This window comes from Gopherus flavomarginatus, chromosome 1 (genome assembly GCF_025201925.1).
Source record: "Gopherus flavomarginatus isolate rGopFla2 chromosome 1, rGopFla2.mat.asm, whole genome shotgun sequence".
NCBI lineage: Eukaryota > Metazoa > Chordata > Testudines > Testudinidae > Gopherus > Gopherus flavomarginatus.
The window spans coordinates 289,667,122-289,803,522 of NC_066617.1; the positions used below are offsets into that span (position 1 = coordinate 289,667,122).

The following is a 136,401-nucleotide window of genomic DNA, read 5'->3' on the forward strand; positions in this document are numbered from 1 at the left end:
ATTTTTCCTCGTTTAAACAGGACCAAAAAGTGGAGAGTGCACAGCTTTTTAATACAAAGGATAAACTGGATCAGCAGTGCCAATAGCAGCATCCAGTTCATTATAAAATCAATAGATGGTTCATTAATTACCACGGTTTTGGTCATTGCCCTATGCCGAATAATAGCAACCCAAGAGTGAATTTCTCTCCTTGTAGATACAGTCCTTGCAGAAACATTTTATCAGCCTGGATGATCTTTTCACCCCAGACAGCAATGAGAGGCCTCACACCAGCATGGAGTGGATCATAGGCATGTTCACAAAATGTTTCATGAGTGAGAACAACTGTTACTAACACAACAGTTCAGCCAGAAGTGGATGCTGGCAGTGAAGCACATAATGGGTATGTCTACACTGCATTCTAACCCCGAGTGGACCCAAGCTTGTGGACTCAGTGTTTCCAAGCCCATGCTTGAGTGTCCGCATTGCCTTGTAAACCTGGGCTTACAATTGCTGGATCTGGGTTTCTCAGCCACGTTAAAGCATCCATACTGCACTGCACAGATGTTCTGACTCAGGTTTGCAGCTTGAGCTGCATCTACATTGTAAAGCAACAGGGCTTGGACCCAAGACACATCAGTACTGGAGCACTGACCACTCCCTTAATGGGCTCTTACAATCCAGGTCCTAAGTGCTTGCTGACCCAAGTCAGACTGATGTGTGTGTGGAGAGAAGGGATGCTTGAGCTCAAACCTGAGTCAGAGCGAGGGCTTAGCATGCAGTATATGCATACCCATAGCAGATAGCTCTAGCTGCAACAAGGAATAGAAAATACAAATTGGCAAAGTTCTATTTGTTTATATAGGCAGAATTCCTTGTGGCATGGCTGACACAGGGGATGGAGTGCTGGGAGAGGGCTTGTTTATCAAGCACTCTTCATAAGAAGCATTTCACAGTGCTATGAGAAGACCTCTCCCAGAGAGAGAAGGCAATTAGAAAGATCATCTAGCCATTTTATACAGAAATGGTGTTGCATTCCCATGTACATAGAAGTAACAGAGTACAATAGCAGCACAAAAACTATTGTACAGATCAGAGTTAAAATATTATTTTAATGCACGGACTGTAACCGTAGCAGAACCATGATGTCACAGGTGCAAGTTATGTTTGCCTGCAACTATGCTCTAACTTGACTATACCATGGCTAAAAGCTGCTGTGTAGATGAGGCCTGTGATTCCCTTTCTCACATATGCCCAGTCCAATAACTTTTCCACAGCATAATGCCAGAATCTCAGCAGTACAAGAAGTCTGGAAAACTCACAAATGTGTTTTGTTGAATAGCTGACCAAGGTGCAAGTCTCATAAGAAACAGATTGTTTGTGTTCAGAAAGTTGTTCTGTATTAACAGTACTTTCTATGTTGGAAAGTACACACAGGTCAAATTACATATTTATATTGAATAAAACAAAATGTAATTTTCAATAATCTTGGAAAATGTTGTAGAGTTGTCTAATATCAGCAATACTGTATTGTTGCTAATGGTTACAATTAACACGCAATCAACATTCATGTGGCTCCTAAGGAGGCTTGGGCTAGCTGCCTGTGGTCTGGCACAGAGTGTCAGGTGAACTTGAGAGTCCAAGCTGCTGCCTCAACCGTAATGTCCACACTGTTATTGCTAGTGTGCTAGCTAAAGCCCTGCTAGCATGAGTCTGGCTACCCGGGCTGGGAAACTCACTCTCAGCTGCACTGTAGACATTCTCATTGAACACAGCACTCTCTTACCAACATAGCTACCACCACTCATTTGGGGGTGATTTAATTATGCTGGCAGGAGAGTGGCTACACAGAAGACCTTACAGTGGTACAGGTGCAGCGGTACAGCTTTGCCACTGTGAGGTCCATAGTGTAGACATAGTCTATGTGGCAGGATGTTTCCTGCTGTTTTTTCTCACCTGTTTGTGCTTTCTTTGTTTCCCTTCCTGCTTGAGGACTCTGTTTACTACTTAAATGCAAATTAAGCAGCACACACATTCCTTTGTTTAGGACAGACCTGTCTGCCAGCTTCTGTTTGGAAGGTGTTAATATCACCATACAGTGGAATCTGATTTCACACACAATGTTGCCACACATATTTTATAATGATCAGCAAATCATACCACACAACACATACTTTGTATAAAAGATTATTACAATAGTGTGCAGAGCACGAATATAGAGGTACACTCTGTCACACACAGTAATACCAGGATACAAAAATATATACGAATGACATAGCAGGTCATGCTGGGTGGGTTTTGGGGTGAGGGTGAGGAGTGGCACTATATCTGAAAGAAAACACAGACTCATATATAGTAAAGATCTTAAATGAATCAAACCGTACCATTGAATCTCTATGGATAGAAATTCCATGCTTGAATAATAAGAGTATAGCAATAGGAACAAACTACCAACCACCTGAGCAGGATGGTGACAGTGATTATGAAATGCTCAGTGAGATTAGAGAAGCTGTAAAAACAGATACCCTATAATAATGGGGGATTTCAACTATGCCAATATTGACTAGGTATGTGCCACCTCAGGACAGAATGCAGAGATAACATTTCTAGACACCAGTAATGACTGCTTCTTGGGGTATGTCTACACTACAGGATTATTCCAATTTTACATAAACCGGTTTTGTAAAACAGATTGTATAAAGTCGAGTGCATGTGGCCACACTAAGCACATTAATTTGGTGGTGTATGTCCATGTATCGAGGCTAGCGTTGATTTCTGAGAGTTGCACTGTGGGTAGCTATCCTGTAGCTATCCCATAGTTCCCGCAGTCTCCCCCGGCCATTGGAATTCTGGGTTGAGATCCCAATGCAAAAACAGTGTAGCGGGTGATTCTGGGTAAATGTCGTCACTCAATCCTTCCTCCATGAAAGCAATGGCAGGCGATCATTTCGCACCTTTTTTCCCTGGATTGCCCTGGCAGACGCCATAGCATGGCAACCATGGAGCTCATTTTGCCTTTTGTCACTGTCACCGTATGTGTACTAGATGCTGCTGACAGACGTGGTACTGCAGTGCTACACAGCAGCATTCATTTGCCTTTGCAAGGTAGAAGAGACAGTTACCATCCCTATTGCACTGTCTGCCATGCCATTGTAAATTGGTGATGAGATGATGGTTATCAGTCGTTCTGTACTGTCTGCTGCTGTCATGGGTGCTTCTGGCTGGCCTTGCTGAGGTCGGCCGGGGGTGCATGGACAAAAATGGGAATGAGTCCCCAAGTCATTCCCTTCTTTATGTTTTGTCTCAAAATAGAGTCAGTCCTGCCTAGAATATGGAGCAAGTGTACTAGAGAACCAGAGAGCACAGCCGCTCCATGTCAAAACCCCAGAGATCCTGCAGAAATGATGAGCTGCATGCCATTCTAGCGGGTGCCCCTACAACAACCCCACCCGTTGCTTCCCTCCTCCCCTAACCATCCTGGGCTACCGTGGCAGTGTCCCCTCATTTGTATGATGAAGTACTAAAGAAGGCAGGAATAAGAAACACTGACGTTTTAGTGAGATAAAATGAGGGGGAGGAAGCCTCTAGCTGCTATGATAGTCCAGGTAGGACATTAAAGGGTGGCGAGGGAGAGAAGCCCAGCTTCCCTCTACTATGATAGTCCAGGCAGTACAGAGTTTTTCTTTAGACATGAAAGGGGGGGCTGATAGAGCTCAGCCTCCAGTTGCTATGATGAAGACGGTTACCAGTTGTCCTGTACCATCTGCTGGGGATGACTGGGAGTCATTCCCATTTTTACCCAGGTGCCCCCCCCCATCTAACCTCACCGAGACCAGCCAGACAAGACAAAAATGCCACATTTATTATGATAACAATTTATGACTAATAACTAATATCTTAATTCTTATACACACACATTATACCTATTACCTATACACACACACACACACACACATTCACATTATACCTAGTACCTATACATACACACATTCACACACACACACCCACATTCATCAGGTGTTCTGCAGCTGCTGCATAGTTACCAGTCCTGAAGATAGCTTAAGTTCATGGCTTGATTTTGCAGCTTGGGTTCGTAGCTTGTGGCAGCTAACTGGCCAGGAAAGCCGGGCACAAGGACAAGCTGGATCTCTGTTGGGCAGGCACTGATGTCCTTCCATGTTGGCAGCAGAATGTTACCCAGAGTCTCTCATCTCACCCTTCTTTTTTATAGGCTTTTAGTTTGGATTCAAAGTCTATAGGTCTTGTGTGTCACGCTGCCTCTGGGTTTAGATTGATCACCCATCAATTGCAGGCATGACTTTCAGCCTTGAACCTGGCTTTGATCTTCCTTCTGTTGTTCTGTTGTCCTTTTCTTTTTAGGGTGGATGCTTCTTATTTTGTTTACGTCTGTTGTCTAGGTCTTCAGCCGTTGGTATTTGAACTTTATCTCATCAGGACAGGCTGGGGCTGGAGGTTGATTCCATCATTCATACATACCTCATTCACACATCTAAACTAAACTAATAAGATTACAGCATGGTTTGCAAAAATGAAGGTTGGAGGAAGCTTTTACAAAATGGAGTGAGTGTTTTAAAATGGGGTTTGAATTACAATATGGAACAGAAGTTACAGTATAGGCAAGTGTAGTGAATGGTGAACAGAAGTTACATTAATAAAGTGAACAATTGAAAACAATTTCATTTATCAGTTCTACAGCATCTCGTCTACCAGCAGCATGCAGTAGACATAGGGTGACATTGAAAAAAGGTGAGAAACGTTTTTTTTCCTTTTTCTCTCGGGACGCAGGGGAGGGTGTAAATCGACGACATATACCCTGAAACACCCAGGAAAATGTTTTTGATCCTTCAGGCATTGGGTGCTCAGTCAAGAATGCAAATGCTTTTCGGAGACTGTGGGGACTGTGGGATAGCTGGAGTCCTCAGTACAACCCTCCCTCCCTCCATGAGCGTCCATTTGATTCTTTGGCTTTCCATTACGCTTGTCACACAGCACTGTGCTGCGGACTTTGTATCATAGCCTGGAGATTTTTTTCAAATGCTTTGTCATTTCGTCTTCTGTAATGGAGCTCTGAACAGATTTGTCTCCCCATACAGCGATCAGATCCAGTATCTCCTGTACGGTCCATGCTGGAGCCCTTTTTGGATTTGGAACTGTATCGCCACACATGCTGATCAGAGCTCCACACTGGGCAAACAAGAAATTAAATTCAAAAGTTCGCGGGGCTTTTCCTGTTTACCTGGTCAGTGCATCCGAGTTCAGATTGCTTTCCAGAGTGGTCATAATGGTGCACTGTGGGATACCGCCTGGAGGCCAATACCGTCGATTTGTAGCCACACTAACCCTAATCTGACATGGCAATACCGATTTCAGCGCTATGCCTCTCGTCGGGGAGGAGTACAGAAACCGGTTTAAAGAGCCCTTTATATCGATATAAAGGGCCTCGTTGTGCGGACGAGTGCAGGGTTAAATCGGTTTAACGCTGCTAAATTTGGTTTAAACGCGTAGTGTAAACCAGGCCTTGGAGCAGCTAGTCCTGGAACTCACAGGGGGAGAGGCAATTCTTGATTTAATCCTAAGTGGAGCACAGAATCTAGTCCTAGAAGTGAATATAGCTGAGCCACTTGACAATCGTGACCTTAATGTAATTAAATTTAGCATCTTTCTAGGGGGCAAAATACCAAAGAAATCCACCACAGTAACATTTAAGTTCAAAAATGAGAGTTTTTAAATGGGAGTTAAAAGGAACAACCACATAAGTAAAGTGCCTGAAACTTGCACAGAAAGTTGTTGACGTGTGCCATATCAGAGCTAGCCAAAAAAATGACAACACTCAGGAGTCTGAAATCCCAAAGCAGAATTTTAAGGTTTATTCTTTGATCTTCTAAACCAGATTTAGTGCTTATGACAAGTGCTAAAAAAGGATTGAAAAAATGGAATCTTCTGTCCATAGAAGAGCTACAGCTACAGCAAGCTCAGTGGCAGTGCAATGTCTCCGATGCCACTAATGGGTCCCATTTCTGAGTGGAAGGACCTTTGGGTGCTGGGTTGGTAGTTAGCTCATTCCTGTATCCATTCAATATAGCCAATCTACACATATTCTATTTTAGAAGGCTGCATTTTAATGCCATTTTTCATGAAGCACCAACCACCATCTCATGTCACATAGGTCACTGAAAGTCTACCAGATGTCTACCAAAATACTTTTTGATTTCTTACCAGGTTGGGTCAAGCTTAACCAATGACCTAAGGGGGAAAGCCACCATGTGCCATTACTATTTCCCTAGATCCAATTCCTTCTACAAATAATGGTTTCATTTTATATTATGTATTTACTCAGAAAAACAAAAGATAGTAAATTGTCTGTAGTGTTACATTAGACAAACGTTGGAGTGAGAGAGAGAGTCAGGTCATCCACATGGTGGAATGCAGTACATCACTATGGAAAAATAGGGCCAGATTCTCGGTTAACGTAAATCAACATAGCTTCATTGAAGTTAATAGAGCTATGCCGGTTTACAACAGCTGAGGATCTGGCCCATACTGTTTAAGAGTTAGCACATTTCAAGGATGGTTGTGGTTAAGGCATAGAGCTGGGAAGTGGGAAATGTTCTGTAGGTTCTATTCCTGGCTCTACCACAGACTTCCTGTATAAAAATGGACAAATTGTTTAACTTCTCTATGCCTCAGTTTCTCCATCTTTAAAGTGAGGATAGCAATCTCCTACATGGCAGAGATGTTGTGAGCTCAATTCATTAATATTGTGATGCACTTTGAGATCCCGTGAGGGTAGGTGCTACATACATGCAAAATATTACTATTAATGATAATAGACAACCCTTTGTGGTTTCTTAAAAAGGTGACTCATATATTGTTGAACTGGCTCATGTGTCCAGAAGTTTCCAGATAGACCTATTCTAACTCTCATTATAGTGTTTTATTATTACTCTTTTATGCTTCATCACTGTGTTTCTCAGCATCTACTTCCCAAGTGAGCTTCTTGTATCACAATCCAGTCTTTGATGAATACCACCTCTATGGAGTTTTTTCCCTGAGTTTATCGTTGCTGGTTATTTGGCACATATCAGATTATATATAGAGGGAGATATAATCTTGCTTGAACAAATTTAATGAATGCTCCTTACTTTAAGTTTCCTTTAGACAGGAAACGTGGTGAAATGCTAACAGTTTGTGCTTTTAGAAAACAACATAAAAGAGCAAGGATGGTAGAAAGTAAGTCATATATTGGCAAAGATGTATCTTATCAGAAAAGGATTATATCTAAACCTGGTTGCTAAGAAGATACATAGGTAACGCAGCTGTCCATAATAGGACAGCTCCGTGACAGGTAAACAGATTGACATAAAAGATGTTTACCTTCTCATCGCCATCCAGGAGCAGCCCAAGAGTGCAGTTCACACGCGTCAGCAGGACACGTATCAAATCTCTGCTTTTTTTCTAGATTGCAACAAATGTGTGAAAAGGGAGAATATGAACCATATGATGCTACAAAAACATATGGTTTATTTAGCTAAGTCATTTCAGGAGACTTCCAGATGTCTGTCATTTCTAGTCTCATATTAAAGGCAAGGAAAATTGTGGGATAACTCAGACAGTAGCATTTCAGAAAGAAAGCAAGAACCACACACAAACTCTGCCCCATATTCAGGAAAAAAAAGTCTCTCTCCCTTTCCTCCAATTGTGGTGTTTACTACAAGAGGGGCACATGTAAACACAAGATGCTATTGTTCACAATGTCCCTCACAGCCAGTTCTCTGTATGGAAGAGTTCTTTCACAAGATGCTATTCTATCATACCATGCAGAAAAGATTCAAGGAAAAACTAATCTATATTACTACATGGTAATCCAGATACTACAGCAATGGATACTTTAAAAGCTTAAAGATAGCAGGATTCCATCTTTTCATTGTAGTTTACATTTCTCACATAGGGAAGTGAGCTCATTTTATTTTCATGTCCGTTAATTTGACAAAGTTACTTTGGGGAACAATACAAAAATGACTGTCTTCTTTGCATCATTCCTGCATCCTGAAATGGAATGGCTAATTAAACCTCAAGTTACATGGTTCACAATCTAGGGGGAAAATGGTTGCAATATTTCATTTCTCTCAGCATTTGGATATATTAAACACTGCACATATTAACATAAAAGATGTATTTGTTAACTTTCAACTATTTATTTGCCTGACTACATACAAAGATACAGAGAAATGCAGTTCAAAATCTTGGCAAAATGAATGTGTAATTGGTTTATATGTTTAAATGATGAATGAGCTGAGGGAATGTTGTTAATATTATTGGGAGTAATTCTAAAGACAGCAGTTGAAAGACTTGAATGTAAAATGAAAAATTATTTGATTTAAGTAGATAAATTAACCCGTCATTATTCAGTTAGGCTCTGACAGTAAACTCCCAGCCTCTGTTAGAGCTGATTGATGTAGGAACTCTAGCAACATGGCCCAATGATCATTCAAGGTTGAAATTAATCTCTTGAAATCAGGAATCAATGTTTTTCAGATAAGTAACATGCAGCTACTAAGACTATATTCCTGGCCTGTCACTCTGAGTTTGTCCCAAGCCCCCACTGATTAATCCATTTGGTTCTATTTTTCACAGTATCAAGCACAAGCTTCTCCCTACCTTCAAGGCCTTCCACAACTCTGCCCCATCTATTGCCCTTCTCTTGTCTCTTATCGTTAATGCTATTTATTTATTTATTTATTTATTTAGCTGCTGTCCACACTGGCTTCCCATAGAATTTCAAATCAAGTTCAAGGACTCAGTCTTTATCTTCAAAACACACCATGGCCTGGGCCCAGGATACCTAAAAGACCGTATAAAACTACAGGATGAAGACTGATCCACAACTCCCCTCCTCTGGCACAATGGAACTTCCAACAATAAGAGTTAAACTCTGTGCAGGGGACAGAACTTTCTTTGGGAGAGGCTGTCATTAACTGTAGAATGAACTCCCCTGCAAGAACTAAGGCCCATCACTAATCTCACCACTTTCTACTCCAAGAGCAAAGTGCATTTCTTTGACCTTTCTTCTCTAACAAACACATAGCAACAGATATACTTAAATAAACAAAACCCTAACAAAACAAGACACTCCACTGCACACACTTCTCTCCCCGGGGAGAAGATGAGAGAACAAACAATCCACAAGAGGTATGTAGTCAAGTTGCTTAACGCACTACCAGAAGGCACTCAGATACTCTGATGATGAGCACAGTGTAAGGATCTATATAGAACAGAAAAGTGTTCACTATTTGCTAGGCACATTCCAAACACTTCAGAAGGATGATGTGTGTCCAGAGACACTCACAGCATTATTGTGTTGCCCCCTTTGCCACCAAGGATGTCAGCCTTGAATGCCCACTTGTCTACTCCCACAAATATCTCTGCACTTGCTTCCCTGCTGTCTAAAGGGTCACCAGAGAAGCACTCTCAACAAAAAATCAGAACCCCATGCTCCTTTCCTTTCTCTCTCTTCACTCATGCTTTGTCCAGGCATGGCTACCCAACTGTGCCCAACCACCGTCTCAGGATGACACCTCATGTTGGGCATATTTGGTGCAGTTGTCTTGTCCTTTCATCTCCCAGTAGGGACATCAGCATTTTATTGCACCCAAATTCACAACTTAACTGTAATTTAACCAAAATATCCCAAAATGTCACATAACTGAAATGTGAATGAAGCCTGGCCCATCCAGTCATTTTCCATTGTTCACCAGCCCCTTCCACTATAGAACCCCTGCACAAGTGGAATTCTCAAACAATTCTGAATCACACATCTCCCATTTCACCAACAGGTGTCAGTAGTGAGCAGAAATCACTATTTGCTAGGAGGGCTTCAAGTCACAAGATTTACCAAAATCAATAGAAATTTTTCCGTTGATTTCAGTGAGCTCTAAATCATGCCACAGGCATAGAAAAGATAAAAAGCACTCTTGACTATCACCGCGTTGCTGTCCTGCAAAAGCAGCTGAGATCCAGTAAAACTCTCACACTACAAACCCAAGTAAAACAAAAGGGTATCAAATTTCCAAGGCAAAGGATATAATCTTTAATATCAGAGGGTAGCCGTGTTAGTCTGGATCTGTAAAAGCAGCAAAGAATCCTGTGGCACCTTATAGACTAACAGACGTTTTGGAGCATGAGCTTTCGTGGGTGAATACCCACTTCCTCAGATGCACCTGAGGAAGTGGGTATTCACCCACGAAAGCTCATGCTCCAAAACGTCTGTTAGTCTATAAGGTGCCACAGGATTCTTTGCTGCTTTTACATAATCTTTAATGTTTCATCAGATTGTTTTCCCCAGCCAGCAAGCATAACCTCAGACTTATCTAGGCTGATTTTCAGCCATTTTACCCTAATCCAAGCCCCAAACTCAGAGTATGAAAAGGATTTATCTGAAAAGATATTCCCCTCCATTAAGAAAATGTGATTGATTTCAATAAGTGGATATGAAAACACACAGCTCACATTGGGCCAAATTTAACCCTGCTGCATGCCCATTAAAGACAATAGAATGACACCAGCTTTGAATGTACGTTCTTTGTGTCTAGAAAAGAACTTTTATTTGACATTATGAGTTTCACTAAAACAAAGGGGGGAGGGGATTTATAGTTTAAGAATACAGTTTGAAATATGCTGTTTTTTTGTAACTATAGGTTAAGATCCTAGTAGTGCTAACTTAGCCCGTCATCTTTCTGAGATAGATACATTGAGTTCTATGTAGTTTATAGTATGTTTGAGAGAGTGTGCGAGGTGTCTTGTACACAAGACATTAAAAACAAGGTCCTGCCTATTCCAAGTGGACATTAAAGATCCTGTGACACATTTCAGAAAAGTAAAGTAAAGCTTTGCTCTTTTATCCTTGGATTGGCCAAAACTCTCCGTTACTGCTCTGCGGCACGGTATACATCAGCTTTGGGATCCTTCAGGATGAAAGTCACTATGTACATGGAAAAAGCATAATGAGCATGAAGAGATTTGGAAGTCCTGCATAATGTCTCTGGTGGTACAAAAAATGACAACCATAGCTAAAGTGTAAGCCTGGGAAGCAACTCTGTTTAGAGCAAATCAATTCTAATTAGGAAGCAATACCCAGCTGTTTATATTTTAAGACAACAACAAACCTTGGCAGCAGAAATAGGCCCAACAGTAGAAAATGAAGCACTGCAATATCAATGGGTCATATTTTATTGTGACAACTCCTGTTTATCTTAACTTTCGGCAGCTTTAAAAATGAAATCTAAAAGGGAGGAAGCAGAAAGACAATTTAGTCTTCAAGAGTAACTGGTGTGAAAGGAAGGGAGGTTCCCCTTGCCCTGTGAAAAGATAACTTGCAGTCTTGTTCTCTGTGAAAATGCACTTTAAACCATTGGTGGTAACTTACTAAATACCCTGACTCTGACATTTTTCAAAAATATATTTATACCAATAAAAAAGTTATGTATGATTTTTTAAGTATATAATATTACTCCTGGGGGAAATCTGGGCCACCGTGCAATGCAGAATTTGTGCAGAATTAAATGTTCAGTGCCAAATTTCTTTCCCTTTCCCTTCCCTCCCAAAGTATGGGCTGCAGAGCCCACTGGACCAGGCAGAACCCAGCTCACATATACTGTAGAAGACACTGCTATGGGGAAGGGAGCTGGAGAATTCCTGGCAGCTGCAGTTCTGGTACATCCTGAAGGAAGGAGGTGGCAGGGCATAGGAAACTCTACACAAGCCTGGGACCCCACATCAGGCTCTTTCTCCCTCTAGATCCCTGGGCTCTGTGAGCAAGGGATGTGAGTGTCTTGAATGGGAAGGGACCCTACAGCTAGGCTCTGTGGAGGGGGGTGCAGCTGTCTGGGCTGGGGTGCCCCCAGGACTGCCGAGAGCAGGTTTGGGCCCTGGTGAAGAAAATTTTTTGGGCCTCAGCAAGGGCAGATCGGCTAAACAGGGCCGATGAAGCCAGGGAAGCCAGGTACCAGGCCCTGGGCCCCAGGCCCCCTTCCAGACCACCGGGCACCAGTAATTTGTACTGGCTCTCCCCACGCCTTCTCATCAGCCCTGGGGGCCCTTGCGGCTAGTCTCTGGGGGGAGAGGTGTGGGTGTCTGACTGCCCCCCCAGCTAGGTTCGGGGGGGGGGAAGACAGAGAAACAAGAAGTGGGTTGTTGTTATTAACGCTCTACTCCTGGGGGAATTTGTGTGTGTGTCTGTATTGCAGGGGTCGACAACCTCAGGTATGCGGCTCTCCAGGATAAGCATGCTGGCCGGCAGGGCCAGTTTGTTTATCTGCCGCATTGGCAGGTTCAGCCGATCGCGCCCTCCACTGGCCACGGTTCGCCATCCCAGGCCAATGGGGGTGGTGGGAAGCCATGGCCAGCACCTCCCTCGCCCACGCCGCTTTTGTCAGAGGAGAAGAAACTATTTAGCTACATCAACACCATATTTGTGCCGCAGACACGTTAACATTTCCTGAGAACCTGGCTTTGATTCATGAACAGGATAACAGGTAGATATTGTGATCAAATGCAGGCATAACATATGGTGTGAATACAGCTTTTGCAGGATGCAGAGTGCTCAGCCCAGAGCTGGGAGTCATGAGACAAGCATTCTGTTCCTCCCTGTCACTGATTCACAGAATGATGCTGGACAAACCACCTCTGCACCTCTGTCTCCTATTGTAAAATGGTAATAATACCCATCTCTGACACTCAAATGACTGTTGTACACTTTAATTCATTAATGCTTGTAAAGCATTGTGAGGTCCTCCAATGGCATTGGTAGGTGCGCACTCTTTGTGATAGAAAAACCTCATCAGTCAAGTATCATAGAATCATAGAAATGTAGAACTAGAAGGGACCTTGATAGGTCACCTAGTCCATTCCCCTGTACTGAAGCAGGACTAAGTATTATCTAGGCCAGGGTAGTCAATTATTTTTTGTCAAGGTCCAAATTTCTTGGTCAAGGTAGTATTATGGTCCAGACTCTAGAGAAAATAATTTAAAAAAACAATAAATGATAATAATGGTCTAAAACAATTAGCATCAGCACCATGTTCAACTTTCACCCAACAAAACTAGAGTAATATCATCTGTGCCATAAGTAGGCCTAAAATCAGATTGAAAGGCGTCAAGAAAATTTGAAGACTCCACTTATCGCCAGAGTTGCTTTGCCACAACCGTATCAATAATAATAGCACCAGTTGTGCTGTTATTTTTTGTAATTTGGACAACTGCCCACAGGCAATTAGACTGAGCCCGTTACATCAGTTCACAGTGTCCACAATACAGCCATCAGACTCAGTGGCTCTCAGGATTGTTACCAATGTGGGTAAATGCTTTGTAAATTCTCAGTTGAATTCACCAAAATCAAGAATGAAGAGCCATAAACAATACTGTATTTTAAATCTCAAAAATTCATTCCCATGGAGCAGTAGAAACATATTTTGTTGATGCAGAGATATGTTCTTTAGCACTGTTTCCATTTGGATCATGCCATCTCTAGAGTCATGAGGGTTGTGCAGCAGTGATAATAGTAGCATCCAGAATTGATAGATAACTTTGTGGAGTTCAGTTAAGGTTCAGGAAGTTGAAACATCAAAATCTAGGCAGAGACACAGATGCAACAAAGAAAATGAGAATTTGGGTTATGCTAGGTGAGTTCTGAATGCTCAGAGATGACTCATACCTGCCAATATTGGTAGGACAGAGTCAGGGCAGCCAGTTTCAGCAGTTTTATGGCTTCAGTCCATGTGAGCATGCTCAGTACAAGCCAAGCAGCAAATGGGGGTGGGGGAGACACATGACCCTGCATGCCCTCCCACGTGTTGCCTCTGGCTCAGAGACAGAACAATTACATTAGGATTCATTATATTACAGTAGCCACCATTAATTCTTGCTGTGAGCTGAAAATCAGAATTTAGCATGTAAATGTAAATTGACAGTTGCCTATTTGATTTAGCCAAATATTAACTGACAATTTACTCAACTAAATTGCAGTTCAGTGCCGTAATAGCCACTGTGAGTTTTCAGCTGAGAACATTTGTCCCCACCATAATTGGTGCTGAAGTCAGGCAGTAGTCAGGACTCCTTTGTGCTATTTTTTAAGGCCCATTGAACAGTGGTAATGATATGTAGATGGGGCACGCTGTTGAGAATAGAAGGCATTAGTGTCTTAGAAGGAAGAGAGAAGTAGAAGAAAAAGCCCTAAAAGGAGAAAATAAGAATAGCTGGTGACAGAGACTTCAAAAAAGGGGAGGAGGTAGTAAAATATGACAATGTGACAAGTGAGATTGGATCATGAAAGCTAAAGAGAAACCTAAACAAAAGATGCTGACTATTTAGAATAGACAAAGTTCCATTGAGAGAGAAAAGGTGGGTGAGGTGATATATTTTACTGCCCTATCCCTCCTCCCCTCAATCACATGTTGGAAGAATAATTACCACTCCTGTAAAAGGATAAGCCATGTTCAGGACAAGAGACTGGACGGAAGCCACAAAGTCTGTCTCCTGGTGCTAGTTATTAACATCTCTGTAACCCTTCTGTCAGGTGGGTGGAACTGGTAGCAACAAGGGCTGGGGTCAATATCTAGGGGCTCTTCTTAAGAATATAAAACCAAACCAGCTCAAGCCTCCACCTAGAAATCTAGGAAAAAATTAAACATCTCCCCTGGGATCCTCTAGGAGGCAATACTTCCACTCTTGCAAGCACTGAGTCTGTGTATAACAAAAGGAAAAAACACTTATTAAAAGCATTAAATTGGGAAAACATCACAACCATGATTCAAAAGCATGTAGCCTAAACAAACACCCACCCCACAGTACATTGGGCAGTGTCCTTTGCCTTAGTTTCCCACCTTCCTGCATGATAGTCCACTGAAGGAATATCCCTTTAACATACCACTTTCCTTTCCCTCCGCTGCACCTCATTCACAGTTGGTTGTCCCTAATCAGTAAAGACCCAGGGTTCAGAGTTGCATTTACATGGGTCCACCTCCTCCCCTAGAAAGCTGGAGGGCATTGAGCAATGCCTCTGCTGCTGCCAGCCGCCACCTCTGCAACTGGCTCAGTGCTGCTGCCATTGTTATTTCTGCTGCTGTTCACTTTTTACTGCCACTGTTACATTTGCTGCTCGCTGCCACCATTAGCTCTGCTACTGCTTGTCACTCACTGCCCCTTCTGCAATGCTGCATTCTGAGGTTCCTCCTCTTAGCCCAGCACTTAGCGATTTCAGCTTTTAGTAATTTCGCTGGGTAGAAGGGCACCTCTGGGCTGCTGCCTCTCTGCTGAGATTGGAGATTGGAGGGATGACGCCCCAGCACCCCAGCAGTCAGGAACTGCCTCTTGTTTTGCAACTTTGGCAAGCTGTGTGCAGCAGTGAGGAGGAGCCAGAGCTGCTGCTATCACCATGAGAGGAGCTGGAAGGGAGAGTACGCTCAGCCAGGCAGTAATGGCACTTCCAACCCACTGTGCTGGCTGCCGGCAGCACTGCTACTCTGCCACCAGGAATTGTGGGATTCGCTTGGAGGAGTACCAGAGTCAACCTGGGGCCACGTGTATACAGGAAGCCAACAGTACTTGGACCCTAGGTGTCGACTTAACATGGGTTTGCACCCTCCAGGCCTGAAGGGTCCTGGGACTCTGGGTCCAAGCCCTAGATTAGCACAATTGCAGGGTGGATGAAAGGGGGTGATGCCCTGAGCCCAGGCTCAAACCTAGGCTTAAATTGCTGTGTAGACATACCTGAGGACTCTCAGCACTATTAAACAGATGTAGTGTTTCATTACAAAGCCTGTAGTATGGTGGTTGATGAAATGATGTCTTTTACCTTGATCCCACCCTATTTGAGCACCCAAAACTTCCAGTGAGGCCTGTGTTTTATAAAGTACTGATGGTGATAGTTGCTACATACATTGTTTTTATTGATTATTGTACTTACAAGGTCATGGTGTTTCAGAACAAAATTTACCTCACGGGACTCAGCATGGAGTAGAAGCCCACAACTGAGGATGTGGAGGATCGGGATAGACAAAGTAGGCAGCAAAAAAGAGCAGCCATGCTGTAACTTGTGGTCTCGCTCACAATCTCCGGCAAGAACCACTGCTACACCCGAGTCCACTGCTGGCACTTGCCTCAGGCACAATTTATTCAAACACACAAAAATCACGAAGAGACACAAAACAAAGCAATTCCCTTGATCAAAGCAGGCTGCATTCCCCAGTGACTTTCCACCTTGCCTCTCAGCCCTGGAAAGAGGACAGCCCCCTGTCTTCAATCCCCTGCTGTGTCATGTGGCAGGCAGGCAGCTCCTAATCCTTTCCTGGCTGTTTCACCCTGTCACACATTCCCTAATCTCATTTATGCAGGTGTAAATCTGAAATAAATCAGCTGAAGTCAATGGAATTATGCCAGATTTACACCTGCGTAACTAAAATCAGCATAGGCATCAGTGTATTTTCAAGATCCCCAGAGAGTATTACAATTGCTAGAGTGTAAACAACTGCTAAATAATTACTACACAGTCTCTCTAGATGATCCCCAGTTATGATTTTGGCAGATTATCCTAGAACTGCTTCATATGTGGAGACTACATTGATTTCAATCAGAGTTCTGTGCACAGGCTAGCTCCTATGTGCATAGTTTTAGTGCATTTGCACAATGAAGAGAATCAAATTTAGTGATGGCCCATCATGGGCATTGAGAAGATAAAGGCCCAATTTTCAGAGGTGCTGAGCACTTGGCACTACCATTGCATTCAGCTCAGCACCTCTAAAAATTGAAGCTTAACTACATTTTCTTTCCATGTTACCAGAAGTATATAGTAAAATCTCAACATGTATTTCACAGCATAATGTTCTGTCAGGGCTTTGAGTGAAATCATTAGGAACAGCATTCACCATATGGATAAGGATATTCTTTCCTGAACCAGACTCTCTGGAATTTAAACTATAGTGGAGTAAATGGTCCAGTGCAGCTATTCTTTCACATTTGGTTATATTTTCAGTGACATCTTTTCCATGAATGTAAAGACGAATTCTTGACTCTTTGACAAACCATTTCAAGACAGCTAGTATGACAGGTTCCCCCAACACCCAACTGATCAGAACAGAATTGAGTGCCAGTGCAAATACTCATAAAAGTCCCTGTTAACTATATAAACACCATACAGCTAATATTACACCCTAGAGACACGAACACAGGTGATAAACAAGGACTCAGTCACACCATGTCTAAGCAGTGTTCCTTAGAGTAAGCTTACAGACTCCTTATAGACTAAACCAACATTTTGCACAAGAATTTTGCTCAAGACAGGATTCAAAATCTAAATGATAGTTTGTCAGGTTTATATAAGCACCAGTACAATTCCAAAAAACAGATTAAAATGTGGAAAAGCAGAGTAGTTTCAACAGTGTATAAAAACAAATAAGATGTTATGCTAAAAAAGGTTACATTTCCTTCTGCTTCAGCATATAGCATCAGTTGATATCCTGTCTACTGTATATCCTCACTGCGAGCAATGCATAGCAAGTTAAAAAGCAATTTATGTAAAAACAGACCAATTCCTTCAAGGAGACATGCATAGCACATCTCATCTATATCCCCTTTAATCCTTTCTGAAGCAATAAACAGTGCAAATTTCAGTCTGAATTTTGAAACTTCTCATCATTTCCACAATGAAGAGACAAGGTGGATGAGGTAATAAATTTTATTGGACCAATTTATTTTGGTGAGAGAAACAAGCTTTCGGGCTATACAGAGCTCTTCTCCAGGTCTGGGAAAAGCACTCCCATGTCACAGCAAAATGGAACAGATTAGCGTAAATTTAGCATAAGTAGTTAGTACAGATTGTAAGGGGCCATTCAAGGTGAAGTGTCCCGTTAACTCCTCCGTAGTCATGGGACAAAAAGAGGGGATTAGTGGATTAAAGATTGTTGTAATAAATGATAAATCCAGTAACTCTGTTCAATCCATGGCTTTTCACGTCTAGCAGAGTTGTTCCAATAAAAGATATTACCTCACCCACCTAGGCTCTCTAATATCCTGAGACTAACACGGCTAAAGCTACACTGCATTCCACAAAGAAGGTCTGTTTGCTGTGAAGTAACAATTTTTCATTAACTGTGAGAAAAAGAGGCCCTAGAAACAGCATCATGGTGCGTTCCAGCATCAGACAGAAAGTAATAAAAATGAATGCCTTGTACACAACCCCACTAGCACAGTGAACACCCATCCTATATAGACCCACTTGTACAATATTAGTTAATGCTTATATTACAGCCAAGTCGAATCCTATATTGCTAAATGCTGTACAAACATAACACAACAGTCCCTGTCCCCAAAGAGCTTACAATACAGGAGAGTACATTACCTAAATTAAGTATAACTTTGGCCAAATGAGCGTATCTTGTCATGTCAGTAGCTGTTCTAACTGACAATGAACTCCAAAGAGAGCCTGCCTCTCAGCTGAGTAGAGTCCACTACAATCAGGGCACTACCCTGAGACTCAGAAACCCTGGGTTCTGTCCTTTGCTCAACCACTGACCTGCTCACTTCACTTTTCTTCTTCATCTATTTTGTTCATTTAAATAGTCCTTGCTCTGAAGAGCTTACCATGTGTTTGTACAGCACCTACCAGCATGGGGCTATGATCATCGTACTACTGTCATACAAATACTCTTTTTTTTAATGCTTACAGACATATGTAATCATTGAAGTGTCATTAAGTAATTAAATATAATTCTAAATAACTTTCTTGTATGAAAGGAGAGGAGGGATAGCTCAGTGGTTTGAGCATTAGCCTGCTAAACCCATGGTTGTAAGCTCAATCCCTGAGGGGGCCAGTTGGAGATTAGTCCTGCTTTGAGCAGGGGGTTAGACTAGATGATCTCTTGAGGTCCCTTCCAACCCTAATAATCTATGAGAGGACAGGCTCCTATAATGATTAGTGTCCTCAAAACAAAACCTCTTAGGTCACATGTTCTGTGACTATGCGGGGGGGGAATCTTTTTTGCAAGGTGAGATATCCACAAGGAAATACGTAGAATTTCACAAGTTCTATTCTTTTTCTAGTAGACTAGTACACTGGGTAAACTAATATCTGTGTCATGGAATAAAATAAGCCAAACAGAAGAGGAAGGTGGGAGCAGCAGGAACGGAAGAGTATGAGAAACATTAATGAATGATACTCATTAGAAACTGAACAGAAGTTTGCACAGCAGGTACTGATCTGTCTTTTCTTCCAACAATTTTGGTTCTCGGTTCTGGTTTAAAATCCTCTCACAGGAAACTGTTTGAAGCCACACTTTCCCTAGACCACCACCCAGGCCTTTATCTCTGTGGATTAAGAGCCTAAAAACAATGCCATGCATGTCACTGAGGAGAACTAGGAGAGATGGTTTTCTGAAGTCCACAGTAACTTTGTTCCTAGCTGGTAAGTTTTGAACAGCTCCATATGTGACAAAGAGGAAAAGTCACCATTTTCCCTATCTAGGTCCCCTGAGCAGTGGGAGTCTCTAAGTGGGAGGCTAAACCTGTTAATTACATACCCTAGAAGCAGGGGCTTGGGAAGAGGAAGCAATAATTCGTTTCATTTGACTTGTAATTTCAAAATTTAATAGAACAATAAAATTAAGACAATTAGACAGATCCTCAGCCCTGCTCCCACCCCTTTAGACTGCCAGGAAGCTAGCTTAAACACAGGTAGCCCTGAGTGATTTAAAGACTCTCTGCAACCCACTCCTGCCCCTGTCCTCATCCTTCTGTTTAGTAGATATTCCAGGATGCACCAGGGCAACTAAGAGGAGGGGAGGGAGGGTGGCCACGCATGCTGTGCTCTGGCAATCCTGGACTGGCAGAAAAGCCCCATGGGAACCGCTTCAGATGAAACAAGTTAGAGCTGCTCTAGGATAGATAGATAATTTGATAGATAAGATGGGCGAAACCAAGGACAGATTCCTGACCCAAAGAGTTTTTACTCTAAAAGGCCCGTGATGGTCAGAACAATTAACAGATTAGGTGGATTTCATATCTATACTTGAAGAAAGTAAGTCTCAAGAGGTCATCTAGTCCAGCCCCCTATGCTGAGGCAGGGCCAACTACACCTAAACCATCACTGACGTGTATTTGTCCAGCCTGTTCTTAAAAACCTCTAGTGACAGAGATTCCGTACTCTCCTCTAGAAGTCTATTCTATTAACAACCTTATAGTTAATATCTAAACTAAACCTCCCTTGCTGCAGGTAAAGTTCATTATTTCTTATCCTACCTGAGTGAATATGGAGAATAATTGATCATCAGTCTCCTTATAACAGCTCTTAATATAGTTAAGGACTTATCAGATTCCTCCTCAAACTTCTTTTCTCAAGACTAAACATGCTACTTCTTTAACCTTTCCTCATATGTTTTGTAAACTTTTTATTATTACTGTTGCTCTCCTCTGGACTCTTGCCAGTTTGTCCATATCTTTTTTAAAATGTGGCACCCAAAACTGACACAATACTCCAGCTGAGGCCTCACCATTGCTGAACAGAGCCGGACAATTACCTCCTGTACCCTATATATGGCTAAGGTGACCATATTTCCCAAAAAGGAAACAGACACCAAGTGGGGCTAGCCTCAAACTTCTCCCTTCCCTTCTTCCCCTCTCCCACACACAGGGCTGGCCCGAGCTGCTCTTCCGAGACACCCTCCCCACATGGGGCTGGCATCACCGCAACCTGTCAGCAGCATGGACGCATGTCCTCTGGAATGGTGGCTGAAGCATGAAGGGACATATGAATCTTTAGTGCATCTGGCATGTATATATCTTGCGACAATGGCTACAATAGTGCCATTCAAGTGCCGGGTCTCACTTTCAGGTGATATTGTGAACAAGAAGCGGGCAGCATTATCTCCTGCAAATGTAAATAAACTTGTTTGTCAGCAATTGGCTAAACAAGAAATAGGACTGAGTGGACTTGTAGGCTCTAAAGTTTTACATTGTATTATTTTTGAATGCAGGGGTTTTTTTTGTATATAATTCTACATTTGTAAGTTCAAACTTTCATGAAAAAGAGATTGCACTACAGTACTTGAAAAATACTATTTCTTTTGTTTTTTACAGCACAAATATTTGTGATCAGAAATAAACATAAAGTGACCACTCTACACTTTGTATTCTGTATTGTAATTGAAATCAATATATTTGAAAACGTAGCAAACATCCAAAAATATTTAAATAAATGGTATTCTATTATTAACAGTGCAATTAATCACAATTAATTTTTTTAATCACTTGACAGACACACACACATATATACACATACATATACACACTATATGTATACACACACACATATCCTCCCAAATAATATGAATATATATAATGTATTATTTGTAATATTGATTTATATAATGCAGTATAAATGACTGCAGAGAGTATTATGTATTTATTTAAAATACATACTAACCTTTTTGCTTGGAAAAATGCCTTTCTCCCAAACTAAATTTTCATACTGATATAATACAACTGTCTTACAATTCTAATTATTTTATATTTCAAAGAAACTTGAGTTTCCCCTAACGTAACATTAGCAGCATTATATTAAGGGAAATTCTTTGTTTTAATATGTTTGGGATTGGAGTACCTCAATCTCAAAATCAAAGCCTTACATAAAGATTAGTATTCACAAATGATTTCCTAAAACAGAATTCCAATCATTTTTGTTAGCTCAGAAATATGGACGTTCAAGTAGGAATAAGTACATCTCAGGAATAAATTGCCAAATGTATTTGAAAACAAAGTCATTATAACATCCTCTAAGCGGGGTTAGACAAAACAGCAGTGAAAACACCATTGCACTGTCCATACTACAACCTCAACTATAGCAGAAAAAAACATCTAAACATTCCTATGGTGGAGACACCACAGCACGGATCCAGGTTCAGGTCTGCCTTTGCCACCTGAATCTCTTCTCTACATCACGGGCTGAATAATGCTAATGCTTTGCTATTTTGGGAAGTTCACTGTGTGTCCAGATCTAACAGCCCCAACTTTGGGAATATTTGTGCAGCCTCTGACTGACATTTGGAGGTGGATCCAGAGTTCCACTCTGGGATTTTGATTCAGGTCCATCTCTAAAATAAATCCAACAAGGCAGGTTCTGAGCTGAAACAATATCACTTTATTTACATATGTCAACAAGAAATTCTAATGATGAAGTGGGTGGGGAAAGTAAAAAACAGGAACATTATTAAATTTTTTTAAAAAATCAAGACCACATGAACAGGAGAAAAAAATCTTTTAAATATGTAAACATGGAGAGAGATCTCTATGAAGTGGAAAGAACATGTGATTGACATTGCAGAATGTTATCCTTTGGCTATGACCATAGGAGAAAAACAATATGCTTGAGTTATGTGTATTTAGGAACTTGCTCTCTCTGGCCCAGTAATTAACTGTTTCCTAATTTTCACTTGAGTTTTTACATTATTGGGTCTGCTCCTGCAATTGGATCCACTAGAGCAGGGGTCGGGAACCTCTGGCACGCAGCTTGCCAGGATAAACACCCTGGCGGGCTGGGCCAGTTTCTTTACTTGTCACGTTGGCAAGTTCGGCCGATCGCGGCTCCCACTGACTGCGGTTTGCCGTCCCAGGCCAATGGGGGCAACAGGAAGCGGCGTAGGCGAGGGATGTGCTGACCGAGGCTTCCTGCCTCCCCCATTAGCCTGGGACGGCAACCCGCAGACAGTGGGAGCCGCGATCAGCCGAAGCAGCCAACGCAGCAGATAAACAAAGTGGCCCAGCCCACTAGGGAGCCATGTGCCAGAGGTTGCCGACCCCTGCACTAGAGAGGCACTGCATAAATGTGGAGCTTAACTGACTTCAGTGGAGCTATCCACAGAACAGGGTCTGAGCTAGTGTATCAAAGTAACTGCTGGATCAGGACCATTATCATCACTTAGATGGTGCTAAGACCCAAAACACATCAAGTACTTGCCAAAGGCAGAGGAAGACACAGTATCGACCCTGAAGAACTTACAATTTAAAAAGACAAAAACACATGGAGAGTGTGGGAAAGGAATATAGCACAAAATCAAAGGAAATGTAAGGGTACATCTACACATTAAAATAAACCAACCCTTCAACAGCAAGTCTCAGTGCCTGAGGCTACTTACTGGGGCTTGCACTGTGGGGCTAAAATTAGCAGTGTAGATATTTGGACTCAGGCTGGAGCCCGGAGTACCCAGAGCTGGGTTTCAGAGCCTGGGCTCCAGCCCAAGCCAACATCTACACTGCTAGTTTTTGTCCCACAGCGTGAGCCCTGCAAGCCCAGTGCCATGACCTGGGTCTGATACTCACTGATACAGGGGTCTTTTTTTTCTTTGTAGATGTACCCAGAGTGAAAATATGTACACATATTGTTAGTTCCATTGATTTTTTTTTTTACAATTAAGGTTTTGGGAGTATTTTCTTCAAGTTGGCTTCACACAGACACAAGCTCCTTTCAATCCTTAAAGTGCTGGACGGGTTATCATCATATCCTCCACATCTTAAGGACATATTACATTAAGACACCATTTTCCTCCATTCACTGCCCAATCAGCTTGCAATGGTCTATGCAGCCCAGCCTACTCCTGACAAAAAGTGTCATTTTTACAGATCTGCATCTGCTCCTACTCCCACTTGGGAGTATATTAAAATAGAACTACTTTCTAAGGGTGTGTCTACACTTGGAGCTCAAGGTGTGACTCCAGCTTGAGGAGACATACTCCTGCTAGCTTTCAGTGTAGCCATGGCAGAGTGAGTGGTAGGACAGGCTAGCCACTCTGAGCGCATGCCCAGAGTCTCGGATGGGCATACAGTGGAGGAGGCTCACCTATCTTGCAACTGCAGTATTTTGAGCACTCTAGGTCGATGAGAACTAGTCCGAGTACAGTGACTCGAGCTGGGAATCATACCCTCCCCTCCCCCAGTTTGAAGTGTAGACATAGCCTAAGATGCCAACTCCTTCAAACTGGCCTTAACTCTCCTTTTATACTCTAATCCAGGTAGTGTGTAAACTAAAAAAGTTACTTATACATAAAACCAAATAAACTGAAAACTAGTTGGTACTTTTATTTACCTGTCAAGCTCTAAGTTCACATTTTATGTTACTTGTATTTACAAATCTTAGAAAAATAAACCAATAGCAGATTTTGTTCCTTTCACCTATCTAATCTGACAGGATTCACACTCACTATCCTCCCTAGCCCAGCTCCTTCTTCCAAGCCTGGGAGAACAATGAGGCCTGGCAGCCTGCCACAAAGGCCAGCTGACTCAGGCTTTTTCAGACCAAAGGAAAGTGAACATATCCAGCCATTGGTTCCATTCCTTCTTTGGGCTGCTCTGTCAAAGGCTGCTGTAGCACACAAGGAGAGACCAATCTCTCAGTTAGCCAAGAGCCACATTTAGGGCCTGATAGGTCAAACCCAATACCTTGAATTGCTCCCAGAAGCAATTGCAAATCTGGTTATATCATGGAACACAAGTGTGTTCCAGATAGGATTATCATGAACAGAAAGCTTAGTATGTGTACGCAGAGTCAGGATGAGCTCTACCCTGACATCTGGTGGTGAATTATGGTGAGTGTGGAAAAGATTTTCTGGGGCCAATCTTGTTTACATAGGTACACCCACCCTGCCTAGCATGAGTCCATAGCAGCCCAAAATGGTCACTTTGGCAGCTGTGGGATCCCCAATTTCTCTGTTATTTGGGCAGGAGGAATAACGTGTTGTTATCCTGATTATGTAAATGAAGGACTATGAAACTATTTTATGTCAGAGAGTCTCACCATCAACCAAGTAGCAGTTGCTAGACAAGGGATATGGGTTCCAAAACCCAGTGAATTGAGAGAGGTTGGGGGGTGGGTATGTCTACCTGATAGTATGGGCCCCCTTTGAGGGCATGGAAAACCAATTGCACCTCTGCCTCTCTCTACTGTTGAAGAGCAGAGCTAATTTTGATTCCATTAGGAGTCTATCTAGAGGCTGCTGAGCTGAATTCACTTTGGGCCAATGGTACACCAGCTCCCCTCCTACAAGCTGAACTCACTAAAAGCTGAAATCACTAAGAGCTAAACTTACTGAGCTGACTGCTGTGTTAACTAGTTGGGGAGCCTGAAGATCTATAGCTAAGCAGCTGGCAGAGAGGAACAGTTTGCAGGACGGTTGGAGCGGCCCACAGAACCGTGAGCTGAGCTGAGCAATTTGTGGGATGGTTGGAGTGGCCCACGGAATAGCAAGCGAGCGAGTGGAGCAGAGCAGTTTGCGGGGACGGCTGGAGCGGCTCACAGGTTGGCTGGAGGGGCGGAGCCATTCATGGTGAGCACTGCATCAGAACTCCACGGAGAGGTGGGGCAGTCAGCCTCAGCCCACATAAGGTGCTCCTTAATACCCTGTATGCCCCCCTCACCATTTCCACCCAGGCTGGGGGTGTAAAACGCTGCAGATAAACTTTTGAACTCTGGGGCGGCACTGACCAGGGACAGAGACTTTTGGGTTGCTGGACTTTGGGGTGATTGGACTTAAGACCCTAAGGGGAAAAGGACACTGCCAAACTTACTTGGTGGGTCTTCTGCTCATGGTTTATGTTATAAATCCTGTTTGTGATGTTTCCCCAATATGATGCCACATTATTTCCCTCCTTTATTAAAAAGATTTCGCTACACTCAGACTCTGTGCTTGCGAGAGAGGAAGTATTGCCTCCTAGAGGGGCCCGGGGCAGGTTGGTATGTAATTGTCCCAGATCACTGGGTGGGAGCCCAAGCTGGTTTTGCATTGTGTTATTGAAACAGAACCCCTGGATGCTGAACCCGGGCCCTGTTGCTGCCAACTCAGAGGGGCAGAAGGGTTACCTATGTAACCATATTTTCAAGTTCACTTTTAACTTTAGTGCTGCACTAATTAATTCAGTATAGCTCTAACTGCTTAATATTTGAGGGATCTGCAGTAAGTCCCCTTGGTTGTGGCCGTGAGGGGCTCTCCTTTCTTACCAAGAATTTCCCACTAATACGGATATATTTCCTGCCCTGTGATTAAATATAACAAAGATATTTAGAAGAAAAAAGTGTACACTACCCTAAATTACCTAATTGTACATACAGGCAAGTGGGGGAGGTGAGATCTGTTATTGGACCAATGTCCATCAGTGAGAGAGATAAGCTTTAGAGCTTCACCGAGCTCTTCTTCAGGTCTGGGAAAGGTAATCAGACTGTGACAGCTAAATAGAAGGTGGGACAGATTGTTAAGCAGAAGGGGTTAACACATGTTGCAAGAAACTACTTGAAATGAAATGGGCAATTAACACATATACCATGTAATTGTACATGTACATCTATTCATATTAAAAATGTAACATTCATCAATATTTACCATATAAAGATGCCAAACTATTTTCCCTTACCTGGAATAGGCAATAACTGGTAAATGTTGACTTTAAGATAGCAAGCACTATACAGTCAAGCTGTTAGCATTCAGCATTGCCTGGAGGAGAGTCTGACTTGTGCAAAATTAAGAGTGACAGAGGTGGTTTCCTGCTGTACATCTCATGCATTTAGCTTCCAGAGGATTGCTATAGTGAAGTATGTGTCATGCTTGTGCACTCTTCAATACCTGGTTAGTCATTACTAGTTTCACAGGAGATGCCAGCTACTGGCTTCTGTGGACTGGAACAGGGTGCGATTAGAACAGATCCAACTCTTTGTAACCTGGATTTCTTGGTGAGCATTATTTGGCATGTCAGAAAAGACATTGAAGGACTTACTGTGACTAGGAGGCAATAGTTTTATAAGGTTAGAGAACTCTTACATGAGCAAAGGATGCACTGTTAAACTGCAGGTGTTAAATAAACCTTGAGCAGTTCAAGATAGAATTGAAAAACAGTGCCCTATTCCATTTTCTCTAAGAGTTAATAAGTTTCATAACAGTGGTGATGCTGTTTCTCCAGTTCTCTACACATATGCTAATGTGATTTTTTTTAAATCCAAATAATATTCAGCTGGGTAATTTGATATCATATATGAACAGCACTGGCATAAAGTTTAAACCAAGAGTCTGTGGAACACACAAGGTTTACCTAATAAAAATAAAGTATTTTCAGAGTGCATACTATCCTCTTGTGTACAACAGAAGTATTACCATTTGTAATGCAGTTTCTATTACACATTTAAAAAAAAAAAAACAGATATTTTATTTGTCATCCAATACTTTGAAATAAACTCCCTAATGTCTTACAAAATGATTTGCACATATCCACTTTTCCAAAACATGTATGTTTGGAGCCCAGATTCTCCATTCTCAATCTTATCTTCTGTAGGATGACTTTAAAAAAAACTGAGTAAAAATTCTACGCTCATCCATTTGGGATTTGTAATAGTTAAAATTCATTTTGCACCTCTGAGCTATTGTATTTGGCTGTATGAAGACATGATGCAATCAGTTTTATACATTCACTCACATTTGGTATATTTTACTCATAAGTATAAATTTCTACCTTTTAAAAGCAAATTAAGGAAGCCAGATACTCTAATGCACATTTATGAGACCAATTCCACAGTAGCAGAATCACACTACAAAGGGCTCTGACTCTTATTAGGACAACTAAAATAGTGTACTTGTAGACCTTGCTTTGGGTCAAGAGATTTTATAATTTTCCAAAAGCAACAAGAAATTTGTATGTGTTCTAAGCAACATTTGGCTAAAAGAGATTCAATTTTTATTGTCCTTGGAGATTTGCATATTCTTGCAAAAAATTCAATGAGTTCTAAAGGCTGAATAATAAAATCTTCAGTAGCTAAGTGTTATAATAAAAAGTTATGCCATGGATAGAGGGAAAAACAGATACAAACACAATGTTTGCATTGCACACTAACGCACAGCATGATATTGCTGAAATAGACTATTTATTTCTGAAACATTCCAAAACAGCAGTATACACAGTTGTAATCAAATATTCAATCATATGCCATTATAAGAAAGCATTGATTAGTGCAATTGGATTTTGTAAAAGGTCTATCAAAAAGATTTATTTGCATTAAAACTCATTCATTTCCCATAAGCAATCATTATTAAAACATTACAATTTTATTTTCTATAATGAAGTATTGAAAAATTAACTGTAGTTTAGTGACCATTGCACCCTTTAAGTGAAATGTGATTTATGTTGCTATTATAAATACAAAACACTAGGATAATAAATTAACATGTGAACAAATGGATGAAAGACAAAATTATGTTGACCCAGCTGTATGGAGTTTCCAGTGAATATTACTCTTTTGTGCTTTGGAACATAAAAATTACTGCTTTCATATTGCCCATGGTTTGTTTTGAAGGATATGTTCCTAGTGCTAAAATATAGTACATTACCACAAAATTATTATTTATGGCACACACAAAAATTAAATCCTCTGTCTGTGGTTCAAGCAAATGTGAACAGAATTAAGTCAAAAAATAAAATTATTGGAAACACACATAAAAAATTCTAAGCATATAACATAGGCCCCAAAGTTGCAACAAAATGCATAATATCTTTACAGAGTACACTGAATAAATTATCCTACTATATGGCAAAGCTGTCTGAAATAGTGGCATTTCTTAGCTCTCTCAAAGGAAGTAAGTCCAATATTTTGCACATATAGAAAAATTTCTTAAGTTCTAAATGACAGTACCGCAACTGTTAATTTGATAACACTGCAGTTTTCCAGGCAAATGACTAAGTGCAATATTTAGTCTTTAATAATGTTCATTTTTTAAAAAATGACAGGGTATAACGGATATTCTTACATATTAAAACTCAATGAAAATAGTGTTGTGGGACCTTCCCTTCCTGTAACACAGTTACCCAGCCAGCTGGGTAGGAGAAACCACATTATTTCTTTTCCGTTGTTCAGGGGCATCCGACATCAATAGCAGCCGTCTCTCCAATTTCCATCTCGTAGAGTACTAAGAGAAGAAAGAGGCTTTGGAGGCTGAAGAAAACTGTTTTAAAAAATAAGCCACATTTCAGGTAAGAGAACAGTAAGACATGCATCAGTCACATATGTAATGAAGCTGGTCTTGCAGGTGTTCCCAAATACACATGCATGCACACTCTTTCATGGCATATTTCCAGCTCTACGTTAATATATTATAAATGGCATAACTAAGGACCTGGGGTGAAATCCTGATCATACTGAAGTCAATGGGAGTTTTGCTATTGACTTCAATGGGATCAGGATTTCAATCCTAAACTGTAGGATGTGGTTCTGACCTGATGCAGGAACAATGTGGCCTGGCAGAAAATGTCAAACTGCCAATCCTTCTTTTCCTCCCTACCCCCACCAGCTCTTCTCTTCACTCCAATGTTTTGCCCTGCTCATCCCCTTCTTCCCCACACAAAGAAAAAAAGCTAATTTCCTGCTTTTCCCCTCTCCCCACTGTTCTCCCCCCAGCCCACAAAAACTACTTCCTTCTCACATAACACCAGTAATAAAAGTCCTGTAAAGGAGGCCCTCTGTGATACCCGTGAAATCTCACCTCTTTCAATAGGTTCATACAGGTGGGACAGGCAAGGGATTTAGTAACAATTCTGTTGATGATACAAAAGATGAAAAAGAACCTCCCTCCCTCTCCCTTAACTGTTTTGGCTCAGCAGGATTAATGGGATTAAAAAGCAGTGCAAATACATTTCTGTCACTAAAAACAGTAGCTATGTCCCAATACAAACAGGCTACAGAAAATAATTTCCGTTTGGGGGGGGGGGGGGATTTCCCCACATGAACTGTTGCACCCAACATGTATTTGAAAAAAAACAAATCAGTGTATTCCAAAAATAGCACTTGTCTTCTGCCAATGGCAGCATAAGTATTGTCCAGAGGAGAGAGAGCCTTCCTGAAATTGACCTATTCCAAGTTTTAAAAACATATCATCAGAAAACAAAAGCCGGGAAACATTAGCACCATAATATAACAGCCAACTTAATTTTTATTATAAATTCCTTAGCAATCAACTATCCCCCAAAACTCCAAACACTACTGAGGATAGCTGTTTCAAATGACATTTAAAGAAAACCTGCCTGGGACAATTAGCTTGACACAGTATCCAACTCTGCTCCATCTGCTTCTTTAACAATATGAGGAGGGCTATGTGCATTTTATAGATATCATATTTTGATTACATCACTTTGCTGAAATGTGTGTGTGGATGGGTGGGTGAGTGTGTGGCTCGAAATGCTAGTGGATATGGTGACATGAAATCTGCCAAGAGAGCAACCAGCAGCCATCAACATGCACTGGGGGGACCCATGGCCAGATCCAGTTCCCTGCTACTGCTTCTTGTAAAGCCAGTTTTCATCCTCTCAGGTCCTGGCTCTCCCCCTTTCCTGCTCCCCCTCTAGCCCAGGGGTGCCTCTATGTATTTTGCCGCCCTAAGCACGACAGTCAGGCAGCCTTCGGCGGCGTTTCTGCAGGCGGTCCACTGGTCACGCAGATTTGGCAGCATTTCTGCGGGTGATCTGACGGTCCCGCGCCTTCGTACCCAAAGCTGCGGGAATGGTGGACCTCCCGCAGGCACACCTGACTGCCGCCATAACTGCAACTGGTACGCCGCCCCTCACAGTTTGCCGCCCTAGGCACGCTCTTGCTGTTCTGGTGCCTAGAGCCGCCCCTGCTCTAGCCACAACTACTGTTGATTCTACTGGCTCCTCTCCCGTCAGGAATCCTGGGCTGGAAGAGGTGGGCAGCCTGCTGCAAGGAAGATGAAAGCAGTAAGTAAATGGCAGCCACCAGTGCTGATTCTTGCATTTCTCTGCAGACAGTGGCTTTAGTGGTTAAAAGTAGATTGAAACAGCAGCAGGAGCTCTCCCTATACTGTTACTAGGAGGTGGAACTGGACTTCCATCAGTTTCCTTTTCTTTCATAACCCATTTGGCTCCCCTCACACACTCTTCTCCCTCTCAGTGTCCAACCCCCTAGGATTCCACGCTCCTTTCTCATTCCCATGCTAGAGCCTTAGGGCACGAGGCAGAAGATATATTCCGTACACACAAGCAATGTCACCTGTGACTCTTCCTGGCAGCTTAAGAATTTCCAGCATCATAATTCCCAGTCCATGTTGCAACAAGGCAGCAAAGAGGGGATGGAATTTAGAGTGAATTATGTGAACTATTCTTTTTTAATTAAGCACTGGGGTTAGGGAGAAGAGAGAGAAATGATTTATTTGGTGGGACTTAACCTTTAACTATCGATACATACAGTTTAGCAACACCACATTACTTAACCTATCAGCACTGTTAGAAAGGATGCAGAACTATTAAATGGCACTTTGTGTAATTAAACTAATCACTTAATCAGAATTCTCTCAAAGGAAAAATTACTGCCGTAACTAACAGCCTGCTAGCAGCTCTCAAAGCATTTGCATTTGTTGTAAGCAGAAAAAAGCTGCTTTCAATTTCTCAAAAATGATGATTGTTTACATAAAACATACTTCCTGTGAGGGGGAAAGCAAGCTAGCCAGCATCTTCTCCCGGAGGGACTGAAAGGGAGAGCAGTTCAGCCAATTGCTCACTCCCCCAAAAGAGACGCCAGCAAGAAGGAGATAGAAGACTACCAGGTCAGACCTTTGGGGCCCAATAAAAGGGAAGGTTCAAGGTAGATGGGGTAGGCTATCTGCTTAGCACAGATGGGTAGAGAAGCTTGCTGGGTTTGGCGAGTTTCATCTGGTTCACTTTTATGTTTCAGATGAACCAGGGGAGTGCAGGCAACTGAACCCACCATCCATAAAGATCTGGTGAAATTTGGGCAAACTGAACCCAGTTGGTTTCATACAATTCTACCCCAGTGGAGTATCTCTAACGGTTACTATTAAAATCAATAAAATGTGGTGTGATGCTGACAGACCAGGTATTAGTTCATGCCAAGGCCCCTGGGCCTCACTGACAAATGCATAACTGGAAACCAGTCTGTCTCATCAGTGTCAGCATTGTTAAAATAGATGTTCAGTTTATAAGAATGTGTTTAGACTTGATGAAATGTTTGTAGGATGCTGCATGTATTGATCTCGCTTATAACATCTGTACCCCAGGGCATAAAATTGATATGGAGTGTTTGCACTGTAAATCCCTGTAACTGTGTAATTCACCAAATAGGAAAGAAGCATTAATTAATGTAAAGTGCAGGTCCTGCACACAACAAGGCCCACTGAAACCAAATGAGCCATTGTGAAACATCAAAGGACAAAAACGTTGTTTATTGCCCCGCTCCTCCTGCATCATCCATGAAGACCACAGGGGCACAAACACTTCTCCCATCAGTTTAAATTCAGGGGGGGGAAGGGCATAAAAATTTGTAACTGGAAGGAACTGTATCACTATGCTGTTTGGAATTTGGAGAGGGCAATACTTCTTAGCATAAGCAAAGGATCTCAAAGCTGCTTGGATTGGGTTTGCTCTAGAGGTACATAGAAAGCTTGCATATTGCAGCAGTTTCTATTACTTTTGGAACCTAAGGTTAACTCATTTGTGCGAGTATGTTTACATGCTTTAACCTTGTACATAACTCATTTCTTTTTCCTTAGTTAATAAATCTTTAGTTAGTTTATTATCGGATTGGCTTCAAGCGTTGTCTTTGGTGTGACGTCTAAGATGCAACTGGTCCCTTGGGACGGAGAGTAACCCGAATATTATTGTGATTTTTTGGTGTAAGGGACCATCTATCACAAAGGCAAGTTTGTCTGGGTGGCAAGATAGACCGGAGCACCAAAGGGGACTGTCTGTGACTCCATGGTTAGGCTGCTATAGTGCTTGAAATATTCACACTTGTTACTTGTCTGGTGAAATCTAAAATATAGAACTCACAACTAATTTGGGGTTTATGCCCTCCTTTGGACAGTCTGGCCTGAGACAGGCACTCACACTTGCGAGCTATTCCAGACAGCTTCACATGTGGCTTGTCTTACTTTTCTCTATAATAAGTTGTTTGAATATTTCTCAAAAGACATGGAAGGAAAATTCTAGAAAGGAGACAGAGACCTTATCACAGGTTGTACTTGCTCCACACTGGGGCAAAAAGGGTTAACACAGCACCTCTTGGTGGCAGAAGCCACACCCCCTCATCCCAGATGGGCATGCTCCAACTCCTGCTGCAGTATAAAAGGGAGCAGCCTAGCTCAGTCTGTGCTGACCACTAAGGAGGAAGGATGCACCTCACTGGCTCCAGCCGGGATCCTGGATTGCGAGAGCAGGAGACGCCATGGCCTGGGCAAGCGCTTAGGTATCTACACCACCCCCAGGAGATTGCAGTCACTATCTGATGCGCCCGGAGATTCTGAAGACACCCTGACTTCAACTGTAGAAGTCACGGAAAGAATTAGCCCAGGGAGGGACCAGCCAGTGTCCCTGCATCAGTCGGTGTGTTATGTGCAGATTCCCCTTTGACTTAGTGGCAAACCCATTTGTCATTACCAGGGCCCTGGGCTGGGAACCAGTAGACCTGGGTCCCCCTACCCCAGCTGCCCCCTTTGGGGGGCAGCCCACCAGACCACTTCCTATTGACTCTGGCCATGAGGCTCACTTCCCTGCAGCCAAGGGGACTCCTGTTGACTCTGGCCATTGGACTGCACTGGCCTGCAGCCAAAGGAAATCCTATTGACTCCAGCCATTGGGCCACACAACCCTGAGGCTGAGGACAGCCATACTGATTTAACCGTGGGGCTACCACACCATTGCCCCACCTCCAGGGTGATGGGGTGTAGTTGCCCTGTGACAGACTTTTACAATAAACAGTTCCTATTCCAGAAGAGAGAGAGAGAGTTCGATCAGGGAACAGCAGCAAAAAAAGCTATATTGGAAATGTAAGAGGAAACAGACAGTTGTTTTTCGAAGTCTCTTTTGTACCAACACACTGGGCCAAACTGTTTTAATTTACATAGGTGTAAAACCAGATTAACTCCACTGCAGCAAAAGTGTCTTTCTGGATCTAGCCAATATCTAGTTGAGATTCAGGCCTGGACCAGTTAGGTGGCCAAAGCTCAACCCAGACAAGACCAAGGTAATGTACAGTGGGTTGGAGGAAGCAGCTGGAAGAGATGGCAAAAGTATTTTTGAGGGAATCCATCCCCCATCAGTCATAAGAGTTCATAACTGAAGGTTTATTTTAGACCCCCAGCTGCCGTTATAGATCATCCCATCCCATCACAGACTTTATCACCTCAAGGTTGCTCTACCTAGGCTATACCTTTAAACCATTTGGAAACGAAAGTTGGTGCAGAATGTAGCAGCTCACTTGCTAAACAGAACATTTCTCTGGGAACAGATGACATTAGGGCTCTGGATCTGCACTAGTTGCTTATTGGTCTCCAGATGGAATTTAAAAGCTTTAGGTCGCCACCTACACAATCCAACATGGTGTGGGAGCTGCCTACCTGACACACTGCCTCTTTCATTGGGACATTCTGCCACAGGCCATGTCTACATCTAAAATTTTGCAGCGCTGGTTGTTACAGCTGTATTAGTACAGCTGTATAGGGCCAGCGCTGCAGAGTGGCCACACTTACAGCAACCAGCGCTGCAAGTGGTGTTAGATGTGGCCACACTGCAGCGCTGTTGGGCGGCTTCAAGGGGTTTTGGGGAAGGCGAGAGCAAACCGGGGAAGGAGACCAGCTTCGCCGCGGTTTGCTCTCGCGTTCCGCGAACCACCCTGCAAACCGCAGGGAAGGAGACCTGCTTGCTCGGGGGTTCGGCGAACGCGAGAGCAAACCGGGGAAGGAGACCAGCTTCGCCGCGGTTTGCTCTCGCGTTCCGCGAACCACCCTGCAAACCGCAGGGAAGGAGACCTGCTTGCTCGGGGGTTCGGCGAACGCGAGAGCAAACCAGGGAAGGAGACCAGCTTCGCCGCGGTTTGCTCTCGCGTTCCGCGAACCACCGTGCAAACCGCAGGGAAGGAGACCTGCTTGTTCGGGGAACGCGAGAGCAAACCGCGGCGAAGCTGGTCTCCTTCCCCGGTTTGCTCTCGCGTTCGCCGAACCCCCGAGCAAGCAGGTCTCCTTCCCTGCGGTTTGCAGGGTGGTTCGCGGAACGCGAGAGCAAACCGCGGCGAAGCTGGTCTCCTTCCCCAGTTTGCTCTCGCCTTCCCGGAACCACCCAGCAAACCTCAGGGAAGGAGACCTGCTTGCTCGGGGTTCGGGGAACGCGAGAGCAAACCGGGGAAGGAGACCAGCTTGATTACCAGAGGCTTCCTCAGGTATGCTGGGATACCTGCTTATTCCACGGAGGTCAAGAAAAGCGCTGGTAAGTGACTATACTTGATTACCAGCGCTGGATCACCAGCGCTGGATCCTCTACACCCGAGACAAAACGGGAGTACGGCCAGCGCTGCAAACAGGGAGTTGCAGCGCTGGTGGTGCCCTGCAGATGTGTACACCTCCTAAGTTGCAGCGCTGTAACTCCCTCACCAGCGCTGCAACTTTCTGATGTAGACAAGCCCACAGTTGCAGTCAGAGGTGCAACCCTCTTGTTTTAAAAAGGAGTGGACTCCCAGCAAGCCATTCTCTGTGGGGACTCTGGGACATTTGAATTTGCTCATATCATTTATTCAAAATAACTGGAACTGGATTACCTTTGGGGCACACTGCACAAACTATTATTTGACAGGGTTTGGAGGGAAGGTTGAGATCGTTCTTGGTGAGGGGAGGTAAAATGGGAGTTGTTTAAATTTACTGTTGGCTCACTGAAATACATTGTTACCTGTATGCGATTATTTAACATTGCTGGGTAGTTATCACGAATTGTTAAGGTTCACTGGGGTTTAGGAACGGGCAGTTTTTATTGCTTAGAGAGAAGAGGACAAAATTCAGCCCAGCATCAGTAGCCTGTAAAGGTGTTTCTGTTTAAAAGCCTTAATTCAGACTTTTTTTTTTCTCTCTCTTTCTTTTTTAAAAAAGTTCTCAAAGCCAAGGCTATCTATGTGTAAAGGAGGTGCATTTAATTCTTTTCATTAATAAGAACTTTCTCTTACCTTCGTACTGGCTGTGCAATTTTACTCCTGGGTATACTACTCCCACTTAGGGACAATGACGGTCTTGGAAGAGCACTACGTCCTACAGTCCCAGGATTTGCAGTCTTGTTTGGCATGGGGATTCCACTGTTAGAATATAATTGTAAGGTGCTGGATAGGGGAATACTACTGCTGCCTTGTACAGTTGGGCTTACATACGCTGTAGCTTTGAGAGGCTGTCTGACAGACACAGGAAAATGTCCCACACTATGAACTCTGTGCTGAAGTTGTCCTGGAGATGGAACTGTAAAAGGATAGTAACAAAAGTAGTATACAATGTCAGTACACAACACACAGTACCAGGTATTAGTACTTATTTAGAAATAAGTCTGTACAGTGCTGAATGCACTTGTTGTTAGAGGAGGTGACCTTTTGTTTCAGTCAAACCAGCTTAAAACAGGTTAAATATTTAGATCCAATACAAATACATACTGCATCTGTTAGTTCAATTTAAGTAAAAATTTTAACACAGCACTAACAAACAAAAATAAGATCACCAGACAAAAATCCCAACCCTATTTCTCACTCCTCTTTTGCTCTGCAATGATCCAATACTTATTCTAGGTAACTAGAAGCCAAATCCCTCTAATGTAATTACAGCAGGCGTTGGCAACTTCTGGCATGCGGCTCGCCAGGGTAAGCACCCTGGTGGGCCGGGCCAGTTTGTTTACCTGCCGCGTCGGCAGGTTCAGACGAACGCGGCTCCCTCTGGCCGCAGTTCGCTGTCCCAGGCCAATGTGGGCTGTGGGAAGCAGTGTGGGCCAAGGAATGTGCTGGCCGTGGCTTCCCACCACCCCCATTGGCCTGAGATGGCCAACCGCGGCCAATGAGAGCCATGATCGGCCAAAGCTGCCAACGCAGCAGATAAACAAACTGGCCCGGCCCACCAGGTGCTTATCCTGGCCAGCCGCATGCCAGAGGTTGCCGACCTCTGAATTATAGCTTTAACATGACAGACTTGCTGAAATTATAATTTATCCTTTTTCCAAGATCACTAAAAAGTCAGTAGTTATAAACCACATGCTACTTTTTCCGTAATAAGAGAATTATTTTGGCATTACAAAAAAGGTTGTACAGGTATATGCTTTATGTATAAAAACAGCCAAAAGTTATAAAAAGCCTCCTGAATATAACAGCCCATTCTACATAACATGTTACACAAACTATCATTTCAAATCAGTGCTGGAACATCCAAAAGCTTGAGAGAGAGATTCTCTACACAACTCTGCCCTCTGGTGTGCAACAACAGCATACATTTTGTGATCCACAAGATAGAAACTAAACACCCAAAAGGCCTCATGTATTTAAAACATCTAAGGCAGTGGTTCTCAACTAGGGGTACACATCCCCTTGGGGGTATGCAGAGTTCTTCTAGCGAGTACATCAACTCATCTAAATATTTGCTTAGCTTCACAACAGACTACATTAAAAGCACTAGCAAAGTCAGTACAAACTATAATTACATACAATGACTTATTTATGCTGCTCCATATATTATACACTGAAATGTAGGTACAATATTTATATTCCAGTTGATTTATTTTATAATTATATGATAAAAAAGAATAAGCTATTTGTCAGTAATGGAGTGCTGAGACACTTTTTTTGGTATTTTTATGTCTGATTTTGTAAGCAAGAAATTTTTAAGTGGGGTGAAACATGGGGTATGCAAGACAAATCAGATTCCTGAAAGGAGTACAGTAGTCTGTAAAAGCTGAGCGCCACTGATCTAAGGTATGTATACTTCATGTGGGTACAAGCCTCCCACCCTGGGTCCACAAACACATGCTAACATGCTAGGGCACTAAAAATTATTTTCTAAACGACAACCTACCCTAAATTCTCAGTTACTGAGGGACAATCTTCACTCATTGGTATATCTGCTTTCCACAACCAACTCTCTGCATAACTTTTCATGAGCAATGTACTTAGATGCTTATATCTAAACTGTATTGTTAAATTTATTCACCTAAATTTGAGTTATGGCTGATTATGTGTTTTATTCATCTTATTACCTTTAAAACAAACTTTGTATTTTTGGATAATCTAAGCACTATAGCCAGATGTACATACACTCTCTTCTTAACCTGTGTACTATATAATTTTTTAGCATTAGCTTTAATAAAATTTGTATACCTGCTGCTCATGGTCTGAAGCCTGAGAATGTAACATCAAAGCACCACCTACACAGCTGTGGGTAAAATATTCCACAATTGCATAAAGCAGTGAGTTTCAGCACAACAAGCAGCAGTAAAAGATGTATACTTACTACAAGATTGTATTCTTGAAATCCCATTACCAGCTCCATGTAAACTGGAATCAAAGCTTTGACTGTTCCTCACACAGACTGGCGAGCTAGCATTGTTATTAATGGTAGGAGTACTTGGCATCCGAGCTAGGTTAGGCATACTTCTTCTGAGTTTATCTGAAGTAAAAGCAAACCATTTCCACAGTCATGTCAAGATTTCCATCACAAACATCTGACTGACTTCTGAAGACAGTTAAAATTAGCAAAATTATTTCAACAACAGATGTGGTGTCTCGATGGGAGAAGATAAAATTTAAATATTGTTTGTTTACCGCTTGAACTCTTCTGATTAATATATTAACATAGCAAACCATTTGCATACCATTCCAAATCAGCTTAAAGAGATTCACGGATAAAGAATTTCAGGATTTACAGTCAAGCCCATATCAGTTACAGTGAATTGAGTTAGTTTGTCATAGTTTAGTCTCCACTGATCACTTCATTTAAATACAGATCCAGTTCAGCTCAAGCATGAGCACTACTAATCCTTGAAGCTGCTAACTTGGAGACAAACAGTGACAATGGAGTTCTGTCTAACCACTTTATTAATAGTCACTAACAGTAACTGTAATATTATTGCCTTTATAACTACAGTACACAGAACTATAACAGGTGCTATAGTATCAACTATTAATTTACCAGTTATATCAACTTCAAAAACAGGGCCTGGGTGGAGTCACATCAAACGCTGTGCTTTCAAAGGCCCAATCTGTTTACTGTGTCACTTGGCCCCACTGCTATCTACTGGCCTCTGGCTGTCCTTTCCCACCTTGAAAAGATAAGATGAGGACACCACTGAAAAACATTTCCCCACCAAAATAGGCTACTCAAGTTATCAAAGTTGTTCAGAGATCTCCACACATCTTACTTCACATAGAAAAGCAATGTTTGTCTAGGCAATAGCTTAGCATTAACTATCACTATGAAGTCTGGAAGCCAAATTTAGGCTGCTAGGGAAGAGACTGAAATGCCACCATAGAGGTGCTGGATTCTCAGAAATGCTCCCAGTTCCACATGCAGGGCCAGGTAGGCAGGCAGAGCTTCAGAGTCTCAATGTGTGGATGAGACAATGGTGTAGAGAGGAGGGGTTTACGTTCATTAGGAACTGGGGAAACTTTTGGGATAGGGGGAGCCTATACAGGAGAGATGGGCTCCACCTAAACCAAAGTGGAACCAGACTGCAGGCACTAAACATTAAAAAGGTTGTAGAGCAATTTTTAAACTAGGAGATGGGGGAAAGCCGACTGCTGCAGAGGAGCATGTGGATCGGACACAGACTTCTCTTAGGGGGGGAGTTTGATGATAGAGAATCTCCAGGTTATAGTCAGGAGCAGAGGATGGAAGAGGATAATGTAAGGGCCAGATCAGATGATAAACAAACAGTCACATAAAAAAGAATCTGGCACATCAGAAAAGGGCAGACAAATAAACAGAGACAAGTTTTTAAAGTACTTGTACATAAATGCTAGAAGTCTAAATAATAAGATGGGTGAACTAGAGTGCCTTGTGATAGAGGAGGATATTGATATAATAGGCATCACAGAAACCTGGTGGACTGAGAGCAATCAATGGGACACAATCATTCCGGGGTACAAAATATATCAGAAGGACAGAACAGGTCGTGCAGCGTGGGGGGAGTGGCACTATATGTGAAAGAAAACATAGATTCAAATGAAGTAAAAATCTTAAGCAAATCCACATGTTCCACAGAATCTCTATGGATAGAAATGTCATGCTCTAATAAAAAATATAACATTAGGGATCTATTATCATCCACCTGACCAGGACAGTAATAGTGATGATGAAATGCTAAGGGAAATTAGAGAGGCTATCACAATTAAGAACCCAATAATAGTGGGGGATTTCAATGATCCCCATATTGACTGGGAACATTTCACTTCAGGACGAAATGCAGAGATAAAATTTCTCGATACTTCAAATGACTGCTTCATGGAGCAGCTGGTACTGGAACCCACAAGGGGAGAGGCAACTCTAGATTTAATCCTGAGTGGAGTGCAGGAGCTGGTCCAAGAGCCAACTATTAGCAGGACCACTTGGAAATAGTGACCATAATATAACAACATTTAACATCTCTGTGGTGGGAAGAACATCTCAACAGCCCAACACTGTGGCATTTAATTTCAAAAGGGGGAACTATACAAAAATAAGGGGGTTAGTTAAACAGAAGTTAAAAGGTACAGTGACTAAAGTGAAATCCCTGCAAGCTGCACAGGCGCTTTTTAAAGACACCATAATAGAGGCCCAACTTCAATGTATACCCCAAATTAAGAAACACAGTAAAAGAACTAAAAAAGAGCCACCGTGGCTTGGCTTAACCATGTAAAAGAAGCAGTGAGAGATAAAAAGACTTCCTTTAAAAAGTGGAAGTCAAATCCTAGTGAGGCAGATAGAAAGAAGCATAAACACTGCCAAATTAAGTGCAAGAGTGTAATAAGAAAAGCCAAAGAGGAGTTTGAAGAACGGCAAGCCAAAAACTCCAAAGGTAATAACAAAATGTTTTTTAGGTACATCAGAATCAGGAAGCCTGCTAAACAACCAATGGGACCCTTTGACGATCAAGAGACAAAAGGAGCGCTTAAAGACGATAAGGTCATTGCAGAGAAACTAAATGGATTCTTTGCTTCGATCTTGATGGCTGAGGATGTTAGGGAGATTCTCAAACCTGAGCTGGCTTTTGTAGGTGACAAATCTGAGGAACTGTCACAAATTGAAGTGCCACTAGAGGAGGTTTTGGAATTAATTGATAAACTCAACATTAACAAGTCAGCGGGACCTGATGGCATTCACCCAAGAGTTCTGAAAGAACTCAAATGTGAAGTTGCGGAACTATTAACTAAGGTTTGTAACCTGTCCTTTAAATCGGCTTCGGGACCCAATGACTGGAAGTTTGCTAATGTAACGCCAATATTTAAAAAGGGCTCCAGAGGTGATCCTGGCAACTACAGACCGGTAAGTCTAACGTCGATACCGGGCAAATTAGTCAAAACAATAATTAAGAATAAAATTGTCAGACACATAGAAAAACAAACTGTTGAGCAATAGTCAACATAGTTTCTGTAAAGGGAAAACGTGTCTTACTAATCTATTAGAGTTCTTTGAAGGGGTCAACAAACATGTGGACAAGGGAGATCCAGTGGACATAGTGTACTTAGATTTCCAGAAAGCCTTTGACAAGGTCCCTCACCAAAGGCTCTTATGTAAATTAAGCTGTCATGGGATAAAAGGGAAGGTCCCTTCATGGACTGAGAACTGGTTAACAGACAGGGAACAAAGGGTAGGAATTAATGGTAAATTCCCAGAATGGAGAGGGGTAACTAGTGGTGTTCCCCAAGAGTCAGTCCTAGGACCAATCCTATTCAATTTATTCATAAATGATCTGGAGAAAGGGGTAAACAGGAAGGTGGCAAAGTCTGCAGATGATACTGAACTACTCAAGATAGTTAAGACCAAAGCAGATTGTGAAGAACTTCAAAAAGATCTCACAAAACTAAGTGATTGGGCAACAAAATGGCAAATGAAATTTAATCTGGATAAATGTAAAGTAATGCACACTGGAAAAAATAACCCCAACTATACATACAATATGATGGGGGCTAATTTAGCTACAACGAGTCAGGAAAGAGATCTTGGCGTCATCGTGGATAATTCTCTGAAGATGTCCACACAGTGTGCAGAGGCAGTCAAAAAAGAAAACAGGATGATAGGAATCATTTAAAAGGGGATAGAGAATAAGACTGAGAATATATTATTGCCTTATATAAATCCATGGTACACCCACATCTTGAATACTGTGTACAGATGTGGTCTCCTCACCTCAAAACAGATATTCTAGCACTAGAAAAGGTTCAGAAAAGGGCAACTAAAATGATTAGAGGTTTGGAGAGGGTCCCATATGAGGAAAGATTAAAGAGGCTAGGACTCTTCAGCTTGGAAAAGAGGAGACTAAGGAGGGATATGTTAGAGGTATATAAAATCATGAGTGATGTGGAGAAAGTGGATAAGGAAAAGTTATTTACTTATTCCCATAATACAAGAACTAGGGGTCAACAAATGAAATTAATAGGCAGCAGGTTTAAAACAAATAAAAGGAAGTTCTTCACGCAGCGCACAGTCAACTTGTGGGACTCCTTACCTGCAGAGGTTGTGAAGGCTAGGACTATAACAGCGTTTAAAAGAGAACTGGATAAATTCATGGTGGTTAAGTCCATAAATGGCTATTAGCCAGGATGGGTAAAAAATAGTGTCCCTCGCCTCTGTTCGTCAGAGGATGGAGATGGATGGCAGGAGAGAGATCACTTGATCATTGCCTGTTAGGTTCACTCCCTCTGGGGCACCTGGTATTGGCCACTGTCAGTAGACAGATACTGGGCTAGATGGACCTTTGGTCTGGCCCGGTACGGACGTTCTTATGTAATCTTACTGAAGTATAATGCTATAATTTTTTATCATTTATAAATCAAAACTTAAATAAGAGGCTTGATAGGAAAGAATTTAATGCAATTGAAGGTGCTGTTTGAGAGCCCTGAAAACTGAAGATCACTATTTAGCCATATTAAAGGCACGGTAAAGTTTTTCCACAATCCCTTGCCAGTGGATCTCAATACTGACCTAGGAGAACTACCTCAAAGCGTATGTTTTATTTGCATAGTTAATATAGCTGATCACCTGTCTGGAAGCTGGCTACCCCAGTTTGCTACAGGTCAGTGGCTAACCGGACTGGCATTGGCAAGGTAACTGTCAGTGCTATGGTGATGGATGTTTTCAAGACAATTATTGCTCTGATTCATCCACGGGTGAAGATGGTTAACAGTCCCAAAATAATAGCAGGGCTTGAGCATATGGGCTTCCCAAACCATTTTAGGGCCATCAATGGCACACATGTGCCTATAGTCCATCCCCTACGCCCAAATGGTGCACATGAATATGTAAACCTGAAATGATACTACTTGCTCATTATGCGGGCCTTGGTCAACAACACAGGAAAGTCCATGGACACCAACATGGAATGCATTGGCAGGATGCATGATGCCACAATACGCCTGGCATTTTCAAAGAGGACCTTTATTCCCACTCATTAAAATGGATATCACCATGGATCAATCTGTGCCCAATAATATGGATATCAATATGGATCAGTCTGTGCCCACTGTTATTCTGGGAGACCCAGCCTATCCTATGCTGTACAGGCTTATTAAGCCCTACCCAGATGTGAGAGCACTTGGCAGAGGAAGGTTTAACTTACAGACTGAGAGACTGCAAGATGGTGGTGGAATGTGCATTTAGCTGACTGAAAGCAAGATGGTGCTGCTTACAAAACCATTTGGATACCAGTGGGTATTACGCTATTCATGTTACTGGGGCATGCTATGCACTGCACAATATATGTGAGGATACCGCGAGGCATGATTTGATACCAGACTGGTTCACTGTACAGGCAGCCAGAAAGTGCACCTCTGGTAAGTGGGGCTGGGTCCACAACAATGGAAATAAGATATGCCTTGTGTGCCCAGAGCTTGGGTTTGGAGCGGGAAAATGAGGAAAGGGGAAATGTGAGGACAAAAATCAGTGTGCTCTATCAATTTACTCGTGAGAGCATCAATTTTATGTACCACTGATCTGAGATTACTTTACTGTTTCCCCAAGTACTCACATACTGAGGGACTGAACAGCAAAACAGTTTATTAAAAGTCAACAACACAGGCAGTTCAGCTGCCACAAACCAAAGAAAGTGAAATAAGAAAGTGCAAACGAACCCAAAGTGCAATAAATACAAAACAAATAAAAATAAAGCCAAGAAGTGCAACATTCCATGTAACTGAATTGCATATTGTCAGTGTACTTGTTTTTTGTCCCCTGTGGATACGCAAGGAAGAAGAGCTCTGGGTACATCTGCCCATGTGTACTTCCATTCATGGACTGCATTAACTGGCTCATTCCCCAGAATTGTCCAGTGGCTGTACCATATGATAGTGAGGAGGGAGGCCAGGGCCAGCTCCAGGCCCCAGCGCGCCAAGTGCATGCTTGGGGAGGCATGCCGCAGGGGGCACTCTGCCGGTTGCCGGGAGGGCGGCAGGCAGCTCCGGTGGACCTCCCGCAGGCATCCCTGCGGAGGGTCTGCCGGTCCCGCGGCTCCGGTGGAGCATCCGCAGGCATGCCTGCGGGAGGTCCACCGGAGCCGCGGGACCGGCGGACCCTCCGCAGGGACGCCTGCAGGAGATCCACCAGAGCCACAGGACCGGTGAGTGGCAGAGCGCCCCCCACGGCGTGCCGCCATGCTTGGGGCAGCAAAATGGCTAGAGCTGGCCCAGAGGGAGGCCATTACAGCAGGCTGGACTGGGACCAGGGCAAGGTCTGAGCTGGTATGTTCTGCTGCCTGCAAGCCATCACATCCAGCAGCCAGTCAAACAGACAGTTTCCTCTGCTGCTGGTGGTCCTACTCACTTAACATGCACTCATGTTCATTTAAATCCATTGCCATCTTTTCCTCCATCTCCAACATGGCCTGTGCTGCAGCCTGGTTCTGCTGGCCTCATTCCAGCATTTCCCTTTACAATTGCAAGAGCTGGTCCATCCTGCTGGAAAAATCCTGCTGCATTACCTTCAGCTGGTCATCCCGGGTCCATTTTCTTATCCCCCAGAGGTTTTGACCATCAGTGACCTCCTGGGCACATTCTTGGTGAGTTGCCAGAGACTGTGGGTTCTGACCTCCAGTCTTCCAGTACCCACTCTTGAAGGATTTGCTTTTCTCCCTGCACTGAGGTCCTGTCTGATGAATTCTCTGCTTTTCCAGCTTCCTGGAGATGGCCTCATGGAAGTGTATGTTTCAGGTACAGCTCACCAAATTATGGCTCTTACTGACCTCATAGCACAAGTCCACCACAACCTTGTCGTCAGCCTCTGGCCAGATGGCAGTACAACGAGGGGCTGATCTCCTGAATGTCATCCCTTGTTTGAGTGCTGTGAGTGCAGTAAAAAAATCTGTCAGCATAGACGTAGTATAAAATGAGGGTTTCAATGTCAAATGGGGTATACAAGCTGGTATCTGACTTCCAGTGCAGAAGAAGAGAGTAGATACATTGTACAATACCACTATCCTGGGATAACTGTTAGAAGGCACTGGAGAACTAGCAACACCCAAGTTGATTACCCTGCATCCACACTGCAAAGAAGGCAGTTGACCAGCCTGAGTGTAAGCAGCACTCAGACGATAGCCCCAAACAGGCCAGCTAGCCACTGACAGAGCGCTACCAAACTCAGGTCAGAGGTATTTTGTGTGGATGGGAACCATGTTAGGAACAACACCCAAATATGAGCCTGGGTTAACTCTGCAGGGAAGACACAACTTAAGTTTTTACACTCACTTAATCCATCAGTAATTATTTCAAATAGATTTACTAATATGGTGCAAAGATGAGTTGAAAATTAGTTCCTCTTACACTGCTCTACAGCCAAAATGCTTCTGAAATAAATGTAGTCCAACTTTACTAATTCTGGGTCACTGAGAATGAAAACGATGCTTAAAATTGTTGATTGGCTCTAGTTTTCAAGATATGCTATTGGGTTAGTATATACGACCCTTGACTTGGGAATGGCGGAGGATAAGTGAGTTATAAAGGGAAGGGATCTCAATTTAAACCAGAAATGACTAAAATACATCTTTGACTGGATCTATGAATAAATCTATGATTAGGTTTGGACAGTACTTGCTTTTTAGGCAAAACAATGAATGATGCAATCTGAAGCTGTATTATGTCATACATGATATGAATTGCATCATGTTATTCCTAGAAGTCATAGATGATGCAATCATAACGAAGCATACAAATCACTCTGCTGAACAAATTGCCCTACATCAGCTCTAGAAATCATACAGTGTCGTGCTCTCTTATTTGTCAGTGTTTGATTTTGCAAAGGGACACATTTCTGTTTAGCCAAAGTGAGCAGAGATGCCTCGTACTTGTGTGAACAGTGCAGATAACTTCTGCTATGTTTGTGGTGAAGTGACTTTTGCATCACAAAAGAGCAGTATAACTACTATGGTTAAGAAAGCCTATCACCTTTATTTTGGCTGCAAAATTGGAGATCAGGACAAGAGGTGGGCCCCACACATATGCTGCAACACTTGTGCAACAAATCTTTGCCAATGGTTGAACAGGAAAAAGGAAATCTATGCCTTTTGCAGTGCCAATGATTTGGAGAGAGCCAACAGATCATGCCAGCAATTGTTACTTCTGCATGGTGCCTCCAGTTGGGAAAGGTGTGTCAAAGAAGAAAAAGTGGACTGTGCATTAGCCAAACATTCCATCAGCTATATGCCCAGTACCCCACGGAGAAGGACTGCCGGTTCCTGATGCACCAGAATCATTCTCACTTGAGTCAGACGAGCAAGAGGATGAAACTTCTGGTCCTGAACCATCAGTGTCACAGGATCCACATTTTCTCCCATCCTCCTCCTCTGAACCACACCTCATAACACAAGGTGAACTGAATGACCTTGTCAGGGATTTGGAACTACCCAAGAATAAGGCAGAGCTGTTGGGCTCCAGACTACAGCAGTGGAATCTCCTGGCAGGCTATCAGGGCAAATGGACCCATCAATGCTTGCAGACTATTGCTGGACAGTGACAAGAGATGTTCCATTTAATGAATACAAGAGACAAGCCAAGAAGCACCGAGTAGACACTGAATAGGACTAAACTATGTACATAATAGTTTTTTGCCTTTTGTTTCATAATACATTTTATTTATATAACCCTTTTGCTGATTTTTTAAATGTTACATAAACAGGACAGGAGAAATATTATCATGTAAAGCAACCATAAACACATGAAAAGACCTAGGTTTACAATTTATGATTAAAACTCTACTATCTACACAATATACATAGACATAAAATGTAAAAACTTAAATATCTTAGAAACAGTAGCCAGTTGTTTTAATTGTCATATTTGAATTCAGCACATCAAAATACATAATAAATAGCACATTTTATCTCTGAAGCAGACAACTTCTCAAAAATTGTAGACCAGTGTTATTTATCTGCCAAGACCAGTGTTCAAATTTCCTCACTGCACTAGGTACAGTTATGACATTCTTAATATCTCAGTATATGGTTTATGCGTCTGTGATGTCATCAACCAATACAAGAGAGAGACAAAAAGTACAAGGTTCTCAACTCAGATCCTAGTAGATAGAAAGAATTCTTTCAATTCACCTTTAAGAAGCATTTATTTGTCATTTTTTTATATCTACACTTGCATTCTGTTAATTTTTTTTAATACCTCATTTTATTTAAAAGTATCATTGAATTACAGGCTGAAAACTGTTAGTTAAAACAGAATAATTGCACACACAAAAGAATCTTCCATTACCCACTGTGATGATTTTCAGGGTGCCTGTGACTCAGTCACACCGTTAAACCCCTGCCTCCAGCGTGATAGTAATTTGCTTGTGCTTAACTGGGTATCAGCTTCCTGACATCTCCAGCCTGTCAGCCACCCAAACAATCTCTTCTGGGCTATGCTAGCCCTTACTTTGCCTTGCAGGTTAGCAGCAGGTGTACTCCAGGTCCCAAGTTCCTTCAAAGTATTCACCTGTAGTGTCCAGACCCTTCTCCACTCACAGAAATAACAGCTTTGCTGTCCCCAAGGGAACAGTGCACACACCAGCTTGTATGATTCAGCTCAGGATCAGCTCCTTGTCAACCCCACAGCACCAAGTTTGATAATAAAGATCATGGTTTGAGAGATGAAGAGTAAGGATAACGGAAACAGCAAGTTACTACAGCGTTCTAGAGACTAAACTTAACAGGCTAACCTGCAATCTAAATAAGTTCAGCTCACCCCAAATGCCCCTTGCAGTGTTTTCAAGAATGTAGCCACAGGGCCCGATTACTTCCTAGGTGCAGGATAACAGGGTGCTTTCCTTATTCCATTGTTATAGTCCAGTAAGCCTTTGAAGTGCACCTCCAGACAAGGCTCTTCTCCCCCAGCTGCTGTTCTCTTCCTGTTAAATTTTATAATCCTTCATCTGCATTTGGCTCAGACTGGAGATTGTGAAGGACAGACAATACACAATTTGCATTTCAACAGACCAGATGGATGAACACCTCTTGTCTGGCAAGAAACCAGTTTTTCCTCCTCTGCTGGTGACTAACACCTTGATTCAGAGTGTGTGTGTACGTACATACACACTTTTTACACAGTATCTGAACATGCATTTCACAATAATCCTTGCTTTCTTTTAAGATCTTACATGGTACTCTGATGGATCAGAATGTACACAGTAGGATCAAAATATTCCTGTAACTCTCTCTACCAGTTGGCAGGTTCTTAGGGTCAAATCCTTCCATGCCCTCTCCCCATGAACCACCATTCTTAACAGCATTTTAGAGGCAACGGAGATACATTTCCTTTTCTTCTCTTTCATGGAGTCTAGAACAATTTATAAAGTCTACTCTCTTTATACTGAACTGATGTCTGGAGGGAAACCACAAATATGCAATATGCTGTTGAGTGTATGCAGCCAAAAGAAAATACAGCTTTTAAAGGAACCTGGAATATGTGTGGCATGTTTACGAACGTGGCAACTAAGCAAGGGTATAGAAGCATCTAAAAAACCGAAAATATTAAAAAATAACCAAAATACGCTAGCTCAGGGGTGGGCAAACTACGGCCCCCGGACCAGATCCGGCCCCTCAGGGCTTTGGATCCAGTCTGCAGGATTGCTCCCTGTGATGCTGCGCCGCTCTCAGAAGCGGCCCTCGGGCAGGGGTGGGGCACAGGGCTTCACATGCGTTGCCCTTGCCGCACCTGCAGGTACCTCCGAAGCTCCCATTGGCTAGGTTTCCCCATTCCCAGCCAAGGGGAGCTGCAGGGGGAGCGGTGCCTGGAGGTGCGGTAAGGGCAGCGCATGCAGAACCCTCCACCCCTTCTCCCCCAGGGTATGCAGCGCTTCCGGGAACGGGAGCGGGGAGTGGTTTTAGGTAAGCAGCACCGGGCTAGAGCTCGAACCCCTCCTGCACCCCGGCCCCCAACTCGCTGCCCTAAGCCCCCTGCCTGCACCTCATACCCCTCCTGCACCCCAACTTGCTGCCCTGAGCCTGCACCCCTCCTGCACCCTAACCCCCTGCCTTGAGCTCCCTGCTGCACTCTGCATCCGTTTACCCAACCCCCTGCCCTGAGCCCCCTCCTGCACTCCGCACCCCTCCTACACCCCAACCTCCTTCCCTGAACCCAATCATACACCCCGCACCCCTCCTCTGCCCCAATCCCTTTCCCTTAGCCCCTTCCTGCACATTGCACCCCCTCCTGCACCCCACACTCCCTCCTGCACCCCAACCCCCTGCCCCAGCCCTGCATACAATTTCCCCATCCAGACGTGGCCCTCAGCCCAAAAAGTTTGCCCACCCCTGCGCTATCTGCTATTCGATGAAGGATGCACTTTATTACTATTTTCTCTTATCTTTCTAAAAAGCAACAATGAGACCTGTGGCACCTTAAAGACTAACAGATGTATTGGAGCATAAGCTTTTGTGGGTGAATACCCACTTTGTCAGACGCATGTAATGGAAATTTCCAGAGGCAGGTATAAATATGCAGGCAAGAATCAGTCTGGAGATAACGAGATTAGTTCAATCAGGGAAGGGGAGGCCCTCTTCTAGCAGCTGAGGTGTCAACACCAAGGGAGGAGAAACTGCTTTTGTAGTTGGCTAGCCATTCATGGTCTTTGTTTAATCCTGAGCTGATGGTGTCAAATTTGTAATGAACTGAAGCTCAGCAGTTTCTCTTTGAAGTTTGGTCCTGAAGTTTTTTTTGCTGTAAGATGGCTATCTTTACATCTGCTATTGTGTGGCCAGGAAGGTTGAAGTCTTCTCCTACAGGTTTTGTATATTGCCATTCCTAATATCTGATTTGTGTCCATTTATCCTTTTACGTAGGGACTGTCCTGTCTGACAAAGTGGGTATTCACCCACGAAAGCTTATTCTCCAAGACATCTGTTAGTCTTTAAGGTGCCACAGGACTTATTATTGCTTCTTACAGATCCAGACTAACACGGTTATCCCTCTGATACTCTTATCTTTCTATAACAAATTATTTCCTGGGTTGGAATATTTTTCTAATTATTATAATTAAAAATTAAAAATTATTATATTCATAAAATCAGGGTTAGAAGGGACCTCAGGAGCAGTCCAACCCCTGCTCAAAGCAGGACCAATCCCCAGATTTTTACCCCCAGTTCCCCAAATGGCCCCCTCAAGGATTGAACTCATAGCCCTAGGTTTAGCAGGCAAATGCTCAAACCACTGAGCTATCCCTCCCCCCAGGAGGAATAATAATTATTATTATGGTGATGATCTTAAAAATTCTAAAACAAATGAATGCATTTCAAATGTTTGATTGTAAGTTTATATAAACTTCGTTCTTGAAACTGGGCCAGAATCTCAGATCAATCTCCTGCACTTCCTGGGTTCTGCCTGCCTGGCAACACCATGGAAATAATTCTTTTTCGCAGAACTGAAATGCTGTCATTTCCAGTTTCAGAAGAAAACAAGATGCAATGAAGGGCATGAAAATTAAAACACTCCAAAAAGAATACACCAGCCCAACAACACACACGCACACACACCACAAACTAAGGAGAGAATGAGACAATCCTTTGTGTCACAACAAAGTGATTTCTGCATACTGGACAATGTGAAATGGACACCAGTTTATTCCTTTAAAAGCATGATGATTCAAGTGCTTATTACAGTACATAAGATCAACCAATTTAAATACATTCCTGTCATTAATGAGTAAGTTAGCAACTCTTGAAGTTGTTAACCATAAACTTATTCACAAACAGTTTTCATTGCTCAGTTTAAAAAGGCTTCATAAAATGCAGATTTAGAGTAGGTACACAGATTAAATGGCTGTTCACTTGCAAATCAAGATTACACACAAATTCTGTCTACCACCTGCCTTACATGTGAAAAGCTTTGTTACATGTAAGACACACAGTAAGTATCTGCTTAGCAGCAATGACTGCAGTAATTAAAACAGACACTGAGGAGTATTCCTTTACTCCTCCATGTCTTCCAATTCCTAGGTCTTTAAATGATACATTAGCAGATCAAAGTGTATTAATTATAAAGAGGAAGGGGCAGTTTCACTGAAAAACAAAAATGTCTCAAGAAAGTTTAATTTAACTTACTTGATTTGAAAGAAGCTATTTGGTTTCATGATACACATTTCTACCTGGGAATGTTTTGTCACAAAGGTAAGCAATTTTCCCCAAAACTATACAGGTTTGCTCTGAAAGTTTGTTCCAGAAGTCACAATAGATCCTCTAGTTCCCCAGCTGTCTGAACCTCCGGTCCCCACCACAGGATCAGATATACCATGGCCACAGTTGAGGAAAGGTTCTCACATATAGCAGAATTCTAATTCAATTTTTCAGAAGTACAATCTTTCCACAGAGTAGAAGATTTATGTTTGCACACAGAGCGTCCTCATGTTTGTATAAGCAAAAAGGGCAGCAGGCACTGAAGGCAGAGGTTCCTGTGCTTCTTTTTGTGCTGTTGGCAAAAATTCCAATACTAATTCATTGATTTTTGCAAAAGTAAAGATCTAAAGTTATCCAGACTGAAATACCTGGTGTACTATTTTTTTTTTTTTTTTCAAAAAATCTGATCTTCAGGCAGGGCAGCAGCAGCAGCATCTCTGCTTGTCATCACCATCAGTCTTCCTCTAGCAAAGGCTAAAGATCACAATTACGCTGAAGACCCAGCCAACTCCTGGTGAAACACTGGATTGGAGACTAAATGCCATCAGTCACCCCACAGCTCTCTTGCTGAATGCCAAATTGAATATAATGCTGTTGGTTGATTTACTGCCTCCTTATGTAGCGGGCTAGGACTTAAGCCACAACAGCATGTACACGCCCAAACTGAAAGTGCCAAATTGCAGGTAATTCTCAAGAAATGCAGTCTTACAGCAGTTCCACATTCTGTGGGCAGCACTGCAGTGTTCCTTTGCTATTCAGCTCAGCTGCTAGTCATGTAAACCAGTAGCCAATCTACTGACTTCATGTGCAAGAGCACCAACCAATCTGCTTTGGGCAAGGGGAGGGAAGGCAACTTCGCTCACCTGCCGCAACATGGCACACTGCTTATTTGGTTTTCATAAATTATGTGCGGCACTGGATCTACCACATTCCCAAGTGACACGTAGCTGGTTTACCAGCTCTAGCCTCACTTACATCGCACTCTCCTAATGTTCCTGGCATCCAGTAGCAGCACCAACATGCCACATACCGTGTTTGATACTGGTTTGACCCTGACAAACACTTATTTGGCCCACTACTTGAATTTTGAAGACTTGGAGTTCTGGTAAGAGAATGAAATCATGGCCAGGATTTTGAGAAATGCTGACAGAACTCTGTGGCCATAACACTACTACTTAACTCTTATATATTGCTTTTCAGCTATGTATTTCAAATCAATTTACAAAGGGAGGCAAGTAACATTAACCCTTACCTCTTAACAGAAAAGAGCAAAAAAGGTAAGAGCCTCTCAGTCAGGGCCAGCTCCAGAGTTTTGCTGCCCCAACTGGTGGCAAAAAAAAAAAAAAAAAAAAAAAAAAAAAAAAAAAAAAAAAAGGAAAAAAAAATCATGATCAGCGGCAGCTCCACAGCGCCCCTTTCTTCTTCAGTGGCAATTCAGAAGCAGGTCCTTCCCTCTGAAAGGGACCACGGGACCCGCCGCCGAATTGCTGCTGAGGAGCCCGACTTGCCACCCCTTCCCCTTGGCCGCCCCAAGCACCTGCTTGCTGAGCTGATGCCTGGAGCTGGCCCTGCTCTCAGTACAGATATTTACTCAATTTGTCTGGACTATAATTGCCTAAGAGTCATATTAAGAAGGACATACCAGCTGAAACAGGAGTTAGAATTCCACACTACACAGGCTGCAACAGATCTGCAGCTCTATGAGACAGTAAAGCCTTCTGCAGCTGATTGAAGCTGTATCTTATCTATAGAGTGACACCTGGTAGATCATATAGCACATCAGCACTCTTGGACAGGAAGGCCATCCAGGTGGTAGTGCTGGCATCCGCCAAGTGACTTGTCACTTATTAGCTGGAAGGCATAGAGGAGACTTTGCCATAGTGTCTCAAGAGTAAGTGGTTTATGAGATGTCCTTAACCTTGGCATGGAAGATAAAACAGATATTGCCAAGGGATCTGGGGTGCATACATATTCAATATACTTAGCACTACATCCCATGTACATTCATCGATTCCATACACTTTTCCTCTCCATTTCTGTCACCCTGTTCTGTTAGGCTTTCAATGCTGACTCCTACTCCTGCAAGTCCTTAACTATCAAAAATAATAAAATTGAAATTAACATAATGTGTTATTTTGCACAAACAAGCAAACACACCATTTAATAGTGCTGTAACCTCATCCTTCCCTTACACTCTCCACACTTACCTGTTCTCCTTCCTGTGCCATGTCCAACTTAAGCATAAAGTGCTTTTGGCAGAGACCTGTCATTTACTATTTGTCAGTAAAGTAGCGTGTGTACCTGTGGCACTCTAAATAACTAACAGTTTTGGACACAAGGTCTGTTTTCTTACACAAGGGAGAGAAATAATCTGGGATGTTACAAATAAGATCCTGACTGGAAACTGGACACTGATTATCCTGAAGCAGAGTGGAGGAGATGCAACAGCACCATGATAATGATGGAAAGAAAGAGGAGAAGGAACAAGGAGTTTCAAAACTTAATACTGCAGCAGCACCAGAAAAGTCTCTTTCAGAGATTCTGGAGGATATCAGCCTTAGGCATGGTACAAAAACAGTAATGGCTGCTGGCAGCCTGGGATTAATGAGCACCACTTACCTACCTGTTTTATCAATGCTCCCCGGCATGCCTGAAACTCAGAGTGAAGAGCAGAGGGCTGAACAGAGGGGTTTTATGATAACACTATGCAATTCTGAATGACAGCAATAACAGTGTTCCTCATTTTAGGCAGAGTCAAGCGGTAAGGAAAGTGAGTAATAGAACTAGAGGAAGAAATCATATCAAGGGGGAACAAAAAACTCTCTCCCAACCTCTTCCCTTGTGCTTATACTTGCAGCATTTTAAAATTGTTTTAGACAACAACCACTTTCACAACCTGTTCAGGAACCAGACTCTACTTCAAGTTATTTAACAATAATCTACCTGAAATGATTCAAAGACACAATGATTTTAAAAGATTTAAAATTTCTGTCCACAAAGATCAAATATCATATCACAATAATTCACTAAGAGATTTCACTGCTGCAATTCAGACACATTTTACTGGTTTATTTAATCTGACCTTTAAAATAGTATTGACAATTTTGTAAAGTACAAAGGGACCAAAAAAAAAAAACAAAACTACTAATCAGAAAGGCATATAACCTACCTCCATTAATCCTATTTGGCTGCTGCTCTGGCGTTTGGGCTTGAGGAGAATAATACTGCTGCTGATAATTATTTGGAGGGAAATACTGTGAAGTGGGGCTTCTCCTGCACTCTCGAATACTGGAAAAAGTTTGAGAGTGTGGAATTCCTCTTTGGAACGGTGAACAGCGAGTAAGTCGGGGCTGTGGAGGTGGCAGGTGATCAAACTCTTCTTCATCATCAAGGCTATAGCGATCATATTCCTGATCACTGCCCGTCCCTTTCTTTCCTGAATGTAGAGAGATACTTGAGCTGTGTCTTGATACAGATGCTGAAGTAGAAGCATAATCTTGTCTAAGACCTGTAAATTTTAAGAAAATGATATTTGTTTTTTAACTAGACTATCAATACTTGTAACTGAACTATACTTAGGGTCAGAGCCTCAGCTAGTGTAAACTGGCACCACTTCATTCAAGGTAATGAATGGGGCTACTACTTTCCACCAGCTGAAGATGTTTTAAATGGTTACCATTAAGCTGTTAAGATAGTGTAGCAACATTGTTAACAAGCAGAATAATATTTCCTAAATCTGTAACCAAATGAGTAGTCTGGAGCAAGTGGTTCTTGAAATTTTCCATATTATGACTCATGCCAGGAAGCTCTTCACATTATGGGTAGGACAAATTGGTTGCGAGTCCTTGACACTTTCCTGCAAGTGTCAGACTGAGCACCCCTGCTGTGTAGAACATAACACAACACAATTTTGGGAGTCAAGAAGTTCTGAGAATGGCTGGGTGTAAATGTTCCTTAGGTGATTCGGAATTTGAAAAGTATTTTTTCTTAGATTTACAAAGAGTTCTTAGATTTGTCATAGGACTCTGATATCACAACATCTTGAGCATTCTTCCTCAAATGGGAGCTCTGTAAATGAATGTGAAAGAGAGTGTGAAAAAGTGAGTGTGTGCGCGCATGTGCATACCATCTCCTGTTTCCAAAGTATTAAAGGAACAGCCATCTATATAAAAATCATATTTGTCTGAAAATTTTGTACCTATTCTTGTTATAATTATCTTTAAGTGTTAGTTGTAATTGAATTACAGGAAAAATATATTCTTCCTTGTTCCAGTATATTTACCTGTGGCCTGATTTTGGAGGTGTGATTGTGTTCTCCTATTTTCACCACTCTGATTGCTCTTGCCTGTTTAGTCTGATTGCTCCAGCCAGATTTCATTGAGTGTTATAGTCTGTTTACATATGCGTTCTCAGTTAGCCATTCTTCACCATTACTCCCACCTGGCTTTCAACACCTCCTCCCTATATTACGGTCTCCTTTTTTCTGTCATCTCCCTTTCTCTCATCTACCCAGCTTGACTGATACAAAAAAGGGGGTGGTGCAATGCTATGTTCATTATCTCTCAATGATTTCCATGTAAAATTTATCATTATTTGTGACTAAAAAGATACATATTTTTCAAATTGCTAGTAATTCAACCTGTAGCCTAAAACTACTATGCTGTTCTCTGCAGGACCAGCTCAAGGCACCAGCAAAGGAAGCAGGTGCCTGGGGCTGCCAATAGAAAGGGGCAGCAGTATGTCTGTTGTTGGGACGGCACATCCGGGTCTGCAGCGGCAATTCTGCGGCAGCAACCCAATTGCTCCGCTTCAGTCTTCAGCAGCACTTCGGCGGCAGCTCAGTCGGGTCTCTCTCTTTTTTTCTTCACCGCTTGGGGCGGCAAAAAAGCTGGAGCCGGCCCTGGTTCTCTGGGGCTTGTGCATAAATCACCACAGTGCAAGCAACCCAAAACTTCAGCTCCTGAATACCTCAAACATTAGGGTCAGGGGAGAATCTATTTCAGAACCTCACAAGGTAACCAAAAATCCATGAAGTGTATTTTCCCCCTGTCTGTTACAGCTATCCCCGTATTCCATTTTGTTTCTTACAGCTGTCCCCATACTCCATTTTGTTTTTGTTCTCCTCCTGTGGCCACTCTTCCCTGGCTGTTAAGTTGTTTACCAGGGCCACTGCCCTTCTCAAAGGGAGGGCCACTTGTGCTGCACGCTAAGTGGGACCACTGCCCTGTTCAAAGGGTTAGTCCTGTTATCACCTCGTTGAACCTGGGCTTGGTGTAGGGTAGGCAATGTCCAGAGCTGCAAGACCTATTGTGTTTTTAAGATCCTGGGCATGAGTCATAGGCCTCATGTGCTTTTGAGTCACCTATTGTACAGGACTCTGCCCAGACATGTTTCTGTGCTCACCTGCAGTTTCTCCCTGTGCCTCCTCCCCTGTGACAGAGGGAGCCTATCAGGAATACTGGCGGGAAACTGCCAGAGTGTGCCTTTAAAAACAGACATTTTTGAAACAAACATCAGAAAGGTTCCTGCATTGCTGCCTGGTCTGATCAGCCAGGGGTTTTGGGGGGGGTCCTTTCTGCGCTCTCGTTTTATTTTTGAGCGTACCCCTGGTTTTTAACCCCCCCCCACGAAGAACGAATTGCTCCCTGAGAGATCTCCTGATTATCGAGACTGTACCGAGCCCTCCTTGCTTCTTCTGATGTTGCTGCTGCTTCTGCCTTTGCTGCTGCCTTGGGGACTGGTAAGAATCCCTCTGTGAAACTTTCCCTACTTCTATTTTATTACTTTAGCTGCTGGCTCTGTTTCCCTAGCACACAGACTCAAGCTAAACCTTGGTCTGTGTCTTAAAATCTCTCTTAAACTCTGCGGCGCTTTGCCGCTAAAAATAAGTTTGTGCCGCTGCTAAGCTCTGCTCCTGTGGGCTTTGCCTCGGGGCTCTCTGCTTTCAGCTGTATCCACTGCTGTAGCCACCATCCCTTGGCTTCCTTGGGAGCTGGATCCTGGGCACATACCACTCTGCCCTCTGTAACTTCCCCATAGCATAAGGTGCACCATAGGTTTTGTTTTTTTTAAGTTTAATAAGTCATAGTTCGTTAAGATTGTAGAGCTTGTAAGTTCACCTGCCTGGTTATAGTTTACTGTTTTGTTGCTCCATATAGTTGCTTGTTATAGTTTTGCTTAGAATTGTGATATTTGTTGTTTTGCCTAGTCGTTGGTTAAGATAGATAAGGTTTTTGCTGCTTAAATTCGTCTTCCCGCTCTCCCAATCTCTCCCTGAACTTTCCCGTGTCTGTTTTTCCCCCGCTCCAATCTCCCCCTCTGTGTGCTTCTCCGTGTCTCCCTGTTATAACCCTTTGCTGCTTTTTCCCCCGCATCTGCACTCTCCCCGAACTTTCCAACTCCTTGCTGCTTCCCCCCCCCCAATGTCTGCATCACCCTCCGAACGTCCCAAACCCTTTGCCGCTTTTTTTCCTTTGTTTTTGGTGTCCGCTTGTTGCTTAAACCTCTCTCTAGCCCTTCTTTACACTTCTCCGCTGCCCCTCCCCTACCGAAGATCACCATCACGCTGCTCCATTGTCCTTACCCTGCAGGGCTTCAGAGTCTCTCGCTTCTTCCAGCCGCACTCTCCTTTCATCAGTTGCCACTAACATTCACTCCCCTCCCCCCTCCTGTTCCTTGACCCAGCCTTTAGGTAATCTCTTGCAGATTATCTGCTATCCTAGACTCATAAATTAAGTCATTACTCTTCTTTTATACCGTTACATTGCATAATTTCACTTATCACCCATATTGTATTATTGCACTGTGATTCACATTTTACTTGTAATTATAACACCTCATTGGTTGCTTCCACTTTTCTGATATACTTTGTATTTGCATTGATACCATTGTGTTACATTGTGTATAAGGCCACTAACCACTCAATACATTCTATCTAAGATTGTTGACCATTTTATATAGAAGCTACCATTTTATTTTGCATTTCTTTTTGATACGCTTATTGACTGTACTATATCCCACTGTGCTGAACCCCACTTACTGTACCCCACTGTTAGAACTCCCTACACTGTTCAATAAGAACCCCCCCATCATTGTCTATTGTAAACACCCTATACACCCCATCCCATCGTATTTCATTGTTAAATTCCCACTACTTCCTTTTTCCTTTAATAAAGAAATTAGTTGGCACCCCACCTGTGTGGTAATTGCTCCCCAAGATCCCATATACCTGCAGGCAGGGACACCTCCTTTCAACAGATTTTATGCATGAGGGGGATGATTTAGTCCTCCCTCAATTCCCGCCCCCCCATCATAAAAACCCCAGCACTATGCTGCATTAACAGAAAGAGACTGTAAAACACCTACATTGAAGTTTCTTCCAATGAGACAGAGGTGACAGCCTCCACTCAACACATACAGATCAAGTTTGAGGTTCTAAAAGATTCATTTTCAGTTATCCTAGCACAACAACAAATTCAAACCATTTCCTCACAGGTGAAAAGCATTTCTCTTCCTGCCATTCAGATAAGATATTTTTATTAAAAATTTACACTTGGCAGAGACCAAGCATGAAAAGTTTCAACTCAAATGGTAAGTTTGCTTGAGAAAGTTGTGTAACTGAAATTAAAAAAAAAAATAATTTAAGGAAAAAGCCACATACTCTCTTCCTGCAGTCGAGCCATGATCTGAACATCAGTGAGGTCCTGTAGTTTATATCCCATGGAGATGGAATCATCCTCCAGTTCGGAGGTGCTCAGTTCACTGTCTATTGATGACTGCGGGCTGAGAGGAGAACTTCTAGAAATGTAACCTATACAGTAAAATAGATTCTTTAGTCAGTAAATATGTACATTATCTATGTCACAAAGGGTCTGCATTCCAAATATTTTTGTACAGATTGAAACCTTATGGAAATTTACTGTAAACAGCTTTCTACTAACATTTTGCTAGTTGATTTAGTACTCTTGAAAGGTGAAGATACAATCCTGGAGTGCAAATCCCCGTTTGTTCCCAAATTAGGTACAACAAAGACAACAAACAATTAATCCATCATAGTTTGATTGACTGGGCTAGCTTTCATCCCCAAACACTTCAAACATTTGAGCCCTTCTTATTTAAAGTGTAGTTCTACTCTGAAAAGTAACCGTGTAAATATATCACCAGCTTCAACAGATCAGCTTCTTGTATGGATTCAAAGTCATATTCATATACTTAAATTTTATTGTTTTTTCAATTATTTATAATTACAGTAGTACCAAAAGACAACAACAACTGGGGACCCATAGTGCACGGTACAAATACATAGGACAACACTCCCTTCTACAAACACCACACAACGGGAAAGGAAGCTGGATTGTATGGTGTGGCTGGGGTATAGTCAATGCTTCCACATGCAGTCTGGCTGGAGTTTGTGAGGAGAGGGTCTATTCATCACTTTGTAGTCACAGCTTATAAGTCATAATGAATTTTGTGGCGGAAAGATAGTTTATCTGCCACTGTGTAACAACAACAGTCAACCACCACCACTACGTTCTCAGCCTCAACTTAGCTTTTCTTGTTCCAGATTCCCAAAATTAGAATTTAAACTTAGACATTTTCTTGACTAGTTTCCTCAGAGGAACTATTACATGGACTATGAAGGTCAGAGGAGAAAAAAAACCAACCCCCAAAGAGCTTACAGTAGCAGATCTAGACGGTAGTAGGGCCAGAGGGGAGCCTGCTGCAGCTGAAGCAGCAAAGGAGGTGACTAAATCAATTCTCTCTGCTTGAACGGGTGCCTTAGCCACCCAGAGGACATCTGTCTACAACTGCACAGCAACAGGATGGGCTACTGTCTGTCTTTGTGTAACCACAGGTTTCAGTTATCTTTGTAGGGCCCATTCATGGTTCTCCAGCGCCCAGTCATGAAGAGCAAGAGTAGGAGGTCAGTCTCTGGAATACATCATGTTTCCATTCAGTGTAAAGAACTACTGCTCCCCGGTTTCCTTGTGACGATGACCAACCTCCACAGCTTGGCTCTCTGCACTAGCTGGACTCTGATTTGGGGGATCTTAGGGAAAAAGAGACAGTGCAGATCAACATGCCCTTCTGGTGCTAATCCCCTTGGACTGCAGCTGTCACCACCTACCAGCAGCATGTGAAACTTCTCATTCCAAGTGGATTATCTCCTCCACCCCCACTGCAGTTTAGCAGAAGAAGAACTCCTGATCCCTGCACTGAAAAAAGAACAAAGCTATCCTTTTGCTACTTGCTCCTTTGGCCACTTGGAAATGCAATTATGTCCTTCCAAAGCTCCTTTTCCCCAGCCACCCACAGTTATCCACGCCCCTTTCAAGGGGGCGACAAGCGGGGACAAATTTTTTGGTCAGGTAAATCTTTGCTAGTTATAGCGAAACTCTGCTTATGATGAGGAAAGCCACCTTATTGTGTAAAATAAAGGTGGGACTCCACTACATGATCATTTTATAATTAAATTAAATGATAGGCCTAAAATTCTTGAAATCTCACCAGTAAGCTAATACTTTATACATCCTAGGCAGGTACAAGGTATTGCAGTTAAAGTACAGTGAGATAAGATTGAGTAAAGCAATTTTGTAAGGATCATAAATGACTAAAAAGTTAAGGATTACCTGGTCTTTCAGGTGTTAGTATTGCTTTATTGGAGGTTTTAGAGAAGCTGGGAGTATTAAAGCCATTGCTATATGGGGTGAGTCTTGCAACAGGACTATAGGGAAAGGCCAAGGAAACAGGTGTAGAGAAGAGGCTCCGCCATCGGCTAGCTGTTACAGATGTAGAAAAGAACAATTTTAGGTTATAAATAAAATACTGTTTTAGGGAGAGAAAATTGTCAAACCATAAGCTGTTCACTCTATTTTGTTGGTTTAAGGCACGAGGAAAAAATTGTCTGAAGTTCAGTAGTAAAACTGAGAATTAGCAAAAGCCTTCAACATCTAATTATGCAGGGTTTCTCAAATAGGGGTCGCCACTTGTGTAGGGAAACCCCTGGTGGGCCAGGCTGTTTACCTGCCCCGTCCGCAGGTCTGGCTGATCGTGGCTCCCACTGGCCAATGGGAGCTGCTGGAAGCAGTGGCCAGTACGTCCCTCAGCCCGCGGCACTTTCCACCACCACCATTGGCCTGGGACGACGAACCGCGGCCAGCGGGAGCCACAATCGGCCAAACCTGCCGACACGGCAGATAAACAAACTGGCCCAGCCTGCCATGGCAGGCCACGTGCCAGAGGTTGCCGACCCCTGAACTAAGCTATGGCTATGAGAGTTCAGATACAGAATAGCAAATCACACTTACCTATCAAGTGTTAAAAACAACTGTAATCCCTTTCCAAGCTTTTAAGCTTCTTGTCATACATTTTTCTTCTGTTTACTGTATTAAATTCCTGGTTACATAAGCATGACTTTTCTTCTCTTTTTTTTTTTTCTTTTTTTTTTTTTTTTTTTGAGGATCAAACAAATTACAAAACAGGCTACCTATTTTTCTATAGATTTCTTAACAAAGATTGCAAGGTAATGTATCTGGTCTCCTCAGCAATATCAGAGGGAACCCACAATAGGCAAAGGCAACAAAGCTTATTCAGTATAGTTGAAAAAAAAAAAGTATTCAGGAAAATTGAATTAAATTGGTTTGTGGCAGAGTTGTTTTTTGTTTGTTGGGTTTGGGGAATTTTTTTGTGGTTGTTTTGTTTTAAAGGTATGACCTTTAACAGTAAAATACAAACTATCCATATGACCTTAAGTAAGTAAATCCTGCAAGCACTTCTGTTACATTACAGAAACAAAATATTTTTAAAGGAAAATACGTAAATTGCAATGAAGAATCAAACATTCAGAAGTGAGAAAAAGCAGAAGGGTGGCACAAGCTGAAAAAATGAAAAATACTGACTTTTTTGTACCCTTGACTTAAAAAAAAAAAAAACTAGAGTTTGCTTTGTTTTGAGAAACATTATAGCGTTTGATAAAAACAAATCAAGGAGCTAGGTCCTGCTCCAGCAAAGTGCTTAACTATGTGGCTAACTCTGAGGTCATCAGGACTGCTTCATGCTTAAAACTAAGTGCTTTGCTAGGTTGATACTTCATGCACTAGTCTTCACCTCTGGAGACCAGCTTTCGACACTGCCTTAAGTTGCAAGTAAAAAGTGTATGTTCTAAAGCTTTGCAAGCATCATAACACGTAACTATCATAGATGTTAGCTGACATCACAAATATGCTGTAGAGCAGTGGTTCCCAAACTTGTTCCACAGCTTGTGCAGGGAAAGCCCCCGGCGGGCCAGGCCAGTTTGTTTACCTGCTGCATCCACAGGTTCGGCCAATCATAGCTGCCAGTGGCCGTGGTTCGCTGCTCCCAATGGCCGCGGTTCGCTGCTCTAGGCCAATGAGAGCTGCTGGAAGCAGCGGCCAGTACGCCCCTGGGCCCGAGCCGCTTCCAACAGCTCCCATTGGCCTGGAGCAGTGAACCGTGGCCACTGGGAGCCGCGATCGGCCGAACCTGTGGACGCAACAGGTAAACAAACTGGCCCGGCCTGCCAGGGGCTTTCCCTGCACAAGCAGCAGAACAAGTTTGGGAACCACTGCTGTAGAGTTTGGGATGATTGCCGTAACCGAATTGGACCTGCAGGTCCAGGATTTTAAATTAACTAATTTATTACTCATGTTTATTACACTAGTGCCTAAGGGCCAACTAAGAATGGGGCCCTACTCTGCTAGGCACTGTACAGACAAAGATTAGTAGAGATGGTCCCTGCCCTAAAGAGCTATCAATCTATTCTAAATAAACAGGAGAGGCACAGAATGAGGGATGTCATCTAACACGCAAGCAGATTAAATAAAATGATGGCAGCAAACAGCCTATTAGTGCTACAATTTTTTGGTTTGTTTGTTTACTTAGGAGGGGAGAGGCTAGTTGGAAATTGAAGGGAGGGCTCAGTGGAACTGAGAAGAGTCTCGGAATGGCCAGAGGTCCCTGCCTTGGCCATTTCTGCTCCTACCAGCTGGTATCTCTGGCTGGCTCCTCTCTGCAGTTTTCTCCTATGGCTGCATGGCAGAGATAGGGGAGGCACTACCATGATCATATGCTTTAAGTTTTCACAGGCCTCTGCCTATTGTGACTCTACCAGACCCACTGAGAAAAGAGGCCTTTTGACACTCAAAAGGTCTGAAATATAGCTATGCTCTGCACTGTGTAATGTCTTTACACACTATTCAGCCCATCCACCTATTATCCTTGATAGTTCCATGAAGCAGGAAACTATTTTGCAGGGCAGACAAGCAGTATGATGAAACACCACAACCCCTTTCTCAGCATAACCATTGTGGGTGGCTCATGGGGTGGGAAGAAGTATACCAAGTTGAGGGAATTTCAGTCCCCCTGCTCAACTCTACAGGTGCAAGTGGCTTGGCAGCTGTCCAAAATTATTCCCCTCCCTCTTTCTCCCCACCCTGAGTTTCCCATCTCCCATCAAAGGGTATTCTTGGGCTGTATAGGGAATTTTGGGCCTTTTGCACTACCCACTGGGGCCATTATTGAACCGCTCCCTCTAGGGCTGCTACTGCACAGAACAGAGACAGCATTGCTAGAGAGAAAAAAAGAAACAGCTCATTATTACCAGGAAGAGAAACAAAGCAGTCTGGCATGGAGGTGAAGGATTCGCAATGCCCAAGAGTCCCTCCCTCAGTGAACGAAAGCTAGACTGAAGAATGATCAGGGCATAATAGTACAAAGTAAAATCCTGCCGCCCCCCCCCCCTCCCTTCCCTAGGAATTACTGCTACTCTCAGGGCCAGCTCCAGGCCCCAGCGCGCGCTTGGGCCAGCATGCCGTGGGGGGGCACTCTGCCAGTTGCCGGGAGGGCGGCAGGCGGCTCCGGTGGACCTCCTGCAGGCGTCTCTGCGGAGGGTCCGCTGGTCCCGCGGCTCCAGTGGAGCATCCACAGGCATGCCTGCAGGAGGTCCACCGGAGCCATGGGACCGGCGAGCGGCAGAGCTCCCCCCGCGGCGTGCTGCCGTGCTTGGGACAGCAAAATGGCTAGAGCCGAACCTGGCTACTCTCTCTATTTTGCAAGATTATACGCTTCTGCTGCCCCTCAAAAAGGAAAAAAATAAAGCTCTGAAGTCATAGGTGCACTGACAGTGTCATACACAGACCACCAAAAAATGCCTAGCAACATTATTCCTAGCTCTAGATAGGCCAGTGCTATCAGTCCTTAGCATTAGTTACTGAAACCCACAAATTTCACCTCAAAAAGAGTTAAAATATGCAGTACATCTTTAAAAAAAAGAAGGCACAAGGCAGTTGTACCTGTAATTTTTTTATCTCTAACATTTAGTACCTCTAGTTAAAAGTCATCATTCGATAGCAAAAGGCTATATTAACAGTTCTTGTGATTCTATTCTCTTGCCTAACAAAAGATACTGTTTTGTAAGAGTTTGATCATATGCCAGGCCAATTTGCTGCCTGCATGTTCTCATTCACAGATGTGGTCAACAATACAGCACAAATAAATAGCATTCATTACTTTGTACAATAACTACTGTGAACAGGCCTACCAAGGACAAAGCTACAGTTATTGCTGCTCTGAGGGTAGAACTCACATTAAGAACACAATTAGTATTTATGGCAAACAAGATGATTCCACATTATTCTTTCAGTATGTGATCTCAGGAAAAGCTGGGAGGGGGAACAAATATATTTTAGATAGAAAAGGCTCAAAAACTAATGTTGCTTGTTTTGGAAAGTTTAATCACCATATGCTAAAAATCATTTTATATCCTTTAAACTTCACTAGGGTTATGATTATTTAGTAAGCACCACTATTTAGAATCAAATTTTCAAAAAGTTTTCATTACAGTTGAATTTTAAAACAAAATAAATATTTCCACAGTACTCACAAAGACAACAGAGCAAGGTTCAGAGACCTCACATACCAAGCTGAAGTCATAAACAGATGAGTTGGAGGAAGAGGGTATGTATGTGTGAGAAAATGTGAAATGAATGTAAAAATTTATAAACTCACCAAAAACCTGGAATAGGTAATGATTCTACCCTAGACTGACTCTGAGGCTGCACTGATAAACATAATAAAAAGCTACCACAGCATGCAAGGATTTGCACTTCATTAACTGTTTCCAATAGGCTGTCTTCCACCCCAGAATATGAGATAAAATGTTATATAAGATAATGAAGAATGCTTAGGCCTGATCCTGCATTGATGGATTGTTGCCAACTCATTATTTTTTCATAATTCTCACACTATATTTGGTATTTTTCTTAAAGCCCCAGCTCTCAGAGTAAAGTAAATTATGTGAGAAGTGCAGCTTCCATTTTAAAAAATGAAAGCAAGTTTCCAGCCCTCATGGCTATGGAGAAAAACTTGGAAAAAATGACATGAGTATATTCTAAAGGTTGAGAAGATGTGCTGACAGATTAAGCTGTTCGCATGGCACACAGAAATTAAAGACGTTAAAGTACTGTAACTAGGTAACAACCTCAGATGGTTTCAAACAACAAAGTTCAAATCAAATTGGAATTTACAAATTCTTTGGATTTGAGGTTTTGGTCTTGGGCTATATTTAGTAAATGGACAGCTCTCAGTACTCTATGTCTATAGCAGGGATCGACAACCTTTGGCACACTGCACATCAGGGAAATCCGCTGTGGGGTCAGGATGGTTTGTTTACCTGCAGCATCCACAAGTTTGGCCAACTGAAGCTCCCACTGGCCACGGTTTGACGTTCCAGGCCAATGGGGGCTGCAGGAAGTGGCGGCCAGCACATCCCCTCAGCCCACGCCACTTCCTGCAGCCCCATTGGCCTGGAACAGCGAACCGCTGCCCACATCTTGTTTACAATGTCACTTGAGCCAACAATCGAAGGTACATTTACAGTATTGGCAGCCCCAAGAATTCAAACGTCATGAGTAAGCCCAGAAAAAGGTAAGTTTACCTTAAATCATAAGATTTAAAAAAAAAAAAATACAAACAAATATTTGCCTTCTATGCCAGCTATATCTGTGTCCCCAATTTGATTCTGTGAAAAATCATGTTGTATTTCAGGCTCCATTTTGGATACAGCTTTGATTCTGTCCTTCACTGTACACTGTGTAACCATCCTCTTGGATTGCATCATGTCTCTTCTGTTGGGGGGTGGAGGAGGCTGGTGCCTAGCTGTCACTGACCCTGAATGAGAGAGTTATCCAAGAGCTATCACCAGTTGACTAGCCTTGCCCTGGTGGGACAATGGGGGCAGAGCCATTGACTGTTAACAACCCTCTATGCCAGCATCCCACAGTGGAGAGGGGTGGGAATGGAAAAAGCCCAGCAGAAGGACTGAAAGAGAAAAGGTGTCTCCGACTAGTTTTAAAAAGAGGCAGACTCTCTAGCAAGAGAAGCAGAACAGGCAGGAGTGTCATCAGAAAATTCCAATTCATCAAACCCAAAAAGTTTTGTGGAAACATACCAAGTTCTATGGCCTTATGACAAACCACATGCAGGATTCCATTAGAACCGTCTGGTTTTGGTCAGATTATCTGGTGGGCTGCTAGGGACTCCAGGCTTCCAAGGTCTGTGGCTCTGAGCAGCCCAGCCATCCTAACTGCCCCAGGGCCAGAGTCCTCAGTGCTTCTAGACTCCCAGGCCAGGGAGACTTTCCTGGCCTGCTTGACTCCCACAACCTGGTGAGCCAGCTGCCACAAGAGTCACGCAGCCCAAGAAATTCTGAATTTCAGTCAGCTCTAGGCAAGGGGGACTGGTCCCTGATGAAAGACACTAGCCAAATCCCCCAAGACTTCAAGGAGTGGTTAGAAGTTCAGAGAAAGGGTGTTGTACTCAGGTGATTATAGATCTATGAAAAAACAAATATGTTGTGCTATCTGACTAAAGTGTATAAATGTTTAATTAGTTCCTCTGCAAAGCATGTGTGTTCCTTACGGTATCTCTGCCATTTTATCTCTAAAGAGCTAAACTACACATCAGTGGTCACTGAGGGTGGAACCCTGGGAAAACATGCATAAACTATTGGGGTGGGGGGAGGATGGGAAGGACCTTGGGAGAGCTGAGCACTAGTTCCAAGGTCAAGGCAACTGGGCTATGTTGTTTTGGAACCAAAAGAGGTATCAAGACATGGGGTCTGCACCTGGGAAGCACACCTGAGAGATGTAGGGCTAGGAGCAGTAATCATTATCATTATTATTATTTGTATTGCCAGAGTGCCTAGGAGTAAGACCCAGGGAGTGTGAAATCACATGGAATCCAAAGGTTGGGTCCAATACAGCAATCCGGTCACTGTCCACAAGGGGAACAGTCAGGACTGTAACACCTTCTGGGTTTTTTATTTCATTTATTTATTATTTGTTGTTTTCTTTTTTAATTTTTGTTGTACACTCAAGCCATGTTTTCAAGCTTTTCTTTGCAACCATGAGTGCTAGAAACTTTTTTTAAATGGAAGTTTAGATTCTCACTAATTAAATGCCTCCATGGGCTGAGGCTTTAAAGAAGAAAAAAAAAACCATTGCGAATTTCATGATAAGAATTACTAGAGTTGCTGTTTGCAGACACCAAATTGTATCTGCAAAATTGGAAGTTGGGCAGAGGCACTTATATACTAAATTCATCAGGCTCAATAGGTTTACATAGTCGGTATCTTGACATTCTAGATAGTGCAGTGGTGTTTCCAGCTTAATAATCTCAAGTCTCATCGGATGTGGTAGCCTCTATGCTTTGTTTTAGAAGTTTATTCAGTACTTTCGTAACCATAGCAACAATTTCTTCAGCCATCTAGTTAGCAGTTAGGAACTTTGCCATCAGCAGCGAGCCACATTTCAACTGCTTCATGCACATTTGCAGTCACTTTGAATCTATCATTGTCTCCAACTCTCTCTCCACCCCACACAACCCTCTTGCAGCTTCCTTGCTGTTCCTGTCTTTTCATGCTTTTGTTCAGAAGATGCAAAGTGCCTTTTTTTTCCCCTGAGTGCAAGGCTGACACAAATAAAATAACCCCAGCATAAATCTCAGCTGCTCTATCTGATAGTCTGATGTGGGTCTTCCTCCATCTCTCTTGGTGAAGCTGTTCTGCTCTGTATTAAATAACTGAATATTAATTGGGCCAGCAGAGACTGAGTGGTTAGGGCATTCACTTGAAGTAGGAACTACCTATTCAAATCCCTTCTCCTCATCAAACAGCGGGGGAGTGAACTGGGGTCTTCCACATCCCAGGTGAGTGTCCTAACCACTGGGCTAAAGGTTATAAGGGAGGCAGCCTCCTTCACCCATTTTGTGTGGAGTTAGATGGCCTCTTAGCACACCTACTGAATCAGGCTCTGCCAGTGAGCTAGGCAGAGAAATACGTATCTTTATCCGATTTAAGGATCACACAGGGCCTTATATGTGAGACAGGCACCCGAGTGCCTGCCTGAGGCAGCAGTGCCTTTTCCCTGTGGCAGAAATTTAGGTGCCTTGGGAACTTTTAAAGCAAAAATTGAGGTGCTAAGTGAGGTTAGGAAACAGCCAAGCAGTGAGTTTTGTGGATCTCAGTGCCACCTAAATCTGCAGCCATGTCTATATTACAAGCTTCAGTCAATGCAAGTCACATCAGCATAAAGCCACCACAGTCAGTATATCGCTTGTGCAGATACATACTTGCCTCTTTGCACCAGCATTGCACCTTCTTGCCAGGAGTACTGGTGTCAATGCCAGTGCGGTGCACCATGGGTAGATATCCCAGTGTGCAACTCACCATAATCCAGCACATGGTCTTGGGAAATACAGGCAATGTATAACGGGGCAGAAACAAGTGTGCAGGGGTGACTGGGAGGGAGAAGTCAAATTTGCTTCATGCAACCATCTCATAATGCCATCCCTATCCCATAATTTTCGCTCTTCTATGTAAAATCCCACAAATCCACACAGCACTTGTCGCTGTCCACCATACTGGACAGAAGCATGGATCCCACAAAGCTCGGCATCTTTTCATGAGTGTTGCAAACAAAGGACACACGATCCTTCAGCATTTGCAGAGCCACAAGAACCACCACAGCAGCAAGGAACATGACAATTTCACAGAGGAGAGATCACAGCGGGATACAGCAAAACACACTTCTAGGTTGTTGGTGGCATTAATGGAGCAGCTGCAGACAGTGAAGTGCCACTTCTGGGCCTGAGAAATGAGCACTGACTGGTGGGATTACATAGTAATGAAGGTTTGGGATGATAAGCAGCAGCTGCAGAACTTTTGGATGTGAAAGACCACATTCCTGGATCTATGGGCCAGGCTCACCCCAGACCTCCAGCACAGGGACACCAGAATAACAGCTGTATTGACCATTGAGAAGCGAGTGGCAATCACACTCTGAAAGCTTGCAACACCAAACTGCTACTAGTTAGAGGTGAAGGCCATTGTCATGCAAATGTCCAGGATGTCTTGCTATGCAGGACATTGGTCTCAACCAAGTTCAGGATATAGTCGATGGATTAGCATCAATAGGGTTCCAGAACTGCGGTGAGGCCATTAAGAACAGTCATACTGGGTAAGATCAAAGGTTCATTTAGCCCAGTGTTCTGTCTTCTGACACTGACCAATGCCAGGTGCCCCAGAGGGAATGAACAGAACCGATAATCAACAAGTGATCCATTCCCTGTCACTCACTTCCAGCTTCTGGCAAACAGAGGCTAGGGACACCATCCCTGCCCATCCTGGCTAATAGTCATTGATGGACCATGAATTTATTTGGTTCTTTTCTGAACCCTGCTATAGTCTTGGCCTTCACAACATCCTCTGGCAAGGAGTTCCACAGGTTGACTGTACGTTGTGTGAAAAAACACTTCCTTTTGTTTGATTTGAACCTGCTGCCTGTTAATTTCATTTGGTGACCTCTAGTTCTTGTATTATGAGAAGTAAATATCGCTTCCTTACTTTCTCCACACCAGTCATGATTTTATAGACCTCTATCATATCCCCCCTTAGTCGTCTTTTTTCCTAGCTGAAAAGTCCCAGTCTTATTAATCTCTCCTCATCTGGCAGCTGTTCCACACCCCTAATCATTTTTGTTGCCCTTTTCTGAATCTTTTCCAATTCCAATATATCTTTTTTAAGAAGGGGCAACCACATCTGCATGCAGTATTCAAGATGTGGCTGTACCATGGATTTATATAGAGGCAATAGGATATTTTCTGTCTTATCTATCCCTTTCTTAATGATTCACAACTCTCTTTTTGCTTTTTTGACTACCGCTGCACATTGAAGGGATGTTTTCAGAGAACTATCCACAGTGACTCCAAGATCTCTTTCTTGAGTGGTAGCAGCTAATTTAGATCCCATCATTTTAAATGTATAGTTGGGATTATATGTTTTCTAATATGCAATACTTTGCATTTATCAAGATTGAATTTCATCTGCGATTTTCTTGCCCAGTCACCCAGTTTTCAGAGATCCTTTTGTAGCTCTTCACAGTCTGTCTGGGACTTAACAGCAGATAGACAGCAGATTACCAGCCTTAGGGCTTGGCTACACTTGTGAGTTACAGCACAATAAAGGAGCCTCGGGCGCACTAGCTCACTCCCCGTCCACACTGGCAAGGCACATAGAGCGCTCCGACTCCGCAGCTACAGTGCTGCTAGTACTCCACCTCGGCGTCAGTGTGAACAAGTTGTTAAGTTACTGCACTCTGATCAGCCTCCAGAAACATCCTATAATCTCCTTAAGTCAAGTGACCACTCTTGTCATTGTTTTGAACTCCTGTAGGAATGTGGAAATGCCCTTTCATAGCTCTGTTTCTGACAGCCGGCATGCAAGCTCTGAGTGTGGAATGCTGTGAGTGAGTGAGAGAGTGAGGGGTGGGGGTAGGGAAAACTGGGGGGTCTGCTGCTGTCTGAATTTACAAGATGCATGCTGACATGCTCTCAGCCCCCCAAAACCCCACTCTCTCCCTCCACATAAAAACAAATCACTCCCCACCCCCATTTGAAAAGCACATTGCAGTCACTTGCATGGTGGGATAGCTGCCCATAAGGCACTGCTCCCAATGCCGCTGCAAGTGCTGCAAATGTGGCCACGCCAGTGCACTAGTAGCTGTCAGTGTGGACAGACTGCAGCGCTTTCCCTACTGCCTTCTCCGAAGGTGGGTTTAACTCACAGTGCTCTACATTGGTGATTGGCCCTGCTTTGAGCAGGGGGTTGGACTAGATGACCTCCTGAGGTCCCTTCCAATCCTGATAGTCTAGGATTCTCTGATACATCTGCAAGTGTAGCCATGCCCTTAGTCTGGTACCAACACAACTGGCTACTTTTCTGTGGTTACGCAAACATCAGTTGATCATCCGGGATGCTTCACTGACAAAAGTTTTAGCTGCTCAAGAAAGGTGCACGATGCTCATATCCTTAAGAGCACAAGACTGTTCAGAAAGCTGCAAGCAGGGACAGTCTTTCCCAAGCAGTGGATTTCTTTCAGAGATGTTGCAATGCCAATAGTGATCCTAGTAGAGCCAGCCTACTCCTTGCTACCCTGGCTCATGAAGCTGTACACTAGCCCACATCAACAGCACCCAGGAAAGATTCAATAACCAGCTCAGCAGGAGCAGAATGACAGCTGAACGTGTATTTGGTAGACTGAAGGGACACTGGTGGTGTTTACTCACGAGACTGAATCTCTCAGAAAAATATCCCAAATGGTTGTAGCTGCTTGTTTTGTCCTACATAATAGCTGTGAGGTAAAGGGGGAAAAGTTGCCATTGGGGTAGAGGACAGAGGTGGAGTGGCTGTTGTCCGAGTCTGAAAAACCAGACACTAAAGGCTGTTAGAAGAGCTCAGTGTGGACCTATGGGAAATCTTGAAAGAACACTTTAACAGTCAGCCACAGTAATATGGTGTGGTAGACTATGCTCCACCTGTCCCTTAAGGAATTGTGTGGTACCTTTATGATTATAACACTGTGTGTTACTCTACCTCTTAATTTTGCAGTGTTTCCTGTACCTTTAGAATTATTAGTCTGTGTTTGTCACTAATCCCATGAGTTCTGTTGCCCTGTACAACAACAAGTAGTGGGTTATTTCAGTAGCTCTAGGCATTCTGTATCATATGTTGTGAAATAAAGATAAATTATGTTCTCCAAAATAATAAAAAAAATCTATGTACCAAAACCAGTGCACAGAAACTATGTGTGATTAAAAAAACAAATACAATTAAAACTTCAGAAATAAATTAAATTAAAGGAACAGAACTAAACAAGGCAAAAGAATATTCATGTCCACTTCAATCCATTTTGGCCACACATACCAACCTTTACTCTCAGTGGTCAGGTTATGTGAAACTGTGATTGTCCTTTGTGTCCACCACTGTGGAATAGTAGAGGTAGAGATGTGGTCCCTGATGCCACATCAAATGATGGGGATGGGGTGGCATGTAAGGAGGTGCTAAAATGGAGTTCTCCATTGACTGCAAAGGGAATCGAGCCTCTGCTTGTTGAACCCGTAGATGCACAAGAGTCTACAGCATCTGTTTGCTGCTGAAGAAGCCCCATTACATCCTGGGGCATCTCCAGGGCTGGTAGGCAAACTACGCAGCCACCTAGGGCACCAAGATTTTGGGACGCCAAAAAGCAGCGCCCAAAGAGCAGCAACCAGCTGAGCGCAAGGTTCTGCAGGCGATATCATCTCTCCAGCTGGGGGGCGGGGGGAACGGACGGGAAGTGCAGCCTTGTATTCTCTGCTAGACGTCGCGGTGGTTCAGTCCACCCCAGGCGGGGGCCACATGACATGTTGGAGTCAGTCACATGCAGGCTCCCAGCCTGACCTGTAGGCCATGGAGCCATGTCGCTGCTGGCTTCTTTGGGGCCAAGAGCCCGAGCCCGAGCCCGGCAAGCTCCACCTGGGGCCTACGGAGGGGAACCCGGAGCAGCCAGTGAGCGGAGCGGGGAGTCTGGCTGCTCACATCCCCCAGCGCCTAGCTGCAGCCGCTTATGGGCCAGGGCCGCATGGCGTCCCCACCTCGGGGTGCTAACACGCAGCTGGCCAGAGAGGGGCCGTTGCGGATCAGCCTGGGGCCTGGCCACATGCTGCCTTCCACATAGTGTCAATTCGCGGGGACGGGGGCAGAACCTGGTCCCAGTGCACTGGGGAGCCCGACAGGCTGAGAGTAGTGGGGGAAGGAGGAAGCTGATGTGTGGGGAAGAGGTTAGGACATCCACAGCTTAGCCAAGTGACCAAGACACGGATCCAAAACTTCCATTGGCCTTTGGGTCACACCTGAAGGACAGACCGCACCTGTCTCCAGATTAATTCTGTTATAAATGATTTGGGGCAGAGGAGAGAGCCAGGGCCTGCTCATCAAACAACCCGGCAACAGTCCCATTGCTGCAGTGGAGAGACCAAGGGAAAAGTAGATGATCACATCCCTCTTCCCAACATGGTACCCAGGAGGGAAGCAGGCAGCAGGATTCAGTGGAAAGGGTACAGACCTGGGAATGAGGAGAACCTGGGTTCTGTGCCCAGCTCTGCCACTGACTTACTGTGTCATCTCGGGCAAGTCAGGGTGGCTCTATGCCTCAGTTTCCCCAATCTAACATGAGTATAATGAAACTTTCCTGCTTTTGTAAAGCATTTGAGATCTATGGATATAGCCTGCTACACACATGCTCCTGGAGGGGGAAGGTGACGGCCAAGGTGGAAGTTTCGCCTGAGGCCAAAATATCCTTACACCAGCCCTGGCATCTCCCTTTCTTTTTTCCCCCCGTGTCTGAAATATTCACCCTCAAGGCTCTGTTCAGCACTGGCTTGCAGGATGTCACTGAACAAGTCATCCTGGGTCCGCATCTTTCTCTTCCTAATCTAGCACAGACATTCCACAAGTATGGGGCATGGGGGACCACTCAAGGCCATAACACCACCAGCTATAGACAAAACAGAGGTATCATTTTAAGTATAGTCACAACAGAAGGCGAAAAAGTTGACATTGCAAAATTCTGTCCCCTTGATCCCCTAAGTTTTAAACATGCTAGACATTGTGCTGCCCTACGCTGGCCCCAGGCCTCTACACGGGGGGTGTCCCCAAAAGGGGGGGGCAGGAGGTTTGGGGAGGGGGAAGGGGGAAACCACATCAGCACAAGCTGGTGGAATGGGTTTGGGCCCGGTTGCTCCACTTCCCGCCGCCCAGTGAGTGCAGGGTGCACCCAACCCCTGCTGCAGTCCCCCGGTACATAGATCAGGAGAAGGAGTCGAGTGGGCAGGGGGCTGAGAGCAGCTTTCCTGGCTAGCTCAGCCAGCTGAGGGATCGGGCTGGCCACTGGAGCAGCAGTAGAGCTCCAGGAAATTTGGTGCCCCAAATTTCCTGGTGCCCTATGCAGCTGTGTAGTTTGCATATGGATAAGGATGGCCCTGTGCTTCTTGACAGTTCAGCTATGGAGCGCTTGCGCACCACGTAACTCACAGTACCAGCCATAAGTATGGCCCGCCGGAAGGAAGGGGGTGGAGGAGAAAGGAGGGAATTCTTCAGTTGAATGAAACAATACAAGTATAGGGCAATGGTTCTGAATACTGGCACTGTTTTCCATATGCAGTGATGATTTTAGCAGATCTCTCACTTCAGAGGGCGACAAAGGCACAAAGTGCACAGCTGCTGCTGGTGTCCTGAAGCCACCTGGGACCATATGCCACTAGCCTGTTTGCTGCAATGGTGCCTACCGAAGTTATCATGTTGTGTTGTGGGAAAGTGTCCTATCACGGAGGAATAAAGAAGACTTCTATCCCTAGAAATCTTCAGGAAAGGACTGCGGAATACTTCCATGAAAGTTTCATCAAGTTCCCTCAGGATGATTTCAATGGACATTCCTGTATACTGTGATAAACTCAGGACAGACAGGAGGAGGGGATGTAGAAAACAGTCCAAGAAGGTTAGAAGTCCCTCCTCCCTATCAACTGAGGAGAGGTAACTACAGGTCAATCAGATTCGGCTGAGAAGGGGCTATCAGAGAATCAATTATGATCAGCTGAGAGGGAGTTACCTGAGGTTGATTAGGATCAGCGGATTCCAACTAAGGGCTGCCTGAGACCTTTTTAAAAAAAAAACTCTCCCCTGTTGGGAGAAGGGGGGAGTGGAGGAAGGAAGGAGTTGTCAAGCTGCCAGTAGGGTAGGTGCAGCAAGACCATGAGCCTCTCCAGGAGGGAGGCTGCATTCCTTCCCAAGAGGGAAGAAAAACAAGCCCAAGAGACTGGCTGAGAGAAATGGACTGCCCCATGTGCATCCTAGAAGGACTATTTTACCCAAGTCCTTCTCAGCAAGGCTATAAACAGCTAAGGCTGGTGAGACTGAGAAGGTACCTTGCAACAATACATAGACAACCTTCTCTGTATCCCCCTCCCCGCCTAACTCTAGAGGGGAATGAAAACCAGATAACAGCTCTACCTTTCTTTGTTGTACCACTATGTCTTCTAGTGCAAATAAATTAACAAAAAAAAAAAATCAATAACTATGTCCTGCTATATGCCTCATCAGTACATTTAAACCTTTTAATGGGAGATGCATACACCAATTTACCTGGGGTTCCTTTCCCTGCATCAGGCTTGCCTGCGTTAAACTGTCACGACAGACTGGATTGAGGTCCCCAACAGGTCCTGGCTTGCAGTATAGCTGGACCTCCTCACTGGCATGTACCCCACCCTCCTCCACCTTTCTATTCACAGCAGGGGGTTTGTGGCTCAGGTTCCTCTGAGGTACCCACAGTGCTCTGAGGGGTGTTGGTGGAGTATCCACAAAGTAAAGCATGCAGCTCATTGTAAAAGCAGTAGGTCTGCATCTTGTCACTGGATTCTGGTATGCCTGCCACAGTTCCTTTGTGAAAACACAGCACTGCTGCCGATTCCTGTTGTATGTCTTTACCTGCAACTCCTGAGCAATCTGTTCATAGATGTCCACGTTTCTACCACTGCTTCGTAACAGCACCTGCACAGCATCTTCCCTCCACAAGCCCAGGAAATCCAATACCTCTTGTCTACTCCAGGCATGATCACATCCAGACTTTGTAGCTGGCATGGTTGATTGGGCAGCTGCACACAACAAGGGAGAGCTTCTAGGTGTGCTTGCCAAATTAGGCAATCAGGAAAAAGCATTTCAAAAATTCATGGGGTTGTAAAGGAGGTGGAGGGCATCTTCCAGTCTCCGTGACCCAGGGGCAGTGGAGTTCACGATGGAGGAGCAGCCAGGCCAAACCTGAGTGGTGACCTGGTGTGAACAGTCGCGGTACAACACCCAGAGTGTGAAGGCTGATCCAGCCCTGTACGAAAGAAGCCAAGCTGCCACTGCCAGGTCAGTGTGGGTTGAGCTCACTCTCCAACCCACCCATTCTCCTCCCTTTCTTTCAATAGGAGGCGGGGGGCTCTGTTTCATATTTTGTCCCAGGCCCCCAAAAAATGTCTATATGGCCCGGGCTAGTGTTCTAACTACTAGAACAGCCTTCCTCTTCTATGCCTTTAAAAAAAAAAAAATGTTTAAAGGAGTGAACCACCTAACAATTGTATGCCACCTATAACAATCCAGCATGACCACAAACATTGTCAAAGGAACAGCCTGTAAAACACAGTGAGAAAATATTTGATACATCTGCATTTTTATTTTAAACAGTGTAATTCCCATCAGACTTACTGCCGCAACTTTAGTCAGTGCAACTTACACTGAAGAGTACTTTCTATACTGAAAGGCCTGGTCTAAAACAGTTGCCCAGTCAAAAGTTGTTTTGTTTCCCACAACAGGTTAAAGCCTGCTTTTGTTGTGTATTCAACTGCAGTACAGTTCTGGAAAAAAAAAACACAAATACATAGCATGACAAAGTTCCTCCTCTACCTTGGTGGGTCCTGCGCTTATTGGCAGAGTTTGCTCACCTCAGTGATCTTTCTCACAGTCTGGGTCAACTTCTCCTGTGTCTGATCAGGAGTTGGGAGGTTTGGGGGGAACCTGGGCCTGCCCTCTACTTCAGGTTCCAGCCCACGGCCCTGTGGATTGCAGCTGTCTATAGTGCCTCCTGTAACAGCTGCATGACAGCTACAACTCCCTGGGCTACTTCCCCATGGCCTCCTCCAAACACCTTCTTTATCCTCACCACAGGACCTTCCTCCTGGTGTCTGATAATGCTTGTACTTCTTAGTCCTCCAGCAGCACACCCTCTCACTCTCAGCTCCTTGCACCTCTTGCTCCCAGCTCCTCACACGCACTTCCTCTCCTCTGGCTACCCCTTGCCTGACTGGAGTGAGCTCCTTTTTAAACCCAGGTGCCCTGATTAGCCTGCTTTGATTGGCTGCAGGTGTTCTAATCAGCCTGTCTGCCTTAACTGGTTCTAGCAGGTTCCCGATTACTCTAGTGCAGCCCCTGCTCTGGTCACTCAGGGAACAGAAAATTACTCATCCAGTGACCAGTATATTTGCCCTCTACCAGACTCCTGCACCACACTGGTTTGGGTCTGTCACAATAGTCATCAATGGTCATAAACGACATGGCAAGCAAAGCGTTACTGAACATTTTTCCAAACATAAAATTAAATGCTTTGCAGTAATCATCAAAATAATTGTATCTCAAAGCACTTTTTGTATACTAGTATGAAAATTATATTATTGTAGCCTAAACCCCAAACTGAAAGCAGTTACAAATGAAACTATTAAGAATAAACTCTCTCCAACTTTTATATTGCATGTATCCCTGTGGTATCCAAGTACTGTGACTTCCCAGGCTCTCAGATGGTCTGATTACTGAGGAACCATACAATAATCCCTGCATTTTTTCCTCTCATTTGCAACAACATAATTTACCTCCAAAATTCTAAGTACCCAGGGTAGTTTCTATCCAAGTAAAGTTAGAAGTTGCTATGGGGAAGGGGGTGTTAAATCCTCTTCCCACATTAGTTTAATATAATCAAGAACAGTCAAATACAACTTCAAATACAGTAGAACATGTTTGATAAAATGACTTTTCAACTTTAGTTAAGCTAAAGAATATTTGTTAGGAGATATCTGAGAAAAAAGTTTTTAAAAGAATGATTCAGTTCTAATTCTACAAAGACATTTTTTTGAAAAAACAAAACAAAACTGTCTGACCTAGAGCAAATAAGAGATAGGAGTACCTGAGAAAGTTTGTTTTTTCATATGTTATTACACATAAGTCAATTGCTTTATAAAAAATTGTTGTACAAGGCCTCTGAATTAACTGAGTCTCAGCTGGTGTACCTCCAGTTAAGTCCAAAGACATACCAGCTGAGGATCTGACCCAATATGCATAATATAGCATTTCTGCAAAGGCATAATCAGAATGTCTGTCTAAATTGTTATATTTGTGCGCCTTTATTTGGCACTGAATAGCAATATGTTCAGTGGTATTTCTGGAATCTTTCAGTTATTACAAAATCCAAACCTAATGAGATCCAGGAATGTGACCCTTCTCAGAAGTATTTCTATTAAGGGTTTGTGCCCTCCCCACCCTTTTTGGTCCCACTAGTTGGCATTCAGGGCAGCAGCAAATTTTTAACTTCCTGATGCACTCTAAGCCAAAAACAATCTAAAATCCAGGCCAGGGTTTTCTTGTGTCTGAGGTGACCCACAGAGGGGACAGTGTGTGCCAGTCATGTGACTTTGCACCAGTGCATCAGGGGGACGAAGTGGTGCAACCAAACTTCCCCAGTCAGCAGGGCTTTCTCCAGCAGGTACAGTCACTTCCTCTGGAGCTCAAACTTGGGTTACTGTGCCACTTGTTGGGAGTCTATCACTTCCCAATTAGCTACCATCAGTTGGTTACATGCCCAGCTTAATATTTTGTTCTCCCTCTGATTCTTTGCGACATCCATCTCTCTGGTCAGAATGTCCCCCTCCTGTAGGAGGGTCCACAGGACCTCGTAATTAAGATGTCCTTCTGACGGAGTTTCCTTGTGGCTGGATCCCCCTTCTTCAGGATCCAGCTCTTACCTACACTGGCCAATGTAATCAATTGTGGGCTCCCATCTCCCCAGATCTCCGCAGCTACTTCCTCTGGGGTCTTGGGAGATGGTCAATACTTCAGAGGAATACTCCCAATCCCAACCAAAGATAATGGCGTAGGCTAGTGTTGAGACCAGCTTCACTACAAGGGACTTCGTGTTCTTCCCAATAGTCAACTGCACTCGTGCACTGGGATAGGATTTAACATCCTCATGAATACATTGCAGGAAGATGGTTCCAAACCATGAAGGCCCTGGGGAGACTAAGCCATCACAGACTGGGGCATGCCTACATCTAGAATCCACAAGTCTCATAACCTCAGATCCATTTATCTGCACAGGGACTGTTACTTTCGCTGGGGTGTGCTTATGGGCATGGCTTTCTGCCATCCACACTTGTTCACAGTCACTCTCCCTATAGAAACATTTGTGATACCGGTGACCCAGGCACCCATGAGAAAAACATACCCCTGCACTTGACCAAGGAGCCACTGGCCAGGGGCCTGATATCTGGAGGCACCCTTCCCTAGCTGCCTTGTCTAGCTCTCCCTCCTGGCCTTCAGGCAAGGGAGTCCACAGTGATCACAGGGTCCTTTGTCCAGGCATGGGTCAGAGTGGCTGGGGTTTCCTATGGGTGGCAGGCTTAGTGGCCAGCTGGCCTCCTTAGAGGCTGGTCCTTCAGGCACCACCCTGTCTGTTCACCAGCTCCCCAGGTTGGACTCTCCCTTGAGTCAAGGGAATCCCATGGCCTCCAGCAGCTGCTCGGGCAAGGCAGTTAGCAGCAGAGACAGCCCTAAGTAATTATTCATTAGTCATACCATGTCAGCTAGGGACTCTGGCTGGTGTTTAAGCACCCAGCCCCTATCTTCAGACAGGTGAACTGCTTCACCAGAATGAGCTTGGCCATCTTGAGTCCAGTCTGCATCTCTGGCTTCAACCACCACCAACACAGGTCCCTCAGTTTCTAGGCAACCATGTAGAGCACGGCTCCCCTGGGGTATTTCTCCCTCATAACTTCTGTCAGGTGGTCTCCTCCAGGATGTCGAGGTAGCCCAATACAGCTGCTTTCACCCAGGTATAGTCTTGGACAGATGCTGCAAGTGGGCTGGTCCCATTAGGTATGGTGACACTGGCTAGCTGTCCATTGGGCTGCCATTGCCACCCATTCAAATGTTACTAAGAAGGCCTCTGGGTCTTCCTCAGGGCCCATCTTTGTGAGTTTCATGGATATGGAAGGGGTCTCCTCTTTCGGGCTTATAGCCCCTGGAGGGGAAGCCCTGGCGGGACCTTGGGGCTGCATTAAGGCCACAACCTGTTGTGCCTTACTGCTGCTGCTCCTGCTGTTGTGCCCCTAAATCTTGGGCCAGCTGTTGCTGCTGGGCAGCTATTTACCACAGGAGTTGCTGCTGGGCTACCTGTTCCTGCTGCTGGTTCTCAGTTATCCACTTAAGTAGACACTCTAGGTCATTTCAACTGATCTCCCAAACCCAGGTCTTCTGATCTAGGATTGTCTGACCATCTGGATCCATCAGTCCGTCTCTCCATGGGTGGGAAAGTTGCCCGCATTCTCCACCAAGTCGTGATAGTCTTTGCTCATGGGCTCTTTGACCTGCAGAGGTGGTTGTGGTAGGGGAGCCAGGATCCTTCCACTCCACTGGGCTCCAGTAAGGGCGACAAAAGGGTCTGACACCCAATTTGAATTTTAGCTACTTGAGGCCCAATCTGCAAAGTGCAGGATACCCTCCAACTTCTGTTCAACTTGAGGGCACTAAGTTGCTCATATGACCTCTGGGTCAACCAAGCAAGCATGAAGAGATTGTTCTCTGCATTCCTATTTATGTGCTTTTGTCTTCAAGCCAGGAGAGGTCTTCATCTTGTCATCAGTTTGCTTTCTATATCTAAGAATCAAGTGTCCACATTTCATTAGCCATAGTTTGTGAAGTATGTGGCCTCTTTTCCTTAGGGGGTTTTGTTCGTTTGCTTTTTCCTCATTAATCTCTTGTGTATGTTTATCGGAAGGGTTTAGTTTAGTCAGCCAAAGAGACAGTTTTTAGACCTACAATGATGGCACTTTGTCTGTAATGGCCTTTTCCATAGTTTTGGCAACTTTTATCACCCCCTGAGAAACAGCTGCTTTATGATCCCCAGAGTCTTCATATTTTTTTCCAGAATGCTCGTTCTAGAGTTATCAGTGCCACCAGTACTTATTTTCCCATTCATTTCCTATATAGTACATATTACTGCTTTTGCATTGTAATGCAATCACAAGTAGTCAGAACACCATTGATTTGGGGAAGTCCTTTTTGTAGCAGCTTTAATCATGGGTGTTGAATGGAGAAGTCAGGAGTGGCACAACTAGCAGTCTCAACATGCCCGTTACTGGGAGTATTAGTAGGCTTGCCAACTTTCTAGTTTTTCAAAACCAGACACTACCTGTCCCCCCGTCACTCGCTTCCACCTACCTCCGTCGCTCACTCCCCTCAAAGTCGTTCGCTCTCCTAGGTCTCATGTGCTGCCTGCAAAGCTGGGCTGGGAGGAGCTGATGGGGAGCCTGCTTGTCGGTCCAATCAGGGCACAACAGGACAGAGCAGGGGTCAGTGTCTGGAGTGAGGGGTCGGAGAGAGCCAGGGTCCCAGTAGGCTGAGAAGGCAGGACAAGCTGTCATGGGCAATGAGCCTGACTGTCAGCCCTGCTCCTCAAATGCCATGTGCTGTCAGGATCCCTCCTCTTTCAGCAACAGCTCTTCCCACCCTTCCAGTGGCAGAGGCCAATTGCAGTTACTGCAGTAATTGTATTTTTGCTGTCCGATCAGTACTGCTGACTGGACACTGCACAGGTCCCACTTTGACCGGACTTTCAGGTCAAAACCCGGACACCTGGCAATCCTAAGTACTAGAAATACCCCAGGTACTTAAGTTCTAACCACCATTTAACCCATGGAAAAAAATCAGTCCCATACAGGCTACAGGTTATCTTTTCTCCCCAAAACCTTTGTCAGAAAGAAAATTTGTAAGGAGACTTGTTCAGATTCAAAGTTATGACTGTCTGTTGTATAACAAGAGTACATAGACTGGAGCACAATGTTGGGTATACTACAGAAAGCATTAGTCTACTGTAGCCTCTTTTCCAGGCAAACAATTTTCACATATTCCATAGGACAGAGACAGCCCTCCACTTTACATTGTGTAGAACTGATAAATGAAATTGTTTTTAATTGTTCACTTTACAGTGTAGGCAAGTGTAGTGAATGGTGAACAGAAGTTACATTAATAACTTCTGTTCCATATTGTAATTCAAACCCCATTTTAAAACACTCACTCCATTTTGTAAAAGCTTCCTCCAACCTTCATTTTTGCAAACCCTGCTGTAATCTTATTAGTTTAGTTTAGATGTGTGACTGAAGTATGTATGAATGACGGAATCAACCTCCAGCCCCAGCCTGTCCTGATGAGATAAAGTTCAAATACCAACAGCTGAAGACCTAGACAACAGACCTAAACAAAGTAAGAAGCATCCACCCTAAAAAGAAAAAAAAAACAACAGAAGGAAGATCAAAGCCAGGTTCAAGGCTGAAAGTCATGCCTGCAATTGATGGGTGATCAATCTAAACCCAGAGGCAGCGTGACACAGCAAGACCTATAGACTTTGAATCCAAACTAAAAGCCTATAAAAAAAGAAGGGTGAGATGAGAGACTCTGAGTAACATTCTGCTGCCAACATGGAAGATCGGTGCCTGCCCAACAGAGATCCAGCTCGGCCTTGTGCCTGGCTTTCCTGGCCAGTTAGCCACCACAAGCTACGAACCCAAGCTCCAAAATCAAGCCATGAACTTAAGCTATCTTCAGGACTGGTAACTATGCAGCAGCTGCAGAACACCTGATGAATGTGAATGTGGATGTGTGTGTGTGTGTGTGTGTATAAGAATTAAGATGTTATTAGTCATAAATCAAATTATCATAATAAATGTGGTATCTTTGTCTTGTTCCCTTTAATAAGATCCTGCTGGTTTTTACTGGTCTAATATAATTGGTATAACAATTGTAAACGAAATGTGTATAACAACCCTTTTCTAATACCTTTCCCGAGGAATTTTGGCAACTGTTCATCCCCCCCGAGAAAATTACGCTTCTCTTTTTTAATCTCTTTGATTTTGTAATTGGCAAAAGCCTGGGGATTTAGTTTTCAGTACACACTGTCCCTTCCCTCCCCCAACCCCCCACCCAGATTTTGCTTTATTTAAAACCACATGAATTAATTCTATGTCTCTCTCTCCTCCCCTCCCCCCTCCTTTTTTGGCAAAGTTAGGATATTGTATTGATTTTAGGAATATAAATGTGTGTCCAGCCAATGCTCTGGGGACACACACATAAAAAAAAAAATCATAAATCTCACTGTGATGAATGTGGGAGTGCTTGATAATTAACACTGATCTGTACCTCAATATGGTTCATGTATCTAACTTCTGATATAGTGTGCTGGTCTTTGAGAGAGGAACAGACAATTTCAACACACTCCCCAACAGGTACACACTGTTACAATACCACTGATGACAAGCCATTAAGGCTGAATGAGTCTAACTGTCTCACAGGGGCAAGCTCCCAGATGGCCTGCCTGGCTGATTAGGAAAAAACAGTCTGATACAAAAGGAAGACATCACACCTGGGCCTTGTAACAAAATCCATTGAGTGATACATGGTAATTGGGCCCAGACATACACACGGGTGAGGACTCAGAGGAAACAGACTGGGAACAGAGTATCTGGGAGTTAAACTGAGACCAAGCTGGCTCTGAAGAGCTCCTTGGCTTCCTAAAAGAATGTAAGATATAAGATAGGGGAAGTAATATTTTTTATTGGACCAACTTGGCTCTGCAAAGCTTTAAGTCTTGTATCTTCCACCAACAGAAGTTGATCCAATAAAAGATATTACCTCATCCACCCTTTGTCTCTCATATCCTGGGACCAACACAGCTACAACACTGCAAATAAAAATTGGTTCTGTTCTGCACTTCTTGTAACTTAAGAGAGCAGCCCATCTAGCTTAGTTTGTAGTTGTCATAAACAGATAGCTAAGGGTTAATGTCTCTTTCACCTGAAGCACCTGACCAGAGGACCAATCAGGAAACCGGATTTTTTCAACTCTGGGTGGAGGGAAGTGTGTGTCTGAGTCTTTTGTCTGTCTGCCTGCTTTCTCTGAGCTTTGAAGAAGTAGTTTCTACTTTCTAGTCTTCTGTTTCTAAGTGTAAGGACAAAGAGATCAGATAGTAAGTTATATGGTTTCTTTTCTTTGGTATTTGCATGAATATAAGTGCTGGAGTGCTTTGATTTGTATTCTTTTTGAATAAGGCTGTTTATTCAATATTCTTTTAAGCAATTGACCCTGTATTATATCATCTTAATACAAAGAGAACATTTGTATGTATTTTTCTTTCTTTTTATATAAAGCTTTCTTTTAAGGCCTGTTGGAGTTTTTCTTTACTTCAGGGAAATTGAGTCTGTACTCACCAGGGAATTGGTGGGAGGAAGAAATCAAAGGGAGATCTGTGTGTTGGATTGCTAGCCTGATTTTGCATTCCCTCTGGGGGAATAGGAAAGTACTTTTTGTTTCCAGGATTGGGAACAGAGAGGGGGAGTCTCTCTGTGTAGTTTCACAGAGCTTGTGTCTGTATCTCTCCAGGAGCACCTGGAGGGGGGAAGGGAAAAAGGATTATTTCCCTCGGTTTTGAGACTCCAGGGATTTGGGTCTTGGGGTCCCCAGGGAAGGTTTTTCAGGGGGACCAGAGTGCCCCAAAACACTCTAATTTTTTGGGTGGTGGCAGCAGGTACCAGGTCCAAGCTGGTAACTAAGCTTGGAGGTTTTCATGCTAACCCCCATATTTTGGACGCTAAGGTCCAAATGTGGGACTAAGGTTATGATATGATGTAGCAGCGGGTGGGATATAGACAGAATCCAGAAGCCAGTAGGAATATTATATTTTTCTTTTCACTGCTAAGGGCTTTTTAGCAGAGAGAAACAGTTGGTTTTAAAAGGGAACCAGAGAGAATATTTTTTTCTGCTCTCTCTGGCAGTTTGTGGCTTGCATGTTAAGCAAGAAGCCATTACCAGACTGTTAAGGGTCTTTTGTCACACAATAGCACTCCCATTGAGAGTCATTACCAGCACTATATAAATATGCAAATAAAGTGGTTTTTCTAGTTTACGCTAGAGAGAGAAAAGGAAAAAAGCACTGTTGCTAGGCAGACTCCAGGAGGCAACAGAACCTGCAGTTCAGAAGATAAACACCGGAGGGCACCCCAACACAAGAAAACAGGAATCATGACTTCTAAGGCAAAAATTGAGGCCGAAGAGCAACTCAAAGAAGCTGAACACAGGCGACAACTGGAGCTGAAAGAAAAGGAAGAAAGCATCAAACTGGCAGCCTACCAAAGAGAACAGGCAGCCAAAGAGGCAGCACACAAAAGAAAACTAGAAGAAGAAGAGTTTGCCCACAGAAGGAAGCAAGAAAAAGAGGAGTTGGCCCACCGCCGAGAAATGGAAAAAACAACAAAAAGAGAATGAAGAGAAGGAAAAACAGAGAAAACATGAACTGGAGTTGGCCAAAGCTGGGCTGCATGTGCCAGCCAACCCTAACAACCCGGCGCCAATTATTGCTCCACAGCACAGGAAATTTCCCACCTACAAGGCAGGTGATGACACCGAGGCCTTCTTGGAAAATTTTGAAAGAGCCTGTCTTGGGTACAGCATTCCCGAAGACCAGTACATGGTAGAGTTAAGGTCACAGCTCAGTGGACCTTTAGCAGAGGTGGCAGCTGAAATGCCTAAGCAGCAAATGAATGACTATAAACTTTTTCAAACCAAGGCCAGATACAGAATGGGGATAACCCCAGATCATGCCCGTCGGCGCTTCAGAACCCAAAAGTGGAAACCAGAGGTGTCATTTCCCAAACACGCCTACTACATTGCAAAAAACTATGGGGCCTGGATAACAGGAAACAACATTCAAACCTTGGAAGAACTGCACCTCCTCATACAAATGGAGCACTTCTTGGATGGTGTTCCTGAAGACATCACACGGTACATACAAGATGGAAATCCCAAAGATATCGCTGAGGCGGGGGAGATTGGAGCCAAATGGATGGAACTGGCAGAAAGCAAGAAAGCTACTGTCAAAGGGAACGATTACCCCAGGGGGCACACAGACCATAAACCCTACAACCGAGGACAGCCAAAGACCCCACATACCACCCAAGTAAAGCCACAGATACCCTACCCTTCAACCTCACCAGTCTCCAGTAACTCACCTCGGCCCAGTGACCCATCAGATGGAAGATGCTTTAAGTGTAATGAACTGGGACATATCAAGGCCAACTGTCCCAAGAACACCATGCGAGTGCAATTCATTACACCACCATCACACCAAAGATCCCCAGGCCTGGATGCCTCTCAAATACCCTTGGAGCGAAGGGAAAATTTGAGAGTGGGCGGAAAGAAGGTTACTGCGTGGAGAGACACGGGGGCACAAGTGTCAGCTATCCACCAATCCTTCGTTGACCCCAAATTCATCAACCCAAAGGCCAAAGTTACAATTTACCCCTTCATGTCACAAGCTGTAGACTTGCCTACAGCTCAACTGCCTGTCCAGTACAAAGGCTGGTCAGGAATGTGGACTTTTGCAGTCTATGACAATTATCCTATCCCCATGCTACTGGGGGAAGACTTGGCCAACCAGGTGAGGCGGGCCAAGAGAGTGGGAATGGTTACACGTAGCCAAACCAGGCAAGCTTCCAGACCCATTCCTGTTCCTGAGCCGTCCACAGAGGCCCCGTCTGTGTTACCAGAGACCCAGGCAGAGGTAGTGGACCCGGATTCCATGCCTACCACTGAAGCAGCCACAGCATCTCCAGTCCCAGGCCCGGAACTGGAACAGCAACCAGCACCAGCAAGTGCAACCACATCTTCAAACTCAACGCCAGAGGGCGCCAGCGAGCCAGAACTGGCAGAAGCACAAGACAGCCATACCCAAAAGGCTCAGCCAGAGCCTGAAATAACCTCAGGTGCACCAGCGGAGAGCGGTTCACCAGCAACGGAAACAACCCCATCACCTACATCGCTTCCAGAGGGACCAAGCCCAAGTCCACAGTCTGAGGAAGAACTGGTGACCCCAGCCTCAAGGGAACAGTCCCAGACTGAGCAGGAAGCGGATGACAGCCTTCAGAAAGCTTGGGCGGCGGCACGGAGCACCCCACCGCCTCTCAGCTCTTCTAATCGATCCCGGTTTGTTATAGACCAAGGACTTTTATACAAGGAAATTCTTTCTGGTGGACACTGGGAAGAATGGCAGCCGCAAAAACAGTTGGTGGTTCCAACTAAGTACCGGGGGAAGCTCTTAAGCTTAGCCCATGATCATCCCAGTGGCCATGCTGGGGTGAACAGAACCAAGGAAAGGTTGGGGAAGTCCTTCCACTAGGAGGGGATGGGCAAGGACGTTGCCAAGTATGTCCGGTCTTGTGAGGTATGCCAAAGAGTGGGAAAGCCTCAAGACCAGGTCAAGGCCCCTCTCCAGCCACTCCCCATAATTGAGGTCCCATTTCAGCGAGTAGCTGTGGATATTCTGGGCCCTTTCCCAAAAAAGACGCCCAGAGGAAAGCAGTACGTACTGACTTTAGTGGACTTCGCTACCCGATGGCCGGAAGCAGTAGCTCTAGGCAACACCCGGGCTAACACTGTGTGCCTGGCCTTAACAGACATCTTTGCCAGGGTAGGTTGGCCCTCCGACATCCTTACAGATTCAGGGTCTAATTTCCTGGCAGGGACCATGGAAAAACTGTGGGAAACTCATGGGGTGAATCACTTGGTTGCCACCCCATACCACCATCAAACCAATGGCCTGGTGGAAAGGTTCAATGGAACTTTGGGGGCCATGATACGAAAATTCATCAACGAATTCTCCAATAATTGGGACCTAGTGTTGCAGCAGTTGCTGTTTGCCTACAGGGCTGTACCACATCCCAGTTTAGGGTTTTCACCATTTGAACTTGTGTATGGTCACGAGGTTAAGGGGCCATTACAGTTGGTGAAGCAGCAATGGGAGGGGTTTACGCCTTCTCCAGGAACTAACATTCTGGACTTTGTAAGCAACCTACAAAGCACCCTCCGACACTCTTTAGCCCTTGCTAGAGAAAACCTAAAGGATGCTCAAGAAGAGCAAAAGGCCTGGTATGACAGACATGCCAGAGATCGGTCCTTCAAGGTAGGAGACCAGGTTATGGTCTTGAAGGCGCAACAGGCCCATAAGATGGAAGCATCATGGGAAGGGCCCTTCACGGTCCAAGAGCGCCTGGGAGCTGTAAACTACCTCATAGCATTTCCCAATTCCTCACTAAAGCCTAAAGTGTACCATGTTAATTCTCTCAAGCCTTTCTATTCCAGAGACTTACAGGTTTGTCAGTTTACAGTCCAGGGAGATGATGGTGAGTGGCCTGACGGTGTCTACTACGACGGGAAAAAAGACGGTGGCGTGGAAGAGGTGAACCTCTCAACCACCCTGGAACGTCTGCAGCGGCAACAAATCAAGGAGCTGTGCACTAGCTTCGCCCCATTGTTCTCAGCCACCCCAGGATGGACTGAACGGGCATACCACTCCATTGATACAGGTAATGCTCACCCAATCAGAACCCCACCCTACCGAGTGTCTCCTCATGCCCAAGCTGCTATAGAACGGGAGATCCAGAACATGCTACAGATGGGTATAATCCGCCCATCTACCAGTGCATGGGCATCTCCAGTGGTTCTGGTACCCAAACCAGATGGGGAAATACGCTTTTGCGTGGACTACCGTAAGCTAAATGCTGTAACTCGTCCGGACAACTATCCAATGCCACGTACCGATGAGCTATTGGAGAAGTTGGGACGTGCCCAGTTCATCTCTACAATAGACTTAACCAAGGGGTACTGGCAAGTACCGCTAGATGAACCTGCCAAGGAGAGGTCAGCATTCGTCACCCATGCGGGGGTGTATGAATTCAATGTCCTTCCTTTCGGCCTTCGAAATGCACCCGCCACCTTCCAGAGGCTGGTAGATGGTCTACTAGCTGGACTGGGAGAATTTGCAGTTGCCTAACTCGATGATGTGGCCATTTTTTCAGACTCCTGGCCCGAACACCTACTACACCTGGAAAAGGTCTTTGAGTGCATCAGGCAGGAAGGACTAACTGTTAAGGCCAAAAAGTGTCAAATAGGCCAAAACAGAGTGACTTACCTGGGGCACCAGGTGGGTCGAGGAACCATAAACCCCCTACAGGCCAAGGTGGATGCTATCCAAAAGTGGCCTGTCCCACGGTCCAAAAAGCAGGTCCAATCCTTCTTAGGCTTGGCCGGATACTACAGGCGATTTGTACCCCACTACAGCCAAATCGCTGCCCCACTGACCGACCTGACCAAAAAGACCCAGCCAAATGCCGTTAAGTGGACTGATGAGTGTCAAAAGGCCTTTACCCAGCTTAAGGCGATGCTCATGTCTGACCCTGTGCTCAGGGCCCCGGATTTTGACAAGCCATTCCTAGTAACCACAGATGCATCTGAGCGTGGTATAGGAGCAGTGCTCATGCAGGAAGTAACAGATCACAACTTCCATCCTGTCGTGTTTCTCAGCAAGAAACTGTCTGAGAGGGAAAGTCACTGGTCAGTCAGTGAAAAGGAATGCTATGCCATTGTGTACGCCCTGGAAAAGCTACGCCCATATGTTTGGGGACGGCGGTTCCAACTACAAACTGACCATGCTGCACTAAAGTGGCTTCATACTGCCAAGGGGAACAACAACAAACTTCTTCGTTGGAGTTTAGCTCTCCAAGATTTTGATTTTGAAATTCAACACATCACAGGAGCTTCTAACAAAGTTGCTGATGCACTCTCCCGTGAGAGTTTCCCAGAATTCAGTAGTTAAAAAGTGTTCTTAAAATGTAGAAGTCTGTTAGTTATATACTTAGGAGTATATGTAAAGGTGTATGTGTTGTATTAATCTGTTTATTTTCAAGTTCTAGAAGAAAAATCGCCGCCAGTGAGCTTCCCCACTGTCTGCAATTTGGGGGGGCGTGTCATAAACAGATAGCTAAGGGTTAATGTCTCTTTCACCTGAAGCACCTGACCAGAGGACCAATCAGGAAACCGGATTTTTTCAACTCTGGGTGGAGGGAAGTGTGTGTCTGAGTCTTTTGTCTGTCTGCCTGCTTTCTCTGAGCTTTGAAGAAGTAGTTTCTACTTTCTAGTCTTCTGTTTCTAAGTGTAAGGACAAAGAGATCAGATAGTAAGTTATATGGTTTCTTTTCTTTGGTATTTGCATGAATATAAGTGCTGGAGTGCTTTGATTTGTATTCTTTTTGAATAAGACTGTTTATTCAATATTCTTTTAAGCAATTGACCCTGTATTATATCATCTTAATACAAAGAGAACATTTGTATGTATTTTTCTTTCTTTTTATATAAAGCTTTCTTTTAAGACCTGTTGGAGTTTTTCTTTACTTCAGGGAAATTGAGTCTGTACTCACCAGGGAATTGGTGGGAGGAAGAAATCAAAGGGAGATCTGTGTGTTGGATTGCTAGCCTGATTTTGCATTCCCTCTGGGGGAATAGGAAAGTACTTTTTGTTTCCAGGATTGGGAACAGAGAGGGGGAGTCTCTCTGTGTAGTTTCACAGAGCTTGTGTCTGTGTATCTCTCCAGGAGCACCTGGAGGGGGGAAGGGAAAAAGGATTATTTCCCTCGGTTTTGAGACTCCAGGGATTTGGGTCTTGGGGTCCCCAGGGAAGGTTTTTCAGGGGGACCAGAGTGCCCCAAAACACTCTAATTTTTTGGGTGGTGGCAGCAGGTACTAGGTCCAAGCTGGTAACTAAGCTTGGAGGTTTTCATGCTAACCCCCATATTTTGGACGCTAAGGTCCAAATGTGGGACTAAGGTTATGATAGTAGTGAAGCACAAGTTTAGATGAAACAAAATATGTCTGTTCGTTGTTTTAAAATCCTTCGTTCTTTAACGCTTTGTTCAACTGCTAAATAAAAAACTATTTGTTTTAAGAAAGCTGTTCACTACATCACTAGTCACAGGCTATTGAAGGGAAGAAACACAGATGCCTGAAACCCAGTTGGACCAGCAGGGGGATAAGAAGGCTGGTATACACCAGGTCCTATACCCAAGTCCCAGTCTAAGAGCAAAAGAATTGCATGATTCCACCTTGAGACAGGAGAGAGAAGAGGCCCAAGATCTGAATTGAGAGAAGTCTTTCAGGTAGGCAGGTCCTATACATTTTAGGAACTAGGCTACTACCAACTCAGATCAAAGTTAAAAGAGGAATCATTGTTCTCCTGGTAAAATACCACTAATTAAGCCTTCTGCTGTGGTGGTCTTGTTGTAATATCCTTTTGTTTTATACTCTCCGGGCTTGTCTTCACTTCTGGGGTAAGGTGACCTAAGTGACACTACTCCAGCTACGTTATTCATGTAGCTGGAATCGACGTAGCTTAGGTTGACTTACCCCGGTGTCTTTACTGCGTTGCATTGACGGGAGATGCTCTCCGGTCGACTTATCTTACTCTGGTCAGGGAGCTGGAATACAGGTGTCGACTGGAGAGCGCTCTGCCCTTGATTTAGTGCAGAGGTTCTCAAGCTGGGGGTGGGACCCCTCAGTGGTTGCGAGATTATTACATAGGGGGGTCACGAGCTGTCAGCCTCCACCCCAAACCCTGCTTTGCATCCAGCATTTATAATGGGGTTAAATATATAAAAGTGTTTTTAATTTATAAGAGGGGTTGCACTCAGAGGCTTGGTCTGTGAAAGAGGTCACCACTATAAAAGTTTGGAAACTACTGATTTAGCAGGTCTTCACTAGACCTGCTAAATCAACACCAGCTGCATCAATTGCAGCAGCATCGATCTCCCCATACTGAAGACAAGCCCTCAGCCTCACCCCTTCCCTTGCAGTTGAAGCCTCCTTGCACATCCAGAGAGAGAACTGTGCCACAAGTAAGGGTGACAATGAAGATATGTATGTGATCATGTGCATATCTCAGCCAAGAGGTGGCTCTCCTCATCTCTACTAGCATAACAATAACATTAACACTATTAGCTTTAGCAGTGCTAATAGCATTACTTCATCTGCTAATTTTAATAGCATTGTTACTGTTACTATTGCTAGGCAGCCAGACCTGCTTGCCCCAAAAACAGAGAGATGGGAGACAGTGCAGGATCTGGAGCCCAAGGTAAAATTCCTGCATATAGAATGACCCCCAATATAATATTCTAAGCAGGTGGAATTCCCATCCTTTTCTTAATATATTTACATATTGCACCTAATCCAAACTCACTCCTTTGCTGGGGGTTAGCCTTCTTAGTAATTCCAATAATAAAAGAATCAAATCTCAGCATAAGCTTTCTCCTTAAGCATAGCTGTTCCTAGAACTTCTGTGCAGATCAGTCCCAAGATCCCTCCAAGAGACCCACTCCAGCCACAAGATCCAGCTGCCCTTATGGCTTAACAGTAATTACGCAGCATCTTTATGCAGGGTTCAAGTCCCTGACAGCAAGAGAGCCCTGAATACTCTATGCAGGGTTTTGGAGTCTGCCACCCAGTTTCTCACATAATTTGTTCTTCTACACAAACACTCTGCTGAACCAAAGTGCAAGATTTAGAAGTTATACTCAAATCCAGGTTAATATACAGCAGTGCCCTATGGTACCCTCAGTGCTCCTGGGCTAAAAATAACTGGTATCACACCGAAGCACTTAAATCTCAACACTTTCTCATAAGGATCAAACTGGGCAATGTGCATAAAATGCACATCCGCTCTAGAAATGTCAGAAATAAAAGAGTCTGTAAAATCTGATTTTCATACTTCTAAACATCAAACAGTGAAAAATCATGAAAGTCTAGGTTAAAGAAAAACCTTGATGGCTAAAATGACTACGAAATTTAGTGAGAATGTATTTGAAATACCAGCGGGTACAATCAGATCTCGGGCTCTCTCTCTCTCTCACACACACACCCCGACACCACGTTCAAGTCTTAAGTATGGAGCTGTTAGCATTTATGGAAAGAAAGACAACAGTAGATCAGAGGGATGAAATATGGCATTATCATGATTTGTATTGTAGCAACGCCCAGAAGCTCTCATCCCATTGTACTAGGCACTGAATAAAACATAACAAAGAGACAGTCCCCGCCCCAAAATGCATGCAGTCTAATCATAGGATAGACAAGAGGTGGATAGAACAAATAGCTGGGGAGCAAGGCATAATCACCAGACTGTTAGAGCATCACAATAAGCAGTGGCCACAGCACACTAGCTGCTGAACACTGTCAACCCTTTTGTAGGCATCATGCAATTGATAAAGTTACATTTGCATATTAATGTTTCTGCTGTCCAACTCCTGAAGTATATCTATATAGTTAATACACTGCTGCTAAATCCTTTTACTCCAGTGACATTTGCTAAGAAAAAAAGCCACTCTGCAGTTTATTTTAAGGGGTAGAGACCTTCTAAAAGTTACCACCACCACAGTCTTGAGTCATTTCCAATATTATTTGAGATGGGCCTGAGCTAAAAACTTTATAGATTCATAGATTCCAAGGCCAGAAGGAACACTGTGATCATCTAGTCTGACCTCCTGCATAACACAGGTCATAGAAATTTCCCAAAATAATTCCTAAAACAGATCTTTTAGAAAAACATTCTATCTTGATTTAAAAGTTGCCAGTGATGGAAAATTCACTATGACCCTTGGTAAGTTGATCCAATAATTCAGTAGTTTCAACCCTTTTTTCACTTGCAGATCCCTCAAAAAATTTTAATAGGAAGTGTGGACCCTTATACAAATCTAAGGCATAGTCTGCAGACCACCAGGGGTCAACAGACCAGAGGTTGAAAACCACTTCAATATAGTTAATTACTCTCATTATTAAAAATTTACACCTTATTTCCTTCCTCTACTATCACTGCATTTCCTTGAGCCATTTCCCCACAGTCACAGCACCCTTCTCAGGCTCAGCAGCCCATCCAGAGTTCCTTCTCTTCTCCCCGGGTTTTCTCCTGCACTGCTCTGTCCAAGGTGCTACAGGGTTGCAGCCTACTCTAAACACAGTTCTTCCTCCTCGCGCTCCAGGCCGCTACTGACTCTGCTCTGTCCTGCGGCTCTTCTTATATGGACGGCTGGGCCCCAGTGGACTGTTCCTTACAGCCCCTCACCTACTGGCTTCTTTCTATGCAGCCCCCCTCCCCGGCTCTTGCCAGTGGGGGCGGACACTCCATAACATTCCCTCATCTTGTAAGTATGGCCTACAATTATTTGTTCCTAGATGTATACATTTGTGTTTAGAAGTATTAAGACATGCATTGTTTGCTTGCATCTAGGTTATTAAGCAAGCCAAATTGCTCTGTATCAGTGATCTGTCTACTTCAGTATTAACCACTCTCCCAGTTTTTGTGTAATTTTTATCAGTGATGATTTTATATTTTCTTCCAAGTCACTGAAAAAAAAAAAAATGTTAAATAGCATAGGGCCAAGAAAAAATCCCTGTGGGACACCACTAGAAAAACACTCTTAAGGTTGATGATTCCCCACTTACAATTACATTTTGGGGCCTACCAAATAAGCCATCTTTTAATCCATTTAATGTGTGCTATGTTCATTTTATATCATTATGGGATGTTTGTTCAAATTCATCTCTACAAAAACCTTAGAAGTATCAAGTGATATTTAGATTTATCACACAACCATCTAACTTCCTCACATACATAGGACTTAAAAAAAAATTCTTAACTAAATCCAACACAGTGGAGACATGTTTATCCAATTATAAACAGAAAACCAGGTCTTCAAAAATATATATTTAAATTAAAGACTGACTTTCAAGTATATCATGCCCATTGCTGAAAAAGAAATAAAAATAACTATGAATCCAGATTTAACGTTGGATGTGCTAAACTCTAGAACAGCCTAGGGCTGAAGTGACAAATGAGACAACACAAGCCATCCAGGAACAGGTCAAAGCAAACTCTCAAAAAGATTCTCTTCCTTACTTTTTTCAAGTCCTTTTATCTTATGTGCTTAATTATAACTAATACTTATTTCCCAACCCTCTTTTCTAGTGAAGCAGGAGAGGTTCCCCCGCCCCCAGAGTTTACACTTAGAGCCTGCTGCTACCTCCTTTATGACATCCAGCACCCACATACCTTAACCCTTATCCCCGGGCAACCAATATATAGCTGGCTGGCTATAACAAAAGACACACGTATAGCAATGCTGGCTATCACAAAAACACACATATCTACAATTGCCGCATAAAAATTAATACCCAATTTATATTATTAACGCCACAGATCGATTCACATAATTTACTAAATAGTACAGAAAACCATCTTACCACTGCCATTTTCAACATTACACCTCACTTACACACCTCAGTATAAATCCATGTACAGAATCATATGCACTGTAATTTCTGAAAGCCATGCTAACCCTGTATTAATCACCAAAATACATAAACATATAACTAAAATAAGGTTGAAATCAGGGGTGCATGTTAGCTTTTGAGAAGGAGGTTGGAGATATGGGCTGAGGGTGGTGGGAAGGAGCTAGTTGAGGCTGAGAAGGGGAACCAATGAGTGGAGATGAGAGGATCTTCAGTAACACAGCTCTATTTCCTTGCTTTTGAACCTGTTGGCGAGAAACAGAGTCCAGCAAGCTTAATTCAGAGTAACTGCAGTTCTTTTGGGAGATTATACAAAGGAGTACTGTCAATCCCAAGCATTCAAAAAAGTCACACATTAGTCCCCACACCCACCCACTCTCCAAAACACAAGAGTCACTAGATTTTTTTTTTTTTAAGACAAAAGTTTCTAAAATAATTTATTTGGGATTAGTTTTATTTGCCTTCCATGTGCTGTCAGCTCACAATTTCAAGCTTCTCTCTCCAATCATGAGGGCCAGAAACGTAGCTCTCATTTAAAAAAATAAATAAATAAATAAAAAAGTCAGATTTTCAGGTAATCAACTGTATGCAGAACACTTTAGGATAAAAGCCAAATATCACGAGACTCATGATAAAAATCATGAAGATTTGCAATACTGTATAAAAGAATTTAAAGCATTCTGAAATGAAAAAAATTGTTGTATTTTCCTCACTTTATTTTGCCTTGTCTTGGGAACTGAGGTGCTTAGCACTTTTTGGGAGGATCCAGGATCTGACCCTTAGTGCTTTATAGGAATACATTTTTGCTTCACAGAAAATAGCTGTGCTTTTAATTTTCCACTATGATAAAAAAAAAAGGTGTAAGTCCATTTCCAACTAGGGAAAGCTTTATCATTTTGCTGGGAAGTGGATGTAATGGGGTTAAGAATAGGTGTGTGCAGAGAGGATTTATTAGTATTTCCACAAAAGGCTGAGTTGGCTGATGGATATAGTAGGATTTATCTTTGGTCAAATTCACAAATATGCACATACATACACAAATTCCAAATACTTCTAAAAATTAGAAAAACAGCTCATGTTGCAATCATGCACCAAAGATATATTTAGGAGTTTTACATTATTTCAGGCACATTTTAGATTTATATTGCTGTAGCACCCACAGGACAACAAAACTGAGGTCCTACTATGACAAATAATAATATAATGTTAAAGTTTTAAGTAAGCAAGCCAGATATTTCCTTTATGTAGACTGAAAAAAAACAAGACAAAAAAAACCAAACTAACATATATTGCCTTATGTCAAATGCTGGTACACAAAATCTTGATAACCACATGTCAATGTACTAATAATTTAAGAGCTTTCAACTAAATCCAGGACTGAATAATTAGAACAAATTACAACTTCCCCTTCAAAAAATTCTTAAAATGCTTTCCCTTAAACTCTCACAAACAGAAGAGGCATTAAACAGCTACATGCAGGGTAAGTGCAATTAAATTCCAGAGACATATTCATTCAACATTTGACTGTAAATTCAAACGCTTATTAAAAAATTAGAACACAATACACATATTTGCATTTCACGGGAACAAGAAAATTGTTTTCCAGTCAGAGAAATTAAGCAGGTTTCTCCATCAATATTCTAACTCTCTCAAGTGAAGGTACCCTAGAGCGTGCAACAGCAGATAGACACATACTGACTCCTGTGAATTTGCATAACACATGCATGATATCTAAGGACTACGAGCTTCCAGCCAGACATGGAGTAAATTGTTTAACAGCACTATTTGGTTCTGATAAATGGACATTTAGCTCTGGGTGCCATCCACACACTGAAGGTGCCGCAGCTCACCCAGTCTCACTATTTTTATTGCCAACAGCCATAACATACACTGATCAAGAGAGATTACAGCATAGAACCAAAAAAAATCCTCTCTCGGTCTTCTCTTCTCCAAACTAAGCAAACCCAATTTTTTCCATCTTCCAACATAGGTCATGTTTTCTAGACCTTTAATCGTTCTCGTTGCTTTTCTCTGGACTTGCTCCAATTTGTCCACACCTTTACTGAAATGTGGCATTCAGAACTGGACATAATACTGCAGCTGAGGCCTAATCAGAGTGGAGTAGACCTATGGTGACCAGACAGCAAATATGAAAAATGGGGACAGGGTGGGGGCTAATAGGTGCCTATATAAGAGAAAGCCACAAATATTGGGACAGTCCCTATAAAATCGGGACATCTGGTCACCTTAAGTAGAGCAGAAGAATTACTTCTCACGTCTTGCTAACAACACTGCTGCTAATACATCCCGGAATGTTATTCCTGTTTGTGATGGGGCGTCTGCCCCACACTAGTCCATAAGAAGTTAATAGAGCCCTAGGGAGATTGCGCAGGAGGCAGCCAATTAGAGAGGGGCTGCAAGGAGCAGCCAATCAGGGCCATACTTGCCCATACAAGAAGGGATGGGAAGCAGAACACCTTCAGTTACTCCCTGGAACTTGAGGAGGAGAACTGGCTGCCTCGCAGGTGGAGGGTAGCAAGCACCCTGGAAATAGTGCTGCAGGCAAAGACCCAAGGAGCTAAAGGCTGCTCTTGGCAGGCTGCAGGAATCTGCAGGCTGAGGCCCTGAGGCAAGGGCAAAGAGGGTGCTAGGGGCCACAGGGAAGTGGCCCAGGGAGGTCTACAGAGGAGTTGGAAGTACCGAGGAGTACTTTAGACCATTTCTCCAGATCATATTGAATTTTAATCCTATCCTTCAAAGTACTGGAACCCCTCCCAGCTTGGTATCATCCGCAAACTTTATAAATGTACTCTCTGTGCCATTATCAAAATCACAGAGGAAGGTATTGAACAGAACTGGACCCAGAGCCAATTCCTGTGGGATCCCACGTTATATGTCCTTCCAGCTTGACTGTGAACCACTGATAACTACTCTCTGGAAACTGTTTTCCAACCAGTTATACACCCACCTTACAGTAGCTCCATCTAGGTTATGTAAACAAACTAGGGAAATAAGAAGGTCATGCATGATGCGACACAGCATCAAAAGTCAAGATACGCCACATCTACCACTCCCCCCCCCACATCTACTACTACTAATAAATAATAGGAGATATACTAATCTCCTAGAATTGGAAGGGACCTTGAAAGGTTATCAAGTCCAGCCCCCTGCCTTCACTAGCAGGATCAATTACTGATTTTTGCCCCGGATCCCTAAGTGGCCCCCCCCATGGATTAAACTCACAACCCTGGGTTTGGCAGGCCAACGCTGAAACCACTGAGCTATCCCGCCCCCCACTAGGCTTGTTATCCTGTCAAAGAAAGCTATTGGGTTGGTTTGGCATGACTTGTTCTTCAGAAACCCATGGTAACTGTTACTTAGAAGATAAGGTGAAAAGTGTTTGCAAACTGATTGCTTAATTATTTGCTCCATTATCTTTCTGGGTATTCAAGTTAAGCTGACTGATCTGTAATACCCTAGGTTTTCCTTATTTCTCTTTTCATAGGCCAGCACTTTATATGCCCTTTTCCAATCCTCTGGAATATCTCCCATCTTCCATGACTTTTCGAAGAGAAGCGCTAATGGCTCAGATATCTCCTCAGTCAGCTCCTTGAGTATTCTAGGATGTATTTCATCAGCCCTTGGTGACTTGAAGATATTTAACTTGTCTAAGGAATTTTTAATTTGTTCTTTCTTTATTTTAGCCTCTGATCCTACCTCATTCTCACTGGCATTCACTATGTTAGACGTCCAGTTGCTACTACTACTACTAAACTTTTTGGTGAAAACTGAAACAAAAAAAGTCATTTAGCATCATTTAGATCATCCATGTGACACAGGCTATCTTGTGCCAAGGTGAAGAAGTCACATCGATAGTACAAAAATGTCGAGAATTTTCTAGTGGTCAAACCCAAAATGACATTAAAATGCTTAGTGTCATAGAACGTGCTGTCCTTTGGCACTCTCTCCTGACCTAGTGTGGTGCTGCAGGGACTCCCTGCTTTTGTTTCCCTTCTCCTGCGTCTCTAAGAACTCAACATAGTCCAAAAGGACATAAGGCAAAATTCCCCTGCATGGAGGTTCTATTTTTATCAAATCCAAAATAAACTTGAAATGAAGTCTCTCCCCTTCGGCTTAGAGGTTGCACGGTCTGACATGAGAATCATGGATTCTCATTTTTTTTTTTAAATCCATCTCTTGATATTTTAGAATTTTTTTCACATCATTGGATGGATGAAAACGGTCGAAACACATCACATCAGAACTTTTGAGTATTGACAAGTTAAATCCTAGGCTGCATGCAAGACTAATAGAAAGCAGGAAATCAACACTGCCATTACACAAAGGACTGGTCAAATGAACCCTAGGAAAATTTTAATTCTTCTAGAGATGGTTTCATCCTGAGTTAGATTGCATTTACAAAAGCTAACTGCAGAATGGGAACTACTATGTTCAAGTTTCTTCACTTATCACAGCACATGTCCTTTTTGCCAAACTATATGCCGATGACTTTTTTTTTTAAATGAAAAAGATGATAAACCAGCCATCAACCTCTAAATCTGCATAGAAATATTTGTCCTTTTGTAGCAAGACCTTTAAAACATATTTCTTTATCTCAAGTGATTTCAATTAACACTGTTTCCAAATTGCAATAGCATCTCTGTTTTGCACAGTTATGCTATAGTACCATAGTATTACTGTTAACATCCTAAAACTTCTATAGTACTCTAATAATTCAATCATAGTCCCAAGGTAGCAGTATTTAGCACCCCATTACAAAATACCTACGTACTATCAAGGATTGGAGAAACATGTGGAGTACTAATGGTAGTCCAAGAATACCATGAAGGCCTAGCAGAAAGGCAGAGAGAAGTAGACTAGGAAGAACTCAGTAGCAGAGAAATATAGCGAGAAAGAGGACAAATAGTTAAATCATCAACCCAACACCCTACTTCCATGGTTGTACAGAACACAACTTCAGGCAAAAGCAGAACTAGTTATGCAAGGTAAGGGAGGAGGAATCTTCTGCAGCTATAAAAGGTGATTAAAACCCCTGCTGTCACAAGAACAAGAATTAATGGATCAGATTCACCAGTGTACTCTGCCTGCTTTGAACTATACTGGTGTTGCAAGGCAGATATAACATCTTAACCAGATACATAAGCTAGGTTTACAGATGCTTTACTTTCCTGAAGAGGTCAAGATGGCCAGAGTGTACCAGTGAATCTAACCCATTGTCTTTGTCTAGTATGGCTTTGGACAATCTTTCATCATGGAAACACAAAATAAAATAAGATCTAAACTATCAGCTTTGTATCAATTTAAGACAGTCATATTACATTTCTGCAGCCTCCCACAGCAAAATGCCCAAATAGAGATTCCAAGAATGTTTTTAAACTTGGATTTTTGATTTCTTATTAGGGTTGCCAAGTATCAGGTCGAAAACCAGAACACTCGGTCTAAAAGGGACCCTAGCGGCTCTGATAAGCACCACAGACTGGGCCGTTAAAAGTCTGGTTGGTCGCCCACAGCAAGGCAGGCAGGGTACCTGCCCAGCTCTGCGTGGCTCCTGGGAAGCTGCCGGCATCTCTCTCTGGCTCCTAGGCGAAGGGGCAGCCACGAGTGCTCCGTGCGAGCTGCCCCTACCCAAGTGCGGACTCTGCAGCTTCTACTGGCCGAGAGCTGTTGCCAACGGGAGCTGCGAGGGCGATGCCTGCAGGCAGGGTCTCTAAGTAGAAATCAAAGGATAGAGTTTTTCATATAAATAAAATAAGCAAAACAGCTTCAATAGTTGCTTTTAAAAATCCAGTAATATAGCATGTGAAAACTCCAATAACTGACTGGAATTATGCATGTGCAGTAAATGGGTCTCCCAAATTAATGAAGTCTAAGCAGAGATGACTCAGATGTTTGAAAATATACTGTGTGCCTGGAGAACAAGACCTTGCATTTACGCAACTGACTACTACAGGTCCAGTTCTGCAAGGTGTGGAGTGCCTCTGCAAGAGGCTGAGCACCAATTCTGATAGGAGTTGAGGGCACTCAGTATCTCTGTCTCAGATCCATAGAAATAAAGTAACTGTATCAGTCTTGCAGCTTCTTCAACTGCTTCTAGAGCTTTACAGTTATATTCTCTGTATTCTTTACGATGGAAACAACCACCTTGACAACTGCATGTTTCTGCACACTATTCTTCACAATCTGAAAACATTTTACGCAAGATTCCAGTCTCCACCTTATATGAAAAATATGTATGATAAAATGGCATTAAATCTCAATCAATTCTTGAGTTCCATAAAATTTTACATCCTGATGTCTCAAAGAATAATTACTTAAATCTATATGAAAATCAAAATGGTTTGCCATTCAAAACAGCATTGCTTCAGTTCAAGCATGTAAAATACAATTCTCGCTACCTTCCAATATTTTCTGCTCTATTTTGCTGTCAAAGAGCTACCATTTCATTAAACTGTTTAATAGCTCACAAATATTGCCTTGTATTTTAAAGAGTCAGAATTTTATGAAGTGCAGTGTGATTACCTGAGTGTGGTTTCCCAGAACTGTAAAGAAGGAATAATGGTGAGAGGAGGGGCAGAATCTGTTTCTGTGGCGGCAGGAAGTTAGATGAATGGCATGCTGAAAGGTTGGCATCCAAACTAAATTACAGTTGTGGTACATTGTGGTTATGCTAGTGATGGTACACTGTCTGGTCATGCTAGTGGTAAGGTGTATGTATGTGTCTCTGGATGGAGGAATAGACAATACATATCCTTAGATGGCTTAGCTTTTCATAACTGTTTTTGAAGTCTTGTGCTAGGTATGTTACGTTCAGGCCAACCTCAACTGATACACAACATAGTATTACTATATTTATGCAGGGAAAGTCTAATTTAATTGAGAAACTTCAGCAGGCTGAACATGTGAACTCTACATGGACCTACAGGAGTTGGACAACGGACTGAAAGATGTCAAGTGGCTGGAATACAGCTAGCTTTTGGAAAGACATGAGCTCTCACATGGGACTGACAAAGAGGGCCAAAATTGGCTTCCACAGCAGCTTGGCTAGATGGAATGCTGGCTTGGCCACAATGGACTATGTTTTAATCTTTAAGAACATAGGAACGGCCATACTGGGTCAGACCAAAGGTCCATCTAACCCAGTATCCTGTCTTCCAACAGTGGCCAATGCCAGGTGCCCCAAACCTTAATTTCTCTATGCTAACCTAAGGACTTCCTGACGCTGTGTTCCAGTTCACTAATCAAACCTACTCTATTTTGAAAAGCCTCCTGGTGTCACTACAAATAACTGCAGAGGTGCATTGGTCCCTGAAGTCTACAAGACTCCTAGTGAGAGACTTTATGTCAGTTTGACTCACTGGCCAGAGCTCACGTTGTGAAACAGGAGTGCTGGAGTCCAGAGGCTGAGTCTCCGAGGCACTGAGGCTGTCTGGCCTACCCTTAAGGAAGAGTGAGACCCCCTTGGAGGGGTTCCTCCAAGCGTAAAGATCTTGGGGTTAATCAACAAACCAGTGAAGGAGAAAGTTTGTTTTTATTAAAAAAGTGTTATTCCTAAGAGCACTTCTGTGGTGAATTGCTGTGCACAGCTACAAAGTGTTCTCAACCCCAGCTTCCAGTGCACATCTCTAAATGCCTATATTCATAATACTGTCCCTTATAAGGGAGCATCTCCAAAATATAATCTTCCACGAACATATCACTATACCAAAGAACTGTTAAAAGCTGGGGCATGACACAGATCCTGTGGGCTCTGCTGTCTGGAAGGCTGAGTTTCAAGCCCTGCATAAAAACTAACTGGACTCCTGTAGAGTGACTCCTTGCTGTGGCTCTAAGTTCCTCAATGTATCTACTTGGCTCTTCAGTGGCATGCTACTGCAGTATAGCTACATGCCAAATCTTCAGGTGGTGTAAATCAGCATAAGGAATAGGAAACTTGCCCATCACATCTCTCGCCTCAGAGGATTTGGTACTAAATAGCAGTTTCCCAAAACTCCAATCATTACTAACAGAATGTAAAACAGACTCCATTACACTATTAAGGCTAATATGTTGTCCTAGTGACTTGACAGAATCAAAAAGGTGAAGAGCAGTGTTAAAAATGGGGGTACGAATGTAGAAGTAGATAACAAATAGCTGGAGACCAGACAAAAAGAAACCATCGGGCAAGCAAAGAATCAAAAAGAGAAAGTTTGCTTGTGAAAATATGACACTCACCCTACGTTTTACAAGTTTCTCTGAATGTCTCTTCTTTGCTCATCTGTCCTTTCCACTCACTGCAGCAAAAGGACAGTCATGCAGTGCTTCCCCAGCACCATGCAATTCACTAGAATTGTTCAATCCTAATCTGTTTTGTGCTATTGCTCTTTCTGTACATTGCACTGTGTGTGTTGTATACCACTGTCTAGGTTAGAAAGGATTCTGCAGGATTCTCCCAATTGGGAAACAAACACACAAAATAGAAAAAGCAAAGTGAATGGAAGAATACAGGATTCTTCTAATTCTGCGCCACGTGTAAACTTCCACTAGAAATCTGGCCCCAAACTCTAACAGTATTCAGTTGGAAGTCTTCCATTGCTAAGCATATCTCAGACAAACAGAGCATAAACATTTGATGACGAGTGAGGCTCAGCAGTCTTATCTAAATAGCTTGAATACAGGGCTGCCCAGAAGGGGGTGGGGGGGGCCAAGTGGGGCAATTTGCCCCAGGCCCCGGGCTCTGCAGGGGCCCCACAAGCCCTGGCTCAGCGGCGGTCCAGGTCTTTGGTGGCACTTCTGTGGCGGGGGGCTCTTCAGTACTGCAGAAGATGTGGACCGATTGAAGGGCCCCCTGCTGCCGAAATGCCGCCGAAGACCCGGACCGCCGCCGGGTGAGTACAAGCGCCGCAGCTCCCCTACTTTGCCCCAGGCCCCCTGAATCCTCTGGGCGGCCCTGCTTGAAAATGATCTTTGATCTACTGCCAATTCTAAAGTTTAGGCCCCCAAAAGATTGATCTTTTTAGCCAACAAACTGCATAATCAGGGAAGATATGAAACATCAGCAAATACTCTAGAATACGTCCTATGTCATGATGGCACTACTGGCCTTAGTGTCTTCAGAACCATACATCTCCCTCAGTCTTATACGCTACAGAATTCGGGTATTTGTTTTTTAGTCGTACTTTGGCTTCAACACTGCAGTGGCAAATCTCACCAGGAAAGGTACTGTTCGACCCACTCCACCCACGTGGTACAATTTTCTGACTGACAAATCAACATGTGGAACAAGTTAACTTAAGACATGGTGAAATTTATGAAGTGTAAAAAGGTAGCAAGGCCTGAAAGCACAAAAGGAGTTCGGTGCCTAAGTCTCTGTTTTAGGCACCTAAGTCTCCGTTTTGGGACCACTGTGATGTACAAAGCTCCCACTGATCCCTGGAGCTGTCTAAACTCACTCAGAGCCTAAATCTCTGCAGTAAAAGTTCCCTAGCTGCCTAACTTTCGCCTCTGGGCATGCAAACTGCTGTCTCACTCTAGGCACCCAACCGCCTACCCTCCCAGAAGCCCCAGAGCAATTCACAAACCAAACCAGACATATAGACATTCTTCCATCTAAATTACATTTAGGGCCCAATCCGCTAGTCGTGCTCAGAGGGTATCAAACAGATTAGGCCCCGAAGGTGAGTTCACACAAAATAGCTGGAGTGGGGAAGAGGACTTTCCTCTTACCCTAACCACTGTGCTATAAGTTATTCATGTGGAATACAGGTTCAAGTCCCCCTCAGGGGAAGAATGGATTTCAACAGGGACCTGCCACATCTCCAGAGAGTGCTCTAAACACTGGGTTATAGGCTATTCTGATATGCTGCTACCTCAATCTCCCCTGTTGAAGCTGATGCATTCTGGATGAACAGTGAGAGAGTCACTGATAAAGGGAAAATGGATCTGGTCTTCCACCTCCCAGGTGAGCACTCTAACCACCAGATTAGAGAGTCAGTTAGTGAGTCAGTCTCTCTCTCTCTCTCTCTCTCACCCAAATGACTTCTTAAGAGTCTTCTTCCTCTCCCCTAGCTCTTGCTAACAGCATAGATGCTTACCTAGGCATCCTTTGCAGGCAGGAGAGTTTAGCATGCATCCCTCTCATTGGGATCTCCCACTGGCTAGTGTAGGCAGCTCCCTTCCTAGCATATTGTGATTCACAAAAGCCAATCTCATCATTCATTGTATGGGAGCCTAGACACCTAACTCAGGCTTTGTGAATTAGTGATTTTCTAGGTGCCTAAAAGTTAGGCATTAGGACACTCAGCATCACCAGTCCTAACTCCTTTTGTGCATTCAGGCCCAAGTGCCTCTAAAACATCATGAGCACAATTCCCCCCACCTCCCTACACAATATAAAGTTATAAGGAGGAGCTGCAACCATTACACCCAGAATAGAAGAGAGACTACTACCAAGCCTGAGTGATGTGCAAACTCAGAAAGAGAAGCCAGGAGCTGCAGTTGGATCTTGTGCACTGTATTCACCAAGGTACACCAGTCTGAGTGGTTTTTGATTCAGTGGAACTACTCATGCACTTAAAATTGGGCACGTCCTTAAGTAACTTACTGTACTGGGGCCTGTATGAAGAGCAGAAGGAACAACTGAGCCAAGGCAAAAAATAAGTTTTTGCTGCTTTTCATTCCTGTTACCACTATAATGCTAAGATAGCTATGAGTGGCTACACTGGATTCTTTTCTAGCTCATGGATCAACAACAAAATTAAGTAAATTCCAACAGCAAACTTTATCTCAGAGTACAGATTTGTACATTGTTACTGCACACTGAATACACAATATTCATCAGCTGCATCAGGGTTACTGGTGGTGACGTGCAAGCTAGAAAGAGAACAACTAATTTTTCTGATACCACGGTGAATTTGAAGGGCTGGTAGCTGAGGGGGGAAAGACTTTTTACCTTTAAACTGAGTAAACCGTATATGTTATCACTTGAAATAAACTATTATGGAAATCCATAATGCCATTTTCACAGTCACTTTTTAAGGGAGAATCAAATTGTAATATATAAATAAAAAGGATCATCAATAGCCAGGGATACAAAACGAGGAATAAAATGAGAAAAGATATTACAGAATGTTAGTTTTACTTTAGAAAACAGATTTACTACATTGTTCCAATTGTCTCATCCTGCTCCAAAACAGGGAAAGACTCCTATAAAACCTAATTCTACCTTGTTACAATTAGAAATGAATGTTAAGATTTAATACCTGACATTTGTTGATTAAAACTATTATTTATAGGGGAATGGCCCAATTTAAAAAATTCATATCTTGAGCAAAGGTAGTTAATTAGTAACAACAAAACAATTTATTATAAAACCACTGCAATAAAAATATTTGAGACAATTCTCTCCTTGAACACACAGCTCTCAAAATGAGGTTTACACATGGTCTTTGAAGAGAATATAAATCCTCAAATTATTTTTAAAATAATAGAACTTCATGGGGCAATAACCATAATTAGAATATGTAGTAAAAATTACTCCGTCACAGGTAGCCTTGAATAAAATATTACATTACACATTAACATTTGCTATGATCTCTCAGATGTTGAAAAACGTACAAACTAAAATCAGAGCGATAGCAATTCACGTATATTTAAAATATACAGGAAAATGTGAAAGCAAATTGCTTTCCTAGTAAATGTAAACAATGCCTTGGAGGAAAAAAAAAAAAATTACCCATCTCTGACAGGTTTTAAACACACAATTTAGTGAATGATTTTTTTATGATTTTGCAGTCTTACCTTTGAGTGCCACCTCTGCTGCACATTATTATTTAAAATTGAGACTGGCAGCAGAAGACAGTTTGTATTGCATCTGTATTGTTTTTTTTTAAATGTAAAACTACTACTAACTAAAATCTGCTCTGTGATGCTTTTTTCCAAAACTGGAGTCTAAATTGGATTCCTTTCCAGCTCGTGCATCATCAATAGATCTGTTAAGTCAACTGTTGGACAGGGTACTTCCTGAACTAATCCATTAGAACACTACCCTCTCGTATTTCAAATACTTCCCCAAGACTTATTACTGTTTTGGTACACAGATGTGTGCACGCACACATTCAGTCAGCAACTAAGTATGGCTAGGCTGAAGGATAGCCAGGAATATTCAATATTTAATTTTAAAAAACATATATATTTTCAAACAAATTGGAAAACACCAAGTTGTAAATATGGGTCTCTATCCTGTTCCCACTGAAGTGAATAATAAAACTCCATGGACTTCAGTGGTACAGGATCAGACTCACAGGCTCCAGTTCAGCGAAGCACACAAGTATATGCTTAATCTTAAGCATGTGCTTAAGTGCTTTACAGGTGCATAGCCATAGCTAGTTTATATAACTATTTGGCTCTATTAACATTAACCTTGTCTTACTTCTCTCCTCCCTGCTTCCCCCACCCCCCAATTGTTTTCTGAACTCCCATGTCAAGTCTTGCGTGAAACTGGATCATCAACTCTTTGGAGCAGGAACTACACAACTATACAACATCTAACACACTGAAATCCTAACTAAGGTCTGGGGGGTGATACAACAAATGAATAAAATAATTAAATAATGCAGCTGATTTCTATTTAGAACTGCAGTATACCCAGGGAGCTAGACTCATCACTGGTAGACATAACTTCATACAAAGTTAACTGGAATTGAGCAACCTTATGCCAGCAATGAACATGACCCCCCAATATTCGAGAAATAGAAAGTCCTACACAGTATTATCCATGATCTAGATTTCTTGTTGCATTTCCTATAAATAATAAAGCCCTGAACCTACAATGAGATGTGTGCAATGTATGAGGCTCTGTGCTAGTACAGAGGTGCTTCGTGCACATCTCATTGCAGGATTGATATCAAGTTAGGGCCCAAGATTTCTCCCATTAAAGTCTATGGGCCCTTATTTAGATTAAATGGGGACATCTGAAAATTAATAAAAGGAGTTAAAAATTAGGGTTTGGAGAGCGGAGGAAAAAGAAGAGAAGGAAAAGGAAATTGCTTAAAAATGTACACAAAGCAAAAACTAAAAATATAGCCGCCACTCATGTAACAAAGGGAGTTGTATATACTTAGATTACAAAACTATGCATCTACCATTTGCTAAACACAGAAAGCTGCTGAAACCAATCAGCATATAAAACTCCAAACTTGCATGCCAAGCACAAATGCTAACTCATTAGTTATGAAATTCAAAGAAATATAACAAGTAAAGATCATAGGATTACCTTGTTCCAGTCTAAAGCACAGGGAACGTTTTGCAGCTTCTATCTCAGGAGTTGGATGATCCAGAATATGTCTACACCATTGCAGAGGACTCAATGATTTCTCTTGCGATGTGAGGGTCTTAGTAGGCGAGACATACAACCTCAATTAAAATATGCAGAAATATTAGCAGGTACACAGTACATGAGCTTTATATTTTTGTATACTTGATTGACTGTGTATTAAGAATTTATGTTTATAACACTAAAGTGATGTAATAGTACAGTTTTCATAAACGGTACACATACCCCAGAGATAGATTTTATAATATTTTCTGTGAATATTTAATACTCACTGTAGATTAAATCATTGCAGTGCTTAACTTTGTATTTAAGAACTTCATCATAACATCTTTTATATTCTTTCCTTCAGTGATTTACCCAATCATATCAGAATTGACATAATATTACAGTTTTCATAGGCAGTATCTCTCCCACATGATACAAAGACTTTATATATTATATTGTACATTACATACAGATTTGGGAAATTAAAAAAGTTTGCTGGATGATAATGATTTTTACACTCCTGGTTCCAGCCAGATGAACCAATGTGCAGAAAAAGAAGTGTAGGGAAGCTGTTCTGTTTTTCTCTGGGCTTGGAATACAATAGGCAGCTAACCACAGAGACAAGAATATTTGAGTATTTGTTCATCTCCTGTGCCTCTGGGGTAGAGTTTATGTTTCTACTGGTGTTTAAACCACTTCACGGTAGGGGGCTTGATGGTTTTCATAGCTAAATTCTCTAAGCTGGTATCCAGTGTTATTGGAGTCCTCGCAGATTCTGACATGCATGTAGACATAGGTTCACCTGGGAAAGCACACATCTTCCTGGATGAACTATCATTAGCTGCTGATGACAGCTCTCAGCTTCCTCACTGGACATCATACCCTGTTTGTTTCTAAAGCACAGTGTGGTTATACAAACTCTTAAATAGGATATCAGAAGTAGGGCAAAAAGGCACACCGGCCAGGAAGTGGAATGTGAATAGCAAATACAAAAAGGCTAAAGTCAAGACAAAGGGACCAAGTCTCAGATGATTACTAATTAGAGACAGAGCCCTTCACATTTAGGTTATTGGTGCAAAACCTGCTCAGCTCAGTAGTGAGCTATTGCTATGTAATGCCTGCTTAGTAGCCTACTGTTTGGGAGATAAATTGCGATCCAGCTCCTAATGGACAAGTGTCCTCATCACAACTGATACCCTTGTTTGCAAACCCAGCAGAGTTCCAGGCCTGAATTTGTCTGACAATAGGGCTGACCTCCTCTCACTTAATACAGTGGTTGGCTACACAATTAATCCTCAGAATTAAAAACGATGATGAGCCGCATATGTACTGAAAATAACACCTCAGCTCCATTGTTAACTTTCAGCAGTATTTTGAAAGTAAAATATGTGACTGATGAGTTCTAAATAATTTGATGTTTATGCAAAAAAAGATGACAACCAAGGAATAAAGTTTTTACATTTTTTTCTTTTTGAACTACAATTTTTTAGAATAATATTACAATAGCAGTTAGGGCCCAATATTAAAAAGTCAACAATTAGGATTGCATTGGCTTTTGGCTTTCTAGATTTGACACATTATTTAAAAAAAATCATCAAAAGACTAACAATAACCCCACAGCAGCTAACTGACAAACTACCACTGACCAGCAATGCAGGTCATTAGAGATTCATCCCTGAAGGAAATATGTAATGCACCTTAGTTTTATTAATTTTAAACAGGTAATTGTCTTTCAGATGAACACCAAGGGCCAAATTCTGCACCTCAATACATACATTCAGTCCCCAGTGATACCATATATAGGTGGAATTTGCCCCCAAATAACAAAATTCTTCCTAAAGAGCAAACCAAACCTGATAAATAATCACAATTGACATTTGTACTGCAAGACTTGCAATAATACCAAACCAATACAGCCTTAAAATGTAAGCATGTACAAAACGTTATTAAATGCAACTGACCAAGCAAAGTGGTCACCCCAAATCAACTAAATGAGACCAGAGAAACAACACCCTACCACATTATCGGTCATGAGCAATGAAGGAAGTTTGAAATTATAAAACTGATTCATCCCAGTCATGTTCCCCAAACAGTCCAGCACAATCTAATCATCCGCAGAATCAACTGGTATTGATAAGTCAAGTATGATAATTGACAATTGTTGGTGATTCCCAAGAGATGAGCTTTAAAAATTAGGCCTGTTATCTAAAAATCTTTATAGAGATCATCACATTTTGATGAGTATTAAGACCCAACTTAAACTATCACAATAACCATGTTTAAACATGGTTCTGGCTCAACTGCATTATATCATGATATGCCCTTATCTGCATAGATCTAAAAACTATATTAGAACATGTTAAGGAAACATCACCTGGACAGACACCCAGGCTAATATATGGCTCTTTGGCATAATTATAACATTCTTTTTCTCACTGACATGTTTTAATACAGTTGAGCTACAACTACGTTTAAATGTCATTTTCTGTAATATTTATTAGCGCTCGAGGATTACTACACAAGCTGCTGAGATTTACAAGACACTAGACAATTTTGAGTATGTTTGGTCTGACAAAGTTGGTGAGGTAATATCTTTTTCCAGACCAACTTATGTTGGGGTGAGAGAGACAAAGAAAGCATCTTTGGAGCTTACACTGGGCTCTTTTTTGATATTATCTCAGCCACACACTCTCTCTAATATACTGAGACCAACAGAGCTACCACAACACTGCATCTCTCTGTCATTTTCTCTTCCTGGGCATAAACAAACAGCCACAAATATCCCCCTACTTGGATTTCATTTTCTGCTTCTTCCAATTTATTGAAACATATTTCATACATTATTCTGGAACCATGTATGTATTTGAACAATATAACTGCACAACAATGCCCAAAAGTCCAAAGCCCTCTTATATGGCTGGGGACTGAAATTCAACTTATGAGAGGGTAGCATTTTAAGGGGAGTATAGCCAGTACAAGGAGAACTGAAAGCATTCCTTATTTTTTTTAAAGAAGGTTATAATCTCTTTCTTAGTCCTTCCTAAAATAATAGTAAATCCATTTTAAAGGAAGCAACAAAAGCGTTAGTATCAAGACTAAAAACCAATATACTTACCAGTCAGTCTTCAGTAACATCTTTTCATTATTTTTTACCCAGTTTGGTTTTAACCTAAACCAGATTTTTCAACTTAAATCTTCCTTCCTGACATCTACCACTTCATAATTGCCACATTTATGACAGTGTTAATTTAACATCCTGAACGAATGGTTGGTGAGGTCACCAAATCTCAGAAGCTCAGTCAAGTGTGAGAGGTGAGCAAGGACGATAAATGTGCTTAGTAGGAACAATAAAATTCAGTGCAAAATATTGGTCCCTGGTTTTTGGATCATTACTGAGTAGGTTACAGTAGCAGAGACGGCCTGTAGTCCTGCTCCTCCCAAGGGATATAGATAGGCTTGAAATTAGGCATGCAGAGGAGATGGAGCATAAAGGGGCGATTAGGAGATAAACTAAGGCTTGAGAAGCAGGAGACAGAGGTCTCAGAAACGGCCCCTTTTCACTGAGAGAGTTAATCACACCAACCAGATGACACGTTTAAAAAAAGCAGATTTAAGATTCAGCAAAACAAGATCAAGTGGATTTTAGGGTTAATGCTAATCAGTAATTTGAAAGCACCAGCTGTGTAAGAATTAGAGAAGACTGGGGGCGGGGGGGGCACTTAGCTAGGCTGCGTTATTACAGCCGGGCTCTCCATGCTTAACGGGGACGGGATCCCGTTGCTGTCCAGTCCCTCCCAAGGCCCCTGGTGCTCCCGGGGAAGGGGATTTGCCCTGGGGCACGGGGGCGGCCAGCCCCGGGATTGGGGCGCTCAGACAATATCGGGGGATGGGGGGGCCTGTACCATGTGTCCTCGTCCTGGCTGCAGTCACCGTCCTCCAGGTCCAGCACCTCCACCTCGTCCAGCACCGTGGCTGCCCCCGCCGCGGGGATGCTCCCAGCCTCCTGCCCGCCTCCTGCTGCCGCGGCCAGGCCAGCCAGGGCGGGCTTGAAATAGACGAAGGGCTCCGGCGGGCCCAGGCTAGCGGTGCACAGGAGAGTGGGCGCCGGGCTCGGCATGCACAGGGCCCCGGGGCTGCCGCTCGGGGCCCGCCCGGCCGCTGCGGGGGAGCCGATGGCGGGGGCTGGCGGCGGGAGTAACAGCAGGTGCGGGCTGGCCGGGGTCGGGGGGGCGGCGGCCGCCGCGCGGCTCCGCAGCTGCTCGTTCTGCTTCTCCAGCTTCCGCACCAGCTCCTGCAGCTTCTTCACCTCCAGCTCGGCGCTCACCACCGAGCCCGCCCCGGGCCCGGCCGCCTGCACCTCCGCCATCGCCGGCGGCTGCAGCCAGGCAGCCTCCATCCGCCCCGCCCCGCCGGCACCTGCTCGCTGCCGGGCTCCCTCGGCGGCTCGCCTCCTTCCCTGGTCCTGCTACTGGCGGCGGCTTTGGCTTCGCCCCTTGCAGCTCGCAGCAGCCGCCTCAGCTGCTCTTGCGCCTCCTGTCAGCAGCGACAACACAGCCCGGGGGCTCCCCTCCCACTCTGGCAGCGGAGAGGCACCCGCACAGTGGGAACAAAGAGCGGCCCGGCTCCCGAGCCATTAGCCGCGGGGGCATAAAAAGCGAGCGCCTGAGGAGGAGCGGGGCTAGAGAGAGGCAGGGGAGCGGGAGCCACGCCCGGCAGCATCCTCGCCCCCCCCCCCCCGCACCCACCTAGGCTTCGGTGTGGTTGCAGCCAGTGCCAAGGGGGCGGCTCCTATATCCCTACCCCCCCCCCTCCCTACGCGCACACACCAGACACTGACATCAGCTGTTGAATCATGGGCACAAAACAATATCGTGAGGAGAAGGGGAGATCGGCCTCTGACCCAGCGTCTGCCCCGATCTACACTCTGTGCCCCGCCACGCCCTTGCATCTAGCCCCTGGAACTTCCACCCCCAATGGACCTGCTAGGGAGGACACCGCTTTTTTATTAATTATTATTATTATTATTATTATTTTAACACGCTGAGCCTGCAGCCTTCACTCTCGGGCCAAACTACGTGGTCGTTTAAAATAGAATTAAACGGTTAATCCTCGCGGCCCTAGGGAAGTATTAAAACCCAAGTCTTTAAAATGAATAGCCTGCCTACCCAGCTGTGATAGGTACTGCCCGAGTCTGATTCTGAACTGGGTGGCTCCTCTGCTGGTATTTCCTTTTTTATAAAACTATATAATTAGTGTCTGATAGCGCGGGTGTTATAATTATGCAGATTTAAGTTGGTAGGAATGAAAAAATCACTTATAGAATCCCTTATTTTGAAATAAATGCTTTAACCAGTTGTTTATTTGTCACACTATAGCCAGTGAGTGGGAGAATATATGTATTTGTGTGCCTGTGGTGAGTTAGGGTCTTTGAGCTGGTAACAAGGAATGTGCAAGTATGTGGTCGAGAAAAAATAGTAGCCATATATGAAACTGCAAAGAGATTTAATCGAGTCTGAGTGAAATACTAAATAATCAAACTATTTATACGTTTCAGAATCACTGATTTTAACTTTCCTCCCCTCCCCACGAGATAGATTTCCTTTCTTTGCTCAAAACATTTCGATTAGCTTGTACTACTTTTTGAGTCTTGGTTTAATAATAGGATGAGTAATGATAATTTTCATAGAGCGGAATTTGTTCAGTGTTTAAACCATACTATTGTTGCTTTACTCATTTCCGACTGGCAGTTTGACTGAAAGCTTACATCCGTTCCACATGGGAGTATACTTGAATGCTAGTCCTCAGAAAATGTAGTGTGTATGTTTGCATGTTATCCTTCCAAGATGGAAGAAAAGCGATCGTATAGAGAGTCTAATAACAGAAATTTAAAGAGCACACAGATACGAACTAATTCCAATTTATTCACTCTTAACAGTGAAGATAATTGGCTATGCACCAGTACTGTTAAGCAACAGTTAAATGAATAATACTTTGCACTTAAATGGCACTTGACCTACTCAAATCACCGAACAAACGAATAAATCAGCATAACTTCCCTCATAGATAAATTAGGACGACTATCCCCATTTTATAGAATGAGAAAGCAACCGTAGTGATGTTACATGCCCAAGGCCACTTAAAGAGTCAATTATAGAGGCAAATATGTCCAAACCATGCTGTATGTATACCAGTTTACACCAGAAATATTACTATATGAACAGCTAGACGTTTCCTAAGGTATGAACATGGAGTACAAACCCAAGATTTGCTGAAGGCAGCATACATCCAAGTGCTAACACATTATTACAAAGAATTAAGGGGCAGCTACTCATTCATCCAGCACCTCTTTTTTAGACAGATTAGCACTGATGGGCAATCACAATGATATTTTTATTTTAATCCGCATGTTAACAGTGCCAACTCCCTACCTGAGATTTGATCTGAAGAGAGGATTGACCTTAATTTCCCTGTCCAGAACCCAAGCAGACATTGGACTCATTCAGTCCAGCACCATTTTGTCTTGTCTATTTAGAGTCTTTGGAGCCAGACTCTTAATTTATGCCTGTACAGCGCCTAGCACAATTGGCCCCAGATTTTGCTCTGGGCTCCTAGGCACTATTGTGATGCAAATAACAACAACAGTAACTGTAATTGGAAGGAAGAGAAGATATAACAGGTTCTGAACGTTTTTGACTTCCAGATACTGTAAGTTTTATCATTGTAGGATGAATATAATGCCCAGTATAGGGGACAGTACCAAGATATGCCTTAGAACAAGCAACTGAAAAGGGTTTTTTTTTTTCCCTGTACTCTCTACCCCTTACGTAAAGGACATTTAAAAATATCAATAAAATAAAAAAATACTGAGGCCCCAATTCTGCCATCTTTATTCACAGTGAATAATACATTCCAGTTTTCTCAGCTACTGATAGGTACAATCATTATTGCAGTTAGGTGAAGAAAAATAAGTTCCTATATATCTGCCTATGCATAGATGCAAGCTCCAGGCAAATTGCTGATCTCTCATTATACTGCAATAGATTTTATAGTTGATTTTCTCATTTATCTTCAAGTAATCTACCCAGCAGTTGCCATCTAATTTTAAAAGGCAAATTGTATATTGTTTCTATTTTTTCTGAAATCTCTCATATGACGGTCTTTCTTTCTCATCCACTTTATACTGTCATGAAATTTGTTCCTCACTTTTAGATACTTTTGAACTGGTCTGACAGTTAACAAATTTCATCATCTTAAAGCTTGAGGTTGGAGAGGTAGGGAGATTAAACCAATGCTTCAAAGACTGTATTGTTTTAATAAAATCTCAGCAGCATTTTAGGGTCCAAATCATAAAATCAACATCACTGAAAACACAATCCTATCTGGAAAATCAGGTGTTAATATTACTAAAGTCAAATGACTTGAAGAATGTCAAAGTAATTTACTGAATTACTAAGAAATCATCAACACATTTTCATAAATTTGCTAAAAGTGTTAACTAGCCATTTTTAGTATGAGAACCAAAGTGAGCACCTCTTTGTTTATAATACTTGCTATTATTCTTTGTTCTACACTAACTCAAAAAGTAACATTAAAATTGTTCAGTTACACGTGCACTTCTATGAGAAGCAGAAATGGAAATATATTCAAGGACAAAGGAATGCATCAGTTGCCATTAGATATTTAACCACTAACAAAAGCAGTAAGCATTAACATTCAGAAATATGCATGTATTAACCCAGTAGAATTTTAAAATTATCACAAGACTACCAGAAGTGTATGTGAGTCAATGGCAAACACTAAACATCAGTGTTAACATCAGCAGTACACACACAGGAAGGAGTAAAAACAATGAGGAGTCCTTGTGGCACCTTAGAGACTAACACATTTATGTGGGTATAAGCTTTCATGGGCTAAAACCCACTTCATCAGATGCATGGAGTGGAACATACAGTAGGGAGGTATAATTATACAGCATATGAAAAGATGGGAGTTGCCTTACCAAGTGTGGGGTCGGTAAGGCAACTCCTATCTTTTCATATGCTATGTATTTATATCTCCCTACTGTATTTTCCACTCCATGCATCTGATGAAGTGGATTTTAGCCCAAAAAGCTTATACCCAAATAAATGTGTTAGTCTCTTAGGTGCCACAAGGACTCCTCATTGTTTTTGCTGATACAGACTAACACAGCTACCACTCTGAAACAGGAAGGAGTGTGTGTGAGAATAGACATGCAGAAATAAAAAATGAACTTTTCTCCTTGAACCAGACAACCAAAGCAATTTAGTCAACTAGTGAGAATAGATTATTGAATACCTGACTACCTTAGCTTTTTTCCGGACTAGACATTTTCTAAACTTTCCAACCGTTGTTACCACTAGTTCAGCACCATCAGGGTAGCAACAAGGAGAGGTACTAGTATGCATGTGACACGAATGATCCCCGTTAGACTGGATTAATGCTGTCACCATTGCAGACACAGCCTTGGAGATGCCTTCCTGTGTGACACCACAGCGAGAGGCAATGGAGCTAAAAGCCCCCAAGTTTAAACAGAAGGAGTGTTGTGGCAGGTTCTTTTCCAGGAAGGATCCCCAAGTTTGGAATTTATTGTCCTACCTTTTCCCCTTTCTTGGACAGAGCTTGAATTTGTTGACCATTAAGGAATATTACAGAGCCAGCCTATTTATTTTTCCAGGCATTCCTTAAAGGGATGCAGTGAGTAAGGAAGAGGTTCTGCTATTTTGTGACCATTCTTTTTAATGTGTGTGTATTTTTAATAATATTGTGCATGCACTCAGAGCTGTGGATGGGCACATTTTTATAAACAGAAATAAATACATGTGCTAGAGCAGTGGTTATGGGGGCTTCAGTGCTTGTCTACACATGTCCTTGTCTAAACTCATGACAAAATCATATTTGCCATCATGTTCTTTAAACAGGGCAGTTAACACATTTTCTACCCTGGCACATTTTTCCAGCATTCACGTGACTAATGTCTCAACGGGGATCAACAGCTTTGGTCAGGGACCCAGTATTTGCCAACAAGGTTGGACAACAGAAAAACACTTTACCAGCTAGTTCCGTACCACAATGAAGTCCTTGTCATTTCATATTTCCTCCCTTTTTATTTATTGATCAATCTGTCTGATTCAAATTTATAATATTGTAACATATGCCTACCACCTGCTACTCCCAGTCCTGAAAGAGTAAGATAGTCCAAAGGATGTCAAAACATTGGTAAAGTCAAACTACTTAGGTCTTCATGTAGTATAGTACAAATCTTTAAATCAAAACACGTGCCAATAGACACCCACGGCAGAGAACAAAGCAGCAGGGAGACCAGCCCATCTGCCTATCCCTGAAAATAGGCATGTTGCTCTCTTCTGTAATAGCTGCAGGCTGAAGCTGCTTCTTAGGCAACCCAAGACAGAATGCCCTGCAGTAATCCAGTCTTAATTACACAAAGGGATGTGTTGCATTAAAGTCAGAATATAGAAGGTAAGACCAAGGTCTGCTGATATTCTTAAAGTACAGTTCCATTGTGAAAAGTGATTGCAATAATGGATATGGGGGGAGGGATTCTAGTTTGTCTCATCAATTCCATATCAAATTTTAAAATAATTTATTTGACCTCCCACCTGCCCCTAAATGCTACAACAGAAAACTCAACCTCAGTTCTAACATTCACAGAGGGTTGTTTCCTTCTCATGCATCATCATCACCAATAATATTAATAATACAGTAAAACCAAATTATGCTCTCAGAGGCACTTGTGCAGCTGCATTTTCCTTAATGCACACCTGTAACTGAGGGCATAATTTGACCCACACAGCCTGTATCACAGATGCATGAAAAGTAAAGAACACATACTCCTCCAGGTGTGCCTTTTGGGGACAGATGGGGTTACAACTTATAATTAATGAGTTGATACTGTTAAGAGCAGGGGTCGGCAACCTCTGGCATGTGGCTCGCCAGGGTAAGCACCCTGGCTGGCCAGGCCAGTTTGTTTACCTGCTGTGTTGGCCACAGTTCACCATCCCAGGCCAATGGGGGAGGTGGGAAGTGGCACGAGCAAGGGATGTGCTGGCCGCAGCTTTCTGCCACTCCATGGCCTTGGACAACGAACAGCTGCCAGTGAGAGCCACGGTCTGCCGAACCTGCCGACGTGTGCCAGAGGTTGCTGACCCCGGTGTTAGAGTATTCATGTTTAAGATCATGCATGATCTGTCATGACAATGAACCAACCCATAAAGCCTACCTCTGGAGAGCAGCAAAGAGTCCTGTGTTACCTTATAGACTAACAGACGTTTTGGAGCATGAGCTTTCGTGGGTGAATACCCACTTCGTCAGATGCATGTATTCACCCACGAAAGCTCATGCTCCAAAACGTCTGTTAGTGTATAAGGTGCCACAGGACTCTTTGCTGCTTTTACAGATCCAGACTAACACAGCTACCTCTCTGATACTTGATACCTCTGGAGAGAGAGACTTAAGAGAGATATTTAAAGCCCATGCATTTTGTCTTTAAACCAGATTTCAGCCTGACTTAACCCTACGCCACAGCCTCTGCTTAACTAAAAGACACGCTCCCTGCTTCATTATGATGTAAAATATCACTACATACAACTCATGGTGATAGTTTCTCTTCCCTGTTTTCTCCTTTTCCGTCTTCCTTTTTATTTCTTTGTCTGTGTTTGGTCAGGGAAGCTGATTTAATAAAATCAACATATTTGTTATTAAGCTGAGAACAATTTTGAAAGCAACTATGTCAGCACCTCCTCCTTTCAGAGAAATATACCTGATTTTATAATTTGCAGTTTTCCTATGAATTCATGCTAAAAGAATTGAATGCTAACTAACCTTAATGTATTTAGAAATTAAAATTAGACTGTGAAAAAGAACCTTGCATTTAGCACTGGCCACATGGTGCATTAAGGTGTGACAGGTTCCCTCCAGGGTGCCACCTGGAACTGGGGTACCACTGAGCCTCCTCAACCTGGGCTCCCTTTACACTGTATTGCTGTGACAAACTCTCTCTAGGCTCCAGCCTGCACTTTCACCAGCACCCATACAGGCAGGGACACATCCAGCTGCAGTTACATGCAGACGCTGTGATCAGCCCTGCATGGGAAGACTTCAGGTAGGGAACTTCCCAGCTACTCAGGCACGCACTCTCTATGGAGTGTAAACCCAAAATTATACTGTCTTGTGCTGCATCGGGAACTGCACAGCAAAAGCTCAGGAAATGTGCCTCCTCCCTCAATGTGAAGAGGAACATACAACAGCTTTTTACCCCAAGTTATTACTCTCACATTCTGGTTTTAGACAAAACAAAAACAAATTTCTTAACTACAAAAGATAGATTTTAAGTGATTATAAGGATAGCAAACAGATCAAAGCAGGCTACCTAGCAAATAAACAAAACACAGAGACTAAGCTTAATATACTACATAGATCAGATCTGAATAGCAAAGTCTCACCCTAAATGATGATACAAGTAGGCTGCAGATTCTTAAGGGGCACGCTTCACTTGCTTACAGCTTGGAATCCCCAGGTGTTCCATTCACAGGCTCAGAATCCCTTTAGCCTGGGTCTAGCATTTCCCCCAGTTCAGTCTTTGTTCCTCAGGTGTTACCAGGAGTCTCTTTGGATGGGGAGTCAGTGAAGAACCAAGATGACATCACTCCCCTTCCTTAATTAGCTTTGGCATATGGCAGGAGCCCTTTGTTTCAAAATTTGGTTCCCATGCCAAGTGGAAGCCATTTTTCCCAGTGGAAAAATACTAATATCCCAAGATGGAGTCCAGCACCAGATGACCTGGTCACATGTCCCTATAGTTTCACAGCAGCCGTTACTCAAAGGCTGTTTGTAGCCTCCACAGGAAGGCCCCCAGGTGGGAGATAAGCTTCTTCTAAAGCAGGGGTTGGCAACCTCTGGCACGTGGCTTGCCAGGGTAAGCACCCTGGTGGGCCAGGCCAGTTTGTTTACTTGCTGCATCAGCAGGTTCAGTGGACAGCGGGTCCCACTGGCCGCGGTTCACCGTCTCAGACCAACATGGCAGGTAAACAAACTGGCCCAGCCCAGCAGGGTTCTTCCCTTGGCGAGCCGCGTGCCAGAGGTGCCGACCCCTGTTCTAAAGCCTATTTTTTTCTCTAATGGCCCTTCCCCACCCATATTTTCAGAATGAAAGCATCTTGTCTGGTGGGTGTTCCCCATATATGAACATATTTGTAATACAGATACATAGTCAATATTCCTAACTTCAGATACAAAAATGATATATGCGTACAAATAGGTTAATCATATTCAGTAAATCATAACCTTTTCAATGATATCTCACATGACCTATCTTGCAAAATATACATCATAACTGTGTCATAATCATATCATGAAGTCCCTGTGAAGAATAAGGGGTGCAGTGTCACACAAGGAACATCTAAATAACTCATACACCACATCAAGTCCTGTAGTAGATTTGTTTCCTGAGAAGGAAAAGATTGAGAGACAAAGTGAAAAAAAACAGGATACTATGCTTGAACAAAACCCCCAAACAACATAGTATTTTAGATTGGATGGCCTTTTCTTGCTGTAAAACTGTATAAGCATATTATTGGGAATTGTTTAAGACTACTTTACTAGGCGCCCAAAAAGCCACAATTCTACAATCAAGGAAGAAGGCCATACTGGTTTTAAAATGGCCTGATTTAAAAGGGAGTGAAGGTAGCTATAAAAATATATACATAACAAGTGGAAAGAAGTAGAAGTTAATAGTAATTAATATAATTCAGAAGCTAGCAATGGTAGAAGATAGAAAAGGGAAGCAAAGGGACACAAGAAGATATCTTTGGCCAGCACGGTTAAGAGCAGTAAGAAGACATTTTCAAGTATATTAGGAACAAAAAGAATCCTAACAATGGTATTGGTCCATTACTAGATGGAAATGGTAGAATTATCCATAATAATGCAGAAAAGGCAGAAGTGTTCAATGAATCTGTTCTGTGGTTGTGAAAGAACAGATGATGTAGTCATTCATATGGTGGTGACAATACTCTTTCTATTCCACTAGATCTCTGGAAGATGTTAATCAGAAGCTACTAAAGTTAGACATTTTAAAATCAGCAGGTCCAGATAACTTGCATCCAAGAGTTTTAAAAGAGATGGCTGAGGATTTCACTGGACCATTGATATTGAATGTCAATAAGCCTTGGAACACTGGGGAAGTTCCAGGAGACTGGAAGAAAGTTAATTTGTGCCAATAGTGTAAAAGGAATGAACCAGGTAATTATAGTCAGTCTTATATTGAGTCTGGACAAGATAATGGAATGGCTGATATGGGACTTGATTAATAAAGAACTAAAGGAGAGTAATATAGACTGCCAATCAACATGGGTTTTTAATTTTTTAATGAGATTACAGGTTTGGTTGATAAAAGCAATAGCGTAGCTAAAATACAGTTAGATTTCTGTAAGACATTTGAATTGACACCACAGATACATAATTAACATGGCACACTTTAAATGGCTTAAAAACTGGCTACCTGATAGGTCCCATAATGCAATTATAAACAAGGAATCAACAATGTAAGGCCTTTGTCTGCAGCCATATTAGGAGACCAGCAGCCATTAGCCATGAAGCAGAAAGTCACTTCCTCACATTCCATTTAAATTACATTAAAACAATGTAATATCAGGCTGTTAAGAAGACTCTCCTGTCCTAATAGCACCCACCATAACCAGATTAAAAAAACAGAGCTTAAGATAGTTAAAGAAAACTTAGTTAGATAGCATTCTATCTGGCAAGAAATCACTTATCAATATAGTAGTTGTGGTTGTGAAATCCATTTCTTTATTGTTTTGTCTTTATAGACCCCACCTCTATTATTTATCTGTATGGTCTCTGGTTCTTCGATTGTTTCTGTCTGTTACATAATTAATTTTACTGGTATAAATCAATTAAGGTGGTGGGGTAGAATTGGTTAAAGGATTGTTTTACAGTATGTTAGGATTGGTTAGAAAACTGTTTAGTAATATTTTAGTAAAATGATTGGTTAAGGTACAGCTAAGCAAGACTTAAATTTCACTATATAGATTGGGGTCCAAAAGGAAGTGCTTGGGAACCGACTCCAGGACACAGCCCCAAGATCAGAGCTGCCAGACCTCAACACTCTGCCAACCACATTGTGAAGAAGCTGAAGCCCCCCAGATGACCTGATTCTGATTGGCCATCAAGAAAAGTTCATCTGCCTTGTTGTAAGAGCATTGTATGTTTAGCATGTGCATTCTGTTTTGGTAATTGTTAATAAATAGAGATTAAGTAGGATATTGCTGTGTAAGGCTCTTTCACTGGTAAAAGACCCTGCAAACCTGCAGAGCATAAGGTTACTCCTGAGCCCTAGGAACGGGGTAAGGCTGGGTACCTACAGTAAGAGGCTTATGCCTCGAGCCCTAGGAATTGGGTAAAGGTAAGTGCCCCTACAGTGTGTGAGTAACAGAGAATTTTGCACAAGTAACAGCAGATGTGTTTCCAGTGGCGACAGGAAACAACTGGTTCTTTAGTCTTATGCTATTTAACATTTTTATCAATAACTTGGAAGAAAACATCACTGATAAAGTTTGCAGAGAACACAAATATTGCAGGAATGATAAATAATGAAAAGGACAAGTCAATGATACAGAGTGATCTAAATCACTTGGTAAGATGGACACAAGTAAATGATATGGGTTTCAATATGGCTATATATAAATGAATACATCTAGGAACAAAGAATGTAGGCCATACTTACAGGATGGCGACTTAATCCTACGAAGCAGTGACTCTGAAAAACATATGGGGGTGGTAATGGAAAAATCACTGAACAAGAGCTCCCAGTCCAATGCTGAGGCCAAAAAGGGCTAATACAATCCTGGGATGCATAAACGGGAATCTCAAGTAGGTTATTTTACTTCTGTATTTGGCACTGCTATGACTGCTGCTGTGATATTGCGTCTAGTTCTGGTGTCCAAAAATTAGAAAGGATGTTGATAAATTGAAGAGGATTCAAAGAAGAGCCACAAGAATTGGATTGGAAAATATGCCGTATAGTAATAGACTCAAGGAGATCAATATATTTACCTTAACAAAGATGAGGTTACAAGGTGACTCTTTTACAGTCTGTAAGTACCTATATGAGGAACAAATATTTGATAACGGGCTTTTCAGTCTATCAGAGAAAAGTATAACATAACCCAATGGGTGGAATAAATGGGAATAAACATAGACCAACATAAAAATTCAGACTGGACATAAGATACACATTTTTAACAATGAAGGTAATTAACCATTGGAACAATTGACCAAGGGTTGTGGTGGATTCTCCATCACTGGCAATTTTTAAATCAAAATTAAATGTTTTTCTAAAAGGAATTATTTTGGGAAAGTCCTATGGCCTGGGTTATACAGGAGGTCAGACTAGATGATCACAATGGTCTCTTCTGGCCTTCGAATCTATGAATCTATATTAAGGGACCGATGGTTAAAAAAGAAACCACCTGAACTTTCTTTCAAAATTCAGACTGGACCAGGCACAAAACTTTTCTGAATTTCCAGAAATGTTTGTGTAATGTATTTTTATGAACCACTATACTTCCTGAATTTAGATGGGATTGTAACAGGAACTACCACACAAATAACTATTCCTGCACCATTTCTGAACCATCTCAACAGAGATTTAGATAAGGATCCAACTATTTGAATTCTTATGTGAACCAAGCATCTCACTTTTACAGTTTTTCATTCATCACTAGATGTATTATAATCAAAGACTGAATTACCAAGAAAAAAAAAGTGACTGCCAGTCTATGGAAACTCAAAAAGTTAGGGTGTCACAACCATAGTTCCAGTGCTGCTCTCTCAATCTGTTGTGATGGGCTCCAACTTCTGAATTCCACATTCTGCTAAGCCCCCTAGGTCTGGGTTGTGACTGATCACTTAGCCTTACTCAGGGTCTCTGAGGTGCACAACTCGGGTGCACACCCTCTGTCTGACACTCCTCTTGAACAGTAGGATCAGACAGTCTGGCCACCTAGACCCCAGAACCAGTGCCTCAGCCCACCCGAGCCCCCAAGTTGTTCAGACACCTTCCTCCCAGAGATCGTCTGGCTATGGGAGTGCTGGTTTCTAGTTAACCCCTTCAGGCACAACATAACAGTAAAGCAAGAAACACAGTCTTATCAAAGGAACTTCTTAAACACACACACTTTGCTCCTAAAAAGCACAGGATTGTTACAGTTCTATGGAAAACAACAAATTCCTGAATGTAACCCCCTTAGTCTGACCTCACATCCTTTTGTGAGTCCTGAGTTTGATCCAAATCCTTTAGGAGAGGCAAAGTCTCTTCTGCTTCCACTCTCTCTAGTTGTGTCGGCTGTTCTTGGCTATGAAAGGAATTCCCTGGCTTAGAAAGCAGCTACCTTTTGGAACATTTCCTTGCCACCTTTGGATAGGTGGTCAAGTGGAGAAACTGTGAGTGTTCCAGCCATGTATTTAAACTTGGGAAGAAGCAGGGGCAAATGCAACTGTCTCCAACCCCCTTCTACCCTAATAGGCTACAATGAAGAGTCCATTGACAAGGCTCTGCCAACAGAAACTCCATGGTTCAAGCAAAGGAGAGTGGTTCAATGTTGATCACCTGTGATTGCTCTATAACAGCATTGCAGATATTGTCTCCCCACTCCATATTAAATCACTGTTATAAAATGGATGAGGTAATCCATAATGATGGTTGCAATTACAAATAACATTAATAAAACCAAATGAAATCCATAACTGGACACAGACATATTCCCCAAACTATCACAGTGGGGGTAAGAGGCTTGACTAAATGAGAAGTATAAACTAGGGCTGTCAAGCGATTAAAAAAAATAATCACGATTAATTGCACTGTTAAAAAATAATAGAATACCATTTATTTAAATAGTTTTGTGTTTTCTACATTTTCAAATGTATTGATTTCAATTGCATCACAGAATACAAAGTGTACAGTACTCACTTTATATTATTATTTTTATTACAAGTATTTGCACTGTAAAAAAGAAACATAATAGTATTTTTCACCTAATACAAGTACTGTAGTGTAACATCTTTATCACGAAAGTTGAATTTACAAATGTAGAATTATGTACAAAAAATAACTGCATTCAAAAATAAAACAAACAAACAATGTAAAACTTTAGAGCAGGGATCAGCAACCTTTGGCACGCGGCCTGTCAGGGAAATCCGCTGGCGGGCTGGGACAGTTTGTTTACCTGCAGCATCTGCAAGTTCAGCCGATCGCAGCTCCTACTGGCTGCAGTTTGCCGTTCCAGACCAATGGGGGCTGCAGGAAGCGGCATGGGCCAAGGGATGTGCTGGCTGCCACTTCTCACAGTCCCCATTGACCTGAAACGGTGAACTGCAGCCAGTAGGAACTGCGATTGACTGAACCTGTGGATGCTGCACGTAAATAAACCATCCCAGCCCGCCAGTGGATTTCCCAGACAGGCCATATGTCAAAGGTTGCTGATCCCTGCTTTAGAGCCTTCAGGTCCACTCAGTCCTACTTCTTGCTCAGCCAATTGCTCAGACTAACAAGTTTGTTTACATTTGCAGGAGATAATGCTGCCCACTTCTTGTTTACAGTATCACCTGAAAGTGAGATCAGCCGTTTACATGGCATGGTTGTAGCCAGAGTCACAAGATATTTATGTGCCAGATGCACTAAAGATTCATATGTCCCTTCATACTTCAACCTCCATTCCAGGGGACATGCGTCCATGCTGATAACGGGTTCTGCTCGATAACTATCCCAAGCAGTGCAGACCAAAGCAAGTTCATTTTCATCATCTGAGTCAGATACCACCAACAGAAGGTTGATTTTCTTTTTTGGTGGTTCAGGTTCTGTAGTTTCCACATTGGATTGTTTCTCTTTTAAGACTTCTGAAAGCATTCACTACACCTAGTCCCTCTCAGATTTTGGAAGGCACTTCAGATTCTTAAACACTGGGTTGAGTGATGTAGCTATCTTTGGAAAGCTCACATTGGTACCTTCTTTTTGTTTTGTGAAATCTGCAGTCAAAGTGTTCTTACAACTAATAACATGCGCTGGGTCATCATCTGAGACTGCTATAACATGAAATATATGTCAGAATGTGGGTAAAACAGAGTAGGAGACATACAATTCTCCCCGAAGGAGTTCAGTTACAAATTTTATGAATGCTTTTTTTTTTAACGAGATCATCAGCATGGAAGCATATCCTCTGAAATGGTAGCCAAAGCATAAAAGAGCATACAAATGTTTAGCATATCTGGCATATAAATACCTTACAATGCTGGCTACAAAAGTGCCATGCAAACACCTGTTCTCTCTTTCAAGTGACATTGTAAATAAGCCAGAAGCATTATCTCTGTAAATGTAAACAAACTTGTTTGTCTTAGCAACTGGCTGAACAAGAAGTAGGACTGAGTGGACTTGTAGGCACTAAAGTTTTACATTGTTTTGTTTTTGAGTGAAGTTATGTAAAAAAATCTATATTTGTAAGTTGCACTTACAAAATAAAGAGATTGCACTATAGTACTTATATGAGGTGAATTGAGCCAATACTTTTTTTGTGTGCCATTTTTACAGTGCCAATATTTGTAATAAAAATAATAATATAAAGTGAGCACTGTACACTTTGTATACTGTATTGTAATTGAACTCAATATATTTTAAAATGTAGAAAAAAATCCATAATATTTAATACATTTCAATTGGTATTCTATTGTTTAACAGTGTGATTAAAACTGCAACTTTGATAAAAAATTTTAATCGCGATAACATTTTTTGAGTTACTTGTGTGAGTTAACTGCGATTAATCAACAGCTCTAGTGTAAACCGCTATAACTACACCAATGTACTCACACTGACACAAAACCCTAATCTAGACACTCTGTGCCAATACAGAATAGGGCTTGAACCAGTAAGTACCATGTAATATGGGAATATACACATTGCTAACATAGGAGTATGCAGTACACGTGACCTTCACATGTAAATAGCTTTATCTCCAAACTCCCTGCAACAGAGTAAAATGCAAGCACCAGTTACACTATTTTGTACATCTTCAAAACACTTTATAACTCAAAATATTTGGTGGTTTTACATCATAATAATAGAACTTCAGTATAGCTGGTTGTTTCCTGTCCTCAGTTCTTGATTCCAAAACTTGGGCCATGTATACAAAGGGAATAGACTGAAATTCAATAGATGCCAACTCCCTACAGAGACAATGGTATAGAACAGGGGTCGGCAACCTTTCAGAAGTGGTGTGCTAAGTCTTCATTTCTTCACTTTAATTTAAGCTTTTGCGTGCCAGTAATACATTTTAACGTTCTTAGAAGGTCTCTTTCTATAAGCCTATAATATATAACTAAACTATTGTTGTATGTAAAGTAAATAAGGTTTTTAAAATGTTTAAGAAACTTCATTTAAAATTAAATTAAAATGCAAAGCCCGCTGGACTGGTGGCCAGAACCGGGGCAGTGTGAGTGCCACTGAAATCAGCTTGTGTGCCGCCTTTGGCACGCATGCCATAGGTTGCCTACCCTGGTATAGAAGGATAAAACAAATGTTTAGAAGGACCCCAGTTTTAAATACAAAGGGTTGGGGCCTGCATCTGTTGAAATCAGCAGAAGTTTTACTATTAACTGCACTGGCAACAGAATATATGCCAATAATCCACGAATGGACATCTCCTGAGATTTTGTGCTTATTATTGTTTTCCAAATTCTCATCCCCCACTTTTAAAAGCTCTGCTTCTACTTGTCCTTAACATTTTTTCTTTAAAGTTCTGCCTCTAATCTCTCTCCTTCTACCAGGGCTGGCTCTACAGTTTTCGCCACTCCAAGCAGAGCACCAAATTGCCGCCGCAGACAGCGGGGGCAGTCCGTGTGCCCTTAGGGCAGCAGGCCTGTTTCCACGGTAGCGGCAATTCGCCGGCAGCTTCTATGTTTAGCTGAAGCCACAGCGGACAGATAAACATAGAAGCTGCTGCCAAATTGCCGCCACCGCAGAAATGCGCCTGCTGCCCTAATGGCGCACGGACTGTCCCCACTGTCCACGGCAGCAATTCGGCGCACTGCTTGCGGGCAAAACAACGGGGACTGCCGTCCCTTTCAGATTGCTGCCCCAAGCACCAGCTTGGAATGCTGGTGCCTGGAGCTGGCCCTGCATCCTACTTTCTCTTTTCTGCTGCTTTTGAATACTTTGGTATAAAAGTACTCTCATAAACATCAGCACCTTGTTACACATTAGGAGATAGAACCATAGATTATTAGGAACCTCAGGAGGTCATCTAGTCCAACCCCCTGCTCAAAGCAGAACTAATCCCCAGACAGATTTTTAGTCCAGTTCCCTAAACAGCCCCCTCAAGGATTGAGCTCATAACCCTAGGTTTAGCAAGCCAATGCTCAAACCACACAGTTATTCCTCCCCCTAAAATGTAGAAAGGGAGTCAGAAAAAGGGACAGTGACATGTTTCCACCCAGTTTCAAACCAAGAACCTTTCCTGTGTTAGGCAAACATGATAACCATCATACTACAGAAACTTGAACTTTTTCTCAGAAATAATTCTGGGTGTTGTGTGCTGTCTTGGTAGGTGATTTTAAGTTCGAGATGCCTTTGTTTTAAACTCACTAACTGGCTGATTACTTTAAAAATAGGTGTCTGTTGAATGCATAATAGTGACTGATCCATGAGTTGTCTGCATGACTTAAACTCTGATATTGACTTTTGCAGGACAAAACCAAGTAATTGCAATTCTTGGCACAGAGAATCCGAATGTAGCTGTTAATGTGTAACTGATATAAGTCACTGAAGATCCTAACCAGTTATTAAAACTACAAAGTAGTTAGTGTGAGGAAGATTTTCTGCTTTTGTCATGATCCATACACATAGTTATGAATTATTTGATATGGTAATAGTGGGGTCCCATTGTGCTAGGTGCTGCACAAAGATATACAAGATAAAGTCCCTGCCATAAATAGCTCACAGTCTAGGAAGACAAGTGCATATTAAGATTGAAAAAACAGAAATTCAGTCATATTAGTACAATTGTTACATATATTTGCACTTCAATAGTTGTAGGTATTTATTATATTGTTAATCATGATGAATTATATATTAAAAAAGTGCTACCTAAACCACCTGTGCCCTGAACCATCACTGGCTGAGTTCTGAAAAGCACCACAACAGAAGTGGATCTTAAGGAGAGATCTGAACAACAACTTAGTGGCCTTACGAATCAAGTAAGAGTTAGCATTAAAAAAGGCATGCAGGTCCGTGTCAGAAACAGATGATCAGGTTAGCAGGGCTGGCACTGCTGGCAGGAGGGAGGGAGGCAGCAGGGATAATGAGGAAGGAACAAGAGCAGACAAGTAAGGAGAGGCATTGTAAAGAGTCTCGAAGATTAGGATGAGAATCGGGATCTCAATGTGGTGAAACAGGGAAACAATGGAGCGATTCAAATGGGCAGATGTTATGGTCAAAGCAACATGTAAGAAACTTGATCTTAGCAGCTATGTTCTGTATAGACCTGATGTGAGCAAAGTGTTCTCATTAGGATCTGTACTGAGCTCAGTCCTATTTAACATATTCATAAGCGATCTGGAAAAAGGGGTAAACAGTGAGGTGGCAAAATTTGCAGATGATACAAAACTACTCAAGATAATTAAGTCCCAGGCAGACTGCAAAAAGCTACAGAAGGATCTCACAAAACTGGGTGAGTGGGCAACAAAATGGCAAATGAAATTTAATGTTGATAAATGCAAAATAAATAAAATAAATTGGAAAACATAATCCTAATTATACATGTACAATGATGGGATCTAAATTAGCTGTTACCGCTCAAGAAAGAGATCTTGGAGTCATTGTAGATAGTTCTCTGAAATCATCCACTCAGTGTGCAGCGGCAGGCAAAAAAGCAAACAGAATGTTGGGAATCATCAAGAAAGGGATAGAAAATGAGACATAAAATATCATATTGCCTCTATATAAATCTATGGTACTCCCACACCTTGAATACTGCATGCAGATGTGGTCGCCCCATCTCAAAAAAGATATATTGGAATTGGAAAAGGTTCAGAAAAGGGCAACAAAAATAAATAGGGGTATAGAACGGCTTCCATATGAGGAGAGATTAATAAGACTGGGACTTTTCAGCTTGGAAAAGAGGCAATTAAGAGGGGATATGATAGAGGTCTACAAAATCATGAGTGGTATAGAGGAAGTAAATAAGGAAGTGTGTTTTACTCCTTCTCATAATACAAGAACAAGGGGCCACCAAATGAAATTAATAGATAGCAGGTTTAAAACAAACACAAGAAAGTATTTTTCTACGCAACACACTGTCAACCTCTGGAACTCCTTGCCAGAGGGTGTTGTGAAGGCCAATACTATAACAGGGCTCTAAAGGGAGCTAGATAGATTCATGGAAGATAGCCACTGATGGACCTATTAGCCAGGATGGGCAGAAATGGTGTCCCTAGCCTCTGTTTGCCAGAAGCTGGAATTGGGTGACAGGGCATGGATGATAACCTGTCTGTTCATTCCCTTTGGGGCACCTGCCATAGGCCACTGTCAGAGGACAGGATATTGGGCCTGATGGACCTTTGGTCTGACCCAGCATGGCCATTCTTATGTTCTTATTGCAATACATTAAAATGATAAAAAAAGGAGGAGGGCAACAAAAATTAATGCAGCCATTACTATTAATCTTTCATTTTGTTACAGAAAAGTTAACAAAAAACCTCCTCCTTAGCCCCAAGCCACTTATCAATGTCCTTTTAGCAGTAAAGATAAAATGAGAGAGGGGAAATTTACACAGAAAAGAACTGCAAAGCCAAGAACTGACTGTGGGGGAGGCCCACAAAAGAGAGGTCTCAGATACCATATTGATGTCCAGGAGAATGAGGAGGGAGGAGACTGTGCTTGGTGTAGGTGAGGAGTGGGCAAGACGGTCACGTTGTGCTACCTTTCCATTCTCCTGACCTTGTGCCAAAACAACCCCTGATATAACTTAGAGCAGCTTTCAGATTTCTCTAAATTATGCTGCCTGCAGACAGTGGCTGAGGCAGCAGTATCAGAGTATCACTCTATCCCAACTCCTTCTGTCTCTGGCACATACCATAAGGCACATGCTAGGGATGAGTGGTGAGACAAGTAACTTAGAGGCTTTGCATATATTGATATAGGAATAATTATTCATGGATCTGCACCTTGTGTAGTCATTGACATCAGTGCAAAATAGGGATAAAATGCTACCATTCCAATTTGGTATGTTTCATGCCCACTTTGCATTCAGTTTTGAATCACTGTAAATGATTTCACAAAGTGCAAGGAAATGGGAAATCCGCTTTCTTCTCCACTCACTCACACCTGTATAAATCAGGAGTCACTCCACCGATGTCAATAGATTTACACTAATTTTACATCACGGTAAGTAAGAGCAAAATCAGACCTTTGGTGGGGGGTATATACAGCTTTAATAAAAGTGAATAGAAAAATGATATATATTAGAGAGCTAGAGAAGTTACCAAAGGCAAAAGACTGACAATAGGCACAATGGGCAGCTGGTGATTCGGATGTTGGGATGGCTAGCCTCTGGCCCCTCCCCTTGTGCCCAAGGCCCGCCCCTTCCCATCTGCCTCCCCCACACTTGCAGTAGCCCAGATCAGCCCCACAGTGGCCCCTGGCCTCAGCCAGGCAGCAGGGCCAGCCCCCATGCTCTGGGCGGCACAGCCCCAGCACCACTCACCCTGACTTTCTGCGGGAATCAGGCCAGCCAGCCCAGCAAGCCTGGGCCAGCCAGGCAGTGCACTTTGGGAACCACAGTAGGGGGGCTGGCCTGGGAGTGCAGCATGGGCGGGGCCATGTTAGGCTGTTTGGGAAGATACAGCCTACCCTTGCCTATGATACCTGCCGCCCATGCACACAATGTAGGGAGCCAAGAACAAATCATTGGGGAGGAAAGAGGCCCAAGAAGCAGGTAAGTGACCAGATTATGTTAAAAGTGTCAGGAGAGCAAGGGAGCAGAGACTAAAGAACCCGTCAAGGCTGAATCCCCACTCTGTCACTGCGACAGCGCAGAAGTGGGGGCCCGCAAGAACTTTAAAAATTAATACTTGCCACTCCAGGCTTGTATTACACTCCCAAGGTTACAGCTTTTCTCTGATCTTGGCTTGGTAAATGCTGCCACAACCCAAATGCAAAAAAAAAAAACCCTTTGAACCAAGGAAGGAGCACTTGCGAATTCCTCCCTGTCAGGTACCCTCAAGCCCTTTCACCCTCACTCCTGGGAAAAGCTGAGAAAGAAAACTAAGGAAATTAGCTGTGGCTACTAGCTAATCAAACAACATGCACAAACCTCTTAGGACACAAAAATCAAATCCTATTCTTAAAAAAAGTAAATTTTTATTAAAAACAAGAAGAAAAAAAATCTGGAATTTAGGATTTTTGCTAGATCTTAAAAGAAACAATTACAAAAATTAAGCACCCAAAACAGCTTTCTTGGGAGATCAGCTTAAAGCAAACAAAAGCATCAGGGTTAGCAAAGAGGAGATCTACAAGCCAAAATAAGAAATAAACCTGATAGTGTCTAACTAAACAGTCCCTATCCAAATTATTTCTTCTAGGTATGAAAGATACTTTTTCATACCTAGTTCAAACTTTACACAGCATTGCTGCTTCATGTCCCTGCAGCCCAGAGAACAACAGACAAAGGGAAAGTTTCTTTCCCCATTTTAAAAAGTTTTAGCTTTCCCATTGGCTCTTTTGGTCAGGTGCCTACTTTTTTTCCCCTTTACCTGGGGGACCTTTACAGGTAAAGAAAGTAAAGAACAGCTACCAAGAGGGATTTTACAGCTAACTGGCTGGCTGGGTGTCCATCAAAGGGAGCTATCCCCCCACTTTATTTATCACAGAACCAGATCCAGACATCTGTTTACAGTCCAAGTAAATGGGCTGTGCACAGTAGTAAAGTGGCCATGATATCTTGTATATGGCTCAGAGGTCTGACACCTCTAGCCAGCCTACAAGCATAAGGTTTCACCCTGGCTTCCTTCAGCCAAGTTACTCCTTGCAGAGTGTCCTCAACAACATCTTCTGGTCCAGGTCTCCCCAAATCTGTCTCCCAGAGTTCTTAACTACCAGACACTTGGGCTTTTCCCATCTGGTTCATCACCCCAAATGGCATGAAACCTGCCCCCAATATCAGTTCACTTTGGCATACACACAGTCTGCACACCAGAGACCTGCTTGGGGTAAAAATGAACAAAAAGTTTATTTAATAGAAAAAATCACGGATTCAAAGACGGAAATAGTAAGGAAAAGCAAAAACATACAAATTACTCAGAAAATAAACAAAGATGCAACATCAGGCATTGTACTTCTATATTAGCTAAATTCCCTTTTCTAATACAAATTACCCATTGCCTCTGAACAGTTTCCCAGCATGCCCTCTGTCTGAGAGGGGATCCAGTGTTTCACAGACAGCACCCCACTTAGATGTTGCCCCTCAGTTTTTGGATAGACTTCACTTCAAAATCCTCCCTTCCTTTGTAACAGGGTTTGCAGGTTTTTTTCCTCTTTATTTCAAACTATAGTAATGCAGAGCAGGGAAAACGTCTTCCTCCTTAGTTTTCTAAGGCCAGGTCTATACTACAAATTCAGCCTTATGTCGACCTAACCCTGTAAGTGTCGACACTATAGCACAATGCTGCCAGTGTAAGTCCCCCACTACACTGACCTAATAACCCTACTGCCACGAGAGGAGTAGTGTTTAGATCAAAGTAGTTAGGACAATGCAGTGTCTGTGTAGACACTGCATTATTTACATCACCTGTCAGTTCCATGAGGGCTGTCAGCACTGGGCAGCATGGCTCTGCGCAGAGCTGACAGCCCAAGCTGTCAGCGTCAGGCAGTGGGACTCCCAGCTGAGGGTTCCGCATGGAGTCCACAGCCTGGGCTGTCAGCGCCCCCCCCACTGCCCCACTTAAGTCAGTACAAGCATTCGTGGTGAGGACATGTACCACTGGCAGGAGGACTGTAGTGTGGACATGAAAAACCAAAGTAATTAGTGTAGTGGCTGTACATTGACCTAACAGAGGTTGACTTAATTGTGTAGTGTAGACAAGGTGTAAGACTGGTGTTTCCTTTTCAGTGTCAATGTCTTTCCACTAACTTTAATAGTCCATCATTGTTTTTCCCTGGGTTGTAAAATGCTAGGTCAGGGGTGGCCAACTTATAGCTCCGGAGCCACATGTGGCTCTTCAGAAGATAATATGCGGCTTCTTATATAGGCACTGACTCCGGGGCTGGAGCTACAGGTGCCAACTTTCCAATGTGCTGAGGGGTGCTCACTGCTCAACCCCCGGCTCTGCCACAGGGCTTGCCCCACTCCATTCTTTCCCACCTCCTCCCAAGCCTGCCATGCCCTCGCTTCTCTCCCCTCCCTTCCGAGCCTCCTGCACACCACGAAACAGATGATCCCGGGAGGTGTGGGGAGGGAGGGGGAGGCGCTGATCAGTGGGGCTGCCAGTGTGTGGGAGGTGCTTGAAGCGGGATGGGGAAGCTGATGTGGAGGGGCTGTGATGTATTACTGTGGCTCTTTGACAATGTACATTGCTAAATTCCTGCTCCTTCTCAGGCTCAGGCTGGCCACCTCGTACTAGGTGCTGGGAGTTAATTTTGTGTAAACAATTAGCCTGTAAGGTCCCGCAATTACAATTACCATTTTCTACACACATACACATGCATACATTCATAACCATAACCTGTATCCGTATCTCCTCGTGACTCTCAAGTTCAGAACGTTACAAGCTTTCATCAGAGACTCTACTTGACATATTTATACACAATAACATTATATACAAGCTGTTGATTCAGTTGCTTGTTCTTTGGGGTTTCAGACCCCCTTTTCCCCATTTGGGGTGTCTGGACCCTGATTGTCACACCTGTCTTACTGAATAAGTG

General features: G+C 43.0%; 1 protein-coding gene across 1 annotated transcript; it reads right to left on the minus strand.

Moving 5' to 3' along the window:
* Positions 1-27,369: 27,369 nt before the first annotated feature.
* On the minus strand, positions 27,370-113,775 carry SLAIN1 (SLAIN motif family member 1). Its single transcript, XM_050949216.1, has 7 exons — positions 113,282-113,775; positions 109,335-109,474; positions 59,318-59,467; positions 54,827-55,165; positions 38,331-38,486; positions 36,023-36,305; positions 27,370-29,012 (listed from the first exon to the last, which is right to left on the minus strand). Exons 1-7 carry the CDS (start codon positions 113,773-113,775, stop codon positions 28,937-28,939), a joined length of 1,638 nt encoding a protein of 545 aa, XP_050805173.1. The 3' UTR covers positions 27,370-28,936.
* Positions 113,776-136,401: the final 22,626 nt, after the last annotated feature.

What these genes read in the sequence shown, in the direction of transcription:
- SLAIN1 (XM_050949216.1), bottom strand. Translation starts at nt 113,775, where the DNA reads ATGGAGGCTGCCTGGCTGCAGCCGCCGGCGATGGCGGAGGTGCAGGCG. An exon ending in GTGCTTTAGACTGGAACAAG is followed by an intron (nt 59,468 to 109,334) that starts GTAATCCTATGA and finishes TTTACTGTATAG; the next exon opens with GTTACATTTCTAGAAGTTCT. An exon ending in TTCAAGAATACAATCTTGTA is followed by an intron (nt 36,306 to 38,330) that starts GTAAGTATACAT and finishes ATCCTTTTACAG; the next exon opens with TTCCATCTCCAGGACAACTT.